General features: G+C 48.6%; 2 protein-coding genes, 1 long non-coding RNA gene, 1 other non-coding gene and 1 pseudogene across 4 annotated transcripts; 4 read left to right on the top strand and 1 right to left on the bottom strand.

The window, feature by feature from the left end:
* Positions 1–54: 54 nt before the first annotated feature.
* LOC140715713 (caM kinase-like vesicle-associated protein) lies at positions 55–5,242 on the top strand (annotated as a pseudogene).
* A 24,139-nt stretch (positions 5,243–29,381) lies between these two features.
* On the bottom strand, positions 29,382–37,795 carry LOC140716063 (uncharacterized). The gene is made up of 3 exons (XR_012096234.1): positions 37,392–37,795; positions 35,439–35,640; positions 29,382–29,488 (listed from the first exon to the last, which is right to left on the bottom strand). It is a non-coding gene; the product is annotated as an uncharacterized lncRNA (long non-coding RNA).
* A 290-nt stretch (positions 37,796–38,085) lies between these two features.
* LOC140716062 (ubiquitin-like modifier-activating enzyme 1) lies at positions 38,086–98,709 on the top strand. The gene is given in 27 exon segments (XM_073028748.1): positions 38,086–38,193; positions 54,155–54,277; positions 56,487–56,545; positions 57,860–58,028; positions 60,181–60,315; positions 60,659–60,765; positions 63,875–63,965; positions 64,044–64,176; positions 65,718–65,815; positions 69,018–69,164; positions 72,980–73,153; positions 74,792–74,899; positions 75,888–75,968; positions 78,820–78,975; positions 79,522–79,687; positions 82,348–82,544; positions 85,164–85,228; positions 85,778–85,973; positions 87,585–87,659; positions 90,026–90,215; positions 91,649–91,737; positions 94,233–94,325; positions 95,111–95,307; positions 96,035–96,137; positions 97,273–97,373; positions 97,711–97,753; positions 97,755–98,709. Coding segments are annotated over 26 exon segments (3,189 nt in total). The 5' UTR covers positions 38,086–38,193; the 3' UTR covers positions 97,848–98,709.
* Positions 75,600–75,706, top strand: LOC140716108 (U6 spliceosomal RNA). The gene has a single exon (XR_012096251.1). It is a non-coding gene; the product is annotated as a U6 spliceosomal RNA (small nuclear RNA).
* A 7,629-nt stretch (positions 98,710–106,338) lies between the features above and the next one.
* LOC140715615 (twinfilin-1-like) lies at positions 106,339–112,567 on the top strand. Its single transcript, XM_073027984.1, has 4 exons — positions 106,339–106,454; positions 109,094–109,171; positions 111,889–112,065; positions 112,446–112,567. The coding sequence occupies exons 1-4, from the start codon at positions 106,430–106,432 to the stop codon at positions 112,454–112,456; spliced, it is 291 nt and encodes a 96-aa protein (XP_072884085.1). The 5' UTR covers positions 106,339–106,429; the 3' UTR covers positions 112,457–112,567.
* The last annotated feature ends 1,496 nt before the right edge of the window (positions 112,568–114,063 follow it).

Raw genomic sequence — 114,063 nt, 5'->3', positions numbered from 1 at the left:
ATCATCCAGGAACTGTGAGGTTCGAATGAAATGCCCTCCTCCCCCACCCCTCTGCACACCTCCGCGCTCCTCCTGCACCGGGACCACCCTCCACCCCTAACGCCTGACCCCCCGTTCTCGTCTCAGCCAGACTCTGCCGAGTTCTTGATTCATCGGGGTGTCGAAGTTTTACCGGGATGAGGCAGGAGAATGGGGTCGGGAGGGGAAGTAAATCAGCCAGGATTGAACAGTGGGGCAGAATGGCCTTACATGAGCAACACAGGGTCTCAGCGGTGGGAATAGGCAGAACGAGTCAGCAGAGACTAGATGGGCCGAAGGTGCTTGTTTCTGTGATCTCTGACTCTCAGACTATAAAGCTGGCCGTGAACTTGTGTCAGACACGCTCCCTCGCCGTCTCCAAATCCTAACTGCTTGGCTCACCCTGTGGATGCACCGCCCCCCCCCCCGCCCCATCGGTACCGCCAGACTTCCCCATGATCTGGCGATTTCCCCCATGATCTTCCCCTTTTCACCAACACACAGAGCCACCGGGGGCGACCTCTTCGACTGGATCCTGGAGCAGGGTTCCTACACGGAGAAGCACGCCAGTGACGTTATCCGGCAGCTCCTGGAGATCGTGTCATACCTACACGGATTACGCATTGTTACACAGGAACATCAAGGTGAGATTATTCACTGTCCGGGTATCTGTATCCATCAGGGGGGGATCTGTACACTGACCGGTGTCTCTCTGTCCCTCTCTCTCATGGGGAGATCTGTACACTGACCATAATCTCTCAGTCCCTCTCTCTCTCAGGGGGGAGATCTGTACACTGACCGGTGTCTCTCAGTCCCTCTCTCTCTGGGGGGAGATCTGTACACTGACCGGTGTCTCTCAGTCCCTCTCTCTCAGGGGGAGATCTGTACACTGACTGGTGTCTCTCAGTCCCTCTCTCTCAGGGGAGATCTGTTCACTGACCGGTGTCTCTCAGAGGGAGATCTGTACACTGACCGGTGTCTCTCAGTCCCTCTCTCTCTGGGGGAGATCTGTACACTGACCGGTGTTCTCTCAGTCCCTCTCTCTCAGGGGGAGATTTGTACACTGACGGTGTCTCTCAGTCCCTCTCTCTCTGGGGGAGATCTGTACACTGACCGGTGTCTCTCAGTCCCTCTCTCTCAGGGGGAGATCTGTACACTGACCCGGTGTCTCTCAGTCCCTCTCTCTCAGGGGGGAGATCTGTACACTGACCGGTGTCTCTCAGTCCCTCTCTCTCAGGGGGAGATCTGTACACTGACCGGTGTCTCTCAGTCCCTCTCTCTCTGGGGGAGATCTGTACACTGACCGGTGTCTCTCAGTCCCTCTCTCTCTGGGGGAGATCTGTACACTGACCGGTGTCTCTCTGTCCCTCTCTCTCAGAGGGAGATCTGTTCACTGACAGGTGTCTCTCAGTCCCTCTCTCTCAGAGGGAGATCTGTACACTGACCGGTGTCTCTCAGTCCCTCTCTCTCAGGGGGAGATCTGTACACTGACCGGGTGTCTCTCAGTCCTCTCTCTCAGGGGGAGATCTGTACACTGACCGGTGTCTCTCAGGTCCCTCTCTCTCAGGGGGAGATCTGTACACTGACCGGTGTCTCTCAGTCCCTCTCTCTCAGGGGGAGATCTGTACACTGACCGGTGTCTCTCAGTCCCTCTCTCTCAGGGGGAGATCTGTATCCTGATCAATGTTGGTCAGTCCATCTCCCTGGGGGGGTGTGAATATATCAGTACTCTGACAGGCGTCCGGGGTTGTTGAACGAGAGCCGATAATCTTCTCTCTCTCTGTTCCAGCTGGAGAACGTGATGTATCACAGCACCAAGAACCCGTCCAAGGTGGTGATCGGTGACTTTCACCTCGCGCGCTTCGAGAGCGGCACGCTCACTGACCCGTGCGGGACCCCGGAGTACCTGGGTGGGTGGATGTTGTGTAGGAGAGGCTGCAACTCCTCGGCACCCACGCTCACTCAGTCTCTCACTCACTCTCTCTCTCTCTCTCTCTCTGTCTCACTCAGATTCTCACTATCTCTCACTCACTCTCACTCTCTGTCTCTCTCTTACTCTCTCCCTTTCTCACTCTCTCTCTGTCTCTCTCACACTCTCACTCTCTCTCTGTCACTGTCTCTCTCTCTCACTCTCACTCACTCTTTCTCACTCTGTCTCTCTCACTTTGTCACTCTCTCTCTGTCTTGTCTCTCTCACTCTCACTCTCTCTGTCTCTCACTCTCTCTCACTCAGTCTCTGTCTCTCTCACTCTGTCACACTCTCTCTGTCTCTCTCACTCTCAGTCACTCTCTCACTCTGTGTGTGTGTCTCTCTTTCTCTCTCTCTCAGTCACTCTCTCACTCTCACACAATAGGTTTCAAAGGTACATTTAATGTCAGAGAAATGTATGTAATATACATTGTGAAATTCTTCTTCTTCGCAAACATCCACAGAAACAGAGGAGCCCCAGAGAATGAATGAGGTTTAACGTTAGAACCCCAAAGCCCCCCAGCACCCCCCTCCCACAACACAGTCTGCAGTAAGGCATTGACCCCTCCTCACCCCCCCAGCACAAAAGCATCGGCACCCTCCCCCCCCACCGAGCACGCAAGCGTGCAGCAGAGCATCAGTAAAGACACAGACTTGCAGCAGCCAAAGACGACTCGTTCACCCGGTACCACAGGCTCTCTCTCTCCCTGATAAAGGAAAAGGATGTGTCCCCGTCTCACAGCGAGAGGGGGAGACGTAACATACCACTGGCTGATTTACGATGCATCGCTGCTTCCGAGCTCTGTACCAAGAGGATCGGCATCAGAAAGGCTCCGGGCAAACCCCCCCAGCTAAACCGCTGCTCCCGATGTTCCGTGTCCTCCTGCGACGCCTCAGTCGGGGAATCAGCCCGTCCCCGGAGCCACGAGGAACAGGAACCCTGAGGATGCGCTCGTCTTCCAGGCCGCGTCCTTGGGATATCAGAACTCAGCCTTCCGCAAGGCCCCGAGAGCGGGCCCCGTTCCCGCAAAGGGACTGAAGTCAGAGCGTAACTCCAGGTCAGGGTCTTCCAAAGAACCTTGAAAAGGAAAAGATAGAAATAGAGCTGTTTCCCAAGATACAAGCAAAGGAGTCGCCCTTTAGCCCCACCTTGACTTCGCTCACACTTGCTCATGCACAATCACACTCTCACTGACAGAATCTCACAAACGGACAGAATCTCTCACAGATTACACTCTCCCCCTGTCAACAACATCACAAACATCTTTTCATACATACAATCTCAGGTGCAGTCTCTCTCAACACGAACACTCCCACAGTTACAATCAACACAGCAGACACAGTCACAATTGAAACAGGCAGACACGCAGAAACAATCAACACAGGCAATCACACACAGTCAAAATCTAAACAGACACACACAGTGTGACAGTCGATACAGGCAGACACACATGGTGTTACAGTCAATACAGGCAGACATACACACAGTGTGACAGTCGACACAGGCAGACTCACAGATATAATTGACACAGGCAGTCGCACATAGTCACAGTCAAAACAGGCAGACTCTCACACCGTGTTACAGCCGATACAGGCAGACACACACTGCACGAACAGGCTGAGCCAGAGACTCCTGCCTGTGTTGTGTGGGGAGGGGGTGGGTGGTGGGGGTTCTGCTCCCTTCAGAGCAACACGAGGAAGTAACTGCCCCTGTCACCACCCTGCGTCCCCCCCCAACCCACCCACCTCGCCCATCAACCCAGAAAGTTCACCCTTCCCAAACCCAGGCTAACCTCTGTTTGCCTCCTTCCCCCTTGCCGACAGCTCCAGAGGTGGTGGCGCGCCATCGGTACGGACGTCCCGTGGACTGCTGGGCAGTGGGCGTCATCATGTACATCCTGTGAGTATGTGGTTCCAAAGATCTCCGTTTTCCCACCCTCTTCTCAATGAGGATGCACCGACACCAAGGGGGGGGCAACAGCGGGTGGGGTGAGCGACTCATTTCCTGTCATGCCGAGGATGTACCTCCCCCTGCACACAGGGACAGTCTCTGCTTGCCCTGGTGGGGTTGGTCCAATGCATTCCACATCCGCCGCATGACCTCTCCCCCCCATCTACAGGTCAGGAGTGAGACCGGAGGCTCCCCATTGACCAGGTGGAGTTAGTCCGTGCACTCCACATCTGCTGCATTAACCTCTCCCCTGATCTACAGGTCAGGAGTGAGACCGGAGGCTCCCCATTTACCCGGGTGGAGTTAGTCCGTGCACTCCACATCCGCCACATTACCGCTCCCCCATCTACAGGTCAGGAGTGAAACTGGACATTCCCCACTGACCCGGGTGGAGTTAGTCCGTGCACTCCACATCCGCCACATTACCGCTCCCCATCTAACAGGTCAGGAGTGAAACTGGACATTCCCCACTGACCCGGGTGGAGTTAGTCCGTGCACTCCACATCCGCCACATTATCGCTCCCCCATCTACAGGTCAGGAGTGAAACTGGACATTCCCCACTGACCCGGGTGGAGTTAGTCCGTGCACTCCACATCCGCCACATTACCTCTCCCCTGATCTATAGGTCAGGAGTGAGACGGGACCTTATCCCCTTGCCTGCCTCCCACAATTTTCTGTGGGCACTCTCTCCTCACCCTGCCTATCTCAGTTCCCTCCTCACCGCCCCTCCCACAGCACAGCACTCCCTCACTGCCCCCATCCTCACTACTGAGGGACCGAGGGACGGGGTGTGTAATGAGGAAGTTCTATTCATTGCCCCACTCCTCCTGTGGCTCCAGGCTGTCCGGGAACCCTCCCTTTTATGATGATTCGGACGATGAGTGCGAACGACCGGGCGATATTCCGCAAGATCCTGGACGGAGACTTCGACTTTGATGCGCCGTACTGGGAGGATATTTCGGCAGCCGGTGAGGAGAGAGGGGCGGGAGGACCCCGCGGTCGACCGGGGCGGGCGGAGTCAGGGGAGGGGCGGGGGCTTATTCATGGGAAAGGGGAGGGTGGGGCATGGGCACCTGTCAGTGGGAGGGGCTTACAACAAGAGGTGTGGCCAACAGAGAGGTGGGTGAGGGAGGAAGCAGAGGGGAGAGGGTGGTCTCGCTCTCTGTGTCTCCTCACTAACCCTCCAGCGATCTGCCTTTCAGCCAAGGAACTGGGTGTGCCAGCTGATGGAGGTGGACCAGGAGGCGAGGATCACCGCCTCTCAGGCCCTGGAACACATCTGGTGAGTGTCTGTGGGGCCTGACCTCCCTTCCCTCTCTCCGTCCATCGGTCTGTGTTGGTGACAGCCACTCCTCTTCCCCCCTCCAACCCCATCACTCACTCACACCCTCCCTCTCCCACTCTCCCCTCCCCCCTCCCCCCCCTATCCCCCACCATCCCCATCACTCACTCCACCACCCACACCCACACTCCCCACCCCCCCTCCCACCCTACCCCCCTCATACCCACCACTCACTCACCACCCCTCCCACTCCCACACACCCCCTCCCCCCTCCACCCCATCACACCTCACTCACACCCCACCCTCCCACTCTCCCCACCCCCCCCTCATCCCCATCACTCCACACACCCTCCCTCTCCCCACACTACCCCCCCCTCCCACCCCATCCCCCTCACCCCCATCACCCACCACACCCTCCCACTCCCACTCAACCCCACCCCCACCCACCCTATCCCCCTCATACCCATCACTCCACTCACACCCTCCCTCACCACTCTACCCTCCTCCTCCCACCCTAACCCCCCTCATCCCATCCTCACTCACACACACCCACCCTCTCCCCCTCACCCCTCCCTCTTCCACCCTATCCCCCTCCAACCCCATCCACTCACTCACCCTCCCTCTCCCACTCTACCCTCCCCTCCCACTCTATCCCCCTCATACCCATCATCACTCACACCCACACCTCCCTCTCCCACTCTCCCCTCCCCTCCCACCCTATCCCCCTCCATCCCCATCACTCACTCACACTCTCCCTCTCCCACTCTCCCCTCCCCTTCCACCCTATCCCCCTCCATCCCCATCACTCACTCACACCCTCCCTCTCCCACTCTCCCCCTCCCCTCCCCACCCTATCCCCCTCCAACACCATCACACACACACTCACCCTCCCTTTCCCACTCTACCCTCCCTCTTCCACCCTATCCCCCTCCATCCCCATCACTCACACACACTCACACTCACTCTCCCACTCTCCCCTCCCTCTTCCACCCTATCCCCTCCATACCCATCACTCACTCACACACAACCCTCCCTCTCCCACTCTACCTTCCCTCTTCCCCCACAAACACTCCATCTCTCCACTCCTCCCTCCATCCTCCTCTCGCTCTCCTCTCACACACACACACTCACTCACACTCACACACACACACACACACACACACACACACACACACACACACACACACACACACACACACACACACACACACACACACACACACACACACACACACACACACCTTCCCTCTCTTCCTCCCCGCCCTCTCCATCCCTCTTCCTCCCAATGCCCCCTCCAACCCCATCACTCACACACACTCACCCTCCCTCTCCCACTCTACCCTCCCCTCTTCCCCTCCCCCACAAACACTCCATCTCTCGACTCCTCCCTCTATCCCCCTTGCTCTCTCTCACACACACGCCCTCTCTCCCCCCCCCCTCCCTCCCCTTACACACCCTCCTCTCCCCCCTCCCCCTTCACCTTCCACTCCCTCTCCCCTTCCCTTTTACCCAGGGCTGCAATGCCTAATGTGAGGAGGCATAATTTTAAGGAGACTGGAGGGAAGTATAGGCGGGGGAGATGTCAGCGGTTAGGCTTTTTACACAGAGTCCCGGGTCTGTCTAACAGGCTAAAATTATTCTCTGAACGGTGGCCGATTAGGAAAAAGGGGAGATGCAACGAGACCTGGGTGTCATTGTACACCAGTCATTGAAGGTGGGCATGCAGGTACAGCAGGCGGTGAAAAAGGCAAATGGTATGTTGGCATTCATAGCAAAAGGATTTGAGTACAGGAGCAGGGAGGTTCTACTGCAGTTGTACAAGGCCTTGGTGAGACCGCACCTAGAATATTGTGTGCAGTTTTGGTCCCCTAATCTGAGGAAAGACTCAGACCTTCTAATCAGAGAAGGTTCACCAGATTGATTCCTGGGATGGCAGGACTTTCATATGAAGAAAGACTGGATCGACTAGGCTTATACTCACTGGAATTTAGAAGATTGCTGGGGGATCTTATTGAAACATATAAAATTCTAAAGGGATTGGACAGGCTAGATGCAGGAAGATTGTTTCCGATGTTGGGGAAGTCCAGAACGAGGGGTCACAGTTTAAGGATAAAGGGGAAGCCTTTTAGGACCGAGATGAGGAAAAACTTCTTCATACAGAGAGTGGTGAATCTGTGGAATTCTCTGCCACAGGAAACAGTTGAGGCCGGTTCATTGGCTATATTTAAGAGGAAGTTAGATATGGCCCTTGTGGCTAAAGGGATCAGGGGATATGGAGAGAAAGCAGGTACAGGGTTCTGAGTTGGATGATCAGCCATGATCATACTGAATGGCGGTACTGAAGGCAACTGAAAAGAAAGACCAACCCACAACGTGCAGAGGGAGAGGGGGGAAAACACAAATCATGCAGACAGTAGAAGCAAGTAACAGCTTTACAAACCAGACTGAGCCCATGGACCCGGAGCCCGGGGCAGCCTGGTGTAGGCCCAAAGCCTCAGTCTCAGTTCCTCTCACAACGGACAAATCGCTGTGAAGCCCTCACAGCCTCAGCACTGAGGAGGGAGGGGTAAATGTCACAGAAGGGCGAGTGGAATCAGTCCGACCCTCGCCTCCAGTCCCGACACCCCGTCTTTTCAGTCCACCTGGGCGGTGTGTAAATGGTCCAAACACCGTGTCGGGGCCCAGGCTGGGACCCGGGGCGGGCCGCTGCGATGCGCTCTGTGCCTGAACCTCACCGCCACCACCGCGTTCCAGCCCGTACTCGATCTTCCCAAATCGGCTCGCACTCCCCCGCACCGACTCCCATCCCGTTCGCTCGTTCCGACCCCGTCTCCGTCTCGAACAGGCCTGGACCTGGCTCTGAACTCTCCTCACTCTGTACTGCACCCGCACAGCTCAGCCCTCGCCTCCTCATTGCTTACAGTGATAACTCACCGCGAAGCTCCGCAGAGGAAGTGTTATTAATCATCAAAGTTCCTGCTTCATGAACTGCCAGTCGGTTGTCACCCGACCTTAGTAGCGACGACGCCTGACACCAGAAGGCACGACGGGGGTAAAGCGGAGGGCGATGTGGGAGGGAGGGGATAAATTGATCATCGGGGTAGGCTAAAGGGTCAGCATAGCGCAATGGGCCCAAAGGGCCTGTACCGTTCTGTGTTCTTGCTGTTGCAGGATCGCTGGGAAACGCAGCTCTTGAAAAGAACCTCCAGCTCGGCGTCTGCACCCAAATTAAGAAAAACTTCGCCAAAGCAAAGTGGAAGGTCTGTACCAGCTGGGGGACGGGGTACCCCCTCATTCTCCCCTGCTCAGTGCCCCAGATCACAGTCCCCGGCGGGCCGAATCAAACGATAACCCCTCCAGAGCCTGCTCAAAGGACCCCTCGCTCCCTCGAAGCCCTCCGTTTCTCCACCGTTCCCGTGCCTGCCTCTCGGATCCGTCCGCCTCTTCCTCCACCCTCAGTAGGTGGTTGTACACCACGATCCACGTGTGTGAACGGAAGTCCACCTCTGACATTCCCCACTGTGATTTCCTCCGGTCACCTGAACATCACGCCCACCCGTCCCCACCCCGGATTAGCCACTGCCGACTTTTGTCCCGGCTGGCATGTGGAAGGGAAAGGTTCTGAGGGGTAAGGAGATCTGGATCAGCATGGACTGTTCGGGCTGAAGGGCCAGCTTCCGCGCTGTAGGGTGAAATGCCCATTTCCCCTCCGTAGGTGCTGCCCGGCCGGCAGTTCCTCCAGATCAGCAGCATCTTCATTCTCTGTTGTGTCAGACTGCGCCATTGCTGCCCCCTGGTGGAGAGGCGGTGTACTGCAGTTAACCTACTTCATGATACCGCCTCTTTCTTTTTTAGCCCTGGCGTTCTCAATCTGTGGTGACCACTTTTTTTTTGTGTTTATGATAAATTTTAGTAACAGTAGCTGAGACATCAGAAACTACAGATGCTGGGGTCCAGAGTAAAGAGCAAGCTGTCAGAGGAAGGCAGCAGGTCGAGCAGCTCCTGTGCACGGTGAGGGACAGTCGTCCTGCTCCCTCCCCTCCGCAGAGGCGGTTTGACCCACTGAGTTCCTGCAGCAGTTTGTTCTTTACTGTACACTTGCAATGATGTCTGGGATACACCCTGTGTTAAACACATGTCATGGGGGAGTGTGTGATGGGACGGTGTGGAGGGAGCTTCACTCTGTGTCTGACCCCAGGAGTGTGCGATGGGACGGTGTGGAGGGAGCTTCACTCTGTGTCTGACCCCGGGAGTGTGTGATGGGACGGTGTGGAGGGATATTCACTCTGTGTCTGACCCTGGGAGTGTGTGATGGGACGGTGTGGAGGGAGTTTCACTCTGTGTCTGACCCTGGGAGTGTGTGATGGGACGGTGTGGAGGGAGATTCACTCTGTGTCTGACCCCGGGAGTGTGTGATGGGACGGTGTGGAGGGAGTTTCACTCTGTGTCTGACCCTGGGAGTGTGTGATGGGACGGTGTGGAGGGAGTTTCACTCTGTGTCTGACCCTGGGAGTGTGTGATGGGACGGTGTGGAGGGAGCTTCACTCTGTGTCTGACCCCGGGAGTGTGTGATGGGACGGTGTGGAGGGAGATTCACTCTGTGTCTAACCCCGGGTGTGTGTGATGGGATGGTGTGGAGGGAACTTCACTCTGTGTCTGACCCCGGGAGTGTGTGATGGGACGGTGTGGAGGGAGCTTCACTCTGTGTCTGACCCCGGGAGTGTGTGATGGGACGGAGTGGAGGGAGATTCACTCTGTGTCTGACCCCGGGAGTGTGTGATGGGACGGTGTGGAGGGAGATTCACTCTGTGTCTGACCCCGGGAGTGTGTGATGGGACGGTGTGGAGGGAGATTCACTCTGTGTCTGGCCCCGGGGAGTGTGTGATGGGACGGTGTGGAGGGAGATTCACTCTGTGTCTGACCCCGGGAGTGTGTGATGGGACGGTGTGGAGGGAGCTTCACTCTGTGTCTGACCCCGGGATTGTGTGATGGGACGGTGTGGAGGGAGTTTCACTCTGTGTCTGACCCCGGGAGTGTGTGTTGGGACGGGTGTGGAGTGGGATTCACTCTGTGTCTGACCCCGGGAGTGTGTGATGGGACGGTGTGGAGGGTGTATTCACACTGTGTCTGACCCCGGGAGTGTGTGTTGGGACAGTGTGGAGGGAGATTCACTCTGTCTGACCCCGGAATGTGTGATGGGACGGAGTACAGGGAAATTTACTCTGTGTTTGTCTCCCGTACAGAAGGCAATCCGTGCCACCACGATGATGCACCGTCTTCGAACCGCGGAGCAGAACCACCCGTCTGGCAGAGACTCTACCCACCGGGACCCAGAGCAGGTCGACCAAGGGGTGGAGGGGACTCTGCAGACTCCCTCACTGCGAGAACAGGGAGATCCCGCACAGAGGGCGGGCACTCATACAGAAAGGAGAGTGCAAGGCGACTGAGCACCTGTGCAGGACAGGTTGGGTGGGGCAGGTGTAGTGAGAGAGTCAGGGCAAGGGAAGAGAGGGGTGGGCATGTTAGTGGGGAGAGGGAGGGACAGGGGTTAGGAGGAAGAAAGAGTTTGGGGAAGAGGAGAAAGTGAGGGAAGAGGGGATGAGAGTTAGGGTAAGGGAAGAGGTTGGGGGAAGGGGAGAGAGAGAGGAGAGGGGGCAAGAGTGTTTGTGGAAGGGGAAAGAGTGGGAGGAGATAGAGTTAGGGCAGTGGTTCCCAAAATTTTTCGGGTAAATGTCCCCTTGGCTCTTAGACCTCCTCAGCGTCCCTTCCCCCTTTCCAGCCGGAAAATAGAAACCATAAATAATTCTGAATTACGGTGCACAGACAGAAAAAAAATGGGGAACGCAAATTCAAAGCAGCAACAAATAATTGCAAGAATTGTTGAAATCTATTTAAAGCAGAAATAAAATTCTATCTTTATTTAATTAATTCTGGTGTGTACATTGGTCACCCACCTATTCACTCCTCCATTGGTGTTTCACCCTTCGAAGAGATGGATGGGCTTGGTGCAGAGGCACCAGCTTCTCAGCACCAGGGTGAGCGTCAGTCAAAGGTGAAATGTTAAAGGGGAACGTGAGGGGAAACGTCTTCACTCGGAGGGTGGTGAGAGGGTGGAACGAGCTGCCAGCGCATGTTTAAGGGAAGTTTGGATAGGTACATGGATGGGCGGGGGATGGAGGTCGATGGGAGTAGGCTTGGCACGGACTAGATGGGCCAAAGGGCCTGTTTCTCTGCTATGACTACGAGTCCCAGATTCCCACATTCAGCAATTTGCAATCCGTGTCATTGCTTTGGGAGACGGCACTGAAACTGCGCTCGGCTAAATTTGATGTTGGAAACACCTCGACCCTTTTCCACAATGGAGAATAGTGTTCAGAGATTTCTTTCGGGCAACCAAAAGTTTTGATATGATTCTTTTGAGCTTCGGCTTTTGAGATGAGATCAGTTCTTCCTCCACCCTCTTAGTTAATTCCTCATCACAAGCTTTCAGCAGTGGATTAATTACCCAGTCTGGAACTTGGATCGAGAGAAGATCGTGAAATCTCTCGGACACGTTTTTATGCGGCTCAGCCAGACAGGCATCGTCTACCCGAAGATCACGACTTGGAAATCTGTCTTCCAGCTCGGAGAGGCTCGTAAACTGGAAAAGGTTGGGACAGCCAACGTTGCACTTAACTCAAAGTTCAAAGTAAAATTTATTATCGAAGTTCATATACGTTTCGATATACAACCCCGAGGTTTATCTTTTGAGGGCGTACACAGCAAATCTATAGAATAGTAACTATAAAATGAAAGATCAAGTAAAGTGAGGAAGACAACAAATGTTGTAAATGTAGAAGTGTAGAAAACAACAAACTTTGCAAATGTAAATAAACAGCAATAATTGTCAAGAACGTGGGATGATAAAGAGTCCCTGAAAGCGGGATCAGTGGTTGTGGAGACATCTCAATGGATGGGGCAAGCGAGTCCTGAAGAAGGGTCTCAGCCCCAGACATCGACATTTCCTGCCTGACCTGCAGAGTTCCTATAATGGTTTCTGTGGGTTGATTTGAGTACAGTTGTCCCCTTTTATTCAAGAGCCTGATGGTGTTCTTGAACCTGGTGGTGTGAGTCCTGAGGGTCTTGTACCTTCTACCTGATGTCAGCAGTGGGATGACCTGGGTTAACTTGGACAAAAGCCTGGAGATGGCTGATTGGAGTTTGATAAGATTCACCTCACTGGTTTCATTAAATTTTGCAAATAATACCATCCTTACACACCTGGACTGCAGTTCAGCATTCAACACTACAGTTCCACCCGGGCTCGACAAGAAGCTCACAGGCCTCGGCCTTCACCCTGTCCTATGTAGCTGGATCCTGGACTTCCCGTAAGATCGCCGGCAGGTTGTAAGAGTGGGCTCCCTCACCTCCACCCCTCTGACTCTCAACACAGGAGCCCCTCAGGGCTGTGTACTGAGTCCCCTCCTTTACTCCCCGTATACCCATGACTGTATCGCCACCCACAGCTCCAATCTGCTAATGAAATTTGCCCACAATGTGGCATTGATTGGCCTTATCTCAACAATATGGAAGTGGCCTACAGGGAGGAAGTCATCTCTCTGATGAACCCCTTCATCAACGTCACAAAAACAAAGGAGCTGGTTGTGGATGGGTTAACCCTTATTGACATCAATGGTGGAGAGGGTAAACAGTTTCAAGTTCCTCGGCATCCACATCACTGAGGACCTCATGTGGTCTGTACACACCAGCTGTGTGGTGAAAAAGGCACTACAGCGCCTCTTTCACCTCAGACAGTTGAGCAAGCTTGGTCTGGGCCCCCAAATCCCGAGAACTTTCTACAGGGGCACGATTGAGAGCATCCTGACTGGCTGCATCGCTGCCTGGAATGGGAACTGTACCTCCCTCAATCGCAGGGCTCTGCAAAGAGTGGTGCGGACAGCCCAGCGCTTCCCATGATTCAGGACATTTACAGGGACAGGTGTGTAAAAAGGGGCTATAAGATCATTGGGGACCCGAGTCACCCCAACCACAATCTATTCCAGCTGCTACCATCCGGGAAGTGATACCGCAGCATAAAAGCCAGGACCAACAGGCTCCGGGACAGCCTCTCCCACCAGGCCATCTGACTGATGAACTCACGCTGATTTGAGTGTACTCTATATTACGTTGACTGTTCTATTTATTATAAATTACTATGATTGCACACTGCACATTTAGACAGAGACATAACAAAGATTTTTACTCCTCAGGTATGTGAAGGATGTAAGAAATACATCAATTCAATTCAAATAAGCAATGTTATGCCTAATATTCTTGAGTTGATTATTGAATGAAGCCTTCAGGTCTTTAAAGAATTTTATCACAGTTTGCAAAAATGCACAAAAGGCATTTTTCCCTTTGAGAGCCGTCTGACTTCCGTGTGCAACAGCAACTGTTCGAACTGTTCATCGTTCTCAACAGAAAGCTCTAAAAGCAGTCGAGAAATGGGACTTGATTTTATTCACCACTGTGATAACAGTATTTAGTGATTTGTGTAACTGATCACTTAGGGTTTTTTTTAGTCAAGATGATGTCTGTGAATTACATGAGGATGGAAATTAGATTCGGTGCACCTTTTCTCAAGGGAGTAATAACGCACGCGGTGGTGTCCTGTCATTGCTGGTGCCCCCTCTGTTGCACAGAATGTTGGTGAGCAGAACGTCCTTCTCTTTGTAAACCAGCTCAACAACCTGAATATTGATCCCTCGTTCATAACTGTTTCTGATCCCACTGCAAATAACAATTCCAAGAAGCAAAGATTTGTCAGCTGGCAAAGTTGACTCAAACAAGAGCACAGCAAATTCTGTTGTCAAAGTATGTTGCACAATGCGTCTGCCTTGTTCTCCGACATTTCATCTGTTCGTCTTTGGACAGAGCTGTCGCTGAGTGGAATTGCTTTAATTACATGGTCTGGTGACTTGGGCAAAACTGTACTCCCTTACCGCTGGCAGGATCAGTTCTTCCCCAGTCGTACGGGGCCTTCCAGATTTAGCAACGAGCAATGACATGTTGACTGAAGCAAGCAAGCCATCGCTGTTTTGTTGCGAGGTGCTAGCAAACATGTTTTGAAGTGTTTTCCGTTTCTGGAAAGTTTTGAAAACGACTGAAAATAAGCCAAGTTCTTGTTGCTTTGCCAGAGCGCATTCTCTTCAAAAGTTCAAGGAGCCCAAATGGTTTCATTGCCTCATTTGGGAAAAAAAAACCTTTTCACACATTGGCTGGTGCTGGGTGGCCTAGTGCTGGCATAATCTAGGTACACCACAGCAGACCCGATGGGCTAAATGGCCAAATTCTACACCTACACCTTATGGTCTCGTGGCCTTTTCTCTTTGGTCTGCCTCGGCCATTTTCAATATGGATCAACCACCACGGTCAATCGCCCATTGCTTAAGTTCGGCCTCAAGTGATGCAATCAATAAAGGGGAAAGTTATGACCTCGTCAAAGCTGACTCTCTGCCTGAAGGTACGTATCTCGTTTGGGCCGTGAGCTAGAGAAATGCGGCCAAAGCCGATTGAAAGGGCAGATTCCGAACTTTACTCCATTGAATAGCACGCCCTAATTCACAGGAATTGTGTGATTAGAATATGGGAACTGTACTGACACCACTGCTGTAGTGAATGACAACGACGCGCAGATCAGGCCCGGAGATAACGTGATTTCTTCAGTCCACATTTCTCGTGATATGCCCAATACAGAAATGTCACATTGCTTTTCAACAAATATAATGCATTTTGAGCTAAGTCTAGGAGAGCGGAGGGCTAGCAAAAATGATTACATGGTCATTGTCATTAATTATGAGGCACGCTTAAGTAATTCATTTCTTAATATATGTCTTTAATCCCCTTACTGCCCTATTTGCAAATAAACAACCTCCCCCCAAACCAGCAATCCCCTTTATCTTTTGTTCATCCGTTACCTGCCATGTCGTATTGACGTGGGTGATCACAGTCTTTCAATCGCCATGATTGTGCTTGGCAAGTTTTTCTACAGAAGTGGTTTGCCATTGCCTGCTTCTAGCCAGTGTCTTTACAAGACGGGTGACCCCGGCCATTATCAATACTCTTCAGAGATTGTCTGCCTGGTGTCAGTGGTCACAGAACCAGGACTTGTGATCTGCACCGGCTGCTCATCCGACCATCCACCACCTGCTCCCATGGCTTCATGTCACCCTGATCAGGGGTGGGGGGGCTAAGCAGGTGCTACACCTTGCCCAGGGGTGACCTGTAGGCTAGCGGAGGGAAGGAGCACCTTACAGCTCCTTTGGTAGAGACATATCTCCACCCTGTTACCCACTTTATCTTTACTGCTCCCTTAGAACTTTCAGCTCTATCCCCCACTTTGGGAACCACTGAGTTTGGGGTAGAAACATAGAAAACCTACTGCATAATACAGGCCCTTCGGCCCGCAAAGCTGTGCCAAACATGTCCCTACCTTAGAAATTACCTAGGATTACCCACAGCCCTCTATTTTTCTAAGCTCCATGTACCTATCCAGGAGTCTCTTAAAAGACCCTATCGTATCCACCTCCACCACAGTCACCGACAACCCATTCCACACACTCACCGCTCTCTGTGTAAAAAAACTTTCCCATGACATCTCTGTACCTATCTCCAAGCATCTTAAACCTGTGTCCTCTTGTACTAGCCATTTCAGCCCTGGGAAAAAGCCTCTGACTATCCACACGATCAGTGCCTCTCATCATCTTATACACCTCTATCAGGTCACCTCTCATCCTCCGTCGCGCTAAGGAGAAAAGGCTGAGTTCACTCAACCTATTCTCAGACAACATGCTCCCCAATCCAGGCAACATCCTTGTAAATCTCCTCTGCACCCTTTCTATGGTTTCCACATCCTTCCTGTAGTGAGGTGACCAGAACTGAGCACAGTACTCCAAATGGGGTCTGACCAGCGTCCTGTATAGTTGTAACATTACCTCTCAGCTCCTAAATTCAATCCCATGATTGATAAAGGCCAACACACCATACACCTTCTTAACCACAGAGTCAACCTGCGCATCAGCTTTGAGTGTCCTATGGACTCAGACCCCAAGAGCCCTCTGATCCTCCACACTGCCAAGAGTCTTACCATTAATACTATATTCTGCCATCATATTTGACCTACCAGAATGAACCACTTCACACTTGCCTGGGTTGAACTCCATCTGCCACTTCTCAGCCCAGTTTTGCATCCTATCGATGTCCCGCTGTAACCTCTGACAGCCCTCCACACTATCCACAACACCCCCAACCTTTGTGTCATCAGCAAACTTACTAACCCATCCCTCATCCCGGTCATTTATAAAAGTCACGGAGAGTAGGGGATCCCAAAACAGATCTCTGAGGCACCCACTGGTGACCAACCTTCATGTAGGTCTACAACCACTCTTTGCCTTCTGTGGGCAAGCCAGTTCTGGATCCACAAAGCAATGTCCTCTTACATCCCATGCCTCCTTAATTTCTCAATAAGCCTTGCATGGGCCTTGCTGAAATCCATATACACTACATCTACTACTCTACCTTCATCCATGTGTTTAGTCGCATCCTCAAAAAGATACAATCAGGCTCATAAGGCACGACCTGCCTTTGACAAAGCCATGCTGTCTATTTCTTTCTTTCTTTCTTTCTTTACTAAATTTTAGAAAATTACAAGAATAAAAGAGATGATGAAATAGTGAGAAAAATAATATTAACCCTCCCCCCTTAACCCTTATCTAAAGAAAGAAAAAAAAGAAGAGAAAGATTGCCTGGATATCGGAGGATCCCCACAGGATCCATGGAGTTCAAAATAATTTTAATATTTATTTTTACTTTCCCCAATTACTTTATAATTTTATCTTCAAAGGACCTTTGTATTTAATCCTATCTTTTGTAAGTATGGGAGCCAAATTTTCAAAAATATATCATATTCATTTCTTAGATTGTATGTAATTTTTTCAAGTGGAATACAACTATGTATTTCATTGTTCCAACAATCCATAGTTAAATATACATCAGATTTCCAAGTAACTACAATAACTTTTTTGGCTACTGCCAATGCAATTTTTATGAATTTTTTCTGATACTTATTCAATTTAAGTTTCGGTATTGTCCCTTCAATGTCCCCTAATAAAAATAATACTGGACTATGTGGGAGTTGTACTCCGGTAATTTGTTCCAATAAAAGTCTTAGATTTATCCAAAATGGTTGAATTTTAAAACAAGACCAAGTAGAATGTAAAAAAGCACCAATTTCTTGATTACATCGAAAACATTGGTCAGACATATTTGAATTTAATCTATTTATTTTCTGTGGTGTTATATATAATTGATGTAAAAAATTATATTGTATTAATCTAAGTCGAACATTTATTGTATTTCTCATACTATCAGAACATAATCTTGACCAGTTTGTTTCATCAATTTTAACATTCGAATCAGATTCCCATTTTTGTCTTGATTTATGAATTCCTGATTTAATTGTCTGTTTTTGAATCAAATTATACATACAAGATGTAATTTTTTAAATTTTTCCATTTTGAATTAATATTTCTATTTCACTAGGTTTTGGCATCAACATTGTTTGTCCCAGCTTTTCTCGTAAATAAGCCTTTAATTGAAAATAACAAAAAAGAGTATTATTTGATATTTTATATTTATTTTTAAATTGATCAAACGACATCAATATACCTCCTTCAAAACAATCACCTATATATTTAATCCCCTTTTGGAACCAATTATGTAAAAGTTTATTATCCATTGTAAAAGGAATGTCTATTTTGAATTAAAGTTCTTTTTGCTAATAAAGATTTCTTTATCTCATTGTCCATATTTACCTTATTCCATAAATCAATCAAATGCCTTAATATAGGAGATTCTTTTTTTTTCCCATATCCATTTGGATTCCCATTTATATATAAAATCTTCTGGTATGTTTTCTCCTATCTTATCTAATTCTATTCTAATCCATGCCGGTTTTTCTTCATCAAAAAAGACGCAATAAATCTAAGTTGATTTGCTTTATAATATTTCTTAAAATTTGGAAGTTGTAACCTTCCTAAATCAAATTTACATGACAATTTTTCCAATGATATTCTTGACATCTTTCCTTTCCAAAGAAATTTCCTTACATATTTATTCAGTTCTTGAAAAAACTTCTGAGGTAATTGTATTGGTAAAGTTTGGAATAAATATTGCAATCTAGGAAATATATTCATTTTTACAGCATTAACTCTACCTATTAATGTTATTGGTAACATCATCCATTTAACAAGATCCTCTTTTTTTTAATAATGGCAAATAATTTTGTTCATATAAATTTTTTACATCATTATCAGCTCTAATACCTAAATATTTTATCTCATTTATTGACCATCGAAATTGAGTTACTAATCGACATTGATTATAATTTCCTTTGGTAAGGGGTAAAATTTCACTTTTATCCCAATTTACTTAATACCCTGATACTTTCCCATATTCTTCCAATCTAAAAGATAATCTTTGCAAAGATTGCAATAGGTTTGTTAAATAAATCAAAACATCATCAGCAAATAAATTAATCTTATATTCTTCTTGATTAACTCTAAAGCCCCCAATATCTGAATCTGTTCTAATTAATTCAGCTAATGGTTCTATTGCCAATACAAATAAAGCAGGTGATAATGGGCAGCCTTGTCTAGTTGACCTCGTTAAACAAAATGATGTTGAAATCTGACCATTTGTAACTATTTTAGCTTCAGGATTAGTATTTAAGGTTTTAATCCATTGTATAAAAGATTTTCCTAACTCATATTTTTCCAATACCTTAAATAAAAAATCCCATTCCAATCTATCAAATGCTTTTTCTGCATCCAAAGCAACTGCCACACTCATTTCCTCTCTTTTTTTGTGCCAAATGAATTATACTAAGTAACCGGGTTATATTATCCATTGATTGTTTTTAATAAAACCTGTTTGATCCATATGTATTAATTTTGGTAAATATTTAGGTATTCTATTAGATAAAATTTTTGCTATTATTTTATAATCTGTATTCAACAAAGAAATAGGCCTATATGATGTTGGTTTTAAAGGATCTCTATCTTTTTTTGGCAATACAGTTATGATCGCTGTTAAAAAAGATTGTGGGAGTTTATGCATTCTTTCCACTTGGTATATTAATTCCATAAAAGGAGGAATTAATAAATCTTTAAATTTTTTATAAAATTCAGGAGGAAAACCATCTTCTCCTGGGGATTTATTACTCTGAAGTGATCCTAAAGCTTCTTCGACCTCTTTTAATGTAAAGGGCATATCTAATCCTTTCTGTTCTTCCAAATTTAATTTTGGAAGAGTTATTTGTGATAAAAATTTATCTATCTCAGCAATCTTATTTTGTGATTCTGATTGATATAGTTCAGTATAAAAAAATTTTAAAGTTTCATTAATTTCTGAAGATTTATAAGTAACCTTATTTACACTTGTTCTAATTGCATTTATTGTTTTAGAAGCCTGTTCTGTTTTCAACTGCCAAGTAAGAATTTTATGTGATCTTTCACCTAATTCGTAATATTTCTGTTTAGTTCTCATAATTACTTTTTCATGCTGAGTATTTCTAATCATATTATACCTCTCCAAATCTTCATAAAACCTGCCTTTCAGGATCTTCTCCATCAACTTAACAACCACTGAAGTAAGACTCACTGGTCTATAATTTCCTGGGCTATCTCTACTTCCTTTCTTGAATAAAGGAACAACATCCGCAGCCTCCAATCCTCCGGAACCTCTCCTGTCCCCATTGATGATGCAACGATCATCACCAGAGGCTCAGCAATCTCCTCCCTCGCCTTCCACAGTAGCCTGGGGTACAACTCGTCCGGTCCTGGCGACTTATCCACCTTGATGCTTTCCAAAAGCTCCAGCATATCCTCTTTCTTAATATCTGCAGGCTCAAGCTTTTCAGTCTGCTGTAAGTCATCACTACAATCACCAAGATCCTTTTCCGCAGTGAATACTGAAGCAAAGTATTAATTAAGTACCTCTGATATCTCCTCCAGTTCCTTACACATTTTTCCACTGTCACATTTGATTGGTCCTACTCTCTCACGTCTTATCCTCTTTTTCATCACATACGTAGAATGCTGTGGGGTTTTCCTTAATCCTGTCCACCAAGGCCTTCTCATGGCCCCTTTTAGCTCTCCTAATTTCTTTCTTAAGTTCATAGAAACATAGAAAATAGGTGCAGGAGTAGGCCATTCGGCCCTTCGAGCCTGCACCGCCATTCAGTATGATCATGGCTGATCATCCAACTCAAAACCCTGTACCTGCTTTCTCTCCATACCCCCTAATCCCTTTAGCCACAAGGGCCATATCTAACTTCCTCTTAAATATAGCCAATGAACCAGCCTCAACTGTTTCCTGTGGCAGAGAATTCCACAGATTCACCACTCTCTGTGTGAAGAAGTTTTTCCTCATCTTGGTCCTAAAATGCTTCCCCTTTAGCCCTAAACTGTGACCCCTCGTTCTGGACTTCCCCAACATCGGAAACAATCTTCCTGCATCTAGCCTGTCCAATCCCTTTAGAGTTTTATACGTTTCAATAAGATCCCCCCTCAATCATCTAAATTCCAGTGAGTATAAGCCTAGTCGATCCAGTCTTTCTTCATATGAAAGTCCTGCCATCCCAGGAATCAATCTGGTGAACCTTCTCTGTACTCCCACTATGGCAAGAATGTCTTTCCTCAGATTAGGGGACCAAAACTGCAAACAATATTCTAGGTGCGGTCTCACCAAGGCCTTGTACAACTGCAGTAGAACCTCCCTGCTCCTGTACTCAAATCCTTTTGCTATGAATGCCAACATAACATTTGCCTTTTTCACCGCCTGCTGTACCTGCAGGCCCACCTTCAATGACTGGTGTACAATGACACCCAGGTCTCGTTGCATCTCCCCTTTTCCTAATCGGCCACCGTTCAAATAATAATCTGTTTTCCTGTTCTTGCAACCAAAGTGGATAACCTCACATTTATCCACATTAAATTGCATCTGCCATGAATTTGCCCACTCACCTAACCTATCCAAGTCACCCTGCATCCTCAGCATCCTTCTCACAGCTAACACCACCGCCTAGCTTCGTGTCATCCGCAAACTTGGAGATGCTGCATTTAATTCCCTCGTCTAAATCATTAATATATATTGTAAACAACTGGGGTCCCAGCACTGAGTCTTGCGGTACCCCACTAGTCACTGCCTGCCATTCTGAAAAGGTCCCGTTTACTCCCACTCTTTGCTTCCTGTCTGCCAACCAATTCTCTATCCACATCAATACCATACCCCCAATACCGTGTGCTTTAAGTTTGCACACTAATCTCCTGTGTGGAACCTTGTCAAAAGCCTTTTGAAAATCTAAATATACCACATCCATTGGCTCTCCCCTATCCACTCTACTAGTTACATCTTCAAAAAATTCTATAAGATTCGTCAGACATAACTTTCCTTTCACAAATCCATGCTGACTTTGTCCAATGATTTCACCTCTTTCCAAATGTGCTGTTATCACATCTTTGATAACAGACTCCAGCATTTTCTCCACCACCGATGTCAGACTAACCGGTCTGTAATTCCCCAGTTTCTCTCTCCCTCCTTTTTTAAAAAGTGGGGTTACATTAGCCACCCTCCAATCCTCAAGAACTAATCCAGAATCTAAGGAGTTTTGAAAAATTATCACTAATGCATCCACTATTTCTTGGGCTACTTCCTTAAGCACTCTGGGATGCAGACCATCTGGCCCTGGGGATTTATCTGCCTTTAATCTGTTCAATTTACCTAACACCACTTCCCTACTAACATGTATTTCCCTCAGTTCCTCCATCTCACTAGACCCTCGGTCCCTTACTATTTCCCGAAGATTATTTATGTCCTCCTTAGTGAAGATAGAACCAAAGTAGTTATTCAATTGGTCTGCCATCTCTTTGTTCCCTATGATCAATTCAACTGTTTCTGACTGTAAAGGACCTACATTTGTCTTGACCAATCTTTTTCTTTTCACGTATCTATAAAAGCTTTTACAGTCAGTTGTTATGTTCCCTGCCAGCTTTCTCTCATAATTTTTTTTCCCTTTCCTAATTAAGCCCTTTGTCTTCCTCTGCTGGTCTCTGAATTTCTCCCAGTCCTCAGGTGTGCCGCTTTTTTTTGCTAATTTATATGTTTCTTCTTTGGACTTGATACTATCCCTAATTTCCCTTGTCAGCCACGGGTGCACTACCTTCCCTGATTTATTCTTTTGCCAAACTGGGATGAACAATTGCTGTAGTTCATCCATGCGATCTTTAAATGCTTGCCATTGCATATCCACCGTCAACCCTTTAAGTATCATTTGCCAGTCTATCTTAGCTAATTCACGGCTCATACCTTCAAAGTTACCCTTCTTTAAGTTCAGAACCTTTGTTTCTGAATTAACTATGTCACTCTCCATCTTAATGAAGAATTCCACCATATTATGGTCACTCTTACCCAAGGGGCCTCACACGACAAGATTGCTAACTAACCATTCCTCATTGCTCAATACCCAATCTAGAATGGCCTGCTCTCTAGTTGGTTCCTCGACATGTTGGTTCAGAAAATCATCCCGCATACATTCCAAGAAATCCTCTTCCTCAGCACCCTTACCAATTTGGTTCACCCAATCTATATGTAGATTGAAGTCACCCATTATAACTACTGTTCCTTTATTGCAAGCATTTCTAATTTCCTGTTTAATGCCATCCCCAACCTCACTACTACTGTTAGGTGGCCTGTACACAACTCCCACCAGCGTTTTCTGCCCCTTAGTGTTATGCAGCTCTACCCATATCGATTCCACATCCTCCAGGCTAATGTCCTTCCTTTTTATTGCGTTAATCTCCTCTCTAACCAGCAATGCTACCCCACCTCCTTTTCTTTCCTGTCTATCCCTCCTGAATATTGAATATCCCTGGATGTTGAGCTCCCATTCTTGGTCACTCTGGAGCCGTGTCTCTGTGATCCCAATTATATCATATTCATTAATAACTATCTGCACATTCAATTCATCCACCTTGTTACGAATGCTCCTGGCATTGACACACAAAGCCTTCAGGCTTGTTTTTACAACACTCTTAGCCCTTATACAATTATGTTGAAAAGTGGCCCTTTTTGCCCTGGATTTGCCTGCCTGCCACTTTTACTTTTCACCTTACTACTTTTTGCTTCTACCCTCATTTTAAACCCCTCTGTCTCTCTGCATTTGTTCCCATCCCCCTGCCACATTAGTTTAAATCCTCCTGAACAGCAGTAGCAAACGCTCCCCCTTCCTTCCTGCTAGCCTTATAATCATCTTGATCTCTATCATTACCTAGTTTTTTGAACCTTTTGAAAGATCTTCTTTTCTTCTCAACCAAAATTACAACAGCCTTTGTACACCACGGTTCCTGTACCCTACCGTCCTCTCCCTGTCTCACTGGAACATACCTATGCAGAACTCCACACAAATATCCCCTGAACATTTGCCACATTCTTTCCATACATTTCCCTGAGGACATCTGTTCCCAATTTACGCTTTCAAGTTCCTGACTGATAGCCTCACATTTTCCACTTACTCCAATTAAACACTTTCCTAACTTCCGATCCCCCTCCAATGCTATTGTAAAGGAGATAGAATTATGATCACTATCTCCAAAATGCTCTTCCACTGAGAGACCTGACACCTGGCCAGGTTCATTTCCCAATACCAGATCAAGTACAGCCTCTCCTCTTGTAGGCTTATCTACATATTGTGTCCAGAATCCTTCCTGAACACACCTAACAAACTCCACCCCATCTAAACCCCTTGCTCTAGGAACATGCCAATCGATATTTAGGAAATTAAAATCTCCCACCACAACAACCCTGTTATTATTAGACCTTTCCAGAATCTGTCTCCCTATCTGCTCCTCGATGTCCCTGTTACTATTGAGTGGTCTACAAAAAAAACCCAATAGAGATATTGACCCCTTCCTGTTCCTAACCTCCACCCACAGAGACTCAGCAGACAATCCCTCCATGACTTCCTCCTTTTCTGCAGCCGTGACACTATCTTTGATCAACAGTGCCACGTCCCACCTCTTTTGCCTCCCTCCCTGTCGTTTCTGAAACATCTAAAGCCTGGCACTGGAAGTAACCATTCCTGTCCCTGAGACATCCAAGTAAGGGCCACAACATCATAGCTCCAAGTACTGATTCACGCTCTAAGCTCATCCGCTTTGTTCATTATAGGAGAGGGTAAGGGAGAGAGTGGGGAGAACAGAGAGAGAAAGGGGTGTGGGGGAGAGGAGAAGGGAAAGAGGGGAGGGAAGGGAGAGAAATGGGAGAAGGAGAGAGGGGGAAGTTACTGTAGGCGAAAGAGGGGGAAGAGGGGCAAGAGTGGGGGAGAGGGGGTAAGTTAGGGAAAAAGTGGGGGAGGGGGAGGGGAGGAGAGGAGAGAGTGGGGGAGGGGAAGAGAGGAGAGTGGGGAGGGGGAAGAGAGGAGAGTGGGGGAGGGGGAAGAGAGGAGAGAGTGGGGGAGGGGAAGAGTGGAGAGAGTGGGGGAGGGGAAGAGTGGGGGAGGGGGAAGAGTGGAGAGAGTGGGGAGGGGAAGAGAGGAGAGAGTGGGGGAGGGGAAGAGAGGAGAGAGTGGGGAAGAGAATTTGGGGGTCAGAGGGGAGGAGGGTGAAAGGGAAGGAGGAGGAGAGAGGAGGGATGAATGAAGAGCAAGTTAGGGGAGGAAAGGGTGTAAGGTAGAGTGGAAGGGCAGGAGCGGAGAGAAGAAAAGTGAGGAGAGGGGTAAAAGTGTAGGATGGGGTGGAGAGAGGAGGGGAGAATCTAGAGCTTTGACAGAGGGGGTTGAGGGGAGAGGGTAGGTGTGTGAGTTGCTGGGGAGGAGGAAATAAGGAGAGGAAGCAGGGGAATAGGGTGATGGGGGAGAGGGACGAGAGACAAAGAGCTGCTGAAGAAAGGGGTTAAACTGAGGGGCAGCGCTGTGGCCGGAACTGACAGGGTGAGTTGGAGGGAGACTGAGATGCCCTTCACAAAGGTTTTAGGCCACACTCTAATGCCCCAGCAGCTGCTGAGACAGGCTCCCCACCTCTGCCACCGCAGCAAGTCCCAACCGCTCCCTCCCCCTCAGCTCTTCCACGGTTTCCATCAGGGAGGAGGTACAGGGGCCTGAAGGCACACACTCAGTGATTCAGGAACAGCTTCTCCCCCTCCGACATCCGATTTCTGAATGGACATTGAACCCATGAACACTACCTCACTACATTTTTTGCACTACTTATTCAATTTAACTTCTTAATATATATATTTACAGTTTTTATTTTGTATTACAATGTACTGCTGCTACATAACAACAAATTTCACTGTGACATTCGCCGGTGATGTTAAACCTGATTCAGATTCAGAATGGCCGGGCGCAGGGGACTATAGGATAATGGAGGGTCGTTTACATCGGTTTTAGTGAATTGGTTTAGTATTGGTCACATGGACAGACACACAGTCAGAAGCCTGTCCTGCATACTGTTCATGCAGATCGAATCCTTACACAGTGCGTTGAGATAGAACAAGGTCAACCAAAGACAGAATGCAGAATAAAGTGTAACAGCTGCTGAGACAGTACAGTGACGCCAAATGATACGGGTCAAGATCAAGATGAGGTAGATTGTGAGGCCGAGAATCTGTCTCACTGTACAAGAGGTCCGTTCAGGAGTCCGATAACGGTGAGGTGGGGGGGGGGGGGGGGTAGAAGCTGTCCTTGAGCCTGTTGGCACGTGCTTTCGGGCTTTTGCATCTTCTGTCCATGGGAAGGGGGGGAGAAGAGGGAATGTTTGGGGCGGGTGGGGTTTTTGATTACACCGGCTGCTTGACCGAGACAGCGAGGAGTTCAGACAGAGTCCACGGAGGGGGAGCTGGATTCCGTCGCGCGCCGAGCCGTGTCCACGATTCTTCGCCATTTCTCACGGTCGCCCCACGACGATCTTCGTCAGCGGTTCAAAGCATGTTCAGTACCGAAGTAGGTATACAGAATACACTGTTGAGATTCGCCTTCCCACGGAAATGAAGAAACGCCAAGGAGCTCGTTCAAGAAAACATTGAACACCAAACGCATGAAAAGAGAACAACTTGCACAACGTCACGTAGAATACCAAACTTCAAACCGGGAATCACTAGGATTCAGTTTAGTTCAATCCAGTGTCAGGCCGCTAGCCCTCTGCAGGCCCGCTATATCAGTGGTCCCCAACCACCGGGCCGCGAAGCATGTGCTCCCGGGCCGTGAGGAAACGGTGTGATTTGGCGATATGAAACGCTATGAGGTCAGCTGCACCTTTCCTCATTCCCTGTCACGCCCGCGGTTGGAACTTGAACACACGCGAGGTCATGACCCACGTGTCATCCATGCCTGCGCAGGAAGAAGATCATCTCCTCGAGTTTGCGAGTGATGGCGGGCTGAGAAGTATGTTTGACCTGACATCTCTGCCGGCATTCTGGATCAAAGTCAAGGCTGAATATCCTGAGACAGCCACGAAAGCACTGAAAACGTTGCTTCCATTTCCAACATCATATCTCTGCGAAGCGGGGTTTTCTGCGACGAATGCGACGAAAACTAAATTGCGGAATAGACTGGACATAAGGAACCCCCTTCGAGTATCGCTGTCTCCCGTCACCCCTCGATGGGACCGCCTTGTTGCAGAGAAACAAGCCCAGGGCTCCCATTGATTCAGTGATATTGGTGCGTTGCAATGATTTTATATGCTCATACAAGGAAAATATGCGCTGTGTGTTTAATATTAAATTTGTTAGATAAACCCTTTTAGAAATGAAATTACGTGTATTAGCCTCTTGTAAGTGACTTAGTTGACTTATCACCTATATTCCGGTCGTGATTAACACCCCTCTCCCCCACCAGTTGGCCAGTCCGCCAGAATATTGTGAATATCAAACCGCTCTGCGGTGCAAAAAAGGTTGGGGACCCCTGCACTATTTGCCAAAGAGCCCCAGTCTGCATCGATCACCCCCATCAAACCGTTACAAGCAACAACAGAAGGGTAACTGGAATCCAAAAGCGCGTGCTACATGAACCTCAGAGTCCCCGAGAACGAGTCCATGGCCGGTCAATCCTAGCAACGTGGATTTCAAGAATCCTGCACTTCCCTCTGACAGCAGCTAGCTAGAGGGAGAGGAAGGTCGGTCAGACGGCGCCAAACACCCGCCCGGCCTCCGCTCTCGTCGACTTCAGCCTCCATCCATCGGGGAAATGTAGAAAGATGAGCGGAGATTTGATAGAGATCAACAAGATTATGAGGTGTACAGACAGGGCAAATGCAAGCAGGCTTTTCCCACTGAGGTCGGCAGGGAGAGGTCATGGGTTAAGGGTGAAAGGTGAACATGAAGGGGAACTCCTTCACTCAGTGGGTCATGAGAACGAGCTGCCAGCAGAAGTAGTGCGCGTGAGCTCGATTTCGACGTTAAGCAAAGTTTGGATAGATATATGGATGGTAGGGGTAGGGAGGCCTATGGTCCCAGCGAAGGTCAATAGGAGTAGGAGCCGGCAATTTATATGCTTTGACATGGACTAGCTGGGCCACAGGGCCTGCTTCTGTGCTGTACTTCCCTATGACTCTATGAAGTGAGGCGAGGCTGGAAATGATGAAGTGGTGGTGGAGGTGTTGATCAGCCATACTGCTCGGGGGAGGTAACTGTTTTTGAGTCTGGAGGTCCTGGACACTCCCCGATGGGAGTAGGACAAACGGCCCATGAGCAGACGCTTTGCCTGTGGAAACCCACAACACCTGCATTATCACTGTTTAGAGTTGGAAGCCTATAAGACAATGGGTTGGTTCCAATGGACTTGGTGACTCTTCAGTTGGTTCGTTGAAGTCCAGGTGTAATGATCATTCAACCATACATGAACATCCATCAATACACCCACAGAAAACAGTGTCCCTCCAGGACAGGTGAAAAACATTGTACCAACAGTCATACACACCACATAAACAGTAAGCATACAGTCACACAAAAAATATAATATATCCCAATTTCCTAATTGACATGTCCTATAAATCAGGGGTCACCAACCTATTCTGAACCGCGGACCAATTTAATATTGACAATATTCTTGCGGACCGGCCGACGGGGGGTGGGGGGGAGTGGGGGGGTGCGGGCGTTAATCACGGCCGGAATATAGGTGACAACAGAGAGACAGACAGACATGCTTTATTGATCTCGAGGGAAACTGGGTTTCGTTACAGCCGCACCAACCAAGAATAGTGTAGAAATATAGCAATATAAAACCATCAATAATTAAATAATAATACGTTAATCATGCCAAGTGGAAATAAGTCCAGGACCAGCCTATTGGCTCAGGGTGTCTGACACTCTGAGGGAGGAGTTGTAAAGTTTGATGGCCACAGGCAGGAATGACTTCCTATGACGCTCAGTGTTACATCAGAATGAGTCTCTGGCTGAATGTACTCCTGTGCCTAACCAGTACATTATGGAGTGGATGGGAGACATTGTCCAAGATGGCATGCAACTTGGACAGCATCCTCTTTTCAGACACCACCGTCAGAGAGTCCAGTTCCACCCCCACAACATCACTGGCCTTACGAATGAGTTTGTTGATTCTGTTGGTGTCTGCTACCCTCAGCCTGCTGCCCCAGCACACAACAGCAAACATGATAGCACTGGCCACCACAGCCTCGTGGAACATCCTCAGCTTCGTCCGGCTAAGTCAACTATAAGTCACTTATAAGTGGCTAATACACGCAATTTCGTTTCTAAAAGGGTTTATCTAACGAATTTAATGTTAAACACACAGTGCATATTTTCCTCGCATAAATATAGTGATAAGTCAATTATAACTCACTTATAAGTCAATAGCATCATAACATTTTAAGTAACGTTTGGATATTAAACACGCAGTGCATGTTTTCCTTGTATGAACATATAAAATTATTGCAACACACCAGTGTAAAGGTAAGGGCTGGAGGTCCCCGTACCGGGGTCGCACGTCCTCCCGTGTACTTTAAATCATCTCTAGATTACTTATAATACCTAATACAATGTAAATGCTATGTAAATACTTGTTATACTGTAATGTTTAGGGAATAATGACAAGAAAAAAAAGTCTGTACATGCCCGAACAACGAGTGCTGAAGAGCGAACTTCCGTTTTACTTTTCCGATCCCAATCCACAGTTGGTTGAATCCGTGGACGCGGAGGGCCGACTGTATCTGAGGGAATGTCCTGTACGTGAAGTGGGACAGAAAGGGTGTAAATGCAGAGGGCAATTCAGGCTTATTAGGAACGGGGTAAGCAACATCAAGAAGAACCGCGGAAGAAACTCGAGTCCGTTCCTCCATCTTCAGTTTCTGTGTCGGACCAACTCGTTTGTCTCAGCTTGTGGGTAGGTCTTTTTAGTTGATAGGAATTGTACCTGTGTTCTGGAAAACCTTTTTGTGTTTTCTGTTCCGGGAATGGAGAAGTGATTGACAGCTCATGGGCTTAACTCTCTGGGATTTAGAAGAAAGGGGGGAATCTCATTGAAACCTGTTGAATGTTGATCGAGTGGATTTGGAGAGGATGTTGGGGGAAGTTTAGTAACAGAGAGCACACCCTCTGCACTGAACTGAGGCTGCGGCCTGCTCCGACTGCAGTGGTACCTGGCTTCACGTCTTCCGTAAGTTCTGAATGCTACTTGCTTACTTTTATCCTTCACTTGATTCGTGTTTTTCTTCTCTCCCGCTGCACATTTTAGCATTTCTTTATTTTTTAATGGGTTATTTTGGGGTCTCTTTGTTTAACGGCTGCCTGTAAGGAGAGGAACCTCCCCACTCTCAGTCCACAATAGAGACCCATATCAGAATCAGGTTTATCATCACTCACGTGTGTCATGAAATTTGCCTATTTTTGTCACAGCAGCAGTACAGTGTGACACATAAAATCACTGCAGTACTGTGTAAACGTCTTTGGCACCGAGCTATAGCTCATCCTAACCTTCTCTATGCCATGGACCCCTACCATTAACCCCTGCCCTAAACCTATGCCCCATCATTTAGGACTTGCCTCCCCAGGGAAAAGACCATTACCGTATATGTTAAACACTTCGATAACACAGCCCTTCGCTCAAAGTTCTATTGTGGACTGAGAGTGGGAAGGGGACAGGGAGAGGGGAGTCATGGTTGGGAAAAGGGGAAGAGAGGCATTCGGTAATGATCAGCTACAGCTGGGTGAGCTTGCTCCGATGCCAACCCCATCTCTCCGTCCCTGGCAGTCCTTCCCAGCCACTTGTCCCACAGCACTCCCCATTCCCAACATCCTTTGCTCCCGCCGGATTTACAGACTTGCTCTCCGCTCCATGTTGACAAACGTGCGTGCGTGCGTGTGTGTGTGTGTGTGTGTGTGTGTGTGTGTGTGTGTGTGTGTGTGTGTGTGTGTGTGTGTGTGTGTGTGTGTGTGTGTGTGTGTATGACATTTTTCACAGTACCCTGGTCCTAGTCTCTCCCGCAATTGGAAGCGTCCTCTCCAGTGTACTCTTCCTCCATTAGTGTTGATATATCTTCTATCTCCACTAGCTTCGGTGTCTCTCCGATGCTTTTGCTCGCGATACAATTTATTTTGTAAATTATGGTAATTTTATGTCCTTGCCCTGATGAACAATGAACTTCATGTCATCGCTCCAGTCTACATTAACGGAGACATAGTGGAGAGAGTGTCCAGTTTCAGGTTTCTGGGAACACACATCTCAGACGACCTTACATGGTCCACTAACCCCACGACAATAGTTAAGTAAGCACAGCAACACTTGTTCTTCCTCAGATTGCTGAAGAAAGTTGGTCCACCTGAACAGATGCTGGTGACCTTTTACCGCCGCACCATAGAGAGCATCTTAACATACTGCCTCTCTGTGTGGCGTCTCAGCTGTACAGCAGCTGATGGGAAAGCACTTCAGCAGGTCGTCTCCAGCGCACAGAAGATCATCGGGACACAGCTCCCAGCCCTGGAGGACACCTACAGCTCACGCTGCCTAAGGAAAGCTACAAGCATCTGTAAGGACAGCACACACACACACACATGCAATCATCTGTTTGAACTTCTTCCATCTGGCAGACGTAAAAATAAGATTTTCTATACCCACATTTCCAGACTGAAAAATAGCTTTTTCCCCAGAGCTACAAATGCTCTGAACCAATCGATCAAGCATCATCCATAAATTTGTTACATTGCTACTTTTAATACTGGTTTTATGGCTGTCATGCATCTGAGTTGCGCTTTTGTACTGCCAGACATTGATTGTACTGGCTGGTTACTCGATTTTGTTTATTGTTTATTTATTTTATTTGTTGTTTTAGTACGAGAGTTGCAAACTCATTTTCGCTGTATTGGTGCATGACAAGTTGTACTATGCAATGACAATAAAGATATTTCAATTTCAAAAGAACATTAACAAGGATGTTGTCAGGTCTTGAGGGCCTGAGTTAGGGGGAAAGGTTGAATAGGTCAGGACTTCATTCTCTAGAGCACAGGAGGATGAAGGGAGATTTGATAAAATTATGAGGGGTATAGGTGGGTAAATGCAAGCAGGCATTTACCACTGAGGTTGAGTGAAACTAGAACTAGATGTCCTGGGTTAAAGGTGAAAGGTTTCAGAATCAGATTTAATATCATTGGCATATGTCGTAATTTGTTATGTGGCAGCTGTATATTGCAATATCGAATTACAGTATATATACACACATTTTCAAGAAAAAGTTTGTGAACCCTTTGCAATCACCTGGTTTTCTGCATTAATTACTCATAAAATGTGGTCTGACCTTCATCTAAGTCACGATAATAGACAAAACAATTTGCCTAAATGTATAATCACAAGTACTAAAGTATTAAAAACACAATCTGCCTAAAAGTACACAAACAATTTCATGTCTTTATTGTTTAACCATTCACAGTCCAGGCTGGAAAAAGTATGTGAACCCTTTGATTTAATAACTGGTAGAACCTCCTTTAGCGGCAATAACCTCTACCAAACATTTCCAGTAGCTGCTGAACGGACTTGCACAACAGAGAGGAGGAATTTGAGACCATTCCTCCATACAAAACTGTTTCAGTTCATCAATATATCAGGGATACCTTCAGTTCATGCCACAACATCTCAATTGGGTAAGGTCTAGACTCCAACTTAGCCATTCCAAAACATGAATTTTCTTCTTTTTAAACCATTCTGTGGTTGATTTACTCTTGTGTTTCAGATCTTTGTCTTGTTGCATCATCCAACAATGAACGTACAAGGGTATACATGCTATCGTAGGGACAGAAATGTGGGCAGAGGGGGTGGGGTGGCCCTGTTGGTGAGGAATGAGATTCAGTACTTTGCAAGGGGGGACATAGGATCAGGTGAAGTAGAGTCTGTGTGGATAGAATTGAGGAACAGTAAGGGCAAAAGGACCCTAATGGGTGTTGTCTATAGGCCACCAAACAGTAGCATGGATATTGGGTGCAAGTTGAATAGGGAGTTAACGTTGGCATGTGGCAAAGGTAATGTTGCAGTAGTTATGGGGGATTTCAACATGCAGGTGAACTGGGAGAATCAGGTTGGTGCTGGACCCCAGGATAGGGAGTTTGTAGAGTGCCTAAGGGATGCATTCTTGGAACAGCTTGTACGAGAGCCGACCAGGGACAAGGCTATTCTGGATTTAGTGTTATGTAATGAACAGGATTTGATAAGCGATCTTGCAGTAAAGGAGCCATTAGGAGGTAGTGATCATAATATGATAAGTTTTTATCTGCAATTTGAGAAGGATAAGGGCAGCTCGGAGGTGTCAGTGTTGCAGTTGAACAAAGGAGACTATGGAGCCATGAGGGAGGAGCTGGCCAAAGTTAACTGGACGGATATCCTAGCAGAAAAGACAGTGGAACAGCAATGGCAGGTATTCTTGGGAATAATGCACAAGGTGCAAAATCAGTTCATCCCCCGGAGGATTCAAAGGGGGGAAAGGGGCAATGTGGTTGACAAAGGAAGTCAGAGATTGCATAGCATTAAAAAAAAGGAAGTATGACAGAGCTTAGGTGAGTGGGAGGACAGATGATTGGGAAATTTTTAAGGAACAACAGAACTTAACTAAAAAGGCAATACGGGGAGAAAAAATGAGGTACGAACGCAAGCTAGCCAGGAATATAAAGGAGGATAGCAAAAGCTTTTTTAGGTATGTGACGAGAAAGAAGATAGTTAAGAACAATGTTGGGCCCTTGAAGAATGAATTGGGTGAAATTGTTAAGGGAAACAGAGAAATGGCAGAAGAATTTAATAAGTACTTTAGATCTGTCTTCACTAAGGAAGATACAAGCAATCTCCCAGATGTATGGATGGGCCAAGGACATAGGGTAACAGAGGAAATGAAACAGATTGACATTAGGAAGGAAATGGTGATGAGTAGACTGATGGGACTGAAGGCTGACAAATCCCCAGGTCCATATGGTCTGCATCCTAGGGTACTAAAGGAGGTGGCCCTGGAAATTGCAGATGCATTGGTAATAATTTTCCAATGTTCCTTAGATTCAGGATCAGTTCCTGAGGATTGGAGAATGGCTAATGTTATCCCACTTTTTAAGAAAGGAGGGAGGGAGAAAACAGAGAACTATCGACCTGTCAGCCTAACTTCAGTAGTGGGGAAGATGCTAGAGTCCATTATTAAAGATGAAAATGTGGCATATCTAGATAGCAGTGATAGGATTGAGCCGAGCCAGCATGGATTTACCAAGGGTAAATCATGCTTGACTAATCTATTGGAGTTTTTCAAGGATGTAACCAGGAAGTTAAACAAGGGAGATCCAGTGGATGTAGTGTACCTCGATTTTCAGAAGGCATTTGATGAGGTCCCACATAGGAGATTGGTGGGTAAAATCAAAGTTTGTGGCATTGGGGGAAGACATTGACATGGATAGAAAACTGGTTGGCAGATAGAAAGCAAAGGGTAGCGGTGAATGGGTGTTTCTTGGAATGGCAGGTGGTGACTAGTGGAGTGCCACAGGGCTCGGTATTGGGACCACAGCTGTTTACAATTTATGTTAATGATTTAGATGAAGGCATTGAGAATAACATCAGCAAGTTTGCTGATGATACTAAGCTGGGTGGCAGTGTGACATGTGATGAGGATGTTAGGAGAATTCAGGGTGACTTGGATAGGCTGGGTGAGTGGGCAGATACTTGGCAGATGACATTTAATGTGAATAAGTGTGACGTTATCCACTTTGGGAGTAAGAACAGGAAGGCAGATTATTATCTGAACGGTGTAAAGTTAGGTAAGGGAGAAATACAAAGAGATCTAGGAGTCCTTGTTCATCAGTCACTGAAGGTGAATGAGCAAGTGCAGCAGGCAGTGAAGAAGGCTAATGGAATGTTGGCCTTTATTACAAAGGGAATTGAGTACAAGAGCAAGGAAATCCTCTTGCATTTGTACAGGGCCCTGGTGAGACCACACCTGGAGTATTGTGTACAGTTTTGGTCTCCAGGGTTAAGGAAGGACATCCTGGCTGTAGAGGAAGTGCAGCGTAGATTCACAAGGTTAATTCCTGGGATGTCAGGACTGTCTTACGCAGAGAGGTTAGAGACTGGGCTTGTACACGCTGGAATTAAGGAGATTGAGAGGGGATCTGATTGCAACATCTAAGATTATTAAGGGATTGGACAAGATAGAGGCAGGAAATATGTTCCAGATGCTGGGAGAGTCCAGTACCAGAGGGCATGGTTTGATAATTAAGGGTAGGTCATTTAGGACAGAGTTAAGGAAAAACTTCTTCTCCCAGAGAGTTGTGGGCGTCTGGAATGCACTGCCTCGGAAGGCAGTGGAGGCCAATTCTCTGGATGCTTTCAAGAAGGAGCTAGATAGGTATCTTATGGATAGGGGAATCAAGGGATATGGGGGCAAGGCAGGAACTGGGTATTGATAGTAGATGATCAGCCATGATCTCAAAATGGCGGTGCAGGCTCGAAGAGCCGAATTGTCTATTGTCTATTCTTTTAAGCTTCAGGTGACAGACTGCTACCCAGACATTCCTCTGTAAAACATCGATACAAATTTGAATTTATTGTTCTCTCAACAATTTCAAGCTGTCCAGGCAAAGCAGCCCCAAACCATGATGCTCCTCCCACCATGCTTCACAGTTGGGATCAGGTTTTATTTAATATTTGGTGTGCAATTACCTTTTTTTCTCCAAATGTAGTGGTGGCATTTCTGCCAAAAAGTTCAGCTTTTGTCTTCTCTACCACTGAACATTGTCCCAGAAGTGTTGTGGAACATCCAGGTCTTTTGCAAACTTGAGACATGCAGCAATGTTTATTTTTGCAGAGCAGTGGTTTCCTCTGTGGTGTCCTTCCAAGATCACCATTCTTGTTCAGTGTTTTTCTAAAAATGTACACACAAACAGAGACTTTAGCAAATTCTGGATTTCTGCAGGTCATTTGCTGTTACCCTTGGGTCAATTTTTACCTCCTTCAGCACTGTGCGTTGTGCTCTTGGTGTGATCTTTGCAGGATGTCCACTCCTAAGGAGAGTAGGAACAGTACTGAATATCCAACATTTGTAGACAATTTCTCTTACTGTGGACTGATGAACACTCAGGTCTTTAGAAATGCTTTTGTCGCCTTTTCCAACTTCATGCATCTCTACATTTCATCTTCTAAGGTCATCTGAAAGTTGTTATGATCAAGGCATAGTGCACATAGACAGATCTTTCTTGAGAAGAGCAGACTCTGTCAGTAACCTGACTTTGTGTGTCTTATTTTATAGGGCAGGGCACCTGTACAACTGACATCTGCAATCTCATTTCATTGATTCGAACACCAGTCTCCAGATAGCTTTTGCAAAAGGAATTACCCCGGAGAGTTTTTGACCCAGACTGTGATTGTTTTAATGGTGTACTTGGTACTGACGAGAAGAAGTACAATTGTTTGTGTGTTGTTAGTTTAGGCAGATTGTGCTTGTCTATTATTGGGGCTTGGATGAAAATCAGACCACACTTTATGAGTAATTAATTCAGAAAACCAGGTGATTCCAAAGGTTCACAAATATTTTCTTGCAACTGTGCATATACACATTTATATATTTTTTAATTACTTTGAAGTTATATTATATAAGTAGTGCAAAAAGGTAGTGAGGAAGTTTTCATGGGTTTGATGCCCATTTAGAACTCTGATAGCAGAGGGGAAGAAGCCATTCCTGAATCATTTGAGAGTGCATCATCAGGCTCCTGTACCTCCTGAATGATGGTAGCAATAATAAGAGGGCATGTTTGTTAAGTTTTAAAGGGGACCCTGAGGAGCAATTTCGTTACTCAGAGGGTAGTGCCAGTGGAAATGATTGGCACAGGTTCAATTGCAAAGTTTACGAGACGTTTGGGTAAGTACTGGGACGGGACTGGTATGGAGGGCTATAGTCCTAATGTGGATCAATGGGAGTAGGTAGAATAAGTTTGGCATGGTCTAAATGGGCTGACGGGCCTGCGGCTGTGCAGTAATGCTATATACTCTATAGTGATCATAAACCAGATGAACTCATAATCTTGTAATTCACTTCTTTTTTCAGCACTTTATTGCCTGGCTGCAATGGACTGTGTAGCTGTTACACACTTCTTTCAAAAGATATTAACATTACTCATAATAAAGTATTCACAAGAATAAACTCTACAATGCCTTTTTATTCACTATATTAAATACACCACATTCAACCCTTCCTGATTGTCTCGATATGAAATGTCGTTTATTCTTTTAAAGACGCTGCCTGACCTACTGAATTCCATTAATTTGTGAATCATACACTTTGTTCTGCGTTAATGTAACTGTGTCACCCTGTACCAACTCAATACACTGTGCAATGAACTATTCTTTTATTATTGAGAGCAAGCTTTTTCCACTGTAACTTGGTAGATGTGACAATAATAATTCATTTATCTTCGCCCCACTTCAGCCGGAGCACCACGAAGTTTATTTCCCCTCCACCCTTCGTTCCTGCGGCGATGGCGCCCCACCGGCGCCGCCGCCGCCGCCATCTTGCAGCAATGACTGGGAGCTTCTTTCCTCCCACCGCACTCCCTCACCCCGCGACCTCCACTCTCCTTTTGCGTTAATCACACAAGACAACGCCGTCTCCTTCCCTACCGGACGCCCAGACGCCTCAGCCGTCGCCGCACACGCGGAGCCCGGGGCGCCTTCCCTCCGCCTCAGGCCGCAGCCATTTCGTTTGTTTTCCCGCCACTCCAAACTCCTTACTCTAAAGGGGGTATTTTCCACCGCGCAAGCGCCCGGACCGCAGCCCAAGCAGTATTTCAAATAGTAAGAAGGTTTCGGGATGAAGGATAAATTAGACTATGCTTTTCTTTTGAGGGGGGGGGGGGAGGCGAATAACGGTTCCAGGCCGACGTCACTTCCGCCCCTGCGGCGCCAGAGGGTCCCAGTCGGCTGGCAGCGGCCTTCAAGCCCGGGGAGCGGAGGAGGGGAAGTTGCGGTGGTAAAGAGTAGCGGGCGGGTGAGAGAGGAGGAGCCAGAGGGAGCGACTGCGGTGGAGGCGGAGGGAAGGTAAATGGAGGAGGAGGGCCGCAGGCCACCGCGAGGGGAGGAGGTGGAGGCCGCCATCTTGTGGAGGGGCGGGGCCTGAGAAGCGCCTCAGAGAGCCGGGCAAGGGGGTGGGAGGGGGGCGAGAGCGTTGGGTAACGGGTGCCGGGAACGAGTTTAATTTGCCTCCTCGCTTTCCTCGCCTCAGCCTTTCCGAGGGCGGTGAGTGGATTTTTTTTTCGGCGTTACGGTGGGGGAGGAGGCTGCGGGGAGGTCAGGCGGCGTCTGCTTCCGGGGTCGGAGGGCGGGCCCCCGGCGCCATTTTGGTTTTGTTGAGTCAGGATCGCGGGTGGAAGAGGGACGCCAAGAGAAAGAGAGAGAAGAGGGCCCGGAGCCCCCGCCGTACCGAGTGAGTGAGTGAGTGAGGGGAGAGGGAGGTCCGGAGCCTCGCTGCCCCGAGTGAGTAAGTGAGGGGAGAGGGAGGCCTGGAGCTCTGCCGTTCCGAGTGAGGGGAAAGGGAGGCCCGGAGCCCCGCCATCCCGAGTGAGTAAGTGAGGGGAGAGGGAGGCCCGGAGCCTCGCCGTCCCGAGTGAGTGAGTGAGGGGAAAGAAGAAGTCGAGAACCCAGGGGATGGGGTGTTTGCGGTACTGAGGGGAGGAGGAACCCATTGGTACCGTGTGGGTGGTGGTAAGAGGGGAGGGTGATCGACTGGGAACGTAACTCAACAGTGCCGATGGACTGGAGGGGTGGTGTTGGTGGGATATGCACTGAGACCAGTCATTTTGTAGGGACGGTAGAGAGAGTGTGTGTCGTGGTCAGTCCTGTATTGCTGAGACATGAGGTTAGTGGGGAGGAAAGGATGCCGTGGTCTCCATTGCGTGTGAGGGTCGGTAGTGGAGTCAACGAAGTCAGGCTTATTATCACTGACATATGTCTTGAAATTTGTTCTTTCACAGCAGCGTAGTGCAAGACATGAAGTTTAGCTACAAAAACTTAAATGGTGCAAAGGATGAATAACAAGGTTGTCTTCCTGAATTCATGGACCATTTAGAAGTGCAATGGCAGAGGAAAAAGATGTTCCTGAAATAGCCAGAGAGTGGTGAATCTGTGGAATTCATTGTCACAGATGGCTGTGGAGGGAGACCGAGTCATCGAGTATATTTAAAGTGGGGACTGATAGATTCTTGACTGATAAGGGCATCGAAGGTTATGAGGAGATGTTAGGAGAATGTAGTTGAAAAGAAAACGATATCAGCCATTATCGAATGATGGCCCAAAGAGCCTAATTCTTTTCCTATGTCTTATGGAAATGAGTGTTGGGATTTTGCTGTGAGAAGGAATAGACTCTAGATGGTTTAATAAGATAAAACGATAACACTTTTTTGATGGTTCATTGGGCTCATGGTAAGTTTGAGGAACTGTGGATGTGGGGATAAGCTGCAATACCCGCAGGAAATGTGCAAGCTCTGCGTAGGCAGTGTGATCGCAAGTGTTGACAGGTGTCACCTTGGCAGAGCCTATGCCATCTAACTCCACCATGGAGTTGACAATGGAATGTTTCCTTCCAAACTATCCCCGTCTGGAAAAAGTCAGGAAGCTGTTCTGATCAAGGGCACTGTCCTTGAGAACACAGCACAGTGTTGGCCTTCAGCTCCACCGCGCTTCCCCACAAACCGTTATTCTTTTCCTCCCCCACATTCTGTACACTTCCATTCCTAAAGTTCTCTTTAAACGCATGCACCCATCTCTGCCCAGCAATTTATGAGGGGGGTGTCCACAATTTTCGCTGAGACGGTGGGAGTTTGTGTTTGGTTTGGATGGGGGGGAAGTGAGAAAATGTTGGAATTTTCTACGGTTTGCAGGTTGCAAGTGAAAGAGCAATAACTTTCCAGAGCTGAAAAGGCCTGACTATTTAATAGCTTTGTGTGCTTTCTGCAAGCTAAGCTGTGTCAACTATTGAAAACCTTTTGTAATAGGTCACTTTCTATTTGAGGGTGAAATGCCCCGATTTCCTGATGCAACCTTCCTGTATTTTACACTGTCCAGAATCTGAAAACAATGAGTGACTGTTATATGATCTTGGTGCAAAAGAAAAATCTTTTAAAGAAGCAAATTCTCTGGAAATTCCAAGTGCGCAGCAAGTCAGGAGGGAGATTTAATGCTTCTTTGTCGTGTGTCTGGTTCATGAACTATAATGTTGAATTTGCCGGGAAGCCTCTTGGATAATCCCAGTTTGTTACTGAATTCAGAATCAGGTTTAATGTCACTGGCATATGTTATGAACTTTTAAGTTTACAATGCAATACATTAAAATAGAGAGAAATAAAACTGTGAATTGAGAATAAGGGATGTCCTGGATGATGTGGGTCCTTTATGATAGACGCTGCCTTTTTGAGGCATCACTCCTTGAAGAGGTCCTAGATACTACGGAGGCTAGTGCACGTGATGGAGCTAGCTATGTTCAGAATGAAAGTAAAAGTTGCATAGAGTGCAAGAATTCCAGAAGAGAGATGGCTGTAGATAGTCAGAAGGGTTTGCTTTTGGGGCCGAGTGGCCTGTTTTTGGTGCTGCATCGCTCTGTGGTGGGGCTGTCAACATTTATTGACCAACATTTACTATGGATGCAGTGATGGATTGGACTTTGCTCATAGACTGTAAGATTAGCAGTAGTGTAGACTCATGCAGCCATAGTTTTGTCAAAGTGAGGTGCGGATGTGTCACCATATACTAACCCGAGATTAATTTTCTTGTAGGCATTTAGTCTGTTGTTTGCAAATATTCCCTTTTGAAGTTGGATAGGAAGCCTTTCCTAACAATTATTTGTTCCCGTTCGTTCATTAAGTGCCATGATGTGTGTGATCATGACCGTGGCTGTTGGCAAATTTTTCTACAGAAGTGGTCTACAATTGTCTTCTGGGCAGTGTCTTTACAAGACAGATGACTCCAGTCATTATCAATGCACTCCAGAGACTGTCTGCCTGGCGTCAGCGGTCGCATACCCAGGATGTGATACATATTGGCTGCCGATACAACCACCTGCTCCCACGGCTTCATGTGACCCTGATCGGGGGAACTCAGCAGGTGCTACCCTTGCCAAGGATGACCTGCAGGCTCACGGAAAGAAGGAGGGCCTTGCATTTCCTTTGGCTGAGACATGTCTCCTCCTCCTGCCACTCAACCATTCCCTTTAATGTTCCCAATTCATAGAACATAAGAGATAGGAGCAGGAGTAGGCCAATCGGCCCCTCAAGCCTGCTCCGCCATTCAACAAGATCATGGCTGATCCAATCTTAACTAGTTTTTACTGAATCCCACAAGGCAACAGGGCACCATGCCGCCCATTTTATTTTATTATTCATCCCGCCCAAACCCATGTGATCACCCGGGGGGAAAAAAAACGAGTTGCCAATTGAGGAGAAAAAATCTGGAAAATTCCTCTCCGATCCATCCAGGCTATCGAAAACTGGTCCAGGAGATCACATGGCTGATCTAAACCTAGCCTCATGTCCACTTACCTGCTCGCTCACCGTATCCCCTAATGCCATTTTTATCCAGGAAAATGTCTATCTCCATTTTGAATTTATTGAGTGTAGTAGCTTCCACAGCTCTCTGGGGCAGTAAATTCCACAGCCCCACCAACCTCTGAGTGAAGAAATTCCTCCACATCTCAGTCCTGGAACGGCATCCGCTTATTTTAAGATTATGCCCCCTAGTCCTAGTTTCACTCATCATTGGGAACATTCTCCCTGCATCCACCCGATCAAGCCCCTTCACAATCTTATATGTTTCAATAAGATCGCCTCTCATTCTTCGGAACTCCAATGAGTAGAGTCCCAATCTACTCAGTCTCTCATCATACATCAACCCACCCATCCCCGGAATTAACCTAGTGAACCTTCTCTGCACTGCCTCGAGAGCCAGTATGTCCTTTCTTAAATATGGACACCAGAACTGCACGCAGTACTCCAGGTGTGGTCTCACCAACACCCGGTACAACTGCAGTAAGACCTCCCTGTTCTTATACTCCATCCCCCTAGCAATAAAAGCCAGCTTTCCATTGGCCTTCTTGACCACCTGCTGCACTTGCATACTAACTTTTTGTGTTTCCTGCACCAGGACCCCCAGATCCCTTTGCACAGAAGCACTTTCCAGTTTTTCTCCATTTAGATAATAACTTGCTCTATTATTTTTCCTGCCAAAGTGCAAGACCTCACATTTGTCAGTATTATATTTCATCTGCCAAATGTCTGCCCAATCACTCAGCCTATCTACGTCCCCCTGCAGGGTTTCAATGTCCTCCGCACTCATTACACTCCCTCCCATCTTTGTGTCATCAGCAAACTTTGATACATTGCACTTAGTCCCTTTCTCCAAATCATTAGCATCTGTTAAGATGCTACAGAGTAGTCACTTTTTCTCAAGTGTTACAGGGACGGTATCACTAAATTTGGAAAGGATGCAGGTAAGATTTATGTGAATGTTACTGGGACTGGAGGGCTTAGGTGCTCTGGAGAAACTGAATAGACCAGGGCTTTTCATCCTCTGGAGTTTTGGAACCTGAGTATTCTTACAGACAATTATAAAATCTCCAGGGAGCATAAATCTGGTGGGTCGCCACAGTCTTTTCCCTGACATGGGGCATCTTCCCCCCCCCCCCCCCCCACCACCCCCGACCCGTGAATCCATGGGAGCAGGTGGTGAATGGTCGTATGAGCAGCTGGTGCATATCACAGGTCCTGGTTATGCAACCACTGACGCCAGGCAGTCATTCTATGAAGAGTATTGATAATGGCTGGGATCACCCATCTTATAAATGCACTGCCCAGAAGGCAATGGGAAACCACTTCTGTAGAAACATGCGCTAATAACAATCATGGTGGTGGGAAAACCTTGATTGCCCATGAAATGGCACATAGTAGAAATGGCAATGTTTTGAAGGTATTTAAACAAGTACATAGGGAATGGTTGGAAGGGTACGGTAAAAGACTGTTGGGATCAGTTGGTCACATGGAATAATTGGGCTCCTGTTCCCATCCTCTGATACTGTGGGGGCAGGAGGCCTGGTAGGCTAGTGGGAAGGAGGGTGGTGATAGCAAACTCTGGCTATTTCCAGCAGTTGAATAGAAGGTTGACATGCTAAAGCAGCCTTTGACATTATTTCTCTAGGGAATTGTTACTGAAAACAATTGGGAGCTGTTTCTCACCTCGTGCTCTGCACTGGAGCTTTATCTAACTGTCTCCTAATTGTTTGTAGTGTCAGTTTGAGTTGATTCTCACCTTGTGCTCTGCACTGGAGCTTTATCTAACTGTCTCCTAATTGTAGTGTCTGTTGGGAGCTAGTTCTCACCACCTGCTCTGCACTGGACTTGTGTTTAACTGTCTTCCAGTTACTTGCAGTTCTGGCTACTAATATAAAATTGAGTTTATGATTTGTTAGGCAGAGTCCCCTCCCCTCTCTTCTATTCCCCATTCTGGCCTCTTACCTCTTCTCACCCGCCTATCCCCTCCCCTCCTTCCCTTTCTCCCATGGTCCATTCTTCTCTCCTCTCCTGTAAGATTCCTTCCTGTCCAGCACTTTACCCTTCCCACCTACCTGCCTTCACTTATCACCTAGCAAGCTTCCCCTACATCCCCAACCCATCTGTTCATCCGTTGAGTTTATTCCTGGTTTGGTGGTTGTTACAGCCAAGGCTTTTGCTAGGCCCTTTTTTTGCTCTTTATCCCTGGGACGGTGGGACTGGCTTACAGACGGGGATTTGGGAGTGTACCCTTGTTGCTCTTTATCCTGGGCAGTGGGACTTCATACAGAGATGAAACTGGGTCTGCCCACTGGTATCAGTAGCCTTTGCGGAGTCGAATCCCAACCTGCGGCGCTGTGTGTGTGTAGTTTGCACCTTCTCCCTAAGACTGATTTTCTCCCCCTCCCCCTCAGCTACTGTAGTTTCCTCTCACATTGGTGGAGCTGGACACTTTAAATTTCTGTTAATGCAGCTGGTCCCCAACCCAGGGTCCACGAACCCTTGGGTTAACAGCACGGCTCTGTTGGATAGAAAAGGCCGGGTACCCCTGACCTACTGCGTATGTTTGGCGGGGGTGGGGGGGGGGGAGAGGATGTGGTGTGATTGGTGTAAAATGGGACACTTGCTAGTTGGTGCCCAGTGGGCCCGGAAGGCTTGTTTCCTGTTTCTGTGTCAGGCCGGACTAATCAAGCCCAGAGGGAACAGGCAGGCAATGTGTGCAGTGGATACTAGCTCAGGCGACCAGGATTGATTGCCTTGCTCTACCCCGTGGGCTGGCTGGTGCTGTGAGGCTCAGACCGCACTGCTGTGTCATGGATCGATCTGCAATGCAGGTGGTTGGGGCCTGCCCGCAGGCTGAGCTGACAGCAGCTGCCGATGCTCTGATTGGAGCTCTTTGTATCGCTTCTGTGGGGAAACTCGTGGGGTTTACTGGCATTGCTTGTCGGTAAGAGCCATCAGCAGCTGGCGGGACCCCTCTCCGTGAGCCCTGCGTTGCAGGTGTCTCGGCATTGACGGCATACTCTTCCAATGCAGTGGCTCATCTGGAACAGTCCTAGCGCTGGTCGTGTCTTGTATGGAGGGGTGGTGTCACTGTTACTATCAGGGCCATTGTGGGGGTGGGGTGGCCACCTGGGGACTTTGAGCCAAGGCCATCAACTGGATAGATTGCCATTGCCATGTGACAAATGGTGTTTTTACTGAGACCAGCAGGGGTCATCCTCAGGTAACAAACGGGTTCTGTCTTCAAACGTATAAAGGTAACCAGGCATCAAATACATGTGGTTCCTGATGAGAAAGAATCACAAAAAGTTGGATGGTGAGGTGAGAAGTTAGTTCTGTCTTTCGTCGTAAAGAATGTAAGTTAGACCTGGTGATTTAAGATTATGGGAGCTTGCAACCTGGGATTGGCCTGCATTGCTAATTTGGCTGCTCTGTTCATTTACTGGAAGCCTGAAGCTCTGCTTGCTTTTTTTCCACTTCCCAAAATCCAGTTTCAGCCTGAGTGTACCTTATCGTTCTGAATTGACATGGGTCGACCTCAACTTTAGGAAGTTGCGGCACAATAACACGGCAGTTTGTATGACACCATTACGGCTCGGGACATCTCAGGTTGGGAGTTCAGCCCTGGTAACTGCTATGTCTTCCCCGTGGAATGTGCTGGTTTCCTCAGGGTGCTCCAGTTTCCTGCCACCGGTTGGTCATTGTAAATTGTCCTGTGGTTAGGCTAGGGTTATATCGGGGTTGCTGGCTGGCGTGGCTTAAATAAGTTAAATACAATTCATAAACACAAGATTCTGCAGAGCAACACAATACTGGAGGAATTGAGCAGGTCAGGTGGCGTCAATGGAAAGGAATAGAGTAAAATTTCAAAAGTAAATTTACCAAAGTGCATGTATGTCACCCAGTGTTGCTTCATGAGCCTGACTAGGTGTCTGACCTCTCAGTGGATGAGCAGTTAGGGATAGGTGTGGCCCTTGTGGGAGAGTTTTACGTTGGAGTAGGACGAATTACGAGGGCATTAGGCAGGAGCTAAGAAGCATTAATTGGGAACACTTACTCTGGAAAGTTCACATCAGACATATGGAAGGTATTTAAAGATCAATTGCAGAGTACAGGAAAGTTGTGTTCCTGTTAAAAGGAAGGACAGGGATGGAAAGATGAGAGGCCTTGGATGTTCAAAGGGGTGATGAATTTAGTGTATAAGGAAGCTAGAAAAGAGCTAAAGGGAATTGGGAAAGCCAAGAGGGACCATGCAGAGTCCTTGGCAAGTAGGATTAATGTAAATCCCAGGGCATTCTGTACATACAGCAAGAGGATTTCTAAACAGATGGTGGGAGCACAAGGATGAAGAGGGAAGCATTTAATTGGACAGGGAGAATGTGAGGTACTTCAGTATTTACCAAGGAAAAGGATATGGAGGACCAGAAGCCAGCGCTAAGAGTATTAAAAAAAGGTTAGAGTGTTTAGAGGTCAAGGAGAAAGAATTGTTGGGCTTCTTAAAGAGTATTAAGGTAGATATGTCCCCAGGGCCTGATGGGACTTGCCCCAGGATATTGAAGGAAGGAAGGAAGGATTGTTTGGCCCTTGACTAGTATCTTTGGAAGGCCCGAAATGTTAACCGTACTCTTTTCCATAGATTCTGGTGTCTGGCCTGCTGAAATATTCCTCCAGCAGTTTGTGTGTGTTGGCTGGATTTCCAGCATCTGCAGATTTTCTATTGTTTGTGATAGTATCTTTGTGTCCAGGCGAGGTCCCAGAGGACTGGCAAGTAGTTAGCAAAAAGGAACGGGCAAATCCTGGGAACTATAGGCTGGTGAGTCTCACGTCCATTGTAGGGAAATTGCTGGAGAGAATTCCAGGGGGTAGGATATATGAGCATTTGGAATCTCTTGGCCTAACTAGGGAGAGCCAGCATGGCTTTGTTTGTCAGATCAACTTGAGTTTTTTGTAAAGGTGATGAGAGAGATTGATGAGGGTAGGGCAGTGGATGACCATATGGATTTTAGTAAGCTGTTAGTCACAGTCCCTCATGGGAGGCCAATCTGGAAGATGCACTGGGTCCATGGTGCATTGGCTGTTTGGATTCCGAACTAGCTGGTACATAGAAGACAGAGGATAGTTGATCGAAGGGACTTAGTCAAGATGGAGATCTACACTTAGTGGTATTTGGCAGGGATCTGTGCTGGTACCTCTGCTGTTTGTGATGTATATAAATGACCATGATGGAAATATAGATGGGTGGGTTAGTAAATTTGTGGATGAAACCAAGGCTGGTGGAGTTGTGGATCGTGTAGAACACTGGCAAAGAATATAGCACGATATGGATCAGTTGCAGATATGGGCAGAGAAATGGCAGATGGAGTTTAACCCAGATAAATGTGAGGTGTTGCACCTCGGTCAGGCAAACGCAGGGAGACAGTACACTGTTAAAGGCAAGATCCTTAAGAGTTGCTGAGAAGAGGATTCTTGGGATCCAAGTTCATGGCTCCTTGAAAGAGGCTACACAGGTTGATAACGTGGTTAATAAGTGTTTTGGAATGCTTTCTTTTATTAGTCAAAACCTTGAGTTCAAAAGTCAAGAGGTTGTGCTGCAACTTTTTAAAAAGAAAACCTCTGGTTAGGCCACATCTGGAGTGTGGCACACAGTTCTGGTCTCCTCACATAGGAAGGATGTTGAGGCTTTGCAGAGGTTTTACCAGGATGCTGTCTGGTTTAGAGGGCCTGTGCTGTCACGAGAGGTTGGATAAACTTGGGTTGTTATTACTGGAGCGTCGGAGGCTGAGGGGGGATCTGCTAGAGGCTTACCCGATTATGAGAAGCACAAATAGATTTCACAAGAGCATCTGTTTCCCAGGGTTGAAAATACTAGAGGGTGGGTATTGTAAGTGAGATGGGGTAGGTTTTTCACACAGTTGAGGGTGGAATGCATTGCCTGGTATGGTGGTAGAGGCAGAAGCAGAGGCTTTTAAGAAATGTTTGAACAAGCACATGAATGTAATGATGATGGAGGATGTGAACATGGTGTAGGTAGGAGGGATTAGTGTTTGGGTGATTTTTTTTTGCTTTTCAGCTGGTTCGGCACAGCGTTGCGGACCAAGTGGCCTCTTCCTGTGTTCTGAATGCAGCCCAGAGATTCATTTTCTTGTGGGCATCTACAATAAATCCAGAGCTGTAACAGAATCTCTGAAAGACTGCACTAATAGCTGTTCAACCAGAGAGCAAACTGAAAATACAAAGAAACGCAATTAAACAAACAAATAATAGGTATTGAGAACATGAGCTGAAGAGTCCATTGGTTGTGGGAATACTATGAACCAGCTGCTGTGAGTCCTGAGACGCCTGTACCACCTTCCTGACAGCATGCCTGTGAAGAGAGGTTGGGGTCCCTGATGATGGTGGTTGTTCTCCCGCAACAATGCTCCATGTAGATGTGCTCGTGGTACGGAAGGCTTTACCTGTGATGTACTGGCATGTATCCACGACCTTTTGTAGGTTTTTCCATTCAAGGGCATTGGTGTTTCTACAACAGTCTGTGATGCAGCCAGTCAATATACACTCCACTACACATCTATAGAGGATATGTCAAATTTTTCAGGGTCTTGCTGAATCTTCGCAAATTCCCAAGAAAGAAGCGGAGCTGCCATGCTTCCTTTGTAATTGAGCTTCATGCTGGGCCCAGGACAGGTCCTCCAAAATAATAACAGGAATTTAAAGATGTTAGAGGAACTCAGCAGACCAGGCAGCATCTATGGACAAAAAAGAAGTACAGTTGTCATTTTGGGCTGAAACCCTTTGACAGGACTGGCAAAGAAAAGCTGAGTAGATTTTAAAAGGGAGGGGAGAGAGGTGATAGGTGAAATCTAAAGGGGGAGGGATGAAGTAAAGAGCTGGGAAGTTGATTAGTGAAAGAGATAGAAGGGGGGGAGAGAGTGTGGGAAATAGAGAAGGGGGTCTGGGGGGGCCATTATGGAAGTCTGAGAAATCGGCATTCATGTCATCAGGTTGGAGGCTACCGAAATGGAATATAAAGTGTTGTTCCTGCAACCTAAGTGTGGCCTCATCACGCCAATAGAGGAGGCCTTGGATGGACAAACTGGAATGGGAAGTGGAATTAAAATGAGTGGCCACTGGGAGATCTCACTTGTTCTGGCAGATGGAGTGTAGATGCTCGGCGAAGCGGTCTTCCAATCTATGACGGGTCTCACTGATGTACGGAAGGTCACACCGGGAGCATCAAACACAGTAAATGACCCCAACAGACTCACAGGTGAAGTGTCGCCTCATCTGGGAGGACTGTTTAGGCCCCTGAATGTGGAGAGTGAGGTGGTGTAGGGGCAGGTGTAGCACTTGCAAGGGTAAGTGCCAAGAGGGAGATCAGTGGGGAGGGACGAATGGACAAGGGAGTCGCGTAGGGTGCGACTTTTTCATTGCCAACTGTAAAGTTTAGACTTTAACACCCCCCCCTCCTATTCCAACCTCATTCCTGAACTGAACGCTCTGCTCTCCATTCCCTCCGCACTAGTCCTAACCTCGCCATCAAACCCACAGGTAAGGGAGGGGCTGCAGTAGTCCGGTGTACTGACCTCTACCTTGCTAAACTCTCAGACACCTCTGAACAGGATCCAACTAAGGAACACCAGGCCATTGTCTCCCACACCATCACCGACCTTATTAGCACTGAGGATCACCCATCCACTGCCACCAACCACAGTTCCCACACCCTGCACCTTCTGTTTCTACCTCCTACCCAAGATCCACAAATCGCTTGTCCAGGCAGACCCATTGTTTCAGCTTGTTCATGCCCCACTGAATTCGTATCAGCATACCTTGACTGTCTTACCCCCCCCCGGTTCAGTCCCTTCCAACCTACATCCGCGACATCTCACACAAGCTTTTCAAGTTCCTAGCCCACATCATTTTATTTTTACTATGGATGCTCAGTCCCTAGACACCTCCATCCCCCATCTAGAAGGCCTCAGGCTCTCCATTTTTATTCCTGGACACCAGACCCAACCAGTTACCCTCCACCACCACTCTCCTCGCTCTCAGTAATTTCTCATTTGGCTCCTCCCATTTACTTCAAACAAAATGGGTCCCAGCTATGCCTGCCTGTATGTCAGCTACGTGGAATGGTCTGTTCCAAGCCTACACTGGTGAACGTTCCGCACTTTTCCTACACCTCGTCGACTGCATTGGTTTCACTTCATGCACCTGCGCAGAACTCGTCGACTTCATCAACTTTGCCTCCAACTTCCACCTTGCCCTCAAATTCACCTGGTCCATCTCTGACACTTTCCTTTCTTGACCTCACTGTCTATATCTCTGGAGACAACTTATCCACGGATGTCTATTACAAACAAACGGACTCTCACAGCTACTCATCCCACCTTACTGTTAAAAATGCCATCCCCTTTTCCCAATTCCTCTGTCTCTGCCGCATCTGTTCTCAGGATGAGGTTTTTCATTCTAGAACGAAGGAGATATTCTTGTTCAAAGAAAGGGACCTCCTTTCGTCTACCATCAACACTGCCTTCAACTGCATCTCTTCCATTTCGAGTACGTCTGCTTTTACCTCATCCTCCCGCCATTCTACCTGGGATAGGGTTCCTCTTGTCCTCACCTTCTATCCTACCAGCCTCTGCGTCCAGCACACATTTCTCTGAGACTTCCACCACCTCTAACGGGATCCCACCACCAAGCACATCTAACCCCCCCCCCCCCCCCCCCCCACCAATTTCTGCTTTCTGGAGGGAGTGCTCCCTACGCGACTCCCTTCTCCCTCCTGGCACTTATTCTTACAAACAGAACAAGTGTTGCACCTGCCCCTACACCTCCTCCCTCACTACCATTCAGGGTCCTAAACAGTCCTTCCAGGTGAGCCAACACTTCACCTGTGAGTCTGTTGGGGTCATTTACTGTGTTCAGTGTTCCTGGTGTGGCCTTTTGTACATTGGTAGACCTGACGTAGATTGGGAGACTGGTTCACTGAGCATCTGCACTCTATCAGAACAAGCTCCTAGTGGTCACCCATTTTAATTCCACTTCCCATTCTGATATGTCCACTGTTGTGATGAGGAACAACACCTTATATTCTGTTTGGGTGGCCTCCAACCTGATGACATGAACATCGATTTCTCAAACTTTTGGTAATTACCCCCAACCCACACCCTTCTCTATTCCCACTCCCTTTTCCCCCTCTCGCCTCAGCTCCTTGCCCACCCATCGCCTCCCTCTGGTGCTCCTCCCCCCTTTTTCTTTCTTCCATGGCCTTCTGTCTCTTTCACCAATCAACTTCTCAGCTCTTTTACTTAATCCCTCACCTTTTAAATTTACTGGGCTTTTACTCCAGTCCTGCCAAGGGTGTTTGGCCCAAAACGTTGATATTTTTTCCATAGATGCTGCCTGGCCTGCTGAGTTCCAATGGCATTTTGTGTGTGTCACTCGGAATTGTATCTGCAGATTTTCTCTTATTTGTGCTCTCATATTGACTCATGCACCTCTAGTTTCCTTCTGAAGTCAATAATCAGCTCCGTGGTCTTGCCAACATTGAGTAAGAGGTGGTTGTTCAGCCAGATTTTCAGTCTACCTCCAATATGCTGCTTCATCACAGTTTCAGATCTGGCCAAGAACACTGGTGTCTTCGGCAAACGTAAATATGATGTTGGAGCTGTGCTTAGCCTCACAGCCTTGTGGTGCATCTGGAGATTGGGGAGAAGATGTTGCCGACTGGGGTCTACAAGTGATGAAATTGAAGGTCCAGTTGCACAAGGAGGTACTGAGGCTAAGGTGTTTAAGCTTATTGATTGGCTATGACCCATTGCTCCGGTAAGGAGGCATGGGATCCAAGGGGAAATTGCTTTGTGGCTCCAGAACTGGCTTGCCCACAGAAGGCAAAGAGTGGTTGTAGATGGGTCGTATTCTGTATGGCGTTGGTCACCAGTGGAGTGCCTCTTACCCTTCGTGATGTTTATAAGTGACCTGGATGGGATAGGTTAGTAAGTTTGCTGATGACACAAAGGTTGGAGGTGTTGTGGATAGATAGATAGATAGATACTTTATTCATCCCCATGGGGAAATTCAACTTTTTTCCAATGTCCCATACACTTGTTGTAGCAAAACTGATTACATACAATACTTAACTCAGTTAAAAAAAATATGATATGCATCTAAATCACTATCTCAAAAAGCATTAATAATAGCTTTTAAAAAGTTCTTAAGTCCTGGCGGTAGAATTGTAAAGCCTAATGGCATTGGGGAGTATTGACCTCTTCATCCTGTCTGAGGAGCATTGCATCGATAGCAACCTGTTGCTGAAACTGCTTCTCTGTCTCTGGATGGTGCTATGTAGAGGATGTTCAGAGTTATCCATAATTGACCGTAGCCTACTCAGCGCCCTTCGCTCAGCTACCGATGTTAAACTCTCCAGTACTTTGCCCACGACAGAGCCCGCCTTCCTTACCAGCTTATTAAGACATGAGGCGTCCCTCTTCTTAATGCTTCCTCCCCAACACGCCACCACAAAGAAGAGGGCGCTCTCCACAACTGACCTATAGAACATCTTCAGCATCTCACTACAGACATTGCATCTCACTACAGACATTGAATGACGCCAACCTTCTTAGGAAGTACAGTCGACTCTGTGCCTTCCTGCACAAGGCATCTGTGTTGGCAGTCCAGTCTAGCTTCTCGTCTAACTGTACTCCCAGATACTTGTAGGTCTTAACCTGCTCCACACATTCTCCATTAATGATCACTGGCTCCATATGAGGCCTAGATCTCCTAAAGTCCACCACCATCTCCTTGGTCTTGGTGATATTGAGACGCAGGTAGTTTGAGTTGCACCATATCACAAAGTCCTGTATCAGTTTCCTATACTCCTCCTGTCTGAGGTTACAGCTGAGAAGTGGCAGACGGAGTTCAACTCAGATAAGTGTGATCGGTTCACTTTGATAGGTCAAATATGATGACAAAATATAGTATTAATGGTAAGACTCTTGGCATTGTGGAGGATCAGAGAGATCTTGGGGTCTGAGTCCATAGGACGCTCAAAGCAGCTGTGCAGGTTGACTCTGTGGTTAAGAAGGCGTATGGTGTATTGGCCTTCATCAACCGTGGAATTGAATTTAGGAGCCGAGAGGATATATTGCAGCTATATCGGACCTTGGTCAGACCCCACTTGGAGTACTGTGCTCAGTTCTGGTCGCCTCACTACAGGAAGGATGTGGAAGCCATAGAAAGGGTGCAGAGGAGATTTACAAGGATGTTGCCTGGATTGGAGAGCAAACCTTATGGGAATAGGTTGAGTGAACTCGACCTTTTCTCCTTGGAGCAACGGAGGATGTGCGGTGACCGGATAGAGGTGTATAAGATGATGAGAGGCATTGATCATCGTGTGGATAGTCAGAGGCTTTTTCCCAGGTTGCCACAAGAGGACACAGGTTTAAGGTGCTTGGGAAGTAGGTACAGAGGAGATGTCAGGAGTAAGTTTTTTACTCAGAGTGATGAGTGCATAGAATGGGCTGCCGGCAATGATGGTGGAGGCGGATACAATAGGGTCTTTTAAGAGACTTTTGGATAGGTACATGGAGCTTAGAAAAAGAGGGGTATGGGTAAGCTGAGTAATTTCGGAGGTGGGGACATGTTCGGCATAACTTTGTGGGTTGAAGGGCCTGTGTTGTGCTGTAGGTTTTCTATGTTTCCATGTTACACCTCCCTTAGTGGAGACGTATCTTCACCCTGGAAGCCAGTTTAATGATAAGTACCTCATAATTTAGGAAACCCTTATCAGGTTCACTTGTTCCAGAGAAAACGGACGCAGCTTATTCAGACCTTTTCTGCACCCTCTCTAACTTAAACTGAGATACTTCACTCATATAGTGACTGAACTTGCACGCAGTATTCAGAGTGCGGCATGGTCAGCATCTTGTGCCAATGCATTCGATCTCTTACACTCAGGCAAGCTGAAATCAAAATCAGGTTTATTATCACCGGCATGTGACGTGAAATTTGTCAACTTAGCAGCAGCAGTTCAGTGCAATACCTAATATAGAAGAGGGGAAAAAAGCAATAAAATTATAATAACTAAGTAAATCAGTATACTTGTATTGAATAGATTAAAAGTCATATGACTTCTCCCGGAATACTGGTGTTGCCACTTTGGGGAATGGTGTACTTTCACCACTCCATCCCTAGGTTCTACATCTCTCCGGGGGAGGGGGGGTCACACCATTTATAGTCCGCATGCTCTCCGTTTTCTGCATATTTTCCTGCATTCTCGGGTATTTTATTTAGAGGTACAGTGTGGAGCAGCCTTTTCCATTGCCCATCAACCCTCCCATGATTTGACCCTAGCCTAATTACGGGGCGATTACAAGAACAGAATAACCAGTATCAATGCCTACTGAGCATTGTGTCTTTGGATGTGGGAGGAAACCGGAGCACCCAGAGGAAACCCAAGCATTCCACAGGAATGACTCCTTGGAGCAGGGGGTTCCCAACCTGGGGTTTACGGACCCCTTGATTTTATTAGTCCATGGCTTAAGAAGGGTTGGGGATCCCTGCCTTAGAGGATGCCGGGGTTGAACTCCAAACGCAGCCCCGAGTGGTTAGCGCAACACTGTTAAAGCTGTGCTGGGGGTGGGCTGCGTTCGAGGGAGTTTGGAGTGAATTATTGTTTGATTGTAGAGCCTCATTCAGTGGAGAGGTAACTGTAACATGTTTGTTAATTGTACTAACAGGGTCCGAGCTGTGGTGCTGATTTGAAGCTAGTGGGCTGTGCCATGTCCACTAACTCCAGCCATCTGCCCACACGCATCTGACTTCCTTCTCCCTTGTCTGTTTCCCGCACAGATGTCCAGTTCTCCGCTTTCCAAGAAGCGCCGTGTGTCCGTGTCTGCCGCAGAACCAAAGACTGCTTCCAACTGCTCCTCCATCAACTCTTTACGGAGTGAATCCCCAGCAACTCCTGCCAACGTGAGTGCTTCCCGGATGCACGAGAGGTTGAAGGCTAGTGGCATCCTCAGTTTGCTGAGTTTGGATTCTGGTAGCCTCTAGCTTGGGAGTGAAAGTTGGGTGGGGGAAAATGGGGGTGTCCAGGTGGTATGTGGGCTTGGACTCCTTGATGGAGAGGGCAGCGGGTAACCAATATGTGAAGAGGAGGGCCATGAGCTCGCTACTACACTTGTACAAGGACAGTGCCTTTATGTACACTATACAGGGTGGCGGATGGTAGAGACTGGGTCCAAATACACATCTCACATTGAACCTATTCGTTAACTGAAGCCCATCCGAGGCAGCACAGCAACATTTATTGCCAACGCTGCTATCACGAGACGGGTTCTATTTCAAACTCTGGTGCTGTCTGCACATGGAGGTAGCCCATTGGCCTGAATGGCAGTTGTGACTCATTCCAAGGGTGTGCCAGTGGTTTGGGTGGCCTCTGAATTCCACCCCTCCGTCCCCACCCTCCCCCCCTGGTGTGCAGCTGACTGGGAACAGTTGATGGGATTGTGCAGGGAGCAGGGAAAAAAGAGGGTAATGGGATAGTATACACTCAGTGGGCTGAGTATCCCACTCTCCAGTACAAAAGTCCAAAGATGTTCCCCTTTCCAGCAACAATAAATATTCAGTCACTTCTCCCACATTCTCAAGTTCTTTACAACATTACAGGCCATCATTTATTCAGTTTTCTCTGATATTGGAGGCCATTTGGCCCATTAAATCCAGGGTGGCCCCATTCCCCATCCACTCTCTGATTCTCCTTGTCACACACCCTGGATGGGGATGTTGTGATTTACAGCGGCTGACCCACCCCCACCCTCCCCCATGTGGTAGGGTTGCAGAAGGAAACTGGGGTACCTGGGATCCCACACAGGGAGCAGGTGCAAACTCCATTTGGGCAGACCGTGCCAGAAGTCAGGATCAAAAACCAGGATCTGGAAAGCCGGGCCTTTCCAGAGACTGCAGACAAGTGCACTATTGAATGAGGCCATCTGAATCCACACCAGCTCTTTGTGCAAACCATTCAATGTCAGTCCCCGCCCCTTCAACCATCCATCTCGGCACCCTTTACATTGCGATTAGAATTTCCCCTAAATCTTCTTGAGCACAACGCTGTATTCCCCCTAGACACGGGTCACCTCTCGGTGCGCAGGTGATTATTTCCTCCTGTTTATAAACTCGAGGTGGGCCTTGGGCGCTGAATTGTTGCTCACAGAGTGACTCGGCACCTTTTGGAGGCAGGGAGAGGAAGTAATCCTGGGAGCCAGCCGGTTATTTGATCTTTGCCCTTATTTGGTATAAGTGACTCAATTTGGGATTATGAGTCATTCACCATTACAGCCACTAAATTATGCATTACTCAGCCAGCAGGAAGTGAATTGTAGCGACCGAGGTTCCTCACCTTGCAGTGTTGTAGGTCGACCACTTTCCTTGACCAGTGCTTCAGCGTCTGGGTTGTCTGATCTTTGGGATAAAGGGGTGGGGAGGGATGTCTCTGTCGCTTAGCAGAGAAGTCCTTGAGGTCCAGTCAGTCAGGAGTGCATTGTAGCTTTGAGGAGGGTTGCCACGGGCAGGAGGATGGAGTGGGGGGGGGTGGAGAGAGGGCAGTTAGCAGAATGGAGTGTTTGCTTTTGGAGGATCGCTGTTGCCTGGGGTGTATTTTGGAGATTGAGTGACGGTACTTTCTGTTACTGGCAATCCACTTTAACATCTGGGACTTTGCACTCCTAGCAAGTGTGTATCAGAAACCTTTGTCTGCCTGACCCTGGGAGTGTGTGATATGACAGTGTGGAGGGAGCTTGACTGTCTGATCTCAGCTGTACGGAATGGGACAGTATAGAGGGTGTCTGACCTCAAGAGTGTGATGGGAGTGTAGAAGGAGCTTCACTCTGTCTCTGACCCCGGGAGTGTGTGATGGGACGGTGTGGAGGGAGTTTCACTCTGTGTCTGACCCTGGGAGTGTAGAGGGAGCTTCACTCTGTGTCTGACCCCAGGAGTGTGTGATGGGACGGTGTGGAGGGAGTTTCACTCTGTGTCTGACCCCGGGAGGTTGTGATGGGATTGTGTGGAGGGAAGTTCACTCTGTGTCTGACCCCAGGAGTGTGTGACGGATGGTGCGGAGGGAGCTTTACTGCTTGCCCTGAGGCGTCTCCAATGCTGATACTGACCTTGTTAATTGCAGGGTATGGCGAAGAATGGAAGTGATGTGGAAATTGACGAGGGACTGTACTCCAGACAACTGTAAGTGAGGCCTCTGGGAATGTTTGGGGTGTTGGGGGGAGGCATGTGGGGTGTGATGTGTGTCATGTGGGTGGATGCGAGGAGCTCTTTAACTGTGCCGTGCAAACCCATTATTTGCCTACTGTGTAAATACTTTTAGGTCCAAAAGCATTGCTGATGTATTGATCGGATCACTCTCTAACATTGCTACCTTCCCCTCCAACGTCCCAGTCGTCACTGATGTGTTCTGGGCCTGCTGCGGTGCTACTACTCGGCTTGTTGCCTGCTCTTTGGGGTCCTTGATTGCCTGCTTTAGGGAAGGGCCCCTACCCACCATTTCATTCAGCTGTTCAGGTGATGTTGCCCTTCAAGACTGCGCAGCCCGACTTGTTCCTCTTGTTACAACATCTATGCCCTTCAGTATCTTCACCAGGCCCACTTCTGTGTGATTCTCTCAGAGGAGACTGGATGAACTTAATGGCCTAATTCTGTCCCTATATCTTACGATGTAAACATTCCTTAGCTGTTATATTGCTAATTTAAGTCTTCCTAGCAGTGGAGCACAGAAACCATTGAGTCTGCTCCGCCATTCCATCATGGCTGATTTATACCGCAGCATATCTCGATAAACAAATAAAATCCTCCTGTCAACCCTTTTCTCCCTGTAACCTTTGACACCCCCACCCCTTGCCAATCAAGAACCTATCAACCTCCACTTTAAATATTCCAAATTAGTTGGCAATGAATTTCATAGATTCACCACACTCTGGCTAAAGAAATTCCTCCTCATCTCTGTTCTAAAGGGACGTCCTTCTATTCTGAGGCTGTGCTCTCTGGTCCTAGGCTCCCCCACTATAGGAAACATCCTTGCCATGTAAACTCTATCTAGGTCTTTCGATAGGTTCAGTGAAGGTTGAACCCAGGTAGCTAGTGGCTGTACCGCTGTGTGACTGTTTCACAGTTTCCCGGGGATTCCCCCTACTTGAATGCCCTCCTATCCCAGGGAGAGTAGACCTTAATGTTCCTCAGTTTCCAGCCCTGGGACTGCTTGTAGGCGTCAAAGTCTTTTTCTCTGAAAGGGATGATGGGTTGTGTGAGCTTTAACCTCCCTGCTTTTCCCCAGGCTCTTCCATGGATCTGGCCAGTCTTCACGGAGGCTTCAATGGCCATTCGTATTGTCCTCCCCTCTCTTTCCCTGTTCCTTCACTGAGTTTGGCCTACCTTCAGAGAAGATCATCTGTGTGTCCAGCAGATCTTTAAACAGCTCCTGCCCCTCTTGCCTCCCCCCTGCCCCCTCAGGGTGTGAGAAACCTAACGCTTGCACTGGCTTTGCAGGTACGTCCTCGGCCATGAGGCCATGAAGCGGATGCAGAACGCCAACATCCTCATCTCAGGCATGCGGGGTCTGGGCCTGGAGATCGCCAAGAACGTGATCCTGGGCGGGGTGAAGACCGTGACCATCCACGACCAGGGTGTGGCGCAGTGGGTAGACCTCTCCTCCCAGGTGAGCTGTGTCTCCTCCCCTGCCCGCCTCCCCTACTGAGCAAGTGCAGGGAACGTTTGTTATCAAAGACAATGTTATCAAAGACAAATGTACAATGGAGAGCATCTTGACTGCTTGTAGCAGAACCTGCTATGGAGGCTCACAAGAAACTGCGAGGGACCAGTGAGGGGATCGGCAGTGAGTAGTTCACAAACAGCTAACGAACTTCTCCGTCCAGGAGAGAGTGGGTGGGATGGGGTGCACAGCAAGACTCTGCCAGCTGGCCTTGAAAATGACCAGTAGACTCGCAATTACTGCAGGCACTAGAATCTGAGCAGAGGCAGTCTGCTGGGGGCGGGGGGGGGGGGGGGAATAGCAGGTTGAACAGGAGGGAAAATGTCCGACTTGCATTCAGGAATCAACAAGAGATTCTTTCTATCCTGCAGTGCCACTCAACCTGAGGGCCTCCAGTAGACAGGGCACTTTGAAGCAACGGGTAGTTTTGTTGATTTAAACGGTAGGCTCTGGAGTGGCGTTATCACCTCTCGCCCTCCCTGCCCATAGCCAGCCCTCGCTCCTTCTCGAAATGGCTTTGGCAGCATTCTGTCTGCTGGGGCATATTCCTGCTGAACACAGTAGGTACAGTTGTAAGATGAGATGGCACAGACCGCTTTTTCTGGACTGTTAGCGACAGAGTGGCGACCTGACATAAGTTGAGAGCTGTAGATATGGAGGGTGGCCAGATTTGTTTTACCAAGAGTAGAAGTATCAAATACACACTGGCAGTGTGTATGGGGGAGGGAGGTTTGGAAAGGGATTTGCTTCTGTGTTGGCTTCTCTGCTAAACATTACGGGCATTCCATGTGGAGATTCTTGCAGGCTGCCCCAGCACGTCCTGAGACTGTGTTGGTTGTTAATGCAAACGATGCCTGTTATTTCTGATGTATATTTGATGTTTCTGAATCCATCAGGATTAGACTTGTCAGTTTTGTTGCAGCACTACAGTAGAATCAGTAAAAATTACGAACAAAAGCAACAGATAGTGTAGAAGACGCAGAAAACTGATGGTGAAGGGGAAGAAGCTGTCCCTAAAACATTGAGTGTGGGTCTTCCGGCTGCGTAAGGGTGCGGAAACACGGGTCAGACGTAATGGTAGTAAATGGCCCGGGGGGGTGAGGGTCCTTAATTATGGAACGGCACCTTCCTGAGGCGCCTTGAAGGTGTCCTCAGTGGTAGCAGAGGAGTTGTACCCATGATGGAGCTGGCTGAATGGACGACCCTCCGCAGCCTCTTGTGATCCTGTCTGTTGGAGCCTCCCTACCTGGCTCTGATCCAACAGTCGGAATGCTCTTCACATTCAATGATCTGTAGAAATTTGGAGACAAGGTTTATACATTGATGTGAGAGGGTTGAAGTTCAAATGAGAGTTGCAAGACAAGTTACATTGAGTGTGGTGGGTCTCTGGAACATGCTTCTGGAGGCAGACACAATGGCAATGCTAAAGAGACACTTAGACAGAATAGGGGGATATACACCAGGAGGACACTGTACACGTGTTATTAATGCAAATATCTAATCAGCCAAATGTGGCAGCATCTTAATGCATAAAAACAAGCAGATGTGGTCAAGAGGGTCGGTTATAGTTCAGACAGAACATCGGAATCGGGAAGAAATATGACCTAAGTGATTTTGACTGGAATAATTGTTGGTGCCAGACAGGGTGGTTTAAATATCTCAGAAATTGCTGATCTGGGATTTTCATGGACAGCAGTCTAGAGTTTACAGAAAATGGTGCAAAAAACAACAATGCATCCAGTGAGCGGCAGTTCTGTGGGTGAAAACACCTTGTTAATGAGAGAGGTCAGAGGAGAATGGCCAGACCAGTGGAAGGTGACAGTAACTCTTTTAACGGTGGTGTGCAGAACAGCATCTTTGAGTGCACAACATTTCGAACCTTGAAGTCGATGGGCTACAGCAGAAGACCACATTGGGTTCCATTCCTGCACCCAATAGAGTGTCCACTGGTTGTAGATTACATGCAGGCATTGTGGTCAGCACAGACATGATGGGCCAAAGGGCCTGTTCCCTTACAGTCAGAGGCATTGCAGAGGGTTTCACCTGCTGGATGACACGCTTTTGAATTACAGCTAACTGTCGTTCTCTCCCCACCCAGTTCTACTTGAGCGAGGCTGATCTCTCAAAGAACAGGGCTGAGGTTTCACAGCCCAAGCTGGCAGAGCTCAACACCTACGTGCCGGTGACAGCCTACACTGGAGACCTGACCGAGGAGTATCTGCAGCAGTTCCAGGTATGAGGGTTGTAGGGCGAGGAGCGGGTCCTATAAACAAAGCCCAATAGCACTTCACAGAAGGGAGCTTTCAGAAAAGGTAATTTGCCAAGTGGGTAATGTCTGAAATGCAATTTCCTGCCCACTTCTTTGTCCTGGGCACATGATCTCTGTTTGCTGACCTGAGGGTTCGCTGTAGTTTTTGTTTATTGTGGGAGGCTGTAATGGCTGATGTGAGGATGCTGTCTATGATGGCGGTGATGACCTGAGCTTTAAGGGTGCGGAAACACGGGTCGTCAGCCTCGGCGGAGAGAGAAGCCGCGGTCAGTTTCTGCCCCTTCACCTTGTCTGTTTCTCTCGGCAGGTGGTGGTGCTCACCAACTCCAGCCTGGGCGAGCAGCTGCGGATTGGCGAGTTCTGTCACAGCAAGGGGATCAAGTTCATTGTGGCTGACACAAAGGGCCTCTGCGGGTGAGTGACGGCAAGGTCAGGCTGCTCAGAGGGTACCTCCTGCCGAACAGGATCTCCCTCATCCGCTGTGGGGTGGGGGGGGGGAGCTCACCACACTCTTCCCTCACTGTTGAGTGTCCTTTATGGAGTGAGCAACTGGAAGAACCCGTCACAGGGTCTTAAATAGAGATGTGTGTTATACATGTTCCACTACTACCCACCAACAATCACTCTCCACAGTCCCATTATCACTTTTCTTGTCAGGTTTCAGCAATGGAATCTTTGTCCTCTTTTTTTTGGCCTCCAGCCAGTCTCCTCATTTCCCCCACATAACTTCATCTCCCCTTTTCTCCTATCTAATTTCCTCTGTCTCCTATGTCCTGCTGCCCCTTTCTCCAACTTCCCCCCTCTGTTTCCCCCAGCTGGCTCCATCCTCCATCTCACTGCTTCACCCCCTGGGCACCAGCTCACCTTCCCCTGGCACGTTGACCCTCCTCGCCCATCCACCCTTGCGGATGCTGCGTGTCTTGCTGAGGTCCTCCATTTACCCTGCAGAAGTGGGCCATTTGGCCCATCACATCCATGCCAGCCCACTACACCTCCAGTTTCCCAGCCCTGGGTCTAGTCTGTACCTTTCCCTGCCTTCCCCATTCAAGTGCTCATTGGCTCTGCCTCTACCACCCCTGCAAGCAGAGCATTCCAGATTTCAAACCCCTCCCCCCCCCCCGGGGAAATGTTCCTCCTCTGATTCCCCCCCCCCTATACAACCAACCCCTCCAAAGTTCAAAGTGCTCGTAGAACACAGCAGGCTTGGCAGCATCTATAGGGAGAAGCACTGTCGACGTTTCGGGCCAAGACCCTTCGTCAGGTCTCGGCCCGAAACGTCGACAGTGCTTCTCCCTATAGATGCTGCCTAGCCTGCTGTGTTCTACCAGCATTTTGTGTGTGTTGTTGTTTGAATTTCCAGCATCTGCAGATTTCCTCATGTTTGCCCTCCAAAGTTCAAAGCAGGTCTATTGTCAAAGTCACCATAGACTATCCTGATTTTCTTGCAGACATTCACAGTAGAACAAGAAGTGCAATAGAATCAATGAAAAACTACACAAAGATTGATAAACAACCGATATGCAAACACAACACAAACAAATAACATAATACTCAGTGCAGCAGCTTTCCCACTTTTAAAAGCTCCTGTCATCGTCAGACACGGTGGACAAACACCAACACCGAGAACGTGAGTTATAAGGTCCCTGAAAGAGAGTCCGTAGGTTACGCTCACTGCTCAATTCTATGTTGAGGTGAGTTGAGTTATCCAGGCTGGTTCAGGAGTTCGGTTGAAAGGTAAAAACTTCCTGAACCCTGTGATGTGGGACCTCCGGCTTGTGTACTACTTTCCCTATGGTAGTAGTGGGAAGACAGCATGTCCTGGGTGGTGGGGGTCCTCGATGATGCTGCTTTCTTGTGACAGTGCCTTAATCCATCCCTTCCAGTTCAAGGCACATCTGCTATAGCGAATAGTTTCCCACCATCTAACCTGCCGATATCCTTCGTAACTCTGCACACCTTTATCACATCTCCCCTCAGCTCACTGTATCTTTCCATCCTAGGGAATTTCCTCTTCACTCTCTCCTCAACAATCGCCACCTTCCCATAGTGCAGTGAGCAGAACTGAACCTTGCTGTGGTTGAGGCTTGGCCAGCATGTTTATAGTTTCTACCATAACCTCTCGATTTCGTACCTTCTAGTTCCTTCATATTTCTCTAGTTCCTGCATTTCTGCAGGTTTGTGCCTCCATCTCCCTCTTGCTGTCGGAAGCCTTCACAATGTTCTGATAGCTTTATCATCTCATCGGGAGTATTCTTATTTAGTCAGTTTGAAAAGTACATGTGTTATCGAAGTATGTGTGCAGAACCCTGAAATTCATCTTCCCCACAGACAGGTACAGAACAAGAAAACCATGGAATCCGTTCAAAGAAAGACAGCAACCCCCCCCCCCCCAGTGCACAGCAAAACAAATTGAACTATCGGCAACAAAAAATGAGGAAAAACAACCCAGAACGCAAGAAGCCAGGCGTTATTTGTTATCTGGAGGCAACCTAGATTCAAAATAGTAACCAAAAAAAGTGACCAGGAATACATAATGTGAACTACATAGTTCAATCCACAAATCACATCAATTAAACCTTACCCAGGAACTCCGGCACCATCCTCTGACAGCTTGGGGGTGGGGGGGGTGGGGAGAAACTATTCAGATGCTGACGCCTTCCTCCAGCGGCAGTGAGTCAGAGGGAGAGACATCCTCACAGCATTCCCATCTTTTTCTAGTCAGTGCTATCATCCTCTTCCCAACTTTTCTGAAACCTCTTTTCTCACCACTGTTACAGAATGTGAAAATTACCAACCTAGTCTATTCAATCAACTTGTCACTACTTGGCAGCCCCACGTCCCTATTTTTGTCGTTAGCTGGACCTTATCAGCGATGCTTAGTTTCTTTACCCACGTGGATTTGTACTCCTGATCAACCTTGTTCTAATAGGTGGCATAGTAACATAGTGGTGAACCTAGTGCTTTACAGTGCTGGTGATCGCCGATCTTGGTTTAATTCCCCATGCTGTCTGTGAGGAGTCTGTATGTACACAACATGATTCATCCCCTCAAAACCTGGGGTCTTGCCACCCTATCAGAAGGAAATGGCCCATTACCGCTCTCTAGAGCACAGACATGGCGTGCCTGGAAAAAGGAGGAGAAGCAGGAATCTGCTGGATTATTTCCCACTGCTGCCTGTATGCAGTTTGTACATTCTCCTCATGGCTACTCTGGGTGCTTCGCTTTCCTCCCACAGTCAAAGATGTGGTAGGTGTGCAGGTTAATTGGTCGTTGTGTATTGTCAGTGATTAGACTAGGGTTAAATAGGTGATTTGCTGGGCATGTGGCTCATTGGGCCAGAATAGACTGTTCCATGCTCTGTCTCTAGATGAGCATCAATGTGGTGAACTGAATGGCCTGTTTCTGTGCTCTATGACTAACTGTACTCTGCACAGTACAACTCAATCTGACTGTAGGCTACCGAGCTGTAACTTGAACCAGCTCTGTTACTAATAACGAAATCCTTGTTTCTTCTTCTCCCCAGGCAACTGTTCTGTGACTTTGGGGAGGAGATGATCGTGTTGGACACCAATGGTGAGCAGCCTCTGAGTGCCATGATCTCAATGATCACTAAGGTAGGCATCGAGTCCCCTTTGTTCAAATCTCCTCTCTGCCCTCCTGTCCATCACTGACGCCATTGCCCTGTGTTTCAGGACAATCCCGGGGTGGTGACCTGCCTGGACGAGGCCCGGCATGGGTTCCAGACGGGCGACTTTGTTACCTTTACCGAGATCCAGGGCATGCAGGAGCTGAACCAGTGTGACCCAGTGGAGATCAAAGTCCTAGGTCAGTGCACGCCCGACTGCTCCTCACTCAGACGGCCTCCTCCCCCGAATTTAAAAGGACCAGCCAAGAAAACTGATAATCCACTATTCAGTTACTTAGAAATCCTGATATTCTGGCTCCCATTTCTCACTTTCTAGAGCAAGGGTTCCGAACCTGGGGTCCACTGACCCCTTGCTGAATGGTATTGGTCCATGGCATGTAAAAGGTAGCTCCTGCTCTAGAGTTTCTTGGACTCTCATTTCCAACTCTTGCCCCTTTAAATCTCAGGTTAGTGTAAATATCTCAGGCTCTTATGTAATACCTTAAAGTGGTTATTTCAATTAATTCCAGCTATTTGCAATCTTAAGAGAGATTCTGCTGGAAATGGAGAAACTCAGCAGGTCAGGCATGTCCTGATCAGAGAGTCAGGCAGTGTCCCTGTGAAGGGTCTCGGCCCGAAACGTCGATTGTTTTTTTTCCCCCCTATCACTGATGCTATCTGACCATCTGAATTCCTCAGTATTTTGTGTACAATTGCAGTCTTTAAGCTTTGTCCAGACTTGTTATATAAGATCATCATTTTCCAGTGCTCTTGGTGAGGTTAAATGGAAACTGTGGCTGCAAAACTCTCAATGTCCCCGACTCCTGGTGTGTTCAGAACCAAAACCCTATTCTCCTGGTCCACAGCCCTATCCCACTTGCACTCTAGTGCCCACTTTTCATTTACATTCTGGACCTCAAACCAGCCAGAAGCGGGGCCATTAATTATTGCAAGCTACATAATTAATACCTGGGGCATAACTGCACAGTACAGTTCCTTTGGCCCATGATGTGCCAACCTTTTAACCTCCTCTGCAATCAACCTAAATCTTCCCTCCTACACGGCCCTCCATTTTTCTATCATCCATGTATCTGTCGTTCTTACTGCTGGTGTGTCAGAAGTCCGATATGAGGTGATTGTAAACCAGAGAGCTCGAGGCAATTTCCAGCACATAATTTATTGCATTACGTTTCCAAGTGAAAAGATAAAATCAATACTGTTCTCAAATAGATCACTACCAACCATTGCTGAGGAGAAAGTCCCCATGCTTTATGGAAAATGTTACCTGATGTGAAAATCCAGTGGTGGGGGAAGCTTGGGGCCAAATGGAAGGACGTCGTTTTAAAACAGATAAGAAGGAATTCCTTTAGCCAATGGCTGGGTGGATCTGTGGAATTCATTACCACAGATGGCAAAGTGAGACTTCGGAGGTTGATAGGTTCTTGATTAGTAAGAGCTTCAAAGGTTACGGGAAGAAGGCAGAAGAATGGGGTTGAGATCAAATGGTGGAGCAGACGTGATGGGCCTTGTGGTCTAACATTTGCCAGTCCAGAGAGCTTTTGTTAGGTTATGTAGTCATGCCTGCCTTATAGATTTGACAGGTACTCTAAGGTCTTGTCCTCACACACCTGCAGGGTGTTGCCGGCTAGCCTGAGTTCATGCCCAGCACTAGCATGAGAAAGCGCTTGCCCCCTGTTAACACACTCTGGTAACTTCACCGTCTTCCTGTCTCGCCTCACAGGACCCTACACATTCAGCATCTGCGATACCTCTGGTTTCTCTGACTACGTCCGTGGTGGAATCGTCACTCAGGTCAAAATGGCCAAGAAGCTAAAATTTGTAAGTGCCTATCAATATTCCGACTGAAAATTTATGGTTGTGTTTTTATTGACTTGAGAGGCTGTTTGTCCAGCAGTTCCAATGGGAGCAACATCCATAGGGACATTGCTGCTTTGGAACGCAAGGGAAGCCCGCCAGTGGGTGGGGGAGAGCTGGGATGGGACACACACACACACACCAATGCACACCCCTGGGTAAATTACCTTCTCCCTTGAGCGGCACCTCCTCATGCTTTTGGGCATGTAGGCACGCCAGGATTTAGGACTTGGAAAATACCCTCATCAATTTCCTGCATATCCGTATCGGACACCCATCTGAAATGTTTCACTGGTGTGTGATAGTCAGTCATACAGCAAGGAAACAAGTGCTGAAGAAAATGCCCCATCTGAGCTGGTCCCATTTGGCCTATATCCCTCTGAACCTTTCCTACCCTACCTGTCCTGAGCACTTCTGGCAACCCGTTCCACAGGCAAAAGACCACATGGAGTCTGTTAGAAGAGCGGGTGATTTATTGAAAACGGTGTGCGCACCAGGAGTCCAACCAAAGCTGATCCACCTGGATGAGGACTCAGTAGAGCATTTACATTCTCAGTTGATAAGATTCCCAGTAAAACTATATTTTGAGAACAGTGTGACTACAGAAAGATTTAGTTAAACAATAGTCTAGGTCCCGACGACAGAGTAAAATGCTTATCCACAGGTGTATGCTAGAACATAATTAGTCAAGTTACTGAACCTTGGGTGTTGCATTTCGTGTCTCTGCTTTAATCTGCTGTTCCCTGTTAACACAATCCACATCCCTATTTACTATGAAATCCTTGGTTTCCTTGGCTGCATAAGACGACCTCTGGCCCTCACATTATTGCAGCTGTCTCAACTGCTTCTGGTAGCCCATTCCATATAAACATCAACTTCTGCATGAAATACTGCTGTTTGGGTCTCTTTTAAACCTTACCCCCGCCCCGTTAAACCTAAACCTTCTGGTTTGTGTTCCCTTTCCAGAGAGAGACAGTGCGTTTGCCCTATCCGTACCCCTTAATATTCTGTCATCATCATTGTGACGTAGGTGGTCATGATCCCGTGACCAATGCTTCAACAGAAACGGTTTTCCATTTTCCATTGCCTTCTTCTGGGCAGTGTATTTGAGACAGGTGACCTCAGCCATTATCAAACCTTTTAGATATTGTCTGCCTGGCATCAGTGGTTGCATCACCAGGATTTGTGATGTGCTCGTACGACCATCCACCAAGTGGATGCTAAGCAGGTGCTACACCTTGCACAAGGGTGACCTGTAGGCTAGCGGAGGGAAGGAGCACCTTACACCTTCTTTGGTAGAGACATATCTCCACTCTACTGCCTAAATTATTCGATATACCTCTGTAAAGATTAGTTTTATTTGTCACCTGTATATTAGAGCATACAGTGAAATGTCACAGTCCAAAGATGTGCTGAGGGAAAGCTCTGAGTAAAGTGGCATGCCCATAACTTAACTCTTTCTAATGGGGGAGTAAATGTGACCACCCAGAGGCAACCCACCCTGTCACAGGGAGAACATGCACGCTCCTTTACAGTCCACAGTGCTAACTCCAAAATCAGTCAGGGTCCAATTCTCACCACTGTAAGGTTCAAAGGTACATCTAATAGACAATAGGTGCAGAAGTAGACCATTTGGCCCTTCGAGCCTGCACCGCCATTTTGAGATCATTGCTGATCAATTACTGTCAATACCCAGTTCCTGCCTTGTCCCCATATCCCTTGATTCACCTATCCAGCTACCCTCCAGGGTATAAAGTCCCAGCCCACCAAACTCCCCCTAATACTCATAAATTATAGCTCTTTAATAGTACAACCTGAATAAACCTATCCCTCCTTAACATCTCACCGCCCCCCCATTGTGCATACATGCTCTCAATGTATGCACAGGAGCAATGAAAAACTTGCAGCAGCTTCACGGGCACTGAGCATTCAAAGAAAAACAAAGTCTTAGCGCATTCACAGTTAAGTCTCAGCACTTAACAGTTTGCACATGTACATAGCTAAGATGTTTTTTAGTAAGTACTGTACTAATTTTATGTATTGCACTGTACAGCTGCTGCAAAAAAATTCATGACATGTGAGTGATGATAAGGTTAAAGTTCATTTTTAATAAAGTATACAGCTTGAGAGAATTTCAAGTTGTATGCTTTAATAATAAAAATGAACCTTAACCTTATGATAAACCTGATTCTTATATGGGTCTCTATTGTGGACAGAGAGTGGGAAGGGGGCAAGGAGAGGGGAATCATAGATGGGGAAAAGGGGGGAGGGAGAGGGCAGGGAGCTGGAGGCAACAGACATTTTGTAATGATCAGTAAACTAAATGACCTTTACTGTTTTGGAGCTGGGTGTATCTGCCCCGTGCTCATTTCCCCATCTTGGCACTCTTTCTCTGCCACCTGCCTTACACCCCTCCCACGGCACACCACCCTGGGCATTCCCAACATCTTTTGCTCCTGCCACATTTGCAAACCCTCTCTCTGCTCCACAATACTGTGTAAAAGTCTCGGGCATCCCAGCTATAAATATATGTGCCTAAGACTTTTGCACGATACTGTAGATTATACACAAAAGTTACAAGAAAGAACACAAAACAAGCAAGGATAATTTTAGGCGGAGTGATTAAAGTGTGGCTAAACTAGTGATCAGTGTTATGCAGGTTGGTTCCGGAACTGAATAGTTGAAAGGAAGTGGCATGGGACTTCAGGCTTCTGTCTCTCCTACCTGATGGTGGCTCAGGGCTGTTAAGATGCCTGCCTTTAACTGTATTTTCCCCTTTTCTTTAACAGCCTTCCTTCCACACCACCCCCCCCCCCCCCCCCAAACTATGGCATAGGTCTTTACCACAAATGTATCAAATTAAAATCAGAGTGGAGTTAATGTAACATGGACAAGTACAAGTGCCAGGAAAAACTTATTTGCAGCATGTCATAGGCACGCACAACTTCACAAGGAAAGCACCAGTCCCAGCAATATTCTCTTCAATCTTTTCACCTGTTTCCAGCTGAATAACTAACATCCTATCTATAGCAGAGTCGCACAACCTCTCCACAATATTTCAGCAATACCTTCATGAGTAGAGTTGAGGTCGAGCACTGACAGGTCGGCGATCTGCTGCAATCGATATATGGTCTGAATTTTCACCTTGTTTACTGTCTTCCCCTAGAAATCCCTTAAAGCCTCACTGGAAGCACCCGACATCCTGACCACAGACTTCGCCAAGTTCGAGCATCCCCCACAGATGCACCTCGGCTTCCAGGCCCTGCACGAGTTTGTGAAGAAGAACTCTAACTTGCCCCGGCCTTGGCATCAGGTACAAGAGGGGACTGTGGGCTTTGGGTGCAGCCATGGGGTAGAGGAGGAGTTCCCAGCCCCTCCCTCCTTGCTTTGAAGTGATGTGTGCACTTTGTGTGCGGGGATGGAGGGTTGTGTTTGTGTGTCTGTGATAATGTCTAATCTGTTCTGTTTGTGATGAGTGAATTCCTCTGTTTTCAGCCCAAGGAATGAATAACAGAAAAACGTTAGAACCCCAAAGCCTCCGTCCCCCTCCCATGCACGAGCAGCAACAAAAGCATCAGGGCCCCCCCCCCCCCAACCCACCCATCATGCAAGCAAAACCAAGCTCCTGAAGATCATGATCTATGCCCCTTTTAAAAACTACTGAGCGTTCCAGCACATCGCCATCTCAACAGGCTCTCGATCTCCCTAACTGGGGCTGGGGGGGGGAGAGGGAGCCCAATAGCTTGCTGTTTCAATGTTACAATCTGCATCGTCGCTTATTTGAGCTCCCCAGCTTGGAGCCAACAGACTGTCACTCAGCATCAAGTGAGAGAGAAAGTGAAGAGGCTCGCTGCCTTGATGTTTTGATCTCCCATGATGTTTCAGTCAGCAAGGAATCGGGTCACCCACAGGGCCGCACTCTGAAGTCTTCCAAGCTGCACCTGGAGATACTGGTGCAGGCCACTCAGCGAGTTCTGAAGAGCGAGAACCCACAGCCCATGTAGAACGTAGTTTGAGCACAGCTGTAGATTATGGACTCCCAGAAGAGGGAAAAGAAAAGACATGAAAAAAGCTGGATGAACTGGAAGAAGTTGCCTGGTCTGCAGAAACTTCTGACGCCATCTTTAGCTCCTTCCCTATGTATTTGTCATGTGTGGAAGTTGTGGTAAGGCAAGGATAGCCTGGGGTACTCAAGTGAGACCGCCTGAGACAGCTCTGCTTATTACAGACGAGATAGACTGGGATGATTGTGGCAAATGTCAAACAAGTGAGGCCTCTGTAGTGAGACTTTTCCAGAAAGTTCTTCCCAAAACAGTGCACTTTTACCTAATGGGGGTGCCAGAGACATAAGAATAATGGAAGAGTGTGAAACTCTTGTCTTTACTAACTTCAAAATATCATCAACTGCCCGCTTGAAATTTCGATCCACACACTTCTTTTGTGAGTGGGGATTGATCTTGCAAGTAAGGAATTCATGTACAATTTAAAGTATAATGATCACTATTGCCAACTCTGTATAAAAGTGGCAGTTTTTTTCTCTCAGAACTTGAGAAAGTCACAGTGTGGGTGACTGGGCCCACGCTGTTCTCCTTGTGCACAAGTAAAATGAAAAGAGTGCTTGAGTCATAAGAGTTTGTGTCTTCTGGGCCCAGTCATTTTATTATCGGTTAGGTTAGTTACTTTTGGGCCAGCTGGCTCGGATGGGGTAGGTGGCCGAGTGCTAAAGAGCTGCGCTGATCAGCTGCTTGGAACGTTCACCGGTATCTCTTAACCTCTCAGTTCGGCAGTTTGAGGTGTCCACCTGCTTTGAGCAGGCTTCAATTTTACCGACTTCTAAGAACGAGGTAACCTGCCACAATGGCAATTGTCTAGTAGCACTTGCGTCCACTGTGATGGGGTGCTTTGAGAGGCTGGCGATGAAACGAATCAACTGCCTCAGATGTGACTTGGTTCTGCTTCAATTTGCTTACCAGCAAAACGGGTCCACAGCAGATACTATTTTGGCTATTCATTTAAACCTGGAACATCGGGACAGCAGAAATGCACGTGTCAGGATGCTCGTTAGCAACTACAGTTCTGCATTCAATTCAATCATCCCCTGAAAGCTGATTAATAAAGCTTGAAGACTTTGGCCTCAATACCTCCTTGTGTAATTGGATCCACTATTTCCTCAGTTGCAAACCCCAGTCAGTTCGGATTGGCCATAGCCTCCATCAGCATAGGTGCACCACAAGGCTGTGTGTGTAGCCCACTGCTCTACTCGCTTTACACTTGTGACGTGTGGCTGAACACCATTACAATATTCAAGTTTGCTGCTGAAGAGTGAGAACGCACAGCCCATGTAGAATGTTGTTTGAGCACAGCTGAATCAAAGGTGAGACAGATCAGCATATAGGAGGGAGGCTGAGTGATGCCATGACAATAATCCCTGTATGTCAGCATGGCTAAGCTGATTTGTGACTTCAGGAGGAAGAAACCGCAGGTCCGTGAGCCTGTCCTCATCAGGGGATCAGAGGTGGGGAAGATCGACAACTTTAAATACCCCAGTGTTATCGTTTCAGAGAATCAGTACTGGGCTCAGCACGTGATGCAATTATGAGAAAAACACGGCAGCACCTCTACTTCCTTGCAGAAGCTTGCAAATATTCGGCATGACATCTAAAACTGACAAATATATTTTCTGGTTGTATCGTCGCCTGGTATGAAAATAACAATACCCTTGAATGAAAACTCCCACAAAGTAGTGGATATGGGCCAGTCCATTGTGGGTAAAGCCCTCCCCACCATTTAGCACGTTGACGTAGAGCACTGTCACAGAAAGGTAACATCAATCATTGGGGACCCCCCCCCCCCCCCCCCACTACCCTGGTCATGCTCTCTGCTGCCATCAGAAAGAAGATTCTCAGGAACAGTAATTACCCCTCAACTTGAACCAGAGAAAACTTCACTTACCCCATCACTGAACTGTTCCCACAACCAATGGACTCACTTTCAGAGACTGGTCATCTCATGTTCTCTGTTTATTATTTATGTGTTATTATTTTTTCTCATTTTATTGGCGTGGTTTCTTGTCCTTTGCACATTTTAGCCATCCAGATTGGGTGTGATCTTTAATTGATCTGTTGTGTTTCTTGGATTTACCATGTGTGCTTGCAGAAGTTACTGGTATGCACTTTGATAATCAATTTACAATGAAGCAGACAGTGGGTTTGCTCAGGGTCGCCATGCATTCCAGTGCCAAGGTAACGTCAATATACTTTATCTTGAGTGAACTGCTCCCTTCACCTGGTTGAATCGGGGGGTTGGAGCTACGCGGTACATGGTGGGACTCCGCAGATTGAAGTAAAACAGAGATGTAGGACGTGATGGTCTGAAGGTTCTGGCACAGGCACACAGGGTGGGAATCTGATGTGCTAGCCTTCATTAGGACATTGAGTATGGGTCACTTCACCAGAAAGGATGATACTTGTACTGAGGGTCTTGATTAAATGTTCCCCAGAGTGGGAGGCATCTGTGTAGGGTGAGAGCGAAGTGCAAAGGGCGGTGGGTATGTGGGACAAACTGCCGAAGAGAGTGGTAGAAGCAGGGATCGTTAAAAAGACACTTGGACAGGTGTGTGGATAGAAATGATTTGGAGGGGAATTGGGTTTGATATCACTGGCATATGTCGGGAAATTTGTTATGCGGCTGAGGTACATAATGGAAGGTAAATCACAGAAGGAAGTGTGTCTGTATGTGCATTTGTGTGTGTATTAAAATTTTAAAAAACAGTGCAAAAAGAGAATAAGGTAATGTTCATTCAAGGGCCAAACGTGGGCAAATTGGTCTCTCTCTTTGTAAGCCTGTTTAACTGACTGTGTCATTACTGAACTGTATTAGATCAATGGCAAGAAGTGGCAAATATGCACGTGTGTGGCCTGGATGGTAGCTCCCATGTTAAGTAGGCCAGTATGTACCATTGCTAACATAACTTGGGTTTAAGCATACTATTTCATTGCTCTGTGCAATATAACAGTCACCAGTCTAACCCTAAATAAGCTGCAGGTGCATGTATTCCTCCAGCATTTTGTGTGTATTACCAGTCTAATCCTTTTCCTCCTCCGCTTCCCCTTTCCCAACCCCTACCAGGGTGATGCCGATGAGCTGCTCAATCTGACCAAGGGAATAAACGAGAAGGCGCCGTCCTGCAGCCGCCTGGAGCTGAACGAGGCCCTAATCAGGAAGATGTCCTACGTGGCAGCGGGAGACCTGGCCCCCGTCAACGCCTTCATAGGTGGGGTGGCGGCACAGGAAGTGATGAAGGTACTTTGTGTGGAATATACATGTCCAGTATATTATGTATGCCCACGACAAACGTGAGCCACCCCTCCCAATCCTGGGCATACATTACATGCAGTATTGATGCTGGGGAAAATCGCTTTTGCTGCGTTGTGTAAAGTGAAGTTATATATGGCAAAATAAAACTGCATGATTTCAGTGCAAGTTGAGGGAGATATTAGTCCAAGGTGATGCTAAGGGAAGAACCTGATGGCAGTGGGGCAGAAGTTAGTGAACCTTGAGGTGTGGGGAGGTTGAACCTGCTCACCCTTTCCACCGCAGGTGGGGTGGAGGTGCGTCTCTACCTAAGGAGGTGTAAGGCGCTCCTTCTCTCTGAGCCTGCAGGTCACCCTTGGGCAAGATGTAGCAGCCACTGAGTCCCCCTGATCAGGTTCACGTGAAGCCATGGGAACAGATGGTGGATGGTCGTATGAGCAGCTGGTCCATATCATGTTCTGGTTATGCAGCCACTGACACCAGGCAGACAATACCTGAAGAGTACTGATCATGGCCGGGGTCACCTGTCTTGTAAAAACACTGCCCAGAAGAAGGCAGTAGCATACCACTTCTGTAGGAAAATTTGCCAAGAACAGTCATGGTGGTGGAAAGACCATGATTGCGCATGTCATACGACACGACACATAATGAACAGATGATTATATTTGCCTGACTGTACCCTAAGAATCACAGTCTGTGTGTGGAGTTTGCATGTTCTCCCTGTGACCACACAGTTCCCATTTTGCATTGCATGAATACTGCCTGGCTACATTGGGTGACATTCTGGTTCCTGTACTACGAAGATCAAACCAGAGAGAATGCGGAAGAAATTGACGCTATGTTAGTGGCATTGCCGAGATTGCATAAGCTGTGGATGTTTTCTCTGGAGAGCTGGAAGCCCAAGGGCAACCTTCAGAAATTCATCAAAACATGAGATATAGGTAAGGTAGGCTGTCATAACATTTTGCCCAGGTTTGTCATCGTAATCATTACCTGTTGTGTCTTCTTATGATGTGGGTAATCTTGGTCTCCTTGACTATGATTATTCTCGGTGAATTTTCCTACAGAAGTGGTTTACCATTTCCTCCTATGCTGTGTCTTACAAGAGCTGCCAGAGGAAATGGTAACAGTGGGTATAATTCTTGCATTTAAACCACAGGTGAGCGGATGTATGGATAGGAAAGGGCTAGAGAGAGATGGGCCAAAGGCAGACAAGTGGGGTTATTGTTCATGGACAGCTTTGTTGGCATGGAAAAGTTGGACTGAAGAGCCTGTGTCTGTTCCAGTTCCACCTGGACTGGACTGAACTATCAAACCCACACACAAGTTTAGGGTAATCATTAGAGGGTTTCTGAAAATGGATTTTCTTCCCACCCCTCAGAATCCATTCTAGATTTCAGATTCCCTTGGGGTGGGAAGAAAATCCATTTTCAGAAACCCTCTAATGATTACCCTAAACTTGTTTCACAGTAACATCCTTGGTGACCAAGGGAGGGCATGCTGGGAAATGGAGTTGATGTGGGCTGAAGAGGCGTGTATGTGGGGAGGCTCGGGTCTTTTGGCTCTTTCAGTACTGTACTGCCTGTTGCTGACTGTCTCCTCTATCTTCCCTCTTTGCAAATTCAGTCCTGCACTGGCAAGTTCACGCCCATCCAGCAGTGGCTGTACTTCGACTGCCTGGAGTCCCTGCCCGAGGACGACGAGCCCCAGCTCACCCCCGAAGACTGCAACTTTGTAAGTCTGCCACATCGAAAGCGGGGTATCCAGTGCACATGTCGGCAGCTTCCCAGGGTGTGGTTTTGTGGCGTCAGGTCCGTGTGGTTTTAGGCAAGGGTTGAATTATGTCATTGGTTTGTTTCCTGTAATGGGAGAGTGTGAAAGAGTGTCCCGAGTCATGTTTGAAGGTGTTGTATGAACATTGTTATCTCCCTCTCAGACTGGTCTCCTTACCTGAGGCACCCCATGTTCGAAAAGGATCCTCCCGCCCCCACACGTGACTCAGTTGTCACAGGCAGCATTTATCAAACTGGTTCCCAGACAAAATCAGTGCAGCCATTGCCTCACAACTGCAGTGACCCTGGGTTTGATCCTGGCCTCTGCCACTGTCTGTGGGTGCTTGCGTATGGCTATATGCATCGTAGAATCTGCGAGAACAAAAAGGGTTGGAATAAAAATCTATGGGGTGGGTGCGGCAGAGGGGGGAGGAATTGTTAGTGTTTCGGGAGGAGGTTGTGAACCAGGAACTCTCTCTCTCTCTCTCCCCCCCCCCACACCACCGCCTTGTAGCCTCAGTGGAACGGTGGTTGACATTACCATCGCACAGCCCCAGGTGCTTCGGTTGGACCTACCTGGGGCACTATCTGCATGGAGTGACGCCACCAACCCTGGCGCATTCTCTGGCTTGGTCTCAGCCTCCTTAAAGTCCTGGCACCCTGTGCTCGCTTCGGCAGCACATATACTAAAATTGGAACGATACAGAGAAGATTAGCATGGCCCCTGCACAAGGATGACACGCAAATTCGTGAAGCGTTCCATATAAAAGAAAAGTCCTGGCACCCTGTGATCAACATGTAGAGTTGGTGCAGTGAAAGCAAACCAAATTGTCTGGCATAGATTCAACGGACCGAAGGGCCTCTTTTACGCTGAATCTCTTACTGTGAATTGTTCATAGATTCCTATCATGTTCAATCATTCCTATTCTGCTTTATCTCCCTCTGCTCAGAGGAACTGCCGCTACGATGGGCAGATTGCAGTGTACGGTGCAGCCATGCAGGAACGACTGTCCAAGCTGAAATATTTCCTGGTAAGTGCTCAGACCCAGAATGCACATGCTGAGGCTGTATAAGGTGTTGGTCAGACCACACATGGAGAGCTGTGAACAGATTGGGGCCCTTATCTAAGAAAGTGTATATTTGAGGGGGCTTAGAGGTTCATGAGAATGATTCTGCAAATGAAAGGATTAACGTACAAGGAGTGTTTGGCTCTGGGCCTGTACTCACTGATGCTCAGGGGAACTCATTGAAACCTATTGAATATTGACAGAGTGAACGTGGAGAAGATGTTTCTTCTTATAATGGGGGGAGTCTAGAACCGGAGGGCAGAACTTCAGAATACAAGTACGACCCTTTAGAACAGAGATGAAGAGGAATTTCTTTAGCTAGTGGCAAATTCCCTCTAATTTGTAATGACCAGTGTGCACAAAAAGTCTTAAGACAGTGGTGCCATTACAGCATTTCGGAGTTAATTTCTGTAAGGAGTCTCTATACACCCACGCCCTCCGATTTCCTCCCTCAATCTAAAGCCGTAGGTTAGTTGGTCGTTATAAGTTGTCCTGTGATTGGGTTTCTCCGGGGTTGCTGGTGTGCCGTGGCTCTTGGGATTGCAAGGGCCTACGCCGTGTTGTATCGCCAAGTAGAAATAAATCAGATAGACAGCCAGCACCTTTTCCCCAGGACAGAAACGGCGAATGTGGGGGGGCATCATTTTAATGTGATTGGAGGAAAGTATAGAGGCAACATTAGGTAGTGGTGGGTGGTAGAAGCAGATACATTGGGGACATTTAATACCTATATGAACTGTGTATTGTTGTGTTCTACAAATGACCATGTAACAGTATCCCTTCCCTGAGTCTTGCCCACTAGTGGAAACATATCCCCATTGGGCTCCCCTCAGCATCTCCTCTATTCCAGATTCTTCTAAACTTACAACATAGATCAACCCTGAGAGAAGACATCCTTATCACCCAAATCTCTCCTGACGGTCCTCAATTGCCAGTGTTACATGGTCCTACACAGGACACTGTGTGTCCACTACACACAGTACAGTCTCACCATCTCCCCATTCCTCACAGCTACTTTCACCCTCCCACTGTCCCTAACCTTATCCTGCAGATACTGGACTCGAGTGACAAGCATTTGCTGGAAGGAGGGGATTCTTGACGTTTTGGGTCAACTCTGTATTGGGATGCCAACATTTCCTTTCCACCACACATTCTGCTCAACCCAAAGAGCTCCAGTAGCTGATTTGTTGAGCCTCAGAGTCTTGTATGTTTCAGTAAGGTCACCCTACATCAATGTAAACTCAAGTGTTCATCTAAATGTTTTAGCTTGCTGCCTGGCCTGACCCTTAACTCAATAGTAATCTCCTACTGGGTCTAAGACAGTTCGTCTAGTACATAGAGAGGAAGGGTTTAGAAGACTACGGGACTGACTTTGTTGGGCATGATTAGCAGGGATGAGTTGGACTGAATGGTCTGTGATGCAACACCCCTCTACACTGTCCTATCACATATTCCCGGGGTCAGACACAGTGTGAAGATCCCTCCACACCGTCCCATCACACACTCCCGGGGTCAGACACAGTGTGAAACTCCCTCCACACCGTCCCATCACACACTCCCGGGGTCAGACACAGTGTGAAACTCCCTCCACACCGTCCCATCACACACTCCCGGGGTCAGACACAGAGTGAATCTCCCTCCACACCGTCCCATCACACACTCCCGGGGTCAGACACAGAGTGAATCTCCCTCCACACCGTCCCATCACACACTCCCGGGGTCAGACACAGTGTGAAACTCCCTCCACACCGTCCCATCACACACTCCCGGGGTCAGACACAGAGTGAATCTCCCTCCACACCGTCCCATCACACACTCCCGGGGTCAGACACAGAGTGAATCTCCCTCCACACCGTCCCATCACACACTCCCGGGGTCAGACACAGAGTGAAGCTCCCTCCACACCGTCCCATCACACACTCCCGGGGTCAGACACAGAGTGAAACTCCCTCCACACCGTCCCATCACACACTCCCGGGGTCAGACACAGTGTGAAACTCCCTCCACACCGTCCCATCACACACTCCCGGGGTCAGACACAGAGTGAATCTCCCTCCACACCGTCCCATCACACACTCCCGGGGTCAGACACAGAGTGAATCTCCCTCCACACCGTCCCATCACACACTCCCGGGGTCAGACACAGAGTGAAGCTCCCTCCACACCGTCCCATCACACACTCCCGGGGTCAGACACAGTGTGAAACTCCCTCCACACCGTCCCATCACACACTCCCAGGGTCAGACACAGTGTGAAACTCCCTCCACACCGTCCCATCACACACTCCCGGGGTCAGACAGCGAGTGAAGATCCCTCCACACCGTCCCATCACACACTCCCGGGGTCAGACACAGAGTGAAGATCCCTCCACACCGTCCCATCACACACTCACGGGATCAGACACAGTGAAGATCCCTCCACACTGTCCCATCACACACTCACGGGATCAGACAACGAGTGAAGCTTCCTCCACACCGTCCCATCACACACTCCCTGGGTCAGACAGCGAGTGAAGCTCCCTCCACACCGTCCCATCACACCTTCCCGGGGTCAGACACAGAGTGAAACTCCCTCCACACCGCCCCATCACACACTCCCGGGGTCAGACACAGAGTGAAGATCCCTCCACACCGTCCCATCATACACTCCTGGGATCAGACAGCGAGTGAAGCTCCCTCCACACTGTCCCATCACATACTCCCTGGGTTAAGGAGGTAGAGAGGGTGTTTTTTATAAACTGGAGAGCTGCCACCACATGGTGTGACATCACCTGTCAGCCCTACCCTCCCATGACTGGTCTTTTGTGTCTGCGCAGGTGGGCGCCGGCGCCATAGGCTGCGAGCTGCTAAAGAACTTTGCCATGATAGGCCTGGCCTGCGGTGAAGGGGGTGAACTCACCGTCACCGACATGGACACCATCGAGAAGTCTAACCTCAACCGCCAGTTCCTCTTCAGATCCTGGGATGTGACGGTAAGAAGGTGGTAGGGGAGAAGTGTGAGGGATGGTGCAAGGAAGCATCGTCCTCAGGTTGGAAGGGGGGAATGAGACTTCCCTTGTGATGGAGACAACATTCAAATCTTCATGGGGGGTGTTAAGGTGCCCTTTTCCCCACTTTGATTGTGACCCAGGGCTGCAGTGAGCAGTAAGAGTTCTTGTCAGTTCATGGCAGGATTCTTTTCATACCTCAGATGGTATGCAGAATTTTTGTCTGGCACAGGTGCCTACAGCCTTGTAACAGCCGGCAAATCGCTCCCACTGTTATCCCAAACACTCATCTGTGTGTACGGACTGAACAGTCGGGCATTTGTAATCCGGTGTGGATCTGTGAGGGTGGGCTAGCCAATTGGCAACAGTTTCTAGTCAGAAGCTTCTCCCAAACCGGTTGACCTTCGGTTCTGCCGAGAGAGTCGAAGTGAATGGAGTGCAGATTGGGCTCGAAGGGTCACGGGAAGGTTCAGTGGATGGGGGAAGAGGAACGTGGCACTAATACAATCTTCTTCTTTTCACCTGTCCTAGAAAATGAAGTCTGAGACGGCAGCTGCTGCAGTGAAGCAGATGAATCCGAACATTCGAGTCACAGCACACCAGAACCGCGTTGGACCTGACACTGAGAGGATCTATGACGATGACTTTTTCGAAGCTCTGGACGGTGTGGCCAATGCACTAGACAATGTCGATGCCCGTGAGTACCTCCTGTCTCTCTTGGCCGTATTCCTGGTGCCCTTGCTTGTGAAGTCAACTTTAGAGCTAAGGGGAAGAGAAGTCATTCCCTTTTCAAGAATATCTCCTGCACAAAACCATCCCCCTCCCACCCTAGACTGTTTAAACCCTATGTCTGCTTGCTGGCTCCTTGTGCAAGCTCAGCTCGTGCATTTTTCCCCCTGTAGACCATAGATAGCATCCAATTCAAATGCAGCTCTTTCCTTTGTGCAGACTGTCATGCCCTCTGCTGATGTGGGGGTGGAGTGGGGGATACAACCAGCATAATCATGGACCCCACCCACCCTACATTCCTGTTAGGCAAAAAACACGGAAGTCAGAAAGCAGGTGCCACCAAGCTGAAGGGCAGCAGATTGGCCCATTTGTTAGACTCTTGATCCTATGTTCCTACTCTAAAGGTCTCTCAATCTATCTACCTCAATGTGACCAATGAGATATATTCGTTTAATCAGCACTGCACTCTCTCTATAACCTTGTTAATGCCAATATCTAATCAGGAACTCAGTGCATAAAAATATGTAGGCAGGGTCAAGAAGTGGGAAGAAACGTGAGCCAAGTGAGTTTGACTGTGGAATGATTGTTGGTGCCAGTCGGGTGGTTTGAGTATCTCACGGACTGCTGCTGATCTGGGATTATCACACACAAGTCTCTAAACTCTAGAGCAGGGATTCCCAACCTGGTGGGCCAATGGCATACAAAAGGATTCGGAGTCTCTGCTCTGGAGTCTGGAGTTTACAGAGACTGGCGTGGAAAAACAAAAAAAATCCAGTGAGCTGCAGTTCTGTGGGTGAAAGCGCCTTGTTAATGAGAGAGGTCAGAGGAGAATGACCAGACTGGTTCAAGCCGGCAGAAACGTGACCGTAACTCAAATAACCATGTGTTACAACAGTGGTGTGCAGGAAACCGTCTCTGAATGCACAACACATCAGGCCTTGGGCTACAGCAGCAGAAGACCACAATGGTTCCACTCCTGTCCCTAATAAAGTGGCCACTGTATGTATATCCTTTTTCCTTTGTACTCCAGTCTACCAGTGTAGGGAGCAACCTGTCTGCAACACACTTACACTGTACCTTAGTATATACATCAATAATAAACCACATCAGGCAAACTTCCCTTCGTCAAGGGGCCTCTTGAATCTCCTACTGCTCTGTTTGGGCAGCTTGGAGATGAGGTTCCATGGTGGTCTGTTAGTCCAAGTGAACTTTAAGCTGTGTGATGTTCAACTAAAGCAGGGTTTCCAATCTTTTATATACTATGGACCCCTACATTTACCAAGGGGTCCATGGACTGCAGGTTGGCAACCCTGCACTAAGGGTCACTGCAACATCAGAAACTCCGGGCTTATAGGTTACTCAGCTGCTGTAACTTGCCCTGGTACGTACTGTAGGTGGCAAAGCCTGAGGGTTGTTGATGGGGAGGGGGGGCTTTCTTCTTAAGCCCTCACAGCTGTTGGGGTGTAGGCCACCAGCAGCAGCTTGCCAGATTCCTCTGTCTTGCGTCAGTCTTTCAGGTGACAATCTTTCCTCTCTCAAGGATGAGGTCTCCAGAGCCTCTGGTGCCCTGTAGCACTGGGTTGTTACGGAATGGGTAGCTAGTCCCATGCCCAACCTTCTCTTTTGCAACCATGTTTCGGACCGTCCATTGTGGAGTTTGAGGGGGTGCGGAATAAAATTCACTTTATGTGAATATATGCTTGATGGGCTGAGAGGCCTTGTTCTGTGCTGTATCAGTCTACAAAGTCATTAGGAGTTAAATCTAAAGGATATGTTCCCAACCTTTTTGATGCTATGGATACTTACCATTAACCAAGGAATCCCTGGTTTAGGGTGTAATCTCCCCACTCTTAAACTGACCTCCCACATTAGAATATAATGGGGCAGTGCAGAGGGAGCTTCACCTGGTATCTGGTCCTGGGAGTTTATGATGAGATGGTGCAGTACAAGGATTCCCAAGCTTTTTTTAAGCCATAGACTAATACCATTAAGCAAGGTTTCTGTGGACCCCAGGTTGGGATTCCCTGGTGCAGAAGGGGCTTCATTCAATTTCTGACCCTGGGAGTGTGTGATGGGATTATGTAGAGGGAACTTCACTCAGTGTCTGACCCTGGTAGTGTGTGATGGGATTATGTAGAGGGAACTTCACTCAGTGTCTGACCCTGGTAGTGTGTGATGGGATTATGTAGAGGGAACTTCTGACCCTGGTAGTGTGTGATGGGATTATGTAGAGAGAACTTCACTCAGTGTCTGACCCTGGGATTGTGTAATGGGATTATGTAGAGGGAACTTCACTCAGTGTCTGACCCTGGTAGTGTGTGATGGGATTATGTAGAGGGTACTTCACTCAGTGTCTGACCCTGGGAGTGTGTAATGGGATTATGTAGAGGGTACTTCACTCAGTGTCTGACCCTGGGAGTGTGTGATGGGATTATGTAGAGGGAACTTCACTCTGTGTCTGACCCTGGTAGTGTGTGATGGGATGGAGCAGAAGGAGTTTCACTCTGCATTTCCCTGGGAATGTGTGATAGAATGGTTCAGAGGGAGCTGCAGTCTGCCTGGCCTCAGGAGTGTGTGATGGGATGGTGTACATGTCTCACCCATTCTGTGCTCCTTTCCCCCACACAGGAATGTACATGGACAGGAGATGTGTGTATTACCGCAAGCCCCTGTTGGAGTCGGGGACTCTAGGCACCAAGGGCAACGTCCAAGTGGTCATCCCTTTCCTCACCGAGTCTTACAGCTCCAGCCAAGACCCTCCAGAGAAATCCATCCCCATCTGCACCCTCAAGAACTTCCCCAACGCAATAGAGCACACCTTGCAGGTCAGTCCTGGCTGGCACTCGGGTAAACTGGTGCCCACTGCCCTCCGGGTGTCTGGGTTGTCCGTCCTGGGATGTGACAGGTTATCTTGCAGTGTCGCAATACATGGATGCGTTGCCTCTCAGCACCAGAGTTTTTAAATACTTAAGGGGAGCCTGAGTGGGAACTTCTTCACTCATGGGATGGTGCGAATGTAGAATGAGGTGCTAGCAAAACTATTGCACCATTTAAAAGAAATTTGGGTAGGTACGTGGAGGTGAGGGTTTTGGAGAGGTATAATTTCTTGTAATTGGATGGATGTAGGCAGAAGGTCAGACTGGCACGGGCTAGATGGGCTGGAGTGCTCTATGTCCATTAGGTCTCCCCTCGTTTTCTGGCGCTTCAGAGAAGGTCAGGCTTGTAAGTTCTCTTCAAAGCCTCCACATCCTTGTAAAAGGATGACCACAACTGCACAGTTCTACAGGACAGATATCAATAAGATTCAAAGAAGACAGAGAGTACTTAAAAGATTGTTGCTGGGATTTAATTACCTCAGTTAAAGGGAAAAGTTGAATAGGTTAGGGCTTTATTCTCTGGAATGTAGTAGAATGAGGGGTGATTTCATTGAGGTATACAAAGTAATGAGGGATAGGTAGGGTAAACGCAAGCAGGCTTTTCCCACTGAGGTTGCGTTGAGGTCATGTGTTAAAGGAGAAAGATATGTTTGTGGGAGAGCTGGGTCGCTCGGGGCAGTCAGTGTGTACACGAGCTGCCAGCGGGCATAGTAGATGTGGGTTCACTTGGAACATTTAGGAGAAATTTGGATAGGTGTGGTCTCTGAAACTAGACAGAATAGTCGTTCAGCATGGTCTGTGGGTCGGACAGCTTGTTTCTGTGCTGTTGTGTTCTACGACTGACTGATTGTACCCACTACCAAGTGGGGCATAACAAAAGTTTTATTCAGCTACAACCTGTAATCAAAGTCGACTGAAGACAAGTATGCCGTAAATGTCAAAAGTAAATTAATTATCACAATACCAGAACCCTAACGTTACCATATTCTACTCTGAGGTTAATTTTCTTGTGAGGGTCTACAGGGGGAGAAAGAAACAATAGAATTTTATGAAAAACTGTATACAAAGACTAACAAACAACCAATGTGCAAAAGACAAGCTGCAAATCAAAGAAATAATACTAAGATTGTGAGTTGTGTAAGTGAGTCTATAGATTGTAGAATTGGTTTAGGGTAGCAGTTGCATGTAGTTGTCCATGCAGGTTCACTGTGGTGGTGCTAGAGGAACATCTCCTGAACTCTTTGGAGTCGGACCTAAGGCTAAGGACCTGAGCCAAAGGTGGGACCTAACATTTAAGAGGATTTTGGATAGGTATGTGGATAAGAGAGGAGGGTCTGGATGCAGGTCGGTGGCACTGATGCTCTGTGACAATGACATTATGATCCTTTGTCCTGCCTCTGTCTGTGTGGAGTTTTCACTCTCTCCCTGTGACTGGTGGGTTTTCCCCCTAGGCATTCCCACATTGCAACAAGGTGGAATCAGTGGGTTCATCAACTGCTGTAATTGGCCACAGGCTGGAGGTATGGTTTAGCGGGTAGCATCTTTTGATTTAGAAATAATGGGCCCCTCTGGTCCAATGATCCTGCTTTCCTCGATTACACCCATGTGACCAATTAACCTACTAACCTATACATCTTTGGAAATGTGGAAGGAAACCAGAGCACCCGGAGAAAACCCACGTGGTCACGGGAGGGTGTTATAAACTCCTTACATTGTGAGAATTGAACCCAGGTCACTAGCAATGTAATAACATAATGCTACCATGGGGGAGGAGGCTGGAGGTTAGGAACTGACAGATATGACTGGCTTAATGGTCACTATGAACTCCCGTGGGCTGTAGGACCTATTTCCATGTTGAATCTTATAGTCACACAGTATTGAACTAGGCCTTTCAGCCCACTGAGTTATGCTAACCACTTACACTGATCCCATTAATTCTTCCTCACATTCCTGTCAGATCCCTGCAGATCATTCCCCCTCATCTATATACTGATTAACCTTCCGACCCTACATGTTGCTGGGTTGTGACTGGAAACTTGTTGGGGGGGGTGGAACGGGGGTGTGATAAAGGGGTTGGTTGCAGGGAGAATTTGCAAACTCCACACAATTGACAAGACTTGTCCCAATCAGATCAGTGACGGTCAAACAAGAAGTAATGAGATCAGACTCGAAGATTGGAACACTAAAGTTGTGAGGTAACACTTTTGCTTGCCTGACCTCTTCTCCACTCAGGATGGGGTTTCTTGGCTGCTCCTTGGCTTATAGACAGGTGAGCACAAGGGCAAGTGTTTCCTCTGCTGGATAGGTGGTGTCATTGGGGCTAAGATGGAGCCAAGTGCATTTGCTGGCGATTAGATGCAGATTTTTAAAATCTGGGTTGGCATATGTTGGCTGGGGCGTCAGAGAAGAGGCACAGCCTTCTTGTCTATATCTTCTGCGCATGAAGGGGGGTGGGGACGCCTCCCACACTGCAATCTTCCCTGTTGCCGTGACGGTTTGTGGAGAGGTCGGGTATCAATACCAGCTGAGCAGCACACTCTCTAACCCACGCCTCTCCTTGTTCCACAGTGGGCTCGTGACGAATTCGAAGGGCTCTTCAAGCAGCCTGCGGAGAACGTCAATCAGTACATCCAGTAAGTTGATCTCTGCTCTCTTGAGGCGCGGGGAGAGTGGTTGGTGTGGGACGTTTACATCTGCAGTTGTACTGAAACGGTCGTCCTGAAACCAAATGAATGGAGATCAGAGCTAGGCAGCAGCCCCAGTGCCACAGCTTCACTTTAATACAATACTGGAATATGTGTGCCTTCTCTATCAATTTGCCCAACCATCTAATTGCCTGCTTGAGAAGGTGGTAGAGTGAGGCACCCCAAACTTATGCAAGTCTGTGTGGGGAAGGATCTCCCCCTCAGGAGATCAAGGTTTGACGGGGGGGGAGACCTGCAGGCGGTGACAATTTTGGGCAATGCCGCTGGAGTAGATCTGGTGGATAATTGTATAATTGTAGACGGTGCGTGCTGTACGCTGGTGATGAAGGGAGTGAATGGGATAGGGAAAACTAGCAGATCACAGTACAGACCTGGGCTGAAGTTCCTGATTCTCTGTGACTCAAGAATTGGTGTTTCTCTTTGCTCCACTGCATATGACTAATTTTCTCTCTCTTTTCACCCCCCCTCCCCCCGCAGGGATTCCAAATTCATGGAACGCACATTGAAGCTTCCGGGAGCTCAGCCCCTGGAGGTATTGGAAGCTGCTTTCAAGAGCCTAGTGACGGAACGTCCCAAGTCCTGGGAGGACTGTGTGACCTGGGCCCGAAACCACTGGCAGATCCAGTACAACAATAACATCCGTCAGCTGCTACACAACTTTCCGCCTGACCAGGTGTGCTCCCCTCCCAACATACCATCGTCCTGGATCTCCACTCCGAGGGGACAGAATCAGACAATTTAGTCCCACTTTTTTTCCCAATTCCATTTTCTCACCTTCTCCCCGAAACCCCCTTACCAATCCACCGCTGCCTCGGATGCACCCAATAACCATCTGTGTCAATGAATTCCACAGACTCAGTAAACTGTAAGCTGAAGAAATTCTTCATCTGTTCTAAATGGACTTCACTTAATTTTTAGGACCCTCCAGTGATGGAAACATCCTCTCCATGTGCTCTGTCCTTGCCTTTCAGTATCCGGGAGGTTTCGAAGAGATTCCATCCATGTTTCTGCACTCTACTGAATCCAGGCCCAGGGATAGCAAATACACCCCATACATTCCTAAGATAGCTCTTGTGAACCCACTGTGGACGGCACATCCTTGGACAGGCGGCCAAAGTTGCTCTTAGTATTCCAAATGAGGTCTGACATCACCTTATAAACCCTCAACAGTACATTCTTTCATATTCTAGATCTGAAATGAATGCTAATTTGCCTTGCTCCTGACTCAATCTGTGAGTTCAGGTTAATCTTGATCGAGGATTCGCAAGTTCCTTTTCACCACCTCTTTCTAGCTTCCCATTCTTATTCTGACATGTTAGTTCCCAACATTCTCTACTGCCACAATGAGGCTAAACTCGGAAGGGGCAACACCTCATTTTCTTTCTGCATAACCTCCAGTCAGATGGCATGAACATTGATATCTCTTAACTTCCAATAATCACTTTCCTCTTGTCTTTCCACTCCCCATTCTGACTCCCCTCTTCCCCTTCTCACCTGCACAGCAGCTTCCTCTGGTGTCCCTTCTCTTTCTCCTGTAAGATTCCTCTTTCACCTATCATCTCCCAGCTTCTTTCTTCATTAACCCTTCCCCTTCACCTGGTCTCACCTATCACCTGATAACTTGTGCTCCTCATTTCTCCAGTATCTGCATCTCCCCCTTCTGTCCAGTCCGGATGAAGGGTCTCAGCTTGAAATGTCGACTGCTTATTATAGATGCTGCCTGGCCTGCTGTGTTGTATAGTGATAGAAAAGTACAAATTTGGCCCATCTAGTCTGTGCCAAAGCATTTACAATGCCTTTTTCCATCGACCTGTACTGGGACCATATCCCTCCATACCCCTCCTATCCATGTACCTGTCCAGGCTTCTCTTAAGCAGTGAAATCAAGCTCGTTCCACACACTCTCAACCCTCTGAGTGAAGTTGCCCATAAACGTTTTGCCTTTCACCCTTAATCCATGACCTCTAGTTGTAGTCCCATCCATCTTCAGTGCACAAAGCCTGCTTGCATTTACCTTATCTATATCCTTCAATTCTGTATCAAATCTCCTCTCAATTTCTCCATTCTAAGAAATAAAGTCCTAAAGCTCCTCCAGTATTTTATGTTGTCCCCTGGATTTTCAGCATCTTCGGAATCTCTTGTTACTGAATTCTCTCCCCATTTAGAAAATACTCTCCACCTTTCATTCTCTATACCAGAGTACATAACCCCATTGCGAACAAATTGATTCTGATGTCATTACGTGAATTGTGCCTAACTCTTGTCTTTTGTCCCACTCTCCCCAGGTCACGACTTCTGGCACTCCCTTCTGGTCCGGTCCTAAGAGGTGTCCTCACCCACTGGAGTTCGACGTGCACAACGTAAGTGTTGGGGAGGGGGCACTGTTTAAAGCCGGCATCCACATTCCCACCTCTCAAAGGGCAGTGCTGTCCTGTACACCTTGTCTGATGTCTCCCAGCACTGAGAGTCACAGCTCATCTTTACCCTGAGTGCTGCTTTCTGAACACAACAACCTAGCAGCAGCTGTCAGGCCATTAAATCTCTGGAACATCAACCTATCCCAGGCTTTGCCTCCAATTGATAGATCACTGCAAATGATCTATCACTTTAACACTAACAATATCACCCCTGCAACTCTCTGGGGTAAGAGACTTCCGCAAGACAGAAGCAGAATCCAGCCCATCAAACTTGCTCCATCATTGTATCATAGCTGACTTATTACTCCTTTCAACTTCACTGTCCTGTCTTCTCCCTCTAATCGTTGACGGCATTACTAATCAAGAACCTATCAACCGCTGCTTTAAATTTACCCGGTGACAGTCTCTACAGCTGGTGAAGGAGTGAGATTTGAGTAAAAATTGAAGAGACAAAATTCTTTTTTTGTACAGATTGAAAAGTCTGGATTTGGACAAGCTCATCGTCACCCCCATCAGAGATTTCTCTAGCAAGGTGCACCTCTTGCATAAGGGGGGCATGGGGGGGTACAATCCTCTCTCCTCTAATCCTTAACCTTGATATTTAATCTCTGATGCTTCATTGTGTGTGAGAATGTGGCTCCCTCTTTGCACTCTCCTTTGCTGGTGGTTTCAGCCACTCAGTCTTCGCGTCTCCGGAAGAGGCACCCCATCCCGGTATCCCAGATATAGTCTGTTTATCTGGGTGAGCGATGCTTCCATTTCAGCGGTTGGGGGTGGGGGGGGGGGGGGTTGGTTACAGATTTGAGTGCGTGGCCCTGACGCAAACTCGCAGGACAGGCAGCTAGCACTTTCTAAAGTTTGCTTGTGTGTACACACACACATGTGGAACCAAAGAATTGATTGTGGACTTCAGAAAGAGTAAAATGAGGGAACACACACCAGTCCTCATAGAGAAATCAAGTGGAAAGGGTGAGCAATTTCAAGTTCCTGAGTGGCAACATCTTTGAGGATCTATCCTGGTCCCAATACACCAGTGCAGTTACAAAAAAGGCATGGCAGCGGCCATATTCTATTAGGAGTTGGCAGAGCTTTGCTGTGTCACCAAACCCTCTCGCAAATTTCTATAAATGTACTATGGAGAGCATTCTAACTGGTTGCATCACTGTCTGGATTGGAGGGGCCACTGCACAGCATTGAAATAAGCTACAGAAAGTTAGAAACTCAAGTCAGCTCTGTGATGAACGCTGGCCTCCCTCAACAGCCAGGATATTCTCAAGGAGCGATGCCTCAAAAAGTCGGCATTCATCATCACTCAGGACATGCTCTCTTCTCAATGCTACCATCAGGAAGGAGGTACAAAAGCCTGAAGGCACACACTCAACATTTCAGGAATAGCTTCTTCCCCTCTGCTTTCTGAATGGTTATTGAACCCATGAACACTACCTCACTACTTTTCATGCACTATTTATTTAAACACTGTATTCTGTAATTTAGTTTTACAAGTTTCACGATATGTGCCAATGATAATAAATCTAATTCTACTCTTTGCTGAACACAATGCCAAATTAAAGCAAATCCCTTTTGTCTGCACACGGTCCAAATCCCTCCATTCACTGCATCTGTCCTTAAATGTCACTGCATTTGTTTCCATGATTACCCATTGTAGATTCCAGGTGTCTCTCTGTATCTCTGTGTGGAAGCTTCCTCCTCTCAATTTAAATGCGTGTCCCCTGGTATTTGATATTTCACACACTGAGGAACTGACTGCATATCTCAAAAATTATAAACTTCAGTCAGATCCCCGAGCCACCACCACTGGGAGAGAAACAGCACAAGTTTACACAACCTCTCATGCCGATGAACCTCTTCTTCACCCTCTCCAAAGACCTCCACGTCTTTCTGGCTATGAAGCAGCCACATCTACATGCTTACCTCAAAATGCAGCCTGAAAGATTTGTACAGCTGCACGTGACTTCCTACCTCTCGTATTCCAGTGAAGGCAAGCTTGCCGTCTGCCTTTGTTACCACCCTGTCTAATCGTGCAGATCCAAGTACATCAGGGCTGATAAGGGCTCTGCCATTAACTCTACACATTCTCCCTGCATTTGATCTCCAAAGTGCAGCACTTCACACTTGTCCAGATTAAACTCCATCTGCTGTTTCTCTGCCCATATCCCTGCTGTAACCTTCTCAGTCCACAACTCCATTCTCATAACACACCCAGGTACGTTTATCACCCAAGCCTTCATTGGCAGGAGATGTATGGATCCAGTATTAACGCATACCACCCCTCCCCATCCTATTTGCAGGCCCTCCACATGGATTATGTAATGGCTGCAGCGAACCTCTTCGCCCAGACCTATGGCATCAAGGGCTCCCGTGATGTGAGCAACTTGGCTGAGATACTGAAGTGCGTCAAGGTGCCGACTTTCACCCCTAAGTCCGGTGTCAAGATCCATGTCTCCGACCAGGACCTCCAGAACTCCAACGCTTCGGTTGGTGAGTGTTTATTCTTTACTTTTAGAGATACAGCGCAGACGCCACCCAGCACCCCGAATTTAACCCTAGCCTAATCACGGGACCATTTACAATGGCCAGTTAACCTACCGACTGGTAGGTATGCCTTTGGACTGTGGCAGGACACTGAAGCACCCTGGAGTAACTTGTGATTACAGGATAACATAAAGGCAGCAGGAGGAATTGATTCAGTAGGTTTCAGCAAGATTCCTCTTACCCCCCCCCTCCCCCCAATTCCGAGGCTCCCGAGTGTGGTGAGGGGCCACTTCTTTCTGATTGGGTGGCAAGACCCCAAGTTTAGAGGGGGTGAAAAACTTTGGCGGTGTGAGAAAAACACAAGTGTGGTCAATGGGAGGTTATGTCTCTGTACCACTAGACCATCTTGTTCTTTGTTGAGTTCTCCCTCTGACCTCTCGCTCCTGAGCAAAATCCTTGGTAATCTTCCTGTATCCATTGCCTTCCTGGACAGTATTCCTCCGAGTATCAGAGTTCAAAATAAATTTATGATTAAATTACTTGCATGTCATTATGATTGGCAAAGGAGATAAGACTCTTCTCCCCTCCGCTAGCCTGCGGGTCACCCTTGGACAAGGTGTAGCACCTGCTTAGTCCCTGATCAGAGTTACATAAACCCATGGGAGCAGGTGGTGGATGGTCGTATGAGCAGCCGGTGCAGATCACAAGTCCTTACGCCAGGCAGACAATCTCTGAGGAGTGTTGATAATGGCTGGGGTCACCTGTCTCATAAAGACACTGCCCAGAAGGCAATGGCAAACCACTTCTGTAGAAAAATTTGCCAAGAACAATCACGGTCATGGAAAGACCATGATCACCCACGTCATATGACACGGCACATAATGTCATATACAAGATTTTTTCCTTGTGGACATTCACATAACTACATTGACTGGCTCCCCTGAACAAGCCTGCTGTAGTTGTAAGTGATCTGGTGTAATTTCCTGCGCGATAGAAGCCGGATGATGGGTCTGTATTTTACTACTCGTGTCTCAGGAGCAGAGCAGGAGAACTGGGTTCAGTCCCAACATCCGGTATTGGGACCCGAAGTGCATAGGGGGAGGAGGGGTGATGGATGCAGAGACTCTTACAAGATTGAAGCATCCAGATGAGCTTGTGGCTGGACAAGGCAGAGAAGGGTGGGCCCTGGGCTGGAAAATGGAATGGGTGTACGTTCACATTTAGCATGGGCCGAATGGCCTGTTTCTGGCTGTGGGGCGCTGTAACTGTATGTAGAGGGGTTGATTTCTAGGTCCAGTGGGTATACCGAGAGCGAGGGGACATGTTGACGAGATGGGTGATCGGTGTACGTTGCTACTGTATTGGCAGGGTCCTTGCTCCCGTTACCGGTTCTGAGGAAGATCCTCTGATCCTCTTACTAGCTTGGTGTTTTATTGCAGATGACTCCCGTCTTGAGGAGCTGAAGACCACCCTGCCTTCCCTAGAGGCCCTGTCCACCTTCCGGATGTTTCCCATCGAGTTTGAAAAGGTACCGAACTGCACCTTCCCCAGCGCTTGCCGCACTTGCTCGTGGTTTGGCTGAAAGTACAGGCGCGTGCAGTGCCTCACAACTCCAATGACTAGGCTTCAATTCCGCCCTCCACCAATCTGTGTGGAGTTTTCAAGTTTTCCGTAAGACGTGGGAGCAGACTAGGGCCATTCGGCCCTTCGAGTCCCTGCCATTCCATCGTGGCTGATTTATTATCTCTCTCAACCTCATTCCCTTTTCTCCCCCATAACTGATACTTTTACTAATCAAGAACCTATTAAACTCTGCTTTAAATATACCCAATGACATGACGTCTACAGCTGTCTGTGACAATGAATTTCACAGATTCACCACTCTCTGGTTAAAGAAATTCGCCCTCATCTCTGTTCTAAAGGGACGCCCTTCTACTCTGGGAGGGTTCCCTCTGGTTTGCAGCACTCCCTCTATAGGAAACATCCTCTCCATGTCCACTCTGTCTAGGCCTTTCAATATTCCATATGCTTCAATGAGATTCTTCCTCTTCCCCACCCCACCCCTCCACCCCCACGTTCTTAACTCCGGCGAGTACAAGCCCAGGACATCAAACACTCCTCATGCATTAACCCTTTCATCCCTAGGATCATTCTTGTGAGCCACATCTGGACCTTCTACCCTCTACCACTCTCCCACTGCTCACAAATGCGATCTGACCAACCCCTTATATAAAGCTGCAGCACGTCCATTTTGTGACCATGTGGGTGCCTCCCATGGTGCTCTGGTTTCCTCCCACTTCCCAAATACAGTGCCTGCCTATGAAAACTATACCCCCCCCTCCCCCAGAAGTTCTCATGTTTTATTGTTTTACGACATTGAATCACAGTGAATTTAATTTGGCTTTTTTGACTCTGATCGACAAAAAAAGACTTTTGTGTCAAAGTGAAAACAGATTTCTACAGAGTGATCTATATTAATTACAGATATAAAAATAAAACACAATATTTTTAAATATTCAGCCCCTTTAATATGACACACCAATTCATCACAGAGCAGCCAATTGGTTTTAGAAGTCACATAATTGGTTAAATGGAAATCACCGTGCAGTCAAGGAGTTTCAATTGCTGGTAGTAAAATACACCTGTATCTGGAAGGTCCGACTGCTAGTGAGTCAGTGTCCTGACAAAAACTACATCATGATCACAAAGGAACACTCCAAGCAACGCCACAAAAACGTTTATTGAAAATCACAAGTCCAAGGATGGATACAATAAAATCTCCAAGCCACTGAATATCCCTTGGAGTACAGTTAAGCCAGTCATCAAGAAATGGAGAGAATATGACACAGCTGTAAATCTGCCCAGAGCAGGGTCTAGTGTGGGAGGCCACCTCTGGAGGAGTTACAAGCTTCAGTGGTTGAGATGGGAGTGACTGTGCATACAAAAACTTTTGCCGGGGTGCTTCACCAGAGAAAGTCAGTGTTGGGGAAAAACTCACATGAAATCTCGGCTAGAGCTTGTCAGACTGTGAAGTCAGTTGGAAGAAGGTTCTATGGTATGGCGAAAACAAAGTTGGGCTGTTTGGCCATCAGACTAAACGCTATGTTTGGCATAAGCCAAACACCGCACGTCATCAAAATCACACCATCCCTGCCGTGAAGCATGGGTGGTGGCTGCATTATGCTGTGGGGATGCTTCACTGCAGCAGGTCCTGGAAGGCTTGTGAAGGTAGGGGGTAAAATGAATGCAGCAAAATACAGGGAAATCCTGGAGGAAAACCTGATGCAGTCTGCAAGAGAACTGCGACCTGGGAGGTTTGTTTTCCAGCAAGACAATGACTCTAAGCATAAAGCCAAACCTACACAGGAATGGCTTAAAGACAGCAAGGTTAATATCCTGGAGTGGCCACGTCAGAGTTCAGACCACAATCCAATTGAGAGCTGGACTTGAAAAGGGCTGTTCAGTCTCAATCCCCATGCAATCTGACAGAGCTTGAGCAGTTTTGTAAAGAAGAATGGGATGTAATTGCTGCCAAAGGTCCATCTACTAAACACTGATTGAAGGGTGTGAGTAATTATGCAATGAATTATTTTGTATTTAATAATTGCAATAAATTTAGATCAATTTCTAGAAATTTGCTTTCACTTTGACACGAAAGAGTCTTTTCTGTTGATCTGTGTCAAAAAAGCCAAATTAAATCCACTGTGATTCAATGCTGTGAAACAATAAAACACGAAAACTTACAAGGGAGTGAATACATTTTATAGGCATGCTACATGCAAGATTCAAGAACGTCTTCCTCACTGCTGTCCGAATGCTAAACCAGTTACCTTGTGGTGCAGCCACATTCTTGACTTTGAGCTCCCCTTCTCTGTTATCGACACTTCATTTATTTCACAACAATCTCTGCACCTCTCTTTTTTGCACTAGATGTTGTATTTGGAGCCAGCTTATTAGTACAGCGGAAAGACAACATTAATATGAATTCTGATCGTCTCCCCTCTGGCCCCTCTCTCCTGACAGGATGACGACACAAACTTCCACATGGATTTCATCGTGGCTGCTTCCAATCTCCGAGCTGAGAACTACGACATTCCACCGGCTGACAGGCACAAGGTGGGTGGGGTGGAACGGGGGAGTGAGCTGATGGTGATTGAGGGCAGGCTGATCCAGAAATTAGATCCACCGTGAATTAGAAGTTTGTCTTCCATTTCCTAAGCAAATTCTGAATCACTGTGGGTGGGGTGTTATTCTGGGATGACAGTCCATGTGTTGACCCATGGGCTGGATCGGTTCTGCTGTATATAAATGAATGAGAGCGTGGGTGAATGGGCACCATAGTGAGGTAAGGTTAGCGTAGTGTATTACACTCAGGGCTTCAGAGTTCAATCAGAATGGAACGGCACAAGTGACACACATGAGCTCAATTTCAGTGTCTGAGAGAAATTTGGATACGTACATGGTTGGTAGACGTATGGAGAGCTATGGGAACTGCACTAGGACCATAAACCCGGTTTAAGGGCTTGCTTCTATTGTTTACATGATTTGGAATTTTTTTCTGTCTGGGTGTTAGTCTCTTTTTAATTTGGTTCTTTTTGGTTTCTTGCTTTGCGGCTGCCTCTAAGCAGACAAGCCTTAATGTAGTATAATTTATACTGTGTACTTTAACTCCTTTGAGTAGGCAGTTTAAATGGCACGCACTAGATGGGCCAAAGGGCCTGTATCCATGTCTGTGCTGTACTTTTCTCTGACTCTTGTGAACGTCCAGGGAATGGAGGGTCATGGACTGTGTACAAGCCAGAGGGCATGTTCTCTGCTCTGTGAGGTGGGAAAGGGAGGACATCTGGTTGCAGCCCATCTCTGACCCTCTGCCCACTTTCTCTTCCCTCGCCCTGCCATAGAGCAAGCTCATCGCTGGCAAGATCATCCCAGCCATTGCCACCACCACGGCGGCCGTGGTGGGACTGGTTTGCCTGGAACTCTACAAGATCGTCCTGGGCAAGAAGAAGCTGGAGTCCTTCAAGAATGGTTTCCTCAACCTGGCCCTGCCTTTCTTCGGCTTCTCCGAGCCAATTGCCGCACCAAAGCACACGGTAAGGTTGGCGAAAGAGCATCCATCCCTGTGCAGGGAGGGTGATGAGGTCACTCAGGCTTGGTGTGAAGGCAACACCCCCCCCCCGAGGTGATGGTGGCTGAAGTCTCCCGAGGGAGGGAGTGGGTGGTCTCATTGGAAAGGGTGGGACAGTCCCTTGTCATAGAGTTAGGGAGTCTTGGACCAGACAGCACAGTTTCAGAATAAAAAGGCATCCCTTTTGAACAGAGATGAGGAGGGAATTCTTTGGCCGAAGGGTAGCGAAATCTGGAATTCATTGCCAGAGATACTGTGGAGGCTGATGGGTTCTTGATTAGTAAAAATGTTATAGGTAATGGGGGAGAAGGCAGGAGAATGGGGTTGAGAAGGAAAATCAATCAGCCATGATGAAATGGCGGAACAGACTTGATGCTCCAAATTGCCTGATTCGGCTACTGTGTCTGATGGTCATAGGATACCCATCGTTCTCCTTGAACAGATCAGGTCACAGCAAAGGGAGGCCGGGGTGACTTTTGTCCTCTGATCTCCTGGGCCAGTTTACAGGCAGAAGGTGTGTTGTGTTACGGGGCCCAGGATTGAGGAAGCTGTTGGGTCACAGAGTTTGGGGTGGTGTGGCGGGACCTCTACAGGCATCCTTGTTGCAAAGTATCTGTCACAGATACACCGTGTATCTGTCCAGGGAATACCCAGAGCTCACTGGTTATTCTTTCTTGCCCCCCACCCTTCCCTACAGTACCTACGAAAAAGAGTGGACGCTGTGGGACCGTTTTGAAGTGACAGGCGTCAAGGGAAATGGAGAGGAAATGACCCTCAAGCAGTTCCCTGGATTACTTCAGGTAAGCACTGCTCTGTGTGTATTGGAGGGCTGGGATAGTTCTGGAGAAGCTCCCCAGCCCACCCTTTCCCTCCCCAGTAACTCAACTCCAGTCAGGCTGATCACAGCCTCTTGCTACTTGAGTGGAGTTTGCATGTTCTCCCTGTGATTTGTGAATTTCTTCCTGGTCCCAACGTCCAAATGATGTGCTAATTTGTTTTAATCAGAGGCTGTAAATCTACCCCCATTTTTTAAACCCCCCCCCCCCCCCCCAATTTGGATTACCAGAACCCGAGGAAATGCCACGTGATTCCACAGGGAGGAATTACACTGACGTCCGGCGCCCCAAGCTGTGATAGCATCATGCTAACTCTACGCTACCTGGTGCCCAATGTACGTAACGACATGAAAACACAGTGTTACAGCACAGAGAAAGTGTGTTGCAGGAGCCACGACGAGATTGATTGTGAGGTCACGAGTCATGGTGAGGCAGTGCTGAGGAAGGCAGATGCAAAGTTTGCATTCATTTTGAGAATATAAAATCAAGGGTGTAAGGCATTGGCCCAGTGTTCCCTCTTATTTGTAATGACCAGTGTGTGCAAAAATCTTGTGCTGTGCAATTTCTGCCCAGTGACAACAACCTGTGCGCAACTGAATAATTTGAATGAAAACAACATAAACAAGCCAATTCTAAAACCTACAGACAATCAACACAAACTGCCCATCATCAACACCATCCACATCAGAAACCGGAAAAGGAAATGTGTACAGTTGTGAAATACACTCAACCAGTAGCAAAAGACGTGCGCACGTGCACACCTTAGAAGGAACACTGCATTGATCAGACTGCAGTTGGAATATTGAGAAGTTTTGGGCTCTTATCTAAGCTGCTGAGTTCCAGGTCCCACCATCTGCAACCCCTCGTGTCTCTGCCTGGCCTGTTTTGTTAAAGCTGGCAGTAATGGATGAGCTGGCGTTTGAGACAGTTGAGAAGGGGTCACAGAATTCCATAATCTGAAGTAATTGACACTGAACGCACCATCCTCTTCTCTGAACTAGAGATCCCAAGTTACAGGTGGGGATTACTTACAGCATGGGGTTTGTGGGCTGGGAGAGGGAGAAGGTCTCATTCTCTTTCCGTCTCTCTCACTCAACAGAATGAGCACAAGCTGGAGATCACAATGCTGTCGCAGGGAGTCTCAATGCTCTATTCCTTCTTCATGCCTGCTGCCAAGCTCAAGGAGAGGATTGAGCAACCGTAAGTATGGGCGTGCCAGCCAAGACTGTCCCTCCCCCTCCACCCCTTCTCCCTGACTCTCTGGATTTAGCTACCACTGTCATTCAGAAGGATTCCAGTGCTCTCATCCCAGCTTTCCAGTGGGACAATTACAGCACACTCCCCTTCCTTACGGGACAGTCCTGTGAGCCCCTACCTCCCTTACAGCCTTCTACCCTCAATAACCCCCTCTCTCCCCCCCCATTTCTGTCGCAGCGTTTCTGCCGTCTAAGCTCCAGCTATTCTGTGTCTTGGACGCCATCCTATTCCAATGCCTCAGTGTCTGCTCTGACTTGCCTCTTCTCTTCCCAAACCCCAGGATGACTGAGATCGTCACCAAAGTCTCCAAGAAGAAGATCGGCAAAGCACGTGAAGGCGCTGGTCTTCGAGCTGTGCTGTAACGATGAGAACGACGAGGACGTGGAGGTCCCCTATGTGCGATACACCATGCGCTGATTGGGCTCCAGGGCAGGGATGGTCAGGGAGGTTTGCCGGGGCAAGGGTGGTGGGCTGAATCCTGAGCATGAACCCTTCACACAGCTCCTGAGGTTGGTGGGTGTCCCTCTCCTCCCTTTTACTTCCCCGAAAGCCCTGTTCTAATAGGGTTTAGCAACCTCTAGCTGTAAGCATGCCATACACTGTAGCTAAGACCATTCCACACCATCCCCTCCTCCCTCCCCCAACAACAACAACTGAATGCAGGACTTCATCTCCTTGTCCAGCAGTCAACACTCCCTCCCCACGGCTCTGAGTTCACTCCCCTTTTAATTTAACTGTTACAGGCACCGTCGAGTGCTGGGATGTGAGCCCTGTGGGAGAGAGAGACACTGTGCACCATCCCCGCCCTATTTTCTTCAACCCCACGCCAGGAAACTTTTGCCTCTCCCCTCTCCCTGCCTTCCTCCCCCCTCCCCCCTTCTGTGTTTGTCAGGTTAGTGATGTCTGTAGTAAATTGGCCGTAGTTCTACCCACGTGATCTTGATGGGGAGAGAGCGAGCGTGGGGGTGGGGGGAGGGAGAGTGTGGCAGGGGTGACCACATAATTGTGTGCATAGTTTGTGTGTGCGTGCGTGTGTGTGTAAATGCGTGCGTGAGAGAGCGAAACCTGTATTGGCTTTCCCGCTTACAACCCCATTGCCCCTGTATTTGTTCTGACAATGGGTATGGGGGGAATTAGTGTCACAGATTTCGGGACGTCGGCCAAGGGAAGGTCTTTACGTTATCCAAGGTTGGTTTAAAATATTACCATGGAAACCATACACAGATTTTGAGATTGCACTTAGTCTGTGGCTGAAATGAAATAAAATGGAGTTTAGTGAGTTTTTCTTTTTTTTAACAAAACCAGCAAAATTTATTCACACAAAATACAAACATCAAATGAACAAATTCATATTAAAATGATTATTGCTGTCTATAAAATAGTGAATTCCCTGGGATCCTGCCATTCCTGGAAATCCCTCATGTTCCCTCCCCAGGGGCACAGGGCATGAATGTATCCCCAGAAGAGGGGCGGGCAGAGCCCTCGACTGCCCGCTACCTGTCTCTGAATGGCGTCTTGGCTGGGCCCAGGAGCAAACCCACCAGCCCACATACTGGGAGCACAGGACTAAACCTGAGGAGCTGCCCGGCTGCAGCCACTGGTATTCCATGTCAGTGTGATGCACTGCCTCCCAGCCTCAGAATGAACAAGTGGACGTGGTGTCAGTGAACCCTCTGCTACACCTTCCAGCCAATGCACCCCAGTGTACAAGGAAAAGAAGCTTCCACCACCGGGTGATGTCCTTTAATCATTCTGACCCAGCACAGCAAGGTACTGGGTCAGCAAGGCACAGCAAGGTAGCGGCTCTCACTGCAGACCATTCTGTATGTATTGGCTGACCTGTATTAATCAGTTCTTGTAACCTGTCTTCTCCTGATATTTCAGTGCTGAGAGTCTACCAGAGCGTTTCAGATCATAAACTTACCTCTTGGGTGTTAGTGGGGGGATGGGGGAGAGAGATGATGCTTCTTAAATCCTTCCTTTCTACACTTCTCACCCTAAACCCATGGGGGCAAAGTTTCCTACTCTCTGCCCCTCATCATTTTGTCTACCAGCCGCCTCCATTCCAGGGAGAACAAGCCCAGCCTTTTGTGTTTCTCCTCATAACAGAAATGCTCTGTCCCAGTCGGTGTTCTGCACCTGCCCCTGTATGAGATGTCCAGGAATGTACACAATACTCCAGCTGTGGGGCAGCACGCTCGGACCGCTCCTGTCCAGTTCCTCCTTCAGCCCTTTTTGCCTGCCAGCTCATACTCCTTCCCTCCCAGCCCAAAATGTTAACTCTTCATTCCCCTTCATAGAAAACTGCCTGTCCTGCACATTGTTTTAGGCTGGTGCGAAGGAAGATTTCTCAGAGATCCTTCAAGGGGAAGAAGGCAGTGGCAGCGATTCACAACTCTTCCCTTCTCTCCTTCCCATTGTGTGAGAGGGAAATACAAATGATTTTCTCCACCACTGCAGTCTCCAGACGAGTCTGGATTCAAACCATCTCTGACCTGTTTGGACTGCTGACAGGTTGACAATGATTTGTCTGTCGTATCTGCTAATGACAGACGTGCAGTTCAGATTATGTGAACTGCATGTAGAAACCTGTGCGGGGGCAGTTTTAAACTGGAAAAGCCATCACACTGGGACAGTACCACTCTCGACCTCGGAGGTCTGCGTCCAGAGACGTCCAGAGATACAAGTAGTCATCACAACTAGAGTTTTCCTTGGTTGACCATGACTTCTACTGTGCGTCCTCATTCTCTTTGCTCTCTGCGTAGTGTTGCAGAGCCATCTTATCCTGGCCATTGAATCTCACTCTCGTTCTCATCCACCCAGTCTGCTGGAGCAGGCTTCACATGCTAGCAAGATGTGTCCCTGTCTCACCAGGGTATGAGACCTGCCTGTCGAATCGATGTACTGTAGTGCAGCCACTCTTGCACGCAGATTTGGAGCCACAGGTGAGAGCTGAGTGGCTGATGGAGACCAAAGGTGAGTGAGCTGCCCCAGAATGGACACGAAATAATCCCCTTCAGAGGTGCTCCCCTCCCCAGGAGATTCACACTCCAGGTAAATCAGATTAAATACCAAATCACACAGTGAAACACATTGACCTGCAGTCTGAGGATTCTGCTGGGGGCAGCCTCACTCACTTCCAGTGCCAATGTAGAGTATGCACACGTTCACAAACCCATACTCTGATTATACATCTTTGGAATGGGGAGGGAACTCGCAGTTCTGTACGAACTCCTCACAGGCAGCAGCAGGAATTGACCCTGATCTGTTGTCATCAGCTCTGTGAAGTGCTACGCTTCCATAAATCCTTTCTTGTGTGCAACATTAATGGCGTGTGATTCAATATACGCTTCCATAAATCCTTTCTTGTGTGCAACATTAATGGCGTGTGATTCAATATCATTGCACTACCTACAATGACATCTTTCAATATTTTGAGTGACATATGGTTCAATTGATGTCCCTACTTGTCAGTAAAGTCACCTCAAGTTTTGAGCACTTCAGCCTGGGCTCATTTGTCATATGTGGAGATTCAGAGGAAATCTTTTCTATTTTAGATCGCTTCAAAGCAACAGGACATGGAGTTGGTACACATGAAAAAGAAATAACAGTGATTATATAGTGTCATGCATTTCGGTAGAAGGATTGAAGACTTTTCTGAACGGAGTAAATTCAGAAATCAGAGGTGCGGATGGACTTGGGAAGCATGGATGTCATGCTGAGGCTTTGTAAGGGATTGGTCAGACTGCACTTTGAAATTTTGTCAGCAGTATTTGGGCCCCTTTTCTGAGAGAGAATGTGCTGGCTTTGGAGAGGGTCCAGAGGAGGTTAGTGTGAATGATCCTTGGAATGAAAGGATTAATGTACGAGGAGTGTTCAATGGTTCTGGAGTTTAGAGGAATTTGGGTGGTGGGGGAAGGGGGAGGTCTCATTGAAATTATCGAATATCAAAAGGCCTAGATAGTGGATGTGGAGAGGATCCACTATCCAGGCCTTCAATCACAGAAAACACCTTCTCTGGACCTAGGCCCGGAGATCTAGGGGAACTCTAGGACCAGAGAGCACAGCCTTAGAATAGTGAGACATCCTTTTAAAACAGATGAGGAGGGATTTCTCCAGCCAGAGGGAGGGGAATCTGTAGAATTCATTGCCCCAAATGGCTGTGAAGGCCAGGTCATTGGGTAAATTTGAAGCAAAGGTTGACAGGTTCTTGAATAGTCAGGGGTCAAAGGTTATGAGAAGGCAGGAGAATGGGATTGAGGGGATAATAAATCAGCCATTATGGAGAGACATGACTCCATGCAGGACAGAGTCGGTGGACCAAATATCCTAATTCTGCTCTTGTCTCTATAGCATTTGAACTGTCTGCATCACCGCCTGGTGGGGGTGGGGGGGCACTGCACAGGATTGGAAATAAGCTGCAGAAAGTCGTAAACTTGGGTACCGGCCTCCCTGACATCCAGGAGCAATGCCTCAAAAAGGTGGCGTCCGTCATTAAGGGCTCGCATCACTACCATCAGGGAGGAGGTACAGGAGCCTGAAGGTGCACACTACGTTTCAGGAACAGTTTTTTTCCCCCTCCACCCTGAATGGACAATGAACCCATCAACACCACCTCACTGCTTTTGCAGTGCTTATTTAATACGTTAATATTTCTGACTGTAATTTGTAGTACATTTATGTATTGCACTGTACTGTCGCAAGCAAACAACAAATTTCATGACAAATATCAGTGATAAACCCAGTTCTGAGGAGGTTCAGGAGCTCCAAGTCCCACAGTACCAGGTACATCCCTTCAACCATTCAGTTCGTTGAACCATCCAGCACAACTGCCATGGGGCAGTAACACACAGTGGCCAACTTCGCACTACAATAGACATCCTGGTCTAATTTTACCCTCTTAAAAAATATATACAAATTATCCTCAGTGGCCACTTTATTAGATACCTTCTGAACCGAGTAAAGTGGCTACTGAGTGAGTGAGTGAGTGTGTTCGTGGTCTTCTGCCACTGCAGCCCATCCACTTCAAGGTTTGATGGAACGCCGTGCGTTCAGAGCTGCTCACTGTCACCTTGAACCAGCCTGACCATTCTCCTCTGACCTCTCCCATTAAGAAACTGTTTTTGCCCACCACACAACTCCTGTACACTGGACACGAAATCTGCAGATGCTGGAAATACAAGCAACACACACACAAAATGCTGGTGGAACGCAGCAGGCCAGGCAGCACCTACAGGGAGAAGTACAGTCGACGTTTCGGGCCGAGACCCTTCGTCAGGACTAACTGAAAGAAAAGATAGAGATTGGATTTTCTTTTTCTGTTTTTTCCCACACCATTTTCTGTAAACTCTAAAGAAGGGGTTACCAACCTGGGGTCCATGGACCTCTCACTTAATGGAGTTGGTCCACGGCATTAAAGGGTTAGGAACCCCAGCTCTAGTGACTGTAGTATGAAAATCCCCTCTCAGCAGGTTCTGAGATACTCAAACCACCCCCTCTGACACCAACAATCAATCCATGGCCAAAGTCACTAAGATCACATTGCTTCCCCTGTTCTGATGTTTAGCCTGATCAACAATTGAACTTCTTGACCATGCCTGCATGCTTTTATGCACTGGGTTTTCTGCAGATGATTGGCTGATCAGATACTTGCATCTTCATGGTGTACAGGTAAAACCGAATAATAACACGATGAAAGGTTGGATCTCCTGGTGCCGCATCAACAACCTGGCACTCAATGTCAGCAAGACAAAAGAGCTGATTGTGGACTTCAGGAAGGGTCAGACAGAGGAGCACATACCAATCCTCACAGAGGGATCAGAAGTGGAGAGAGTGAGCAGCCTCAAGTTCCTGGGTGTCAAGATCTCTGAGCATCTAATCTGGTCCCAACATAGAAAATAGGTGCAGGAGTAGGCCATTCGGCCCTTCGAGCCTGCACCGCTATTCAGTATGATCATGGCTGATCATCCAACTCAGAACCCTGTACCTGCTTTCTCTCCATACCCCCTGATCCCTTTAGCCACAAGGGCCATATCTAACTTCCTCTTAAATATAGCCAATGAACTGGCCTCAACTGTTTCCTGTGGCAGAGAACTCCACAGATTCACCACTCTCTGTGTGAAGAAGTTTTTCCTCATCTCGGTCCTAAAAGGCTTCCCCTTTATCCTTAAACTGTGACCCCTCGTTCTGGACTTCCCCAACATCGGGAACAATCTTCCTGCATCTAGCCTGTCCAATCCCTTTAGAGTTTTATACATTTCAATAAGATCCCCCCTCAATCCTCTAAATTCCAGTGAGTATAAGTGACTTCATATGAAAGTCCTGCCATCCCAGGAATCAATCTGGTGAACCTTCTCTGTACTCCCTCTATGGCAAGAATGTCTTTTCTCAGATTAGGGGACCAAAACTGCACACAATATTCTAGGTGCGGTCTCACCAAGGCCTTGTACAACTGCAGTAGAACCTCCCTGCTCCTGTACTCAAATCCTTTTGCTATGAATGCCAACATACCATTTGCCTTTTTCACCGCCTGCTGTACCTGCATGCCCACCTTCAATGACTGGTGTACAATGACACCCAGGTCTCGTTGCATCTCCCCTTTTCCTAATCGGCCACCGTTCAGATAATAATCTGTTTTCCTGTTCTTGCAACCAAAGTGGATCACCTCACATTTATCCACATTAAATTGCATCTGCCATGAATTTGCCCACTCACCTAACCTATCCAAGTCACCCTGCATCCTCTTAGCATCCTCCTCACAGCTAACACTGCCGCCCAGCTCCGTGTCATCCGCAAACTTGGAGATGCTGCATTTAATTCCCTCGTCTAAATCATTAATATATATTGTAAACAACTGGGGTCCCAGCACTGAGTCTTGCGGTACCCCACTAGTCACTGCCTGCCATTCTGAAAAGGTCCCGTTTACTCCCACTCTTTGCTTCCTATCTGCCAACCAATTCTCTATCCACATCAATCAATACCATACCCCCTATCAAATACCATATCAAAGTAACTATAAAGAAGACAAGACAGCAGCTATAGTTTGAAGCGATTTAGCATGTCAACAGATAAACTCAAAAACTTCTATAGTTGTACCGGGCAGAGCATTCTGACAGGCTGCATTACTGTCCGGTATGGAGGGGCTACTGCACAGGACTGAAAGAAGCTGCAGAAGATTGAATCTGCTCTGCACTCTCTCCAGCACAGTCTCCTGCTCCCTGTGGGAAGCGCTGGACTTTGGGGGGGTCCAAAATAAAAGGAGAGGACACCTTGTTTTTATTTCAAAAAACACCTTCTTCCCCCTCCACCAGCAGATTTCTGAATGGTCCATGAACACTACCTCACTATTTCTGCCTGTGTGTCTATCTACCTGTTCACCTATCTATATCTAACTATCACTCAATTTATCTTTCTCTCTGTCTGTCTCTTTGTCTAGCCATCTGTCTATGCCGGTTCACGAGTTGTTCAGCTGTTGGGTTCCTCCAGCATTTGTGTGTGTGTGTGTTGCTCTGGAATTTCTGCGTCTGCAAAATTCCCGCCACTGCCTGTGAGGAGTTTGTACGTTCTCCCCGCGACCGCGTGGGTTTCCTGCGGGTGCCCCGGTTTGCTGCCGCAGTCCAAAGGTTAATTGGTCATTGTAAATTATATCAGGGGTTGCTGGGCATTGTGACTCAAAGGGGCAGAAGGGCCTGTGTCTCAATACAAACATACGTACCCAATGTCTTGGCCTTGAGCCATACTTGTAAAATGCAAGTCAAGCTTCTGGATGAAGGGTCTCAGCCTGAAGTGGTAACTGTAAACAAAGTCACTGGGAGACACAGAAGCTGGCAATATAGAAGTCTTTATTCAGCAAAACAAACAAGCATCAATACTCCAGACACTCTTGGGAGAAGAGGCCTCCTGACCTGATACCACATCACATTTTATCTACAAAAGAACAAAGGTAACAGCAGGACAATTCCATCATTGCACCGTATCCACAAAGCTTCCTCTGAGTTGGATGTAATTTTTCAAATACCCGGATCTTCCCACCAACACACCCACAATAACGTCTGTCTCTCCAGCTTGCTTTCATGCATATGCAGACATCTCAGGTGAATCAACCCAGTCTGTAGCACCATTGTTCAGAGCTGCATTTTAAACTGAATCTACAATCCACCTTCAGGTCTGAAGACTGGAGTTGCTGTTGAAATTAATTTTTCCTGTAGTCTAGAACTCCAGAATACATCCTGACAACTGAGCACTCCCCCAGCATGGACGCTACTGACCTGCTGGGTTCCTAACGTTTTGTGCACGTTTATAAAAACTACTGTAAGTTACAAATAAAAGCCAGCAGAAGAGGGATAATGAGAGGGTCATTCAGAAATCTGATGGCGGAGGGGAAGAGGCTGTTCCTGAAATGCTAAATGTGGGTCTTTGGGCTGCTTGTACTGCCTCCCTGTTGGTAGCAATGAGAAGAGGCACGTCCCGGGTGGCAAGGGTCCTTAAAAATGGATGTTGCCTTTTGAGGCATTGCCCTTTGAAGATGTCCTCGATGGTGGGGAGGCTAGTGATGCTCGATGATGGAGCTGGCCGAGTTCACAACTTCCTGCAGCTGTTTTCTTGCATACCAGGTGGTAATGGAGACCCTTGAGATCCTGGGCATTGTTCAACAGTCAGAAAGCTCTCCGTGGTACATCTGTAGAAAATTGGAAGCGTCTCTCAAATTCCTAATGAGGAGGGTGAGGGCAGGCTCACCGAGACCACATCCACAAAGCTCACCTCCAGCCACAACAATTTGGGATCTGCAATTTCTGGCAGACGTCCCCTTTAAGGGCAGCTTTAATTGTCTGCCGGCGGCCGGAAGGATGGGCTCCTCCCCTTTAAAAGGCGGAGTCAGGAACAGGCACCGCCCAATACGCTTTCGTGTCGGCGGAACCCGCCGCCGCCGGCCCCCGCCCCTTTAAGGGCGGTGTTCCCGGAAGTGCAGCTTGTCTGGAAGTCACGGACGCGCGGGTAACATGTCACTCGAGTCCGGAGTCACAGGTGGGAACTGGAACACGCACACTCCGCGGGCACGGCTCGGGAACTCGGGCACCCGTGCACCCGTGCCGGAGGGAGGGGTTCGGGCACGGGTCCGGAGACGCCGGGGCGCGCAATCCCGAAACCGTGTTTACAGCAGCCGGCACCGTCTCGGACTCTCGGGAGAGGCGGTGGGGAAGGACGGGAGCATCTGCCCCTCCCCGTCTGGCCCCTATATCCACAACCCCCCCCCCCCAGATCTCTGTGATCCGCTCCCCTCCCCGTCGGGCCCCTATATTCCCTCCCCCCAATCAGTGCCTGTGATCCCTTTCCTCCTCGACGCATTCTCCAACTCGTGACCCCCGTCCCTCCCCATCTGGCCCCTAACCCACTCCACTGACGCCCAGCTCCGTCGCTATGACCCTGTCCTTCTCCTACACCCATCCCGTCTGGCCCCTACCTCCGTCTGTGATTCCCTCCACTGCCCTGCTACGTGACCCCCTCCCTCCCCTACATCCCACCCCTTTAGGCCCTTATATACAGCCCACTAAACCCCGTCACTGGAATCCCCACCCATTCCGTCTGTGTGACCCCCCCCCCTCTCTGTCTGGCCCCTGTATCCCAACCACCATCTTCCTCCCCAACCCTGGAACCTGCACTACACCCCTCCCCATCTCTGTGAACCCCACCCTCTCCACACACCTCTCCCCATCTGCATGACCTTCCTCCCCTACACTACTGCTAGTTTCCATGACCTCCTCACTCCCTGTCTCTGTGAATCCCTCTCTCACCTACATCCCCTCCCCATATCTGTGATCCCCCTCTCTCCACTACACCTTGGCCCATCTCCGTAAACCCCCCCATCTCCCCGTTTCTGTGCAGTCTCCCCGTCTCCGTGACCCCTCCAGTTGGCCTGTCTCTGTGAACCCCCCTCTCTCCCCTACACCCCTCCATGTCTCTCTCCCTCTGACTAGTTGTTGCTGCCATTTCTTGAACGACTTGCCCAGGGCTGTGCTGGCACCTGCCTTGATCTGACCTGGTGTCTCTGCTTGCTCACAGCGTTTCATGTGCGCTGAGGTTCTGAGTAAAGGACTGTGTTCTTTTAATATACAAACCTCCTTCCTCTTTTCCCTGCCAGTGTCAGTCTCTTGTAATAGCAAATCTCTCAGTTCCCTGTCCAGCACCAATTTTCTTAGAATCACAGAGCAAAGAAACAGGCCCTTTTGGCCCATCTAGTCCATGCCAAACTATTATTCTGCCTCGTCCCTTTGAGCCGCACTTGGACCATATGCCCCCCCCCCCCATGTACTGATCCAGATTTCTCTAGAAAGTTATAATTGAACCCCTTCTACCAGTTCCTTCCACAGTCACCACCCTCGAGTGAAGAAGTTCCCCTTAAACTTTCAATCTACCCATGATCTCTAGTTCTAGTCTCACCCAACCTCAGTGGAAAAAGCCTGCTTGCATTTACCCCTCGTAATTTTGTATCCCTCATCGAATCAGTCCCTCGTGCTCCAGGGAGAAATGATGTTTCTCTCCATCTACAAGCTCTCGTCAGGAATGTGTCAGGACACTCCCCATTTGCCTGGGTGGAGTCGGTCCATGCACTCTGCATCCGCCACATTACCTCTCTCCCCGTCTACAGGTCTGGAGTGTGACGGGACACTCCCCACTTGCCCGGGTGGAGTCGGTCATGCACTCTGCATCCGCCACATTACCTCTCTCCCCGTCTACAGGTCTGGAGTGTGCCGGGACACTCCCCACTTGCCCCGGGTGGAGTCGGTCCATGCACTCTGCATCCGCCACATTACCTCTCTCCCCGTCTACAGGTCAGGAGTGTGACGGGGCACTCCCCACTTGCCTGGGGGAGAGTGTGGCTCCAACAACTCTCGAGGGGGCTCGATACTGTCCGACACTTGGCAGCCCACCTGACACCACCCCACCCACAACCGTTCCCCGCTCCCCACTGCTGTCTACAGGACACACAACAGCCCAACGACAGATTCATGATTGATCAGCTGTACATCAAAACAGACAGTGAAACGTGTCCAACACAACCCAGGGGTATACTAGGGGGCAGCCTGCAAGGGTCTCCACACCCCCCCCCCCCCCCGTGCCAACACAACCAGCCCCCAATGTTCAGCAGAACAACACGGCAAATGCAAAGACGGGCCGACGATACTAAACTGGACTCTGATTCGGGAAAACGGCAGATGGAATTTAACGCAGACTCGTGTGAGGAGTTGCACTTTGGGAGGCCAAACCAGGGACTAGAGAGAGTAACAGTTTGGAACAGTTTAGATGGGCTGAAAGGCCTGTTTCTGTGGGGTGCTTTTCTATGATAACAACAGAACAAACCCCTCCTCCCTTTCACCCACCCACTCCTGGCCACCGTTCCTTTCCCACCACTGCGCCGAAATCCCTGTAACACCCCCCCCCCCGTAAAATTGCATACCTCAACGGTTCGAGAAGCGGCTCACCACCAGCACCTCCTCAAGGGGCAACTAGGAGGGGCCTGTAGAGCCTCAAGGGGCAACGAGGAGGGTCGCGCGGGGAGCAACTCCCCTGCGGGATGGGTTGGCAGTCGATATTGCTGCTTGAAGCTCTGACCCCACCCAACCTCTTCTCTTCCCCCCACCCCCGCCCTCTCTATAAATCCACAGCGTCCCAAGATCTGCTGGACCTGTTCTCCAAGTCGAAGGATGGCTCCGTTCGGATGATCCGAGTCCTCATCCGAGGAGGTACCATGTTCCGCACGGAATTTCCCCGTCTCCTCACCCCGGTCGCCTGGCAAAGAGACCGGGGAACTGGTGCAAGGGGACGGGGAGGGCTGGGGTGTTCACACAGACAGGGAAGGGGTGCCGGGGACGGGGAGGGCTGGGGTGTTCACACAGACCGGGAGGGGTGCCGGGGACGGGGAGGGTCTCGGAGATGAGGGTGGGGGGGGGTTCACAGAGCTTGGGAGGAGTGTAGGGGAGAGAGGGAGGGGTTACAGATAAAGAGAGATGTAGGGGAGGGACGGAGTGACGGGGGGAGGGGAGTGAGGGGGGGTTCACGGACAGACGGAAATATCTTGGAGCAGGACGTGTGCAGCACATTATAAATTCGAAGGCCAATGGGCCAAAAGGAGCTTCTGTCGTGATGGATTTGGCCCTTTCGAGGCGCTGCCTCGTGAGGACGTCCTGGCTGCTGGGGAGGTCAGTGCCCGTGACGGAGAAGGCCGAGTTTACAGCTGTTCCCGATCCTGTGGAGTGGAACGGTGATGCTGCCCGTTGGATCCCTCTGTGGGTTGTTGGTCGTCCATCGTGTGCGACAGTGTCGGGAAATCTGTGCGGGCGAGCTTTGGAAGTGGAAAAGCCCCGGCTCTGGGGCAGTTCCACCCTCTCGACCTTGGAAGGGTCAGTGGTCGGAACGACCGGCTCAGACCTGGGGACCTGTCAGGCCCTCGGTCCTCACCGTAGATCTCGGCCTCCCAGTGACTGCGCGTGCTGGGCTGGGCAGGTCCCTACCCCGCTGGGGTATGAGGCCGCTGGCTACCCTCACCCGGTCTGGCCGTGCACCGGACGCAAACAGCCCTGACCGCGGTACATCTGCAGAACCGAGTTTTCGATTCTTTGGTCACTGATCTCCTCAAAAGCTCTGGCACAAGATTGCAGGCCGAACGGCCTGTGCTGTTAAGTTTCTTACTCAGAGAGTGGTGGTGTGTGGAACGTCCTGCCAGGGCTGGTAATAGAGGCAGATACATTGGGCGCGTTTAATAGACTTAGCTAGGCACAGGGACGCTTGAAAAGTGGAGGGTTTGACTGATCCTAGAGCAGTTGGTGAAAGGGTTAGCACAAGAATGTAGGCTGAAGGGCCTGTGCTGTCCTGTGATCCTTTAAAGTGTAGTCACTGATGTGATTACATCTTGTTGGGCCCAGGGTAGATCTTCAGAGAGGTTTACACCCAGGAGCTTGAAACCACTCGCCCTTTCCCGACGAGGACGGGTGCGTGCTCACCTGTCCTGGCCTTCCCCAGACCGGAATCCAGTCCCCGGTCTCACTGACGTCGAGACGCCACAACGGGCAGCTGAACCGTCCGGCTCCTCGTCCCCGTCCCCGATTCCGGCAACGGTGGCGTCACCGGCGAGCTTATCGAAGGTGCTTGGGCTGTGCCTGGCCACGTGTCCATGGGGGGTAGGGAGAGTAGAGCAGTGGGAGAAGCCTCGTTGAGGTGTCGACCGCCAGCAATACTTGATTCAGTTTTAGAGTTGATAATAATTCTTTCTTTTTTGCAATGCCCTGCTGCTACAGAACAACATATCTCTTTCCGCTTGGCTGTTACACTGCTGCTGTTTAGACCAGCAATGAAGCCTCTGTGGCCGTGTTCAGGGCACCCTTCAGCACGTCAGCTGCTTCCTGCGGTCAGTCACGCAGGTCCCGGACGGAGACGCGGGAACACCGTCACGCTCCGATGCGGAGGATTCTTCACTGCTGTTTCTGTCACAGTTTTGTTTGACCAGTCAGGGTCGTTGGCCCTGAGCTGAACCCCCGAACCTGGAGGAGCGGTGGGCCACTCCTAGTCTGGCCTCTACCCTTTGACCTGTTTGGCATGGGTGACCCTAACGAGACGCAAAGCATAAAGCCCTGACTCTGGCCAACGTAGCCCTCGGGGTCCCCAAGGCTCACTAGCCTCATCTTGGAGGTCACAGCCCGGTAGGTTGGTGGTAATATGCAGGATCCTGATTGGTCGGTGGCAATACGCAGGGTTCTGATTGGTCGGTGGTAATACGCATGATTCTGATTGGTCGGCGGTAGTAAGCGGGATTCTGATTGGTCGGCGGTAGTAAGCGGGATTCTGATTCGCGTTAGTAATAATGATCAGGTGGGCACGGAGAGGATCTGTGCTTTCATCGTCTCGACGGAAGAGCAGGTGAACTTGCACCACCAGGTACCTGTGTGCTGACCTACGAGGTTCCCCTGACCCGCCACGAACAGGGAAAGTGGAACGGTAAAAGCCTACGCTCCTCCTTCCTCTCCCCCACCCCCCAACATTCTTATTCTGGCGTCTCGTCCCCCTTCCTCTCCAGTCCTGAAGAAACGTCGACTCTTTATTCATTTCCACAGGCGCCTGCAGAGTTCCTCCGGCATTTTGCGTGTGTGTGTGTGTGTGTTGCTCTGGATGACTCCAAGGCGGTGGGACGTGTGGAGGGAGAGCTGGTGCCCGCCCCTCTCGGCGGTCTATCGCGGTCACAGGCTGAGCAGTTGCTGCGCCGAGCCGCCATAGGGGGTCGATGTCTGTGGAGTAGTCAGGGGGCGGGGCTCTCATTGAGTGGCGGCGGAGGGGCGGAGCTTGGAGTGGGATGGGTGGGGGGTTCGAAGGATGGTCAGGCCGTATGGGGAGGGGTTGAGGGGTGGGGCTCGGAGGGTGAAAGGGTGAGGGTTTGGGGCTCTCCTCTAATGCTCCCTCCCCGTTGCAGAGACCCTGGTGTCTGGCTCGTCCAGCCCCAGCCGGGGCTCCTGGAGGGACGACTTCGAGGGGCTTCTGCAACCCGCCATGCGACAGGGTGCGTGTTACGTCCTGTACCAGCTGGACAGCCGCAACGAGCTGGGGGCCCGAGTGGGTGCTCTTCACCCTGATCCCCGAGAACACCAAGGTGAGCGGGGTCCCAGGGGGGACGGGGTCCGGGGGCCCGAGTGGGTGCTCTTCACCCTGATCCCTGAGAACACCAAGGTAAGCGGGGTCCCGGGGGGGGGGGGGGGGGGGGGGGGGTGGGGGGGGGGAAGGTCGGAGGATGGGAGGGGGACGGGGACCAGGGGGGGGGGAGGATGGGAGAGGGACGGGGACCGGGGGGGAGGGTCGGAGGGAGGATGGGAGAGGGACGGGGACCCGGAGGAGGGAGGATGGGAGAGAGACGGGGACCGGGGGGGAGGGTCGGAGGATGGGAGAGGGACAGGGTGGGGGCGGAAGGGGGTTCAGCAGGACGGAGGGAGTGGGCTCCACACTGACCCGGTCTCTCCCCCCTCCACACCATAGTTGCACGATAAGATGCTGTACGCCTCGAGCAAGGCGGCCCTGAAGAAGGGGTTCGGCGGGGGCCACATCAAGGAGGAGGTGCACGCTACCACACTGGTAAGACCCTGCACGGGAGGGGTCGGGGTGACTCCTGAATCTATCCCTCCGCTCCTCCTTTCCGTCCGATTATCTCCCTCTCTCTCTCCCCCTCTTTCAGTCTCATTCCCCCCTCCCCTTGGCGTCAGGGATGGAGTCTGGCTGGTGGGTGGGAAAGGTTAAGGCTGGGGAGTTGGGATTCAGTTTGGAGAGGCGGAAGAGTGGGGAAGCACTGGGGGTGAGAGGGGAGGGGAAGATGTATTTTTTACCGGGTATTCACGCTATCGGGCCGGAGGTTGCTCTCCCCCACCCCGAGGGCAGCCCCGTTGTGCCTTCCCTTCCTGCGGCCTCGCGCGCAGTCCGGTCGCTCCGCCACAGTCGGGAGGTCCGCTGAGCAGGAAGGAGAGCTGAGGAGATTCCTGAGGGTGTGTCGGGGTGCGAGGGGAGGTCGGCCGAGTTGGGGCATTCATTCCCTGGAGTGCAGGGGACAGGGGTGGCCTTACAGAGGGGCACGGATGGGGTGAGTGTACCCAGGCTTGACAATTCCAGAGCCAGAGGGCACAGTTTGAAGGTGAGAGGAGAGGGTTTTCCACACAGAGGCTACGTGGACGGAGAGGAAAACAGGCCAAGGGAGGACAAACGGAAGCGGCCTACGGGGAAATCCTGGGCCGTGTGCATCGGCTGGGCCCAAGGGCCTGTTTCTGTCACTCGATGGAAGGGATCAGAGGAGGGGAGGTGAAGGAAGGGATGGCCTCTTTCTGTGTATCTCCCTCACTGTTCCTGTGCCCTCCCTGCCTCCCTCCGCCCCAGGACCGAGGTGACCCTGGAGGGGTACAGCAAGTACCTGGCCTCGAAGGCGGCCCCCGCCCCGCTCACAGACGCCGAACAGGAGCTCCAAAATATTAAGATCAGTGAGGTGAGTGTGGGGTGGGGGGACTCCTTGGGATGAGGAGGGGTGTAGGGCTGGGAGGGGGGTCGCAGAGACGGGGAGGGCTTGGGGAGGGGCATAGGGGTGGGAAGGGTTCACGGACGCATGGAGAGGTGTAAGGGGGGAGGTTATCATATAGGGGAGGGAGGGGGGTCACTGAGACAGGGAGGGGTCAGAGACGGGGAAAGAGGGGGTCATGGAGGTGGGAGAGGTGTTTGGTCACGGAGCCCAGGAGGGGCACTGTGGGGTTTACTGAGGGAGGGGTCAGTGAGATGGGGAGGGGCACTGTGGGATTTACTGAGGGAGGGGGTCAGTGAGAAGGGGAAGGGCACTGTGGGATTTACTGAGGGAAGGGGTCACTGAGACGGGGAGGGGTGGAGATGGGGAAGGAGGGGGTCATGGAGGTGGGAGAGGTGTTTGACCACGGAGGCCAGGAGGGGCACTGTGGGGTTTACTGAGGGGGGGTCAGTGAGACGGGGAAGGGTGGAGATGGGGAAGGAGGGGGTCATGGAGGTGGGAGAGGTTTGACCACGGAGGCCAGGAGGGGCACTGTGGGGTTTACTGAGGGGGGGGTCAGTGAGACGGGGAAGGGTGGAGATGGGGAAGGAGGGGGTC

Source organism: Hemitrygon akajei, chromosome 24 (assembly GCF_048418815.1).
Source record: "Hemitrygon akajei chromosome 24, sHemAka1.3, whole genome shotgun sequence".
Taxonomy (NCBI): Eukaryota; Metazoa; Chordata; class Chondrichthyes; order Myliobatiformes; family Dasyatidae; genus Hemitrygon; species Hemitrygon akajei.
This window is presented reverse-complemented; position numbering and strand designations above follow the sequence as displayed.

What these genes read in the sequence shown, in the direction of transcription:
- LOC140715615 (XM_073027984.1), top strand. Translation starts at nt 106,430, where the DNA reads ATGTCACTCGAGTCCGGAGTCACAG. An exon ending in ACTCGAGTCCGGAGTCACAG is followed by an intron (nt 106,455 to 109,093) that starts GTGGGAACTGGA and finishes ATAAATCCACAG; the next exon opens with CGTCCCAAGATCTGCTGGAC. An exon ending in CCGAGTCCTCATCCGAGGAG is followed by an intron (nt 109,172 to 111,888) that starts GTACCATGTTCC and finishes TCCCCGTTGCAG; the next exon opens with AGACCCTGGTGTCTGGCTCG.